General features: G+C 46.6%; 3 protein-coding genes and 1 pseudogene across 6 annotated transcripts; 1 reads left to right on the top strand and 3 right to left on the bottom strand.

The window, feature by feature from the left end:
• Nucleotides 1-3,849: 3,849 nt before the first annotated feature.
• LOC126545566 (uncharacterized) lies at nt 3,850-25,572 on the bottom strand. The gene is made up of 7 exons (XM_050193490.3): nt 24,420-25,572; nt 22,022-22,091; nt 19,735-19,781; nt 15,951-16,068; nt 11,231-11,292; nt 8,149-8,224; nt 3,850-4,174 (listed from the first exon to the last, which is right to left on the bottom strand). Exons 1-7 carry the CDS (start codon nt 24,534-24,536, stop codon nt 3,945-3,947), a joined length of 720 nt encoding a protein of 239 aa, XP_050049447.1. The 5' UTR covers nt 24,537-25,572; the 3' UTR covers nt 3,850-3,944.
• On the bottom strand, nt 10,570-10,718 carry LOC126520967 (U2 spliceosomal RNA; annotated as a pseudogene).
• Nucleotides 25,573-32,876: 7,304 nt separating the features above from the next.
• Nucleotides 32,877-140,301, top strand: LOC126545489 (E3 ubiquitin-protein ligase MIB2-like). Of its 4 annotated transcripts, XM_055062105.1 has the most exons (16): nt 51,987-52,334; nt 85,495-85,545; nt 90,407-90,513; nt 90,598-90,708; nt 92,165-92,269; nt 95,170-95,302; nt 96,352-96,464; nt 100,592-100,743; nt 105,953-106,115; nt 107,968-108,122; nt 111,528-111,654; nt 125,325-125,546; nt 128,965-129,122; nt 130,087-130,292; nt 138,499-138,548; nt 138,617-138,701. In XM_055062105.1, exons 2-15 carry the CDS (start codon nt 85,506-85,508, stop codon nt 138,546-138,548), a joined length of 1,842 nt encoding a protein of 613 aa, XP_054918080.1. In that variant the 5' UTR covers nt 51,987-52,334; nt 85,495-85,505; the 3' UTR covers nt 138,617-138,701. The 4 variants fall into 4 exon arrangements, with proteins under 4 accessions (XP_054918077.1, XP_054918080.1, XP_050049340.1 ...); XM_055062102.2 differs by lacking the exons at nt 51,987-52,334; nt 138,499-138,548 and adding an exon at nt 32,877-32,994 and having other exon boundaries at nt 138,617-140,301; XM_050193383.3 differs by lacking the exon at nt 138,499-138,548 and having other exon boundaries at nt 51,989-52,334; nt 138,617-140,301.
• Nucleotides 43,653-45,031, bottom strand: LOC126545519 (uncharacterized). The gene has a single exon (XM_050193432.3). The coding sequence runs from the start codon at nt 45,027-45,029 to the stop codon at nt 43,653-43,655; it is 1,377 nt and encodes a 458-aa protein (XP_050049389.1). The 5' UTR covers nt 45,030-45,031.
• Nucleotides 140,302-144,179: the final 3,878 nt, after the last annotated feature.

The following is a 144,179-nucleotide window of genomic DNA, read 5'->3' as shown; positions in this document are numbered from 1 at the left end:
CATGTTGGGCTACAATCGAATGCCTACTTTGGGCACCTAGTGTGGCTACCGAAGGAATATCGAAGAAAACGTGTGACGCCTGGTCCACAGGAAACCATACGCATACTGTTCGGCATCCTACACCGGCGAGACAAAATTTTCCGGAGAGGTTGCGCTCAAGCGAACGCGTTGCAATCCATCGAGTCCCCGCAGTGCTGGCGGCGAGCGACTATGCATTGTTTCTTTTTCTCGTCTGCTAGCCAGAAAGCGTCCAAAACTCTGCCAGGCGAAAATGCAGTCGGCCAGAGAAAAAGAAACGCGCATCCAAGTGCGCCGTGTGGTTATCGATGCAGCACGAGAAAAACGCATGCGCTCTGGCTGGATCGGCAGCCCGCGGGTTGCGAGAACAAAAAAAAAAAAAAAAAAAAAAAAAAAGAAAGAAAGGAATTGACAAAGAGGCTCAATATATCTTCGCGAATAAAAGTCTAGGTAGAAAAATAAATAAGAACTTAGTTACAATGGTGGCTTTAGTGTCTTGACATGGATGCTTTGGCGCAGGTGAAAAAAAAAATGTTTATATTCTTTTCTGTGACCTGACGGCACAAATGAACCACCACAACGCTTTGTCTCATCGGACCTCGCTGCGTGCTTTGTCAACTTGTCTGATAGTATGTTGATTCGGTTTGTCTTGTTGTATGGCCCGATGTACGACTTTAGAAAAGTCGATGCACCTTTGGCGTCAAATGTTTACAACAGCATTAAACCCAAAAAGTTCCGGAATTGAAAATCTAAAGCACGACTTTGAAAATGTCAGTGGACCTTTCGCATCAAAATGTTATGAGAACTTTATAACCACAACGTTTCAAAATTGAAATCCAAGCGCTCCGTAGATTCCGCGGCCTCCGCGAGATGCCGAGACGAGCCCGCTCGCCTTCAACACGCCCTTGAAATTTTGTGCTCGGTGAGGCTCCTTGCGTTACGATATGTGACTCCCGATGCATGGGCGTTGCCGCGAAATCCAGCCCGATTTAGCAATGTTCACGCTAAAATGTCTTTTCTAGCGTGAATTAAGGACATTCTAGACAAAATCGAGCATGATATCTGGCGCCGGGAGTTGTTTTGGTCGGCGGCGCATGACAGCACGAAAAAATTTCGGGGGGGGGCTGAAGCCCCATAAGCCCCCCCCCCCCCCCCTGGCTACGCCCCTGGTCATATATATATACATGTAAACACGGATAACTTTTTAACGTATGCGATACAATTACAAGAAATCGCAACTGTTCGAAAGGAACGGCTTCGCTGGAAACGGGGTTGCAAGTCTCCAAGGTCGCTCCCATCTGCTGTCTTCTTTTTTTGGGAATATTGCAAGTAGCCTACATTCATCGTGCGTTGTCGCCTATAACGTCGACGATACTATTATGTAAACTGTCTATACATCCATGTTGTAGACGTAAGCACCAAGTACCATTCTTTGTTCAATTAATAAAATTGTTTGTAGCAAATGTGTTCTTTATGCGCGCTGTACTGCTTCTACTGGGCGGCATCCGGAATCTCTGCGAGGAAGTCATTACCCCTTGTCCCTGCATCAGCTTGCGTCTTTATATATTTGCAAAAAATATACGCAAATTCAAATAAATTTTCGGGCTCCTATGTGTGAATGATAAATACGTATATGTTTGTTAAATATGACTGACCACATAAAGTACGTCACCGCCTTCCACAACTGGAGGCCGAGCGAACGTAACAAGATAGACGCCACCATACGCAAGGCGTATAAGGCGGCACTCGGTTTCCTCGGGAGCACGAGCACCGAAAAATTCATGGCGCTGGGAGTCCACAACACACTGGACGAAATAGCCGAAGCACAGAGAACGGCGCAACTCGAGCGTCTCTCTGAAACGAGAACCGGAAGAAAGATACTGCGGGACCTTGGCCTCGAGCCGAGGGAAGGCAAGCAGCAGAAAGACGTACCTATACCGGATAGCATCAACAGAAAGCTCAGGGTCTGCCCGATCCCGAGGAACGTGAACCCCGAGCCCAACAAGGAGCGGAGGTTGGCGAGGGCCAAGGCTCTCGTGGACCTCCACGCCAGAGAAGAAGGCGCCGTCTACGTGGACGCGGCGGAGTATCGAGGGAGCAGCGACGCATACGCGGCGGTGGCTGTCGGGGCATCGACGGGTGCAACGAAGACCGCGGCGAGCGTCCGGACTCGAGAGGCGCACCGGGCGGAGGAGGTGGCCATCGCCTTGGCTGTCTCCGACCCCGGATGCACTACAGTGTTGTGTGACTCCAGAACGGCAGTGAAGAACTACGCCAAGGGTAGGGTATGTAGTGAGGCCGCGTGCATACTGCGCAAGGCCGAAGACATCAGACGCAAAAGTGCTGTGGTGATCAAGTGGTTTCCGGCCCACATGTGCAGTGACGTCTCGGAACGCGGGAACGTGAACCACAACGAGACGGCCAACTCGGCCGCGCGTGGACTAACCAACCGCGCAGCTGCAAGCACGGCCGACTCGGAGTGTTGGTCGCGGTGCAGTGCCAAGGACAAGATGACCACCTTCAACGAAATAGTGAAGTGGTACAGACTGAACAGACAGACTATGCCGCCACCTCACCCGCGGCTTACCCGGAAGGAGGCAGGTTTATACAGACTATTACAGACGGGGTCCCTGCTCACCCCGGTGCTATAGCTAAGCACGTGTGTCCGAGCGTGTACGCGAGTGACGTGTGTAGACTGTGCACGAAGGAAAGAGCCACCGCGGCTCACATCCTTTGGGACTGTAGCATAAATCCGCGAGAAGCCAGCGAGAAGGCGACGATCCCGCCGCAGCTAGAGGCTGCAACGAGGAGCTATGACCAAGATACACAACTCAAGGCCGTCCAGCAGGTCTCGGCAGCTCTACAGAGGCAGCGACCGCGCGAAACCGAGGAGAAGGGGGGCAGCACCCCCAGGAAGGGGGCGGCGGCCCTCTCGGACCCGCGGAAGTAGCAAGGAACCAAGACCTCGAGGAGCACAACGCACGAGACTGACGTAGTGGCCGCGTCGCGGTAAAAGCTTGTCCTCCCTGCGTGGAGGGAGCCTAACCGACTCAGCAGGCATTTTCAATAAAGTTGTTCTCTCTCTCTCACACACAAAAGCACTGCCAGGCTCTTTTATTTATTGTAATAGTAACTTGCAGTATATATATATATATATATATATATATATATATAGCATTTAGCCGGGTGTGTTGCTGGTGCGCATGTTTATCGCTATCATGAAACGCCGTGAGGGAAGCACATCGGTGGCGTAAATCGCGCAGCCAACGCCTGCATCGCTGCCCTGTCGCCTTTTAAGTGACAGCACACCCTGCTAGATGCTGTGTTCATTTGTACGAAAAACGTTTGAGAGCCCTACAAACAAGACGCACACGCAGTGCATATCACGTAGTATATCCTGTATTTACCGGTCTTCTGCAATAAACGTGCAAACACTAATACCTTATAGACAAAGTAAGAAGCTGTTTAAGCGGACGTTTTGCTAAGCGCCCTGCAACTTTCTAATTGGAATTTTTTGCCTAACTTCGTTGCTTCAGAAGATGGTTAATTAAGTTTGACTAATTATGCAAATAATCAGAATAAAAAAAACAGTGCGGCTTACTCCATCCAATAGACAGCAACACATTTGGTGGCGTCGCCTTGGAGTGCATCGGCATACCTTTAAATACTGGCTAAAGTGTTCTGGGCTACCCTGTATTAAACTAGGTGTTACGCTCGACTTTCGCAACGTGAACTGTTCCCGGCACGCTCCGCGTGAATTAGTCGAACGTACACTATCACAAAAAAGTAGTAATCATAGCAAATTAAAGAAAAGAAATATAAACAAGCATGTATGAGGAAAGGAATTTTAATTATGCCGCTCCAGCATGAAGGCGAGCCTAATGAAGAAGGATGAAAAGCTGGGCGAGTTGGTACAACTCAAGAGCCTAATGAAGCCTGATCTTTTTGTCAATTGGCCGTCGGCAGATGTGACAGATGTCAATTTGGGCCGCACATCTGCTGCAAGATCCGTGGCCGCACATGAACGCCATGTTACGGCGCCGGTTCATGCAGATGGCGCAGGTCAAAGCCTCTTCCATCTCGCGAAGCTTCGACAGCAGTTCGTCGCTGGTGCCGGGAGCACCTGGTCCACCACTCGCGCCGGCCTCTCCACCATCTGAAGGTACAGAAAGGAGGCATCGATTTGTAAACAGTTGTTTGGGAAGAGTAGACGACTTACAAAGGCAGCGTCGGGCACTTGCTCATTTAGCACACAACACAAAAATATTAGTATATTAGCGCGTTAGTATTTATATAAGAGCGTTGAACTTTCAAGCAAGTTTTACTTTGGAACTCGTGGTTGTAATCTGTAACCGAGCGCCAAGCCGCAGCAAGGGCTTCGAAATATTTAAAAATTAAGTATTGATGCCATCATGTTGGCGCCACGAACCGCTTTGAAGACGCTTAGAAATATTTGTCCTGGGGCTATGAAAAAGGTTGTTTGTCCAGGAAAGCATCACAGTCCTCCACTTCAATCGATTTAATGCACATGTAACACAAGCACTTCCAAATCGCTATGAGCCAAAGATTCTTCACTTCAAAGGAAAGCGCGCGCTGTCACATGTGCGCGTCAAAGTAAATCTAGTTTAAAGGAGAACAGAGGCAAGGGAGCCTGCGTTTGCCTGCTGAAACCTCAAGGGAATATTGTTTCCAAAGGTTACACAATATAATTTTATTGAGACAACAATTACATGGACACTCCCCGCGCGTTCCTGCTGTCACCGTCGGCGTTGCCATAATGGGCCGCATAAAGTCCAAGGGCGATATATCGCCCTTGGACTTATGTTGTATGCTGTATGCGTGAGTGAAAGCTTGCGAGGGTGAGCTGGCGAAGCTGGCTCCATATTACGCGCACCAGGGAGGAAAGCGGGGAGGGAGCGCGCCGTCTACCATGGCGCGCAAGGCACCGAGGGGAGGGGAGGGAAGAGGGGGGACGTTCTACTCCGGCGGCTGCTGCGTATAGCGCGGCCGCGCTCAACCACCGGGGTCCTATCTTCAAAGGGATCTGCGACGAGTACGGAGCCTAGGTGCACCGAGGGCTAATCGCTTCGTGTGCGCTCTGCTCTCGCCGCTTAGTTCACGCTGAAGCGAGAGGCAGCAGGAAGGTCAATTCGCTCGCTGCTGCTGCCGTGCTCTCTCAAAGGGATCTGCGATGAGTACAGAGCCTAGGTGCACCGAGGGCTAATCGCTTCGTGTGCGCTCTGCTCTCGCCGCTTACTTCACGCTGAAGCGAGAGGCAGCAGGAAGGTCAATTCGCTCGCTGCTGCTGCCGTGCTCCCTCAAAGGGATCTGCAATGAGTACAGAGCCTAGTTGCACCGAGGGCTAATCGCTTCGTGTGCGCTCTGCTCTCGCCGCTTAGTTCACGCTGAAGCGAGAGGCAGCAGGAAGGTCAATTCGCTCGCTGCTGCTGCCGTGCTCCCTCAAAGGGATCTGCGATGAGTACAGAGCCTAGTTGCACCGAGGGCTAATCGCTTCGTGTGCGCTCTGCTCTCGCCGCTTAGTTCACGCTGAAGCGAGAGGCAGCAGGAAGGTCAATTCGCTCGCTGCTGCTGCCCTGCTCTCTCAGTCAATCAGTCAATCAGTTTATAGTCACTTATATATATATGTATATATAACGAGAAGAAAGGGTGGTTACCCGAAGGGCCTGATTTTTATTAGTCATATCATAAGTAGTCAATAAACACTGACACCAAGGACAACATAGGGGAAATTGTGTTTAATAAATGAATAAAGACTCGGCAAATTAATGGAAATGAAATTGGATGAAAAACAACTTGCCGCTGGGTGGGGAACGATCCCACCTACGAGGATCTCGAATCCGGCAACATTGATGCCTTCAGGTAGCCCATGTGGGTTTACTCACCGGTTGCCCTCACCCAAAAAAGATCACGTTCTCGTGACGCCTGCGGAAGAAAGGATGTTCCACATCCGCCGCAGAGGTCTGTGAGGCGTGCAGACAGGACACAAGAGTAGAGAAGTGGACAACACCACACACTTCACCTCTTTCTTGCATAATGAATCCTTACCAACTAGCTTAGCTTTCCGTTGTTCTGAGATCTGTGAATGGTGGCTTTGCCTGACACTCCCAGAGTTCTACTAGGAAACATAAATACCCAAGAAAGTGGATGGGGAAACGGCACCGCGATTGCTCAATTGGTAGAGCATGGCACGCGAAATGCGAAGGCTGTGGCATCGTTCCCCCCCCTGCGGCAAGTTGTATTTTTATTAACTTGAATTTCCATTAATTTATCCTTTCTTTATTTCATATGTTAAGCACAAGCAATTTCTCCTATAGTGTCCTTGGTGTCAGTGTTTCATGGCTCCCTATGATATGAGTTTGTATATATATATATATATATATATATATATATATATATATATATATATATATATATATATATATATATATATATATATATATATATATATATATATATATATATATCGTTGCAGCATGGAATCACAGGTTCCGGCACAGGACTAGTTAGAAGAATAGAAGCACGTAGGAAAAATAACAGGACTTCACTGATGTTTCGGCCGGGCTCCGGCCTACATACATACATACATACATACATACATACATACATACATACATACATACATACATACATACATACATACATACATACATACATACATACATACATGACTTGTCGCCGGTGGGAGCCGAATTCACAATATACGTACTGCGCGTGCGTTGAACTACCAATTGTGCTACTGCAACGGCTATCAATTCGTCCACTAACTTGGGTATTTATGTTTACTAAGTCTAGTTTTGGTAGTGTTAGCCAGCGCCACTAGGAGCCATGATGGGCGGATGTGGAAAATGCTTGTCTTGCCCGATGGCGTTACGTAACACGTGAACTTAGGAGTGCAGGCACGTGGCTAAAAAAGAAAACAAAATCCTCGTATACTGCGTAATGACATCAAGAGTGCCAGATTTGAGGCGGCAGTGGGTCTGCTCCTGAATAACACTTTGCCACGTTGTGAACGTGGTCTAAATCGCAGATCCGGGAGATGCGGTGTAATGCTAACGCGTTTCTCTCGCATTTGCCGCTAAATCACCACCGATTTTGCTTATTTTCTTGCACTTTGCCTCCGCCTAAATGCGAAAGACGCGGCCACGAAGACAAGCGGCCTGCAAACTCGTGGTCAGAACCAGAACGCCAGAGCCATTGAGCCAACAGACAGTTAGGTGCAGAAGAGGATGCATGCAGGTAGAGTAGAGTGGATTATATTTAAGAGAAAGCTTTAGATCGGGAGTTCCTATCTGAATATATATGAAAACAGAGAATGTAATTTCCTAGGCAACCAGAAAACTACATTTGATGAAATTTGTTTTACTTAAAATAAAAAAGTTAAAATGTAGTGATATAGGAAGGAAACTTCTTATTCAGGTCCTGAAATCATTTTTTCCCCCTACAATGGTTAGAAGATTGCAAAATCAAAAGAAAGAGCTCAAGTATCAAGTTTACAACACGCTAATTCCGCAATAAGAAATGGCATCACGATTCGTTAAATTACGCCAAATAATGCATACGAAGCAGACGAAATAGATGTATTATGCGGAACTCTTACATATAGACTACAAATTTGTGAGTACGACTTCTGCAATACCCTCGCGGATACTGCAGCTTCACGTAAGCGCATGCATGGAATTTGTTCGGCCAAGGTACTCTAACAGGAGCATTCTACAGAACTGCGATATCTGTTTTTCGTGGATAGATATGAATTTTTAATATTTCGTGCTTCATTTTAAATTTCCGAAAAATCGGAGCAGATCCTGAGCTAGAGCTGTCGCTTATGTGGAGCAGAGACATACACACACACTTATATATATACATGGGACTGCAGAATTTAATCGTTATAAATTCCAACTGCAAAAGTTTAGAAAGTAGACGAGCGAAACCAAGACAGACAACTCAAAAGAAAATCATGAGTTAAGCAGCTTTTTATGCAAGAATAATTTCTTCACGAGTTAGTTTGCAATTATTATGTGTAGTTGGAAGATAGTAGTAAGCCAACGTCTGAAAAGTCCATTCGTGAATCCCTGAAATGTCTCGGAAATGACGCGGATTGCAGTTTCTCACCTGCACGCTCGTCAGTGCCTACGGGGCGAGAGGACTTCCAGCGGTGAGACCTGAACAACCACCTACGCCGCGGGCGCTAGAAGGAGAGCAATAGACATACATAGACACTTGTGAATAAAGTGCAACGCGCACGATCTGCGCATGTGTGAGCACATACTTGTCACCCCATTTGACATGCTGTATTTACCCAGTTACCATTGGCTCGATATATATTATGCCGAACCGTGGATATAAGCACCGATGACGACTGCCGGCCGCCCTGCAGCTACGAAAAAATTCTAACGCGAGCGCCACATCGTTGACGATCATTGAAGATCCCAGCAACGACTCATACTGCGAAACCATGAACAGGGAAATCAGGCTTTACTGAAGTTAAAACGGGAAAGAATTGTGAGGTATAATGTCGCGAAGCTGTGGGGACGGTTATGAGAACCACCCTAGTAGAGGTGATTCGGATTCATTTTTACCACCCAGGGCTCTTTAACGTGCACCAAACGCATCACATAAAAGCGTGTTTGCATTCCGCTTCCGCCGGTATGCCGCTGCCGCGGTCGGGATTTGAACCCGCGAGCTTGCGCTCAGCAGCCCGACACCACGTGGCCGCTATAAGTAAAGGGCAACGTTGCTTAACAGAGCTTTGAGCTACGTCAGCATACATTTAGTCCTCCGCAGGATTCAAACGGGGGTCTACCCAAATTTATTAGGATTGAGCAAAATTTTCCCAACGATGTACGGGCGTGCCTGTCCGTTGTGTAGCGACTCGCCACCATCTTTGTACCACATCGTCATCATCATCATCAATCCAGGTTTATGAATACCTCCACATCTCATGCGGATGCCAAAATGGACCGCCGAATTTAAATGCCTACTTAGGTATAATCTAGCCAACACACTAGAGCAATGGGAGGCACAACTCGCCAGCTCAGACCCGAAGGTGCAGAAGGCTCTTCTTGGTCACGTTCGGCTAGCGGCAGAAGCCAGTGGAGCCCTGGACTTGGGGCGCCACTCATCAAGCTCCTAATTCCCTATACCCCTTTCCCCAATTCAATAAAGTTATTCTCTTTCTCTTGTTTTTCAAAGCACGTTGTGTAAGCGATATTTTTAACGAAGGCTCCCTTAACCTATGATAAAATTTGGTCTTTATAGAGTCGTTATAACCATTGAAGTTGCAGACGGCTTAATGAAAGATAATTGGCCGCGGGCTAATGAGCCCAGAGAACCTGAAAAAGTCTGTATAGCAGGATAAAGCCAATTCAATATGCAACATAATCGGCGCCATACAGTTGCTTTGATTACAAAACAAAATGGATAGCAACAGCAGATATACAGTGTGTTTCGGCGAACATTTAACTAATTTTTTAATAATCATGTGAAGTGAATAGCACAATTCTAATCCTTGAGCTGTGTTGCTCAAACAGGCGGACACTACTTGCGCGCGAAATCGAAATGCATAATCGAATAATTACCAACATTTATTGATTAAGTTTTTAACTGATTACTACATGGCACAGGCCGCAATCTACAAATGGTAGCCAAGGAGCTCGCAAGGCAGATTCCATTGAAACCAATTCTCAGGATGACACCAGTTTCGGGATAATAATTCTCGATATTTACGAAGAAATACTTTGGCAGTTCTGTTACTTTAGTGCTTCAATGCGTAAAATGGTATTGTGCTTAAAATGTTTCTTTTTTAATATATAAAAACGTAAGCGGGTACGACGCTGCATTTTTACTGCAAGTTTGATGGCGCATTTGTCGAAAATGATGCCACCCAAAGAATTATCTTCAAAGGAATATTCCTTACAGGCTCACCGATTACAATTTGTAAATTGCAATATGCACCGTCAGATAATTAGTTAACTTAATTAGTGAATTCTTGTTGATTAGTCAAATATGTATTTTGATTTCTCGGGCAACCCTTCGACAAGGCCAACTCAAGGACTAGAAATGTACCATCTACCACGTAAATTTTTGAAAAATTACTTAGTTGCCCTAGAAACACCTGACACACACCTGTGGAAAATATGAAATATGCATGCATATTTTCGAATAGATGTCAGGGAGAGGGCTCTTCAGTACAGTTGCGGCATGCGCAGTGAACTGTTATGTGTACTGATCCTAAAGAAAACAGGTATGACGAAGGCTTTTCTTTGACCATGACAGAAGCTGAGTTCTAATTAATCTTATAATTCTGTGGTGATCGGTCAGGACTTAAGAGGAACAGTGCTTTACATAAAAACCACTTCATTCTGATGGTGTTTTAGTATGCTCTTAAAGCGTCCGGTTTTATCGATGTAATTTGGCCTACAATCGTGTCCCCGAACTGTGTACACAACACCGGGGAAATTTTCTTTTACAGCGAAGAGGTATATGGCTAGGGTTCCGTGTATTGGTATGTACGTGCGTCAAAAATAAAGAAAGTGAGCGTGGACCAATCCCGGAGATAGTGCAATACCGGGCCGACCCACGGCGGAGATGAAGCACGCTTCAAGTACTCCGCCCCTAATATTACTACTAATAATAAATGAAATAAAATCATTCAAGTTGCATTGTTTCAAGTCGATGGGTATGCTGGAATCGTTTGTCAAGAACACATGGACTCAGAAGCAGAATGGATTGCCATATATGCAGAGAAGAAAATGTATGTAAAACCATACACCTTTGTCTCGGAAGAGGACAATGCCACCGACTGTGTGTATGTCTGCGCCGTAAAAAAGAAACATGTAATTGTGAAGTTCACTGTGTATACATCTCCAGGCACACCCAAGTGTGATATCTAAACGTTCACGACCAGTCAGTTTGCATTGGTTAGCCGTGATGACACTACCCATGTGTTCATCGTTGGAGACTTCAATGTAAACATTTCAAAACCAGACAAGAAATTGTTCGCTCAGTTTGTGCTAGAAAAGTTTGGTTAGAAGCACCGCTCTGCATGGGATTAGGAAGTCCAAGGCGACTGTCCATCCACACATGTTTCGTTGTGACAGGAAAATATAATATCTCGAACAGCAAACGCGAGAGAGGAGACGTGAATCATGAAAGTACGCAAAGGTACGCGAATAACTTGTTGTTAAAGACGGACCTTGTGCGGAGGAGATCTTGTGGCCAGCTCATCCGAAGACACGCTGCTGGAGCTGCTGCTGCCTGTGGGATAAATATGAAAGGGCACATGTGCTATAGGTCACTCGTTCACCAGGGTTGTGTGAATCGAATGGATCATGGTAGCACCGTGATAATTTTAAATGTGAGGAAGCAGACCTACTGCACTATGTGTTTATCATTCCGTGAGGTGTTAGGTACACATACGAAACGGTAGACCGGAGGTGATGGTGCGCGTTTAGCGACCTTGACAGTAACATAAATGGACAGATATGTGTTTATTTTCTGCTGAACTTCACTCCATGAAAGAGACGGCGGAGAACGCGAAAAGGGAGACACGTAAATAACCTTGGTGCCTGTCACAAGTGACCTATGGCGCAAAACTAGGAGATCCCATACTGTGTTCAGCTATACACACATTCACGCTCACATTCACCTTCAACCAATAAGAAAATCAGTTTTGCGGAAATCCGCAAAGCTAGGCAATATTTATGGAAGGAAAGAAAGATTGCTATGCATCCTAAAGTAGCATAAAGGTAGAAAGGCACACCATACGGATTTCACATCGACTCGTGCGTAAGAAATTATGTGTAGATAATTACTTGCAATCGATTATATTTATCGGTATTTTTGTATTTGATCGATTACTTTTGTTTTTCTCGGTAACGCTCACTGAAATTCACTCTTTTTTTCGCTAACTAATTACATACAACCAGTTACTTTAATGACGAGGAAAGCTATAGCAGGCGACGAACCTTTGGCTATAGTTGAAATTGGCTGGGACCACAGTAGGACGTCAGCGCTCGCGCCAAGCAGCAGCTTCGCGAATACATGTGTTTCGACAGGCAAATCAGGGCGCGCAGTAATTTGGTTCCTCATTTATACGGTATAGGTCGCGCGGCCTTTATTAACGGCATCGCTTTCTCATCTGGCATCCCGCGACGATATCGCGTTTATACGCGGCCTAGGCACCACCCCGTCAGAACATCCCACATAGCGAGGTTAGGGATTGTTTTCTCCATTGTCATTGGATGGTTTTCGGCCTCGTTTCGCTAATTTGCACGTCGGGTGTTCGCATGCTGCAGCGCTACCCCTCCCTCTAGCGCGCGCTTTGAGCGAGCCTCCAGTGTCGGTGTTGATGACCCCGCGAAAAAATTAGGGAATATCAGCGACGAAAATTTCGAAAACCAATTTTTAGTGATGATAAACCACGTGCGAAGGGGTGCAGCAGAGGAGGCACTGAAAAATCCAGGCGAGCCCATCCTATTTGTACGCTAATGAAATATTGAATCCAGAAAAGTAACGTATATGTAATTCATTACTTAATTACTTGCGTGGGGCAGTAATACGGGAGTACAACGAATTACATTTTTGAAATGAAGTAATTGTAAACGATTACATTTTTTCCGTAGTGCGCACAAGTCTGGTTTCACAGGAATAAAAGCATCGCAGTTAGAGAAAAAAAAAAAAACGCCTTTAATCCTACTCTTCCTCGGCTCACATAAGTTTATTTGTTCCGATCGGGTTGATACACGAGCCTTACAATCCAAATTACCCTGAGGCACTCGCTACTGTCGACATTCATTCGCATTCACATTCACGGAGACTCGCATTTAGTCAGCCCTCGCACGTATTTATGTTCATATTCAGATATTTAGTCGCGTTCGTCGTTCCTGAAGTTAGTACGAGTTAATACCTGTACAGAGACATGATAGTGTCCTGTTGTAGTGACGGTGAAGAATTGGATAGTGCTAAAATGGTGAGTTTAGACTAAAACTCATTACTGGGTGAACTTGTGCCCAGAAAGCCGAGGCAATACTTATAGCAGAACGAATGTCACGGGCCAAGTCGGTCCTCTATATATAAATGCATCATCCCACATTCTAGAGTAATCGCTGCAGCACAATTCACGTCATGTCCGTAACTTGGGGCACTATAACGTAAAATTATTCCAATATGATTTTATTCCAATCTCCTGACGTCAAATTTGCGTAACCGCCGACTCAAGCACCGGGCGGTAACCCGCACGGTTGTCAGAACAGACCAATCAAACGCTCTCTTCGTTCATAGGAGGTCACTTTTGTTTGCTTGAAGAACGAATAACATTGCCTACACTGAGCGGCTTGTCTTGTCTAATTGGCTGACAAGAGGCGAGGAGAACGCTCAAGTGGAGAGGGATTCTAGAGGACCGAGCCACTGCACTGAAAGTCGATAACCGGATGAAGAAGGTGGTGCCGGCGTCTGGGATTGCTCCGCTTACCCTTACTTAGCTTACGGTGGCTGGTCGAAAATCGCGGCAGCATGCAACGGAAGCTTAAGAATGATGCTAAAGCGCATCCTAAGCAAAGAAGAGTTGGCAGAGTGAGGTCGTAAACGTGCCGAAAGTGCTCGAAAACGTTACACGGCCACGCAAGAAGTTTCATTACGCGCAAATAAACCCATGCTCTCTGGCAGGTGCGAGTAGCCGGCGCCTGAGCGATCGGCGGCAGCCATCTTTTATTCCTTTCGGAACGGGGCAGCCTGCGGCTATTCAGAAGAAAATTCAGTTTTGTTCGGCATATTAATGCCACTTTAATGCGTACATGTCACTCTGACGCGTTAGATTTTGCTGTTTTGTGACGTCGCGTGACAGGCAGGTGAAGTGGGTGCAGCCCGAAAACTTTTGACCAATAGCCGGGGGCTAATGGCGAAAAGGCGTCGAATAAAAAACAACTATTTTTCTTTTTTCGGTCAAATCATGCATAGTCAGTGTGTATACGTCATATCAGATGGGGAGCTGTCGCGGTTTTCGTGACGTCGCGTGACAGACAGGTGAAGTGGGGGCGGTCCAGAAAAGTTTTTGGCCAATCGCGGATGGCTGATTACAGAATTGGAATAGAAAAGTTTGTAATAGTTTTACGTTATAGTGCCCTTGATTACACAATACTGCTTCACTTGTAGAATCGGGGACTACATTCACAAAATTTGACGCAGAAGGCGCCTCTTACGACTGGCTATAACTGAATAACAGCAGTCCCGTTTGCGTCAGTCCATGGGACGGCAGTGCACCGCAATTTCTTAGTACGGTAATGCTATGTGACAGCGCTTACATGTCGCTTAGCAAAACAGCACGCTGTTTCTTGTCCTCACCTTCTTGCACTGTAAAAATTGGCTTTAACTTTTCATGTGACTCAATTCCCTTTCGTCAAAAAAAAAAAAAAATAGAAAAAGAAAGAAATCTGCAATAAGCTTTCGGTGATTAGCGTTCTTCCGATGGGTGGAGGAGAGCAAACAGCGGCGGCAGTCTGCCCCCTAAATGCAATATACGCCACCGTTTACATGCAATACCCGAGACGGTCTTGCTCTATCTCGAACTACCCTCTCCTGTTGCATTAATGCGATTCGCCTTTCTAGCTGAACATACCACCGTTAACTTCGACGCGAATGCGCAAAGCGATACGCCTCTTCTCGCGTTCATGTAAGCAACGCTGCCAATGACAATCCGGTGAAAAGCGGTCGATGGAAAGAAGCAAAGCAATGTACGCGTGTCAACAGACAAAATAATAGTAGGTTTTAAAAGACAGACGCGTACTGACACACATTTTGACAAAGGGTGCTTGGAATACACCCAAAAGAAATGATTGGGATTCAAGTGCCACAACCACGATCTGATAATGAGGCACGCTGTAGTAGGGCGACTCATGAAACTTAGACCACCTGGGGTTCATTAACGTGCACATAAATCTAAGTACACGTGAGTTTTCGCATTTCGCCACCATCGAAATGCGACCTAATATAAAAAAAAAATATAATAACATCCCCGGGTCAAGCACCGCACCGGTCCGAGTTTTTCCTATTCTTCTTTCTAAGTACTTTTATCGAAATATGATCTACTGCGGCTGAATAAAGGACGCCTAGGCCTAAAGATAACGCTTCCGCAAGGGCGCTTCTTTTCATCGGCTGGAAGAAAACAAGTCCCTTTGTGGAAACGATGACTCCAGAGACATCCGTTGTCGGAACTTTTCTTTCTTTATTTGATCCTCGTTTCATTTTCTACACATCTTGCGAATCCAAACGTATGTACCGCATTAAAACCGAGTTCGTAATTAGAATAAACGGCACGAAGTCTAGAGAAACTTAAGTCACACTAGCATTCAAAACTAAGAAAAAAGAAAAGAAATAAGGGGTCATACTTGAACGAATGGTACCGGTATGCGTCGTCTAGATCGACACAATAATAATTCTTATACTTTTGTGTTGCTAATAATGGCTTAATTATTACAATTAAGCCGTCGCAGATTTCAACCAATTTACCATCGAACGAGCGGAGTGACACGTTTCTTCTTTTAGGAGCAGCGACCACATCGCACTACTTGCGCTCGCGACCAAAACAATAGTGCGTCGCATACTCGAAGCTCACTGTTTGATCTTTCGTTACGTTCACAAGTTGTAGTTGTAATACATGAAGTAGTACTTCTGTAGAAAGCGTCGCCAAATAAAAACAAAGAAAGAAAGAAAGAAAGAAAGAAAGAAAGAAAGAAAGAAAGAAAGAAGCCTGCACAGCGACGCACGCGGCGTGAGACTTCTACGACCGAACTACTTCTGCAGCTTCTGCAACGTTACCTGCTAATTACAATACGGTCGGAGCATAGGGAGCTTTAGTTGAGGGTATCGCGTACCACTTTTTGTTTTATCGCGCACTTTGAGACTTGCAAGTAACTTACTGGCACTGGAGATGATGTTTAGCCCAAACGATGAGTCAGACGAGGAAGAAACGAAGGACGAGCTTCCCATGGTGCTGAGGCTAGTGTTGCTGCTTCCGCTCTCACTGGCGATATCAGACTGAAAGGGCCAAGACGCATGGAGAGAGACAACGGCGTCAATCACAAATGATTGGACGAACAGCTGTATTTACTCAAAAATTCTTTACGATGACGACTACACATAGTGTCTCGCGTTTGTATCGTACTGCCTGTATTTATCGTTAACCACTGTTGCTCACTCCAATACTGAATGTGAAACACGGCAACCACAGCTCGCCACTACAAAAAAAAAAGTGGGCATGTTTTTATCCCGGGGAAAGCCATTTCGAGCTCTTTAAATCTCTTCCCCATCATTGTCTACACGGAAATAAAGTCATTCTTCTTCTTCCCTTCCTTCTCCTCCTTCTCCTTATTCTTATTATTATTCTTTATAAGAGGTCATTGATTTCATCAAACTATACAGTGTAAGTAGAAAGCGTGAGCTGTAGGAATTTTCTAAGGCAGTAACTGCTTATCATGTGCTTGACTGCATTTGAAGCAAGCCGCAATATTTTTTCTCAGCACTCAAGTCGCGAGAAAATTGAATTTCCACTCTATTTTGTCACTTATTCAGGAATTGGGGCGAGCAATAGGTTGGTCATAGGCCAAAAATAAACTAAGCACGTTGCGACCCGATGGCTCATTTGCGACAACATTTCGGTACCGTCAAAGTGGTTCATTGCTATGACATTGTGCACATATGAGAGCGAGGTCGCGGCCGGCTCCTCCGTGTTAAAACTTTGGCGAACGGAGTAAATAGCGATACCGTTGTGTAGTTCTCTACTTTTTCACTGTCGCCACACGTACGCACCTGGACAACAACAATTTCCTGCAGTTCGCTCTGAGCGTAAGTTAACAAGGTGCACAAGAGGGTCCAACACGCACACCCTCGTACGATGAAACCTGGGATGTCGTCAAGTGCAATAAACGTTTTCGGCTTGAGCGACCGCATAGAAGCCACCAAACTCAACGTCACCGTCATTGCCACAGAGAGTTGTCCGTGGCTATAGTTAAGGCATATTAGCACTCGACGACGAAGGCGCTAGTTTCGGCACAAAAACGGGTGAAAGAACAAAGGAAAGCTATTCGCCTTATAGAACGATCGAAAGAGCCGACGAAATTAATTCCGTTTATTATATCAATGACGTTTTTGAATGTCTATATTTGTTGCAGCTAGGATGTTTGGGTAGCATTTCTTATTTCGATGCGCGATTCCGTATAGAAAAGAGCTGGCAACCGCCACATCTGCAAGGGAAGTACAACTTACTATACATATACGTCGACACGTGATGTGTGTGCTGTCCTGGGTGGAGCTATGCTGGGCGATTACGGTTTCCGGGAAACGGAAGTCTGTGGGAGACCGCAAGCGAAAACCACTTCCGGGTTGAAATCAAGCCACATCTCAGTTGTAGGGTGCCTCGATGTCCTTCCTCCTCGCCCGCCACTCCACACAGAGCCGGGGAGGAGGTGAACATTGAGGTGGACGCTGTACTGACAACTTCTGACAACATTTTTAAATTGTCTATCGTGTATTGGTTATCGCGACACATTGGTAAAGCTTTTTAAACCAACAATACCTGTAGCGCATTCCCTGCTAAAGCAACATGGTCCCCCGTTCTTGCACCCGATGGGTGGCTGGTTTTAACAGCCAACGGTTCCCGGTGGTTTTAGCAAACGTAGCCCTCCAGTACGACATCTCTCATGTAACAAACTGTGCAGTTATGGTGACGTTGAACACAACGATTTATTTAGGAATTAAAATCATTCGTTTCTTCTGCTGTGACTTGAAAACTCTTGGGGCAGGGGAGGGAATCAGAACGAACTTTGTTTGGCCGAACAAACTCCACCGGACAATGCGAGAACTGTCGAAAGTGCAGCTGAATATTGGACATGCGCTTACTGTAGCATGGGTACCAGAAATGTTCTCGGAGCCTACGTGTACGTGTACAGTGTACAGTGTACAGTGTACAGAATATTTAAAGCCGTCTTGCACATCGCAGTGCCCAAGCATCGTCCAATTACTGCACTGGAGAACTTTGTTGCCTTAAAGTTGCGGAGTCTGACTATAGTACAGTTTGACTCGCTATTCTGGAATTCTGAGCACCCGCCGCGGACCAATAATTGGCCCACTGGTCTCGATGATAGATGTTATTCGCAGTGGCTCCAAAACGCTTGAAGCGGGTACGCCGAAATTAATAAGAACATGTTTACGCGAATTGGAAGTGGCCTCATTAGTGCAATAGATGGTATAATTAAACAGTGGTTTATGCGCACAGTCATGTAAAAACATATTAAACAAATTTGATAGGAAAAGATTGTTCACCTGAGAGTGGCACGAATCTGCAAAGGAAACCCATTCTGGTTTGCCTGAAAGGAGCCTTCGAGGTCGAAAAATTTGTCCCGATTCAGGAGATCGAAACCGCAACCGGCACCTTTTCGGGGCGGCGGCTCTGCCATCTGAACTAAGCGGGAGCCTAAAAGGTAGCAGCACTCGGCCGAAATTGATTGCCAACTCGAAGCACGAAGACCTTGAATATGGCATATGGAATATACGGAATATATGGAATATACGGAATATGGAATATATGGAATATATGGAATATACGGAATATATGGAATATGGAATATACGTTCTGCGGTTACAAAGCCAGTAAGTACTTTGTAGCTTTGTGTCACAGTCGGGCGGACGATAATTTACATTTTCACTTTAGAGGTAGCCCTGCCATGTCCAAAGACATGTAAGGCGCATGCAGCGTGTAAATGTCGCCAAGAATGAAAAGGTTATGGAGCATGCTTATGTGGATACACTTGCATAAATGTAATAATATGTAGGTAAGGTGTACGCATGTAAACTAAATTCTGGAGTTTTACATGCCAGAACCCCGACCCGTTTATGATGAACATCGTAGTGCAAGATTTCGAATTATTTGGCGATTCGTTAACGAGCACCAAGTCCAAGTACGCAAGCGTTTTTTTCGTATTTCACCTGAATGCAAATGTGGCTGCTGCGGCCGGAAATCTAACACGTGACCTCGTTCTTAGCAGCGACAAGTCATAGCCACTGAGCCACCGCGCGGCATATAGTGGGTCTTCAAAGTAGAAGTATTAGTGATTAAAAAACTTGATGCAAGTTACGCAAAATACGCTTGCAAAGGTGACTAGCTTTGCGAATAATTGGGGTAATCAAACGCCTATATAACAAAACTCTTTTTTGATGTATGTTTCTTTCATAGCGAACGTGGCAATGTTTATATTTGAAATGACAAAAAAAAAAATCGTATTTTAACACAACTTCACTTTGTTTGATTCTCCCGGAGTATTTCTGTTCTGAAATATTGATATTCAAATTTCACACCCTCAATCACCTAATTTCGCTTTCAGGGCCGTGGATCTAGGCACAGCGTGAAGCGGGGAGGGAACGTCAACGTGAGAAAAAGAAAAAAAAAAGTCAGCTGTTGCTTCTTTCGTCACCAGATAGCAAGACCGAAGGTAATATCAGGTTCGCCCAGCCTGTAAATGATATGCCACACGCAGTAAACTACATTATAATGCGTTCGTCTCCCACAACTACTGGGCCCTCGGTGCAGCAACAGCTGATACGAGTGCTTCGCATAACGCGTTTTGGGTAGAAACGGATAACATTTTACGCTGAAGTGCGAAAACATATTTTGACGGCACTCTGCAAAATAGAGGAAACGAATCTCACCGGTAAGGACTCAGATGATTGGGAGCTTTCGCTTGACACGGTAGTGTCTACACAAAGAAAGAAGCAATATGGTTAAGCGCACGAACAACACCGAGAAACACTGAATACCTGCATAGCAGCCATGATCTTGCGTTGTCAAAGATTTAATTACCGGCAATAAAAAAATAACGAGCTTTAAAGAGAAAGCTTAAGATTTCTGATCCCTCTTTGTTTGACTAGGCTTAGCCAAGTTTACTGGTACGGGTAGGTCGGGGAGTATGGGTGAGCCAAAATATGGGTGAGCCAACTTGAATGACGTTTGAATTTTGAATCAATATCAGGTGGTGGCTTTAGAGTGCAAGCCGGCATTGAGTTAGGTGGACCTGTCATCGTCGAGTCTGCGTGTTATCCTTCTTCCATTCAGGCAGAAATTGATTATGCGTGCTGAAAATTTACTTATGTCACTTTCTACATCTTTCGCCTAAAAAGAAAAAAAGCAACCAGCACGAAAACTCGAACTTATTATTGTCTCTTATTGACTTCGCAAATATGAAATGCACGCACGAAATGCGGAAATTGTTTCAGTTACCGAAAAGACTTCGTGCATGGTTATCGCGAATAGGTATGATATGTCCTTAAGATGTGGAAGAAAGTAGTAAACATCACTATTCTGGCTAGTTCTTGTGACTATAAAGTGCTAATCTATAGGGCTTACAATTACAGACACAGTACAGAGAAATGTTATAGTAATGCGGCACAACGCACAGATTGAATACTTTTGGCCCTTGGACGGAGCCAGAAACTGCTGAGCGAATTTCCTCACCACCTTTTTTGGGACGCATCCCTTTGCGTCTCCCCATTCAGGGCGTTGCCATGCGCGGCCATCAACGCTCTTGCAGCGGTGTTAAGGAATAGAGTTTCCTACGAAAATTACTATAAGGAACTCGGGTGCTTCTATGAAAATGACAGTACATGAATATATGTCTAATCTTCATGCTTGAGGCTTCAAATGTTCTCGTTAAGTTAGTGATTGCGGTCTATTATTGCGATAGCAATTATATGCGCACTCCAGGAGAATTTATGCCGTCACCATTAGCGTCGTCGTCGTCATCGCCGTGAGGTTCTGTATAAAATACAAGGGCGATAAAGTCATCGCCGCATGCTCTATGCATGAGTAAAATAGTGCGAAGGTGAGCTAGTGAACGCGGCTCAATATCGCGTGCGCCTCGTCTGTCGAGAGCGAGGTACGGGGGGGGGGGGAGGTGAGGTGAGAGAGGCTTCTACGGCGGCCGCTGCTTACGCCGTGGCCATGCGGGCGCCGTATCTTGAACGGTTATCTGTGACGCGGCCAAAGTGCGCGCCTGCGCTGGCCTCATCTTCAAAGTCATCTGCGATGCTTGCAGAGTGCGCGTGGAGCCGGTAGCTTCACATGCGCTTTCCTTTCGACGTTTCGTTCGCACTGAAGCGAGAGATCCACAAAAGTCAATTCACTCGCTGTAGCTGCCGCAATTCCTCACTCCAGAGTTTTGACAGCGAGTTTCCGCGGTCGACGAGCGAGATGTGTTATGTTTATCTGTGCGTGCGTGACACTGTGCTTGTTAGTTAGTAAGCGAATGTTTACAAGTTTGTACGGTCGATAACCGTGATAATCTTTGCTTTGTATAGCTGTTTACGAATTTGCTATCGCAATTGGTGCTTCGCCTTTCGGGCGAAACTGCGACTTTTCTCTCTGAATCTCAAGCAGTCATAATTTCATAAACACTGCAATTAGCCCCTTCACTCATGCGTTATTATTGCTAACTGTTCAATTTTTAGGGCAGTGTTGAAAATCACCCGCTTGCAATCCACAAAGCCGTGTGAGACCATAAGGACAAGTTTTAGACATTAACTAGCAGTCATCCTCACGTTGGCTGAGTCGCCATGCTTGGAGCTCTCATGCACACTAACGCCAGAGTTCCTTCCAGTAATTATAGCAAGAACCATTTCAGAAATTATTCAGTTGTATACAGGCTGACGTAGAACAAATTTCGAGCTTTTTTCAGGGATCGATTCACTCCACACCTTGACTAATTAACTTGTTTTACCATTTCTTCGTATAACTCCCTTAATTTCTACGTCAAGTTCACGAAAAGGCCTATAGCATGGCACAGGTAATTATATGCACGTATAAGAACTAAACCAGAGCTAGAGTCCGTGTAATGTACACTCGGCGTGCAATAACAAGCGAAAAGAAAACTTTGTTCGTCGAAGTTTCTTTTGAAGATTTCTCACAGAATGTAGGCAGGAAAAATTAAAGTTGGAAACTTACCGGACGAGGACGAGCTTCTCGAGCGAAGGACGACGCGTATTCTTGTGCGCGTCTTGCTACCATGTGTCTCCTAAAGAAAAATAGGGCATTTAGCACAGCTTAAGCGTGCGCCAGCGTGGTCCAAGTGAGAAGGAATAAATTGTGGATGCAAACTAAGAATGTGTAGTTTTAAGTGAGTTTTTATATTTTGAAGACGGTAAGAGAGATGCTTCGCTTTGCATGCTGCTTTGCATGCGATCGCCTGGTCTACCGTGTTTCCAAGCTCACCAATGCTCAATTTGTTGAAGCCGGCTCTGCTAAACGATTAAGACAGCTTAAAGGGTGTTCTGCGTCGTCTTTTCGAGTCTCGCAGTAACAGCTGCTGTGGTGCTGAACTGAGAGCTCCGCAAGTGTCATTCTGTTGTCATGGGCTCGACTATAAAGCAGCGCTGCTGCTTCCCCACTATCCTTCCGATGCATTTTAAAGCGAAGCCTTCTATGTCACGCTGGTTCGACCGTGAGCTCCAAAAACTCACTGCAGGAAAGCCAACTTGCACATCTGCGTAGAACACTACAGTTTACATTCGCAGTACCGCGCCAGCGTTGACTGGCCGGCCGGTCAGTGCCTGATAACTGCGCGAAGCGACGGGCTCGGCAAGAGTTGCGCGTGCGCACAAAGTTCACTGGAAGCGCAAGTTACGTCTGCTAGGCATGACACCGTCGCGATTAACTGACATGCTGACATTTCCTGCTTATCGGATACAGCAAGTGCGCTTGAACACGGGCTCGTCTTAGGATCTGGAAAAAAAAAAAGTCAAAGCCTCTTTTTTAAAGAAAGGTGGTTAGACGTTACCCAGAGAAGTTATCCAGAGGAACCGTATTTATCTGCATTGCATTACGCGCGTCAGCTCTGAGGTGCAGGAGATGAGACCGCTGGCAGACCGCCGGAGTTTGTGAGCTCTCAAGGATACAGCTAGATAGATTTAGCTTGACATTTACTACCCGTTGCTCTCAGACCAGCGTATGCAATGCAGTGTGGTATGTACGTACGCACACAGCTGTTCAGCCGGAACGCGAATGTGCGTGACGCACAAGGCTCATGTCAGCAGTGGACGCTAGAGCACGCTGCCCTGGCTCCGGCAGAGCGGATTGAGCGGAACATGACGGTGCGTCCTCTTAGTGGTTTCTGCAGCCAAACGCACTGCTCGTCGCTGAAGGTGTTGCGATCGTCCACGCGGGAGCCGCACATGTGCCGCCACTACCACGGCCACTCGACGGCGCCGAAAGAACGAATGCGTATCGAGCGTCCTTACTATTGAAAATAAGCTCGTTAGCATCACTGGGTCATTGTTCCCGTAGCAAGCGGTGGTAACTTCTTTAAATTTAAATGCCAAGCTTGTGGTTCATAAGATGCAAAGGAACGTAGAGAGGCCTGGCTTAGCTTTAGGTTAAGCAATGAACATAAGGCCGCGAAGACATACGGCGTAATTTGATTGTAGTTTCGGCGCCGCCTCTATTCCATTAGATGCCATGCTGAAAATTTGATCATGGCTGCCGTTTGAGACATACTTTTATGTTGGAAGCACTTGCGGCGCCATCCCCGCCCTTCATGACGCGTGAAGCAGCGCACAGCTTGAAAGAGGCGGGGATGCGTCACGCCTAACATAGGTCGGAAATACGTTCCGTGGCTGTCATTTCAAGGTTTCACCACGTCGCGCTCCGCACGCATAGCGTCCGAGTTGATCAGCGCACAATGTGCCCGTGCACGCCCCCCTACTGCGGCGGACCACACTGCGTTACATTACAACAGTCAATTACACTGACGACTCCCTGTCAGATAGGGCGATCTTTTAGAAAATGAACTAGCAAAATCTTGGAAACCTACATGCAAGTCATTGTCGTCTCCCCAACGCAATCGTGCTTTTCTCGTAAGCTACGCATTTCGAAATGAGCTTGCATGACAATACAGGGAGGGGACAGAGCAAGGGTGCTCCAAGGCCTGCTGCGTTGCCATGTTACGCTTTTTGCAGTTCTATCCTGGACACTTTCTCAACGGGCTCAGCTACGGCCACGCTGAAAAGCCAGAACAGTGCTAGCATTCCAGTGCATCCACGGTGCAGCTGACCAAGCGTTCATCTTATGTACACACACAGGGACACACGGACGGAAATGAAGACAAGTGCGCTAGTTGTGCCTACTTGCGCTTTACATAAGCTGAAGCGTAACTTGCCCAAATGTCTGTTCTCTTAACAAGCCCTTTTTGCACACGTGCCCGTGCGTCTACATGGATTGATGCTTAACACGGGCGCCGGTTCTTCAGAACGCGCTTCGTGAGCAAAGAGGTTTGGTAGGCCCAAAGAGAAGCATTCCATTTGTTCCGTTCGTTTGCGATGATATAATGCTGAAAGCGAACACTTACACGATTAATCTGCATGACCCTCGACCGGGTGGCAGGTTGCACCGAGGAGTCCGGACGATCGTCCTCTGCCGATATCAAGCCCAGCTGCGCCAATGGCGTCGAAATAAAGCCGCCCATAGGGCCAGTCACCACCGTTCGCCTATGCTGCCGCGCGCCTACATAGTCGTCGTCGTCTTTCCCACTGTGACTCCGTCGGGCGCCTCGTATAGTGCACTCGTAGTGCGACTATAAAAAAACGAAGAGGAATAAACCAAAAAGAATAAACTAATCTGGTCTGTAACGTCATTACATATATGCTAAACGTGAATCAAGGCCGAAAATAACGATATCACGAATGGCCGCGCTAAACTTGCAGAACCTCGCCGAACCGAATGCGATTACTCCCTGGGTGTGCTTTGTGTGTGTGCGCACATGTGGGCGTGTTCATGTAATTTCCTGCATGAGGCTCTGGGGACTAATGATCCAAAAAACCCTTTTGTTTCTTTAAGTGCTGTTTGCCATTGGTCAATCGAATCCGCTAATGACATGTTCGACACGATAATCAGCTGGATTCTGCTCTTACGAACAGCGCTAGCTTTAAAATACGGCAGATACACTTCATACTGCTCAAGTGCAGGAATGCGAAAACATTATTCGGTCACTTTGGTGAGATGTCTTCTTTTCGCGCGTTCTTTGTCCGCGCAAGCTCTCGCTTGCATTCTAGATGCACTTAGATAAGGCAAAAATAAAATAAAAAATAAAAATAAATAATCAGGACCCATTCCATCTTGTGAAGGTGGTTGGTCAGCGAAGCTGTGGGGGGACCGTCACCTACGATACAGTGACGAGAGAAACAGTAAACTTTGGAAAACATTTATTTTGTAACAATCGTCACCACTGCTTTGTGGTCATACGGCTAAATTTTCAGTTTTAACCGCAGAAACGTTCTTAGTCAACGTGAGGTCAAAGCACATTCCATGTGGGGTTGTTGGCTGAGTGGCGACGTTCATCGGCGACGAACTGGACAAACCACCAGTTTTTTTTACTTGGCAATGTCAGCGTTAAAATCTCCGACAATGATGACCGGTGTGGTGCGGTCACTTGCCAGTGCCGAGAAATGCATTCGCATGAAACGCTCGATGTCCAATCTGGGCGCTGTTAGGTACATACAATGTGTCCTTACAATGAGCCATTGCATTTTTTGCTTGCTTACGGGGGTATGAGCAATTGCTTCCGTGGGTATGTGCAATTGATGATCACAGTTTTCTACATGTCGTTCTCCATGGTGAATTTTTTTGTTTGTTAGGGGGGTATGAGCCATTGCTGATGAAAGTTTTTACTCGTACTTTTATATGCGTAAGCATTTCTATGGTAACCCAACGAGAAAAGTGTCCGTCCGTTCCTCCTTCGCATAAAACGATCGCTTTCAAGATAGAGCCAGCCAGCTGCGGAAGAAGACGACGACGTTCGCGCGAGCAGTGGCACGAGCGCGTCTTTGTGACCACGTGAAGTGTATGTACAACCAGGCATGCGCGCACCAGAACTGTGGAGCAGCCGCGGCTTCGGATCGGAACGTCGTCAGCGCACCTGGCGCCGCCACCTGCAGTAGTTTGCTTGCCTCCTCAGTTAGCATTTTGCCGCCTTCCTCAGCAGTTCGTGTTGCCGAATCACTGTCGCATTTACCGTTATGGTGCCAAGACAACCACAGCCGCTTAGAGAAGACGAACGGAAACGCAGGAATGCAGAGTATCAGCGTGAATACAGATTACGCTAGAAACAAATAAACGACGTTGCGCAGAATGGGGAACTACAGCAACACGCTGCCAAACGCAACAATGGCGGAACGGCGGGACGTGTTACTTCGCCGGCTGCTGAGTATGACGCGGGCGCACTCTTGAAAGCGATCTGCGATGAGTACAGAGTCTAGATTCGCCGGAGGCTCATAGTTTTGTGCGCGCTGTGTTGTCGCGCTTTGTTTGCGTTGAAGCGAGACGCAGCCCGAAGGTCCATTCGCTCTCTGCTGCTGCCACACTTCTCAACCAAGCGTTTCGACAGCATGTGTTCGCGCTCATTGAGTGAGATGTGTTTATGTTTGCCTGTGCGCACGTGAAAGCATGCTTTTTAACTTAATAAACGAATGTTTGCGAGTTTATACGCCCTATAAAGCTACCATCCTTACTTCGTATAGCTGTCTACTAGTTTGCTATCGCAATCGATGCTTCGTCTTTCGGGCGAAACTGTGGCTTCCTTTTTAATAAAATAAATGACTGCGAGCCATCCTTACATGCCTTGATCGAATATGTGCAACGTGAAATTTCATAAATTAGAGGCAATACGCCTTGTGAAATGAGGAAATATTTGTTTTGCTCAATATAAAGCCTCGTTCAGGGGATCTTGGTGCGCTCATCCAATGTTGCGGCACCAGGTAAGCAGCAGTAGCTCCCGTACGAAGCTTCATCGGACGGCATCAGCTGTAAAAAGTAAATTGCAAGCATGTGTCAGTTTAGCATTTAGGCATTAAAGAAAAAAATGGGTGTAGAGGCGAAACGTGCGAAAGTGGCGATTGAGCGACATTATAAAGAAAAGCAATTCACTTTTACAAACATGGTGTAGAAAATACCAGGCTCATCCCAAACAATACTATACATAAAATATGACGAAAACATCCGATTTCCAAGCATTCCCCCCATTTCTAGGCCTTACTTCCTGCTTTTTAGAGCACAAATATACGAACGACTGCACGTTTCCGGCACAACTCGGCTTCAGTCGACGCGATGGTGCACCACGCACAATGGTGGCCACCGGCTCCCAGCGAGACCACGACAGACGCTCGCAGATTGCCTCCTACTCGCACTAAAGATAAATGTGTGGCTGCAAAGCCTGTCCTGAGTCATTCAGAAGGCGGAATTTTCGATTTAAAAGTTCCTGCTTTCCGAGCTTCTCGGCGCCATCTTTTGCGCATCTACCAGCGCAAGAAACAGACTGCCGTTATCACTCTTGGAAATCGCTCGTCGACAATCGCGAGTACCGATTAAACGTAGATGTTATTGGGGGGGGGGGGGGGGGGGGGCATAAAAAGAGCCACAAACTTGCCCCAGTAAGATGCAGCATACACGCGAAACTAACTGGGTCACCATGGCAGAGCTGCTTTTCGCTTACATCGTCACAACGCCAGGTGCAGCCACCGTACCTTTAATGTGTAGTAGACTGCGGCAACCGAGAAGCCGTGCTCTAGAAACAACAGTGGCCAGTGCAAAACAAGAAATCAGCGTTTATTCTTTTGGCGCGCATTCATTAGGCAGCGGTTGCTTATCCGCTGCTGATATTAGTTCATGTGATGACGAAGTAGCACGTCATGCACTAGGCGCTATCACATTCCTTCCCCCAAGATCATCGTCTGCATTAATCATCTTCAGTGACGGAAATCGTGAGACCCATATCGGTCTCCATGGTGTTTTCCGGGCACGCTGACGTCTTCGCAGCACTGTTGGAGGATCGAAAGGCGCTTCGGCTTGCGTCTGAGGATGGTCATTGTGGACAGCAGGCAGTGGTACTTCCTTCCCGTCTAGTGGTGGCGGGTGCGGTGTTATTGCATCCTCGGGGAGAGGTGCTGCCGTGTACGCTTCATGATGCGCCTGCCAGGGCGCGGTTGGGGCCTCTCGATGACGCACAACTACCTCGGTCCCGTATCTTCCTGCGGCTCCCGCACCAACGTTTGATTCTGCATGCTGTGAACTTCGCGAGCGCAAATGGTCAACATGAACGTACCGGACTGCGTTCTGCGTCTCTACTAGATAGGTCACATGGCTAAGTGGCCGCACCAAGCGCGCTTCCGTCCATGACACCTTCTCTTACCTGACAGTCTTCAGGTATACCCAGTCCCCTTCCCTGAATGAACGAAAAGTTAATATCTCTTAGTCATGCTGCTGTTTTACCGCTTCCTGCTTGCTCTGCATATCATATCGAAACTATGGCCTTAGCTAGGACAGTCTCGTGCGTGGCGTTCGTTTCAGAAACAATTTGGCTGGACACTTGCCTGTTACGGTACTAGATGTTGTCCGATAAACCAGCAAGAAGCCTTTCAGTCTCACCCCCCAGCGATTTGCTGTTCCCTCCCTTGTTGTCGTGCATCAGCTGCTTGCGAAGGCTGCTCTTAACGGTTTACACCGACATTTCGGCAGCGCCATTGGATTCCGGACGGCAAGGTGGGCTGAACGTGCGCCGGATACCACAGGCATCGAGGAAATCCTGGAATTCCTGCGATGTAAAGTGTGATGGTTATCAAAAATTAATTGTTGGGGTATCTGTAAGAAACAAATAGACTCCGCAACCACGCGATAGTCTTCACGGCTCTAATTGAGCGCATGGGAAACACTTCAATTCATTTTGAAAACAAGTCAACGCACAAAAGGAATCTCGTTTTTTCAAAGTAAAAAAAAAAATAAAATCCAAATGCACTCGCTGCCACCATCGCGCGGGCTATGGCCATGGTTCGAGCGGGGAACGAGGAGCACTGTTTTGCATCGCTTGGGAGATGCTGCACCTCTTTACCGCTCGCTCTATGTCTGTATCTAGCCCTGGCCACCATAATAGGCTACGTACGAACATGTGTGACACCACAGGTTGTTCGGCGTGCAATAGTCCCAGCACCGCGTGTTGCAACGTTGTTAGCACAATAACACGACTTCGCCACGTGACGCATCCTGCTTCTAACCATAGCTCCGCGCGTCTGTTATAGCACGAGTAAAGTTTCGTTCGTTCTCTGTCCTCGCTTCACCGTTGGAACTTGAAGCTTCTCGGACGATGATCGGCAGTTGTTGGTCAAACGCAAGCAGGAAGCGATGAGATCAGATCTACAAGAAATATTTATAGGTAAACTTTTCTATATACATGGCAGGTAAAACAAATACATTACAAACTTGAACAATTGAGAAACAAAGTCTCACTCTTCGACTGTCTCAATGACTGTTAGAGCCCAGACTCGTTTTAACGTACATAGTACGGAGGCTCACTGATCTATCAGCAATCCTGATTTCAGCCAAGTCTAACGTACAGTCTTGGTCAAAAAACTTGAACCCGCTGTGAACGGCCGGGGAGGAGCTGCGCTCCGCTATCGCGGCGCTGCCACCGTCGGCGCGCGCCGCTGCTCGCTTGCGTCGAGGATAAAGAGGGCGAGGGAAGCATGTCTCTTACTCTCAAGCGTTGTTTGATAACAGCGCTCGTGAAAAACTAGTGCGGCGAACGCGGCGCGCACGCGACGGTGGCGAAGCGGAAGCCACATGACCGGCTAGCATGCCGTTTGCAGCGTACGTTGGTTGAGCCGGCGGTGGTCTATAGCGACCACTGTCAAACGCGATAGGCTCAAATTTCACAATTCCGAGTATTGTAGTCATTAGTTATTGCTTTCAGGGACCAAATTAAAGGAACAGCGCTATGAAGAGTCCTGCGCATGCTCGAACATGGGCACGTTGCGAGGATCGTAGCTGAGATCTGACTTAAGCAGCTTAATGATGTATTAAATAGCGTGCCACAATCGCATCTAGTATTTGTAATCATGAATGTCACAAGTAGCAAATTAATCAAGAAAGCATAAGCTTAACGTGGCACCTGCGTCTCTCGACAAAATCACAGGGGAGAGCATGCCTTCAAGGCATTGTGTGTGGCTTGGCCTGTGGTTGCCCCGAACAATAGCACCTTGCCCATGTGCTTGACTGTAAACTGGCCAAGGTCTCTGGTTTAAAGGACGCTACGTATATCTCCTTTTTTGTTAACTGCCTGTGAAGCCCTCTCTCGTAGAGACGAACAATACCTCAGTAAACTATATATAAAATACTTCTTCCAGTGAACCCGTGATAGCGACAGCATCGCCGGTGTGACGCCGTCACTATGAGTTAATCCTATATTCTCGTGGCCCTGATCTACTTTACGCGATTCAAACGCGTGATGCCTAATGCAAATGGGATGAACTTACACTGGTCTCATGTGTGCATGAAAGTGGGCCCTAACGACAATGAGGCGGTATGCACGAAGATATGAAAAAAGGGGAGGTAGTGGGCACTTTTCAAAATGCCGAGGGAATGGGTTTAACTCAATCGGCTACCTAGGCAAGGCAAACGTCTTCTAGTCCCGAAAAGTTTTCATAATCTCACTGTGGATTTAATTAAAGAAATTGAACGGCAAACGCACTCGTTAGGTCGTCCCTTAATGGAGAAGTGTGGTCAACGTATTTGAAATATCACAACGGTGGTTACAGGCCCTTTCTGAAGAGAGCCTTTGTACTCGAAATTACTGCTTCTGGTTTTTTCGAAACAAACGATGATTGAATTGCCCGCATATTGCAATAAAACCTGGAAGAACGCTAGACAGCAATGAGAGATGTTAGTGTATTTTATTAACTTTTGTTTCCATAGCACTCAGAAACACATTCACAATGTTTATCTAAAAGCATAATGTGACGGCTCTCGCCTTTAAAGTGTAGGATAAAATTGTAATAGGTAATTTCGATGATTAGGAAAAATTTTATAGCATAAAGGCTGCATGGAAGCCGGGCAGTTTCGCCCAGGCCACCGCATTTACTCGCACGAAGCGCCGTGCGGCCGAAAGACGACCTCGCACGCACCTGGCAGAACGAACGTTGCACTAGTTTTTCGCGAGCCCTGTTATCAAAAGATGCTTGAGAGTGAGAGATATGATCCCCTTGCCCTCTTTATCCTCAACGCCAGCGAGCACAGGCGCGCGCCGGCGGCGGCAGCGCCGCGATAGCGGAGCGCAGCCGCTCCCCGGCCGTTCACAGCGGGTTCAAGTTTTTTGACCAAGACTGTACATGGTACGGAGCCTCACTGATCTATCAGTAATCCTGATTTCAGCCAAGTCTGAAGGACAGCATGTCGTCCCGATTTTTATAGCCCAAATATACAAAGAAAAAAAGGCGGTAGGGCCGTTGGCCCGTCCCACAGGTTCAGTTGCCAATCAGAGTCAACCGTTTGTTAAGCCACAACCCAGAGGGATGGGCTTACTCTTAAAAATAAACATATAGGAAAACAAAGCTCTTTTCCTTTTTCCCCAAAACTCCGTTGCCCTCTCGTTTCTACGTAGTTAGTGACGGGCTCAGCAAAACACGCCAGGCCCGAACAAGTTATCGCTAGACCGCCTCAAATCCCAACGGCGTCTAGGCCGCAAATGTCTCGGAAGCAGGGGCATCGACACCACGTAGTGCCGCTGTACTCAAAGTTTGGTCGTGTGGGAGACGGATGGCCCTCCTTGTCCTTCAAACTTATTGTCTACAAGACAAAGTTCTCCGAGTGCGTGTTTACAAGACGCCGCCGTCCGAATGCACTCTTCACGTGTGCACCGCATCCCTACAGCGTACACTGTAAGCTGGCCTTCGACACCACACAGGCAGTCGCACCCAACAACAAGGCTGGCGATTGCGTTCCGGACGCGTAGAAGAATAGATTCCTGCTCCGTATATGCGGCACGGGGTCAAGGTTGCTAAGCCCTTCTTAACCTCGGCGGCGCCTCCAATTAGTCAGGCACTCGGGCGCCAGACCCACGATACCGTGTACAGCGGTCCCTTTCAAGGCAGGTCTGTGCGGACTCGTGTGACCGTCGGCGGACTGCCAACACCCTGCGCACAATACCGACCTCCCGGAATCGGCACTCGCCTTCCTGGCGCCTGTCGCGACGCGTCACCCAACACCGCGCGGTCCGTGACCCCACATAACACAGAAACGGTTGCCCCGCTGACATGGGGGGGGGGGGGGGGGGGGAAGTGAACCCCCTCTCTATACACACAGCCCGTGGCCGATTCGTGACACTTAAGAACACGAACAATCAGAGCGACCTTACAGCACGGTACCAGTTCAGCGTGTTTGGCTTGTGCTGGCCATCCTTGCAGTCCATGTCGGTAAACCTTGCTAAGCGTGCAGACATACTTGGCCGCTTTAGCAACATCCTTAGCCGTCAGTGGCGTAGTTTCAAACAGCGACGGTATCGGCATAGAGAAAGAAATTCAACAAGAGGGGACACTCACAAAAAACTCGCAATAGAAAACACGTCACGCCTATTGTTAATCCCATCGGTTAGTTGACGTGAGAATCGGAAAAGAAGAATGCGAAGTGAACTTACAGACAACGTTCTATTCTTTTTATACTTTCTTTTTTAGTTGACGCGAGAATCGGAAAAGAAGAATGCGAAGTGAACTTACAGACAACGTTCTATTCTTTTTATACTTTCTTTTTTAGTTGACGCGAGAATCGGAAAAGAAGAATGCGAAGTGAACTTACATACAACGTTCTATTCTTTTTATACTTTCTCTCAAAAACTACAACGTTTTGCCTATAAATGAACATATACGTTGCGACTTATTTTTCTTGCGTCACCTAGCGACAAGCTAACGTCACGCCAAGCGCGACAGATGCATGCGTCCTGCGCCAGACAGGCCACCGAAGCCAGCGAGGGCGGTTGCGCATGTAAACTTCGCTTGTTCGGCGACCCGTATCTTTTGGATGTAGCATGTTTGTTGGGCTCCCGGCGTTTTCTGGCGTCCCTTCTGCGTTTCGGCACGGCACCGTTGAAACTACTGCACTAGGGAAAGGTGAGAAATTTTGTTTGACAGTCTGCAACGCATTTCAAGCAATTTTAGCTTTCAAGGTACGGAACCGAGACTTGTGACGCAGTTAGTCAAGAACAGCTTGGCCGCCCTGGGGCAGTTAATTTGAGGTAATTACTCGTACTGCGAGATGTCTGCGACGCTTTCTATGAGCCCCAACATTATAATAACTTATTTCGGTAGTTTTTGGGCACGCTTGCCGCGCCCAGCTTTATGACGCAGTCACCGAAGAGTACCTCGGCCGTGTGATGCAGTTTTGCTTGTGTTGAACCTTACCGGGACATGTTATGGCACTTTCTCTGACCAGTTAGTGAAACGCAGTTAGCGAAAAGCAGCTCGGCAGTGTGCCGCAGTTTCGCATGTACTGAATCTTACTGGGACAAATTCGTGACGCATTGTCTGACCCCGAAAATTACTGTAATTAATTTCGTTGCTTACTGGGATACTTCTGAGGCACGCTCGCCGCGCCTGGATTTGTGACGCAGTTGGCAAAAAAGCAAGCCGACTGTGGTGACAGTTACTTTGGCGTATACTGAATCTTAGTGAGACAAGTTTGTAACGCTTTCTATGGCCCCGCAACATATACTTTCTTTCGGTACTCACGATTGTCTAAGAAGCGACGAGCGATTTGCCAAGAGTGATAACACTGGCGTGTGTTGCTTGCGCCGGCAGAACTCGCCACAGATAATGCCGAGGAGCTCGAAAACCAAGAACTTAAACATTGTCTTCTGAACGACTGAAAACAGGCTTTGCACCCACGCATTTCTTTTGAGTGCGAGTAGAAGGCATTCTGCGAGCGTCTAGCCTGGTATGACTGGCAGCCTGTGTTGTGGCTACCTCTGTATGTAGCGTACTATCGCGTCGGCTTAGGCCAAGTTGTTTTGGAAACGAGCAGTCACCCGTGCATTTGTGCTCTTAAAGTGCAGGAAGTAATTCCCGGGAATGGGGGAACGCTTAGAAATCAGATGCTTCAATGGCTTGCAATGAGTCGGGTAATTTCGACGCCATGTACGTAAAAGCGGATTGCTTTTGTTAGTAATGTCGCCCATTCACACTTTCACGTGTTCCCCCCTCTACACGCAGTATTGCTATAATGTCTAAATACCAAAATGACGCATGCTTGTAATTTATTTTTTTCAGCTGATGCCGTCCGGTGCAGCTTCGTATGAGAACTGCTACTGCGTACCTGGTGCCACAGCGTTAGATAAAGGCACAAAAAGCCCGGAACGAGCATTTAGAGCGAAGTAAACAGCTCATTTGATGATGATGATGGCCTCATGTTATGACTCATACCCACACTGGGGGATTGGCCAAGAATTGCGTGCTGAAAGGATTACCTATTCTTTTGGAGCGTTACAAGTTCGATGAGAAAAAAAGGAAACATACAAATTCAAACACATTACAAGAGAACAATGAAAATGTTATTCGTTTTGTTGATTGTATGTAACTGCAAACGGCATCAATCCCCTGGTACAAGGCGTTCTTCGTCTATTTTATGAAATTGGCACAGATTCTATGGAGGCTTGTAAAGATGGCTCGCAATAATTTTAATTAAACTACCACGCACTAATACCTAGCGCGATTGACCTGCAAAAGGAAAAAAGAGGGCGCAGCCAGCGCAGCGCGTGCCAGCCGGTATTCAAAACGCACGCGATCAAAACCGAAACCGGGAAAGTTAATCCATTCCGTTTGATACGCTACAGTATATTCGTCCGCTGGGCTTTGTGAGTGTCCGATCTTGTCGAATGTCTTTCTCTAGGGTATCGGTCTCATCCACACCGGTTCCACTTAAAATAGGCAGTCTGGACAGTGCATCTGGAACCTAGATTTGAGATCCCTTCCTATATCTCAAGTCGTAGCGATAAGAAGCCAAGATTAAAGCTCATCCTTGCATGCGAGCGGTCGCCAAAAATGGAACCTACTTCCGTGGTCCTAAGACGCCTATCAACGGTTGATGGTCCATGAACAACGTGAATGCCCGCCCATATACATAGCGATGAAATTTCCTGAGGGCAGAGATTTTTGCCAGTGCTCCTCGCTCGATCTGGGCATATTGATCTGTGGTCTGGAGTCCTGGATGCAAAAGGAACGAGTTTTTCTGCACCATCTGGGAGTACGCGAAAAAGAACCGCGCCAAGCCCATACTGCGACGCATCACAGCTTAGAGCTAGGGGCTGCTTCGGATCACAGTAAGCAAGTGCCGGACTGGTGGGAGCAAGTTCTTCGTTCCTCGAAACGCGAGAGCGCATTTGCTGGTCCAATTCGAACGCTTGCCCTTCTTCAGCAGCGCGTAGAGCGGTGCAATCACGGTTGCCATGTGCGACAGGAACTAAGAGTAGAATATTACCATTTCAAGGAAAGACCACTTCTGTACCACTCATATAGGTTTGGGTGCATCCTTTATCACCCATACTTTCGATTCCAATGGCTTGATTCTTTCCGCTGAAATTACGGGGCCTAGGTAGCGAACTTCGCTACAACAGAGCTTGCATTTTTCCATGCGCAGCGTCACATTGTTATCCTGTAAACGTGGCAACACCTCTTCCAGCTTTTGCCGACAGTCGTCAGCACTCGCACCCCCAATTATGACATCAATGTAACACCCTACTTGAAGGATGCCTTTGAGAATCCCGTCCATGAGCAACTGGAATATAGCCGGAGCAATTGCAATGCTATAAAGGAGCTGCTGGTATTGGCAAAGACCTTGGTGTGCGTTCACGGTTAAAATCACTTTCGCATCTTCGTTAAGTTCTACTTGCTGGTAAGCGGTAGCAAGTTGAAGAACACAGAATAGGTTTGAGCCTGCTAAAGTTGCGGACAAATCTTCTTGCAACGAAAGAGGGTAATGCTCAGTCAGAAGCGCAGGGTTTACCGTGACCTTGTAGTCGCCACACAGCCGTACTTTTGCGCCCACATCCTTTGGTACCCCCACCACCACCACCAATGGGGTTGCCTAGTCACTTCTGGTGACTTCTTTCAATACCCCAGTTCGTTATAAGGCGTCGAGCTCTTCAGACACAGCTTGCTTCGATGCAAAATGCACAGGACGGGCCTTTCAAAATACTGGCTTGCTGTTTGGCTTCAAATGAATTTGTGCTTTGTAGCCCACTATGAACCCTACCTGCGGTGAAAACACTACCTCAAATTTCTTCTTTAGTTCATCCACGGCATCGTCTTGCTCTACAGCTCGAACTTCTTGCCAGTTCAATTTAAGCTTTCTCAACCAGTTGAGACCAAGCCGACATGGCAACCTTTTTCCACCGTCATCTACTGTCAGCACAGGTAAAATATCAGTTTGATCACCGTGCTTGACTCGCACGTTCACTTATCCCACGACTGGCACCAGTTCCCCCGTGCATGTCCTTAATGGAATAGTTCCTTTCTTGATAGTCAGTTGTGGAAATTTGTGCTGAAAAGCAGACTTCACCATGACGGAAACCCCCGCGTCTGCCTTTGCCATTCCATCCGAACAGTGACATAGTACGCCGAATTATTAATCGCCATACTGTAAATTTCTTGTTCTTCGTCCGAACCGTCTGTCGGGCTATTATTGCATTCAGTGCCTTCGTTCTGCCTGTGCGCTGTCTGCACATTGCTCTCATTTGACCTTGCTCACCGCAAATATGGCACTTATACTTGTGATACCGGCAACTTTCCGCCGTATGACGTTTACTGCAACGGAAACACTCTAGTCTCGATAGCGATTCTTGACTCGATAGCGGTTCCTAGCTTGAGTGCCTTGCCTCAGAACATAAAACTTCTACTCCGGAGCGCCTTTGTGAACTACCTTGGTTGTCTTCTAACGTCATTTGCCGGGGCTGTGTGGAGGCTAGTTCAGGTTTAACGCGATTTAGCACGCCTTGTCGAACGTCAGCTCTTCAGCTGAAGACAGCTCCCGCTGCGTATCGGCTCAGCATAGCTGGGCGACTAGCCTGTCTCTAACCTCTTCGTCTATAAATTTGCCAAACTCGCAACTTCTGGCCAGCTGCTTCGGCTGAACCACAAGTTCGGTTACTCTCTCTTGCTCAAGTTGCATTCTCCAGTTAAATCGGCACCTTTCCGCTATCACGGTTTTTCAGGGACTGTAGCGACTTTCCACCAGAACCGTTACCTCGTTATACGTTCCGCTTGATGGGAAATGTGGTATTAGCAGGTTCTTCAATACCTCATACACTCGGGGACAATCAACAATACAGCTAGCTTCTTACGTTAAGCAATCTCATTTGCCGAGACTTAAAGCTCAAATCTTTGCAAGTAAGACAGAAAGCTATGGCTTCTTTCATCAAAAATTAAAGTTTTTCCACCTTCGCCATTGCAGCGCCCGCCACGCAGTAGTCCTCAGCAGCAACCGAAGAAGCAAGTGGCAAGCCGCCCCGATCCAATCTTCGTCGCCACTGTAGTGGACTGCGGCAACCGAGAAGCCGTCCTCCAAAAACAAGTGGCCGATGCAGAACAAGGAATCAGAGTTTATTCTTATGACGCGCTTTTTATAGGCAGCAGTTGCTTATCCGCTGCTGATATCAGTGCATGTGATGACGAAGCAGCGCGTCATGCACTTGACGTTATTACAGAAACTACTTAAAACAGTAACGAAATTAGTCACAATAACCTTTGGGTCAGAGAAATCGCCACAAACTTGTCTCAGTATTAATTACACGTGAGACACTGTGGCACCACGGTGAGCTACTTTTTGCTAACGGCGTATTTTTGAGCCCCTCGGATTGCAAAAATAACCTAAATAATGAGGGAAACCCGCACCACCAAGGTATAGCAAGTTTAAGCCAATCAAAATTAAATGAAGAGGGGTAGAACCCAGAATGTAATTTGAGGAAAAGCCAATTGTTAAAAGAAAAAGAAAACCGAGGTAAGCCGACAGAAAATGTATATTATTACAGATAGGGGACAGGAAGGAATGTCGGAATATCTGTCTGCATTGGCTTATGGCGTGTGACGTCTCGTGTTTCGTCCAATTATTTATTAGCCCACTGAGCATGAGGAAAAACAGCAAAAAAAAAGGAAAATGAGGAAGAGAGAATTAGGGCGGCAGAAGAGGGCAGGGCCAGAGGAGGCTTACGGGTCCAGCAGGATTCCGGACATCAGGAGCAGAGCTTTGGGTAGACTGGACTGCACAAGCCTGAAGGCATACTGGCGTGTAATAGGCTCCTCTAGACAGAACGCAGTGGTATCCTCTTGAAGGCCCGTGGGATGGCGTACTTTCCGTACATGTGACCGGGGGTCTCCAGTAGGTGTGACTTTACGTCCGGTATCATAAGCATAGTGCAGTCCACTTGACTGCAGCTCGACTGAAGATCTGCAATAGACCTGAAAAAGTCGCAAGCAGGTTCAGTAGGGGCATCTTGCACACAGGCAGGGAATGAAGGAAAAACTAAAGGGCCGAGTCAAGAAAACAGCCATTCCGTCTATAGTGTCCCCGGAGACAAGCTCCACCTTGGTTGGAATAACTAAGGACACTATAGAGCGAAAGGCGAAGGGCAAGGTGTGAGGGATATGGAATGGACACAGGGAAAAAGGAGAGAGAAAGGAAGCCGTTGAAGAAATAAGGGATGGTTGTAGAAAAAAATTAGGAGGAGTCCGGGAAAGTGAACGATGAAATGATGCGATAAAAACGAATGAGAAGTGCCCGCTTTCTTTGATCGGTAAGAAAGGAGGGGTAAAGATCAGGTGTTACGGTAGTGGGGTGATCCTCTTTGAGGAGATTAGCAATGTGAGAAGTAAGAGGACAATCGTTGAAGTAATGGAGCAAGTCTGTGCAAGGATTGCCACAGGCACAGTTACTGTGGGATAAAAGGTGAAATCGGAAATAGAAAGGGAAGCGGCCATGAGCGGTGATGAGGTAAACAGTGGGTCTTTTCGGTGGGAAGAAAGGGGGAATGCGAGTGACGTTCTTTATCCACTTAAAAAGTCCAGTGTCGCTGTTCTCTCGCGTCCAGTGAGCATTCGACTGGGCGAAGGAACAGGCACGCATCTTGGATTTTATGGATGAGGGAGTTGCAAAGAGAAATCGAGAAACACCATGGGAGGCGGCGGAGTTAGCGAGGAAGTCCGCCATCTCGTTGCCGTCGATGCCCTGATGTGCCGGTACATGGAAGACACACCCGTCGCCGGGTAGAGATGAAGTGAAGGAGCTTCTTGATGTCCCTGACAGAGGTATTGGATGATTTGAAAGTGTTCAATGCAGTGAGCATGGACAAGCAGTCAGTGTAAATGTGTAGAGGGATGAAATGGGGCAAAGTCCGTATATAGGCTAGTGCCTCCAGTAAAGCAACTGTTTCGGTGGCATAAGAGGAAGTGGCACCAAAAAGTTTTTTTCCAACTTTAGTGATGTGGCCTGTTGGACTATAAAGTATGAAAGCGGCTCCAGGAGACTGGGAAGTGTAGGAGCCGTCGGTATACAGGTGGTACGCCGGCATAGTGGTAACATAGGGTGCCTCTTGAAGTCGAAGGTGGTAATGGGAAAAACGATATTTAAGGCTTGGATGACAGTCCCAAGGATTCATAGGGTAGTGAACAAGCGACGGATTGTAGGAGTCAGGGCCATAAAAGGTAAGGCCCTTGAGTACAAATAAAGAGAAGTGTGCGTTTAGGCGGTCTAGTTCAATGTGGAGCGGTGGTGTGTTAGCCAAAACCTGAAGCGACGAGGTACGCGTCGTACGAAAAGCACCGGTGATTGGAAGAAGTGTACGTTGGATAGAGGAAATGCTGTTTTATGCGAAGCATATTACTAGAGCTCAACCCAGCTCCTCAGGCGCGGCGGTGTCGCCTTCAATACCACGTGACACCGTGACGTCACGACAGAGGAGAAACGGGGCTCCAACTCGCGCCGTCGCTCGCGGCGTCGCCTTCAAGGCTGACCACGTGACACCGTGACGTCACGACAGAGGAGAAACGGGGCTCCAACTCGCGCCGTCGCTCGCGGCGGTATATAAGCAGCTGCGCTTGTTTCTAGGTGGCTTTGGCTCAACTCTTGCAAGATGGGCTGGGTGGGAATCAAACCAGGGTCTCCGGAGTGTGAGACGGAGACGCTACCACTGAGCCACGAGTACTTTTTTTTTCACTGAGCCACGAGTTTTTTTTTTATTTCCTTTTTTTTACATAGCAGGTACCATGCACGGAAGCGTTCTTTCTTCACAGCTTTTCTAACACACACACACATACACAGAATTGCACATCTATATAAGTATTCATCTTTGCTGCAGGCGCTTCTGCCACACCTGCCATCGCTTGCTAAACTCATCTTCGCCGCCCAGCAGCGAACTTGTATACGAAAAAGCATCACAAGAGTGCGTCCACACAGGTTTTGCGTTTTCTAGTGCTAGGACGTAATCAGTTCGGGATCTCCAAATTGCATACAAACCTAGCAATAACGGGGTTTCCACACTGTTGTTATTTTTGTCATCTTCCAGTGTCACATATTTTACGTTATCCCAATTTGGGTATATCTGCACGTCAAACACAATTCGTATGTTGTGCCAAAATAGTACTGCATTTGTACAAAACAAAAATACGTGCTGCAACGATTCTGGATAGGGACAGAGCGGGCAGTCCGTTGACCACGGCACGAAGAAACCCTTGTTACGTAGCCATGTTTTTACAGGTAGAACTTCGACATGTAACCTAACAAAGAAATCCTTAATCGCTGTTTTTACAGGATATTTTGGTAGACGCTTGAAAACGTCAGACTCCAGCTGGCTTCCAACTCGAGACCGATATAGGGGTGGTGGGAATAGCATATCTATGGTGTTCCAGTACAGACTCTTCCGTTTTACATTTTTTAGGTACTCTTGAGGAAAACGCTGCTCGAAGAAGCGAGCTGCCTGCTCCACCTCCCTGTAGAATTTTAGGGTGCGGGCTCGTGGGACTCCTTGGGCACCTTCGATCCACTCGCTTAAGTACCCCCCTCCTAATTGTTTGAAAGAATGACGTATAATATGATGGGTTTGGTTTTTGAAAAAAAGGTACCTGTGAACTTTGAGTTTTACCTCTACGTTTACCAGCCCTAGGCCTCCTTTTGCCTTACTTAATAAATTACTGCGCCTCATGCGCTCAAACCGTGACTCCCAAATATATGTTGCACAAAATCTATGCACTCGATTCACCTGAGCCGGCAAACAGGGCATCACCTGCGCTGAGTACCATATAGCTGGAAAGAACACAGTGTTACATACAAAGGTTCTGTTCATAAGCGGGACCTTTCTCCCATGCCACTGTTGCACTTTTGCGTCGAGGGTACCACTTCGAATTGTATTTTGTCCATTCTGTAGGTTGGCAGAATTAAAACACACACCGAGGTAGCTGATGATTTCAGACGTCCACTTCACCTCTAGGAAGGTGGTGGGTTTTAAGTCCCAGGCACCTAGCCATGCACCCGCGCACTTTTCTCGATTCACTTTAGCAGCAGAAACTTTACAAAAGTCCATGACATGCTGCACTCCTTGGCGGATTTCCTCTCTGGAGACACCCACAAGCGTAAGGTCGTCGGCGTAGGCGAGGACTTTCAGAGAAGTATCTGCGAAACTGAAGCCTGTTGCTGTCGTTCAGAATTGTTCGGCACAAGGGTTCTAAGTACAGAGCAAAAAGAACTGGTGACATGGGGCATCCTTGCCTAACGGATCTGTTGAGCTGTATGGTGGGAGTTGTTTGTCCGTTGATTACCAGTCGCGTCGTCACTTGTCTGTAGCAGACACCAATATATTTTAGAAGTCGGTCCCCAATGTTGCAGGCCTTAAGCAAGTTGAAGAGAAAGTCATGCATTACTCTATCGAAAGCCTTGCTCAGATCCACTTGCAAAACCGCTGCCCTGGATCCACCAATGGAGGTAGCTTCGCACAGTATCCTCATAGCATGCAGGTTATCACTGATGCGACGTCCTTTGATGCCATAAGATTGATGGTTGCCTATAACTGATCCGAGGGCAAAGTCCAGCCGTCTAGCTATAATTTTAGCAAGTATTTTGTAATCAGTCGTTAAAAGACTAATGGGGCGGAAATCGCTCACTGTCGGCACTTGCCTTGAATGCTTCTTTGGCAGTAAGACAGTAAGACCTCGTCGCATAGATGGCGGCAGTAATCCTCGTTTCAAAATGTCATCGTACACGTCGCGTAATATTGGGACTAATTCCGGTGAAAATTTCTTGTAAAAGGCAGTGCTGAGTCCATCTACTCCTGGCGATTTTCTTGGTTTTAGCTTCTGTATGGCCCATTCTATTTCGCTTTCTGATATACACTCATCCGTTTGCGGTTTTGTCTCGTCATCTATGCAGTTTAATGTTGAGGCATACTTTTGCAAGAGTTCACGGTCGCATGTGTTACTTCCGTACTCGAAGAGGTCTTTGTATGCTTGAGTGAAGGCAGTCTCGATGTCATTCTGTGATTTGAGAATACTGTCCCCGATCTGTATTGCTTCTATTCTGTTTTTCATGCCGCGCTGTCTTTCTTTTGTCTTGAAAATCTTGAGCGGTTCCTCATCTCTCTGCTGTGATTCCGTCCTAGCCCGGATCATAGCGCCTTTATATTCCTTCTCCAAGATTGACAGCAGCTGGCCTTTGCACTCTTTGATATCTTCTGTGAGGGTACCCGGGTGACAGTTCTCGGCTTCGATTAGATTTTTGAGAGTTCGTATCAAGCTCAACTTTTCGCTCTTCTTCAGTGCTGATTTTTCCTGTCCTTTTGCAAGTAGAAACATCTTACATTCTTCCTTTATCTCTTCCCACAATATCGCGTCTACCTTTCCTCCTTTCGTTTTTTCCTTGATTAGATTCTTAATGCTGCCGAATATTTCTTTGTCATCCAGCAGACTCTCATTCAGCTTCCACAACTGCCACTCTTTGTGCCTCTTTCTTGTTATTTCCTTTTCTTCAAATATGGCTGTGACAAATGCATGATCTGAGACTGCAACAGGTTGCACTTTATAACGCACGTTGTACGATGAGAGGTCACTAGACACGTAAAACCGATCAAGCCTTGAATGACAGTCCCCTTGCCAATGTGTAAAACCGTCATTATCTCCTGGCGCAAGCTCGGTAACATCTTGCAAGTCATAGTCTCTCAAAAGCTTCCTGAGCTCTGCTAGGCTGGTATCTGGAGATCGCTTTTTCGAACAGTCTGAAGCACGTAAAACACAATTAAAGTCTCCGGCAAATATGGTACGGCATGGTGAGTCAAGATACTGCCTCAGGCCTGAAAAGAATTCTTTTCGTAGCGGTGCGTCATTCGGAGCATGAATGGAAACAAGCTTGTATGGTTCATTCCGGTATATCAAATCCACACTACATACACGGCCGTTTCGGCCCTTGTCCCACTCGGGGTACACTAGTACCGCTGAGTGTTTCTTTACCAAAACTGCCGTCCCTCCACTGTAACCACAGGCAGGCGAAAAATGAAACGAGTAATGGTTGCGAACAAAGTGGTCCATTTCTTGCAACTGCACACTCGATGAAAGTTTTGTCTCCTGAATAAACGCAATGTCAACATTTTCTTGCAGTAGCAGATTTAGAAACCACTGCTTCCTCCTGCGTGCGACCAAGCTCGCGCAGTTAAAGGTTGCTAGCTTTAAGTAAGCCATAGTGATAAAACTGCCGATACTCCGGCCAATGATGCATACCTTTGAGGCGTGATCCTTACAGGTCACAAGGAGCGCTTGTGACGTTTTTCTACGGGCGGTATCCGAGGAGCCGTGGTAACACGGTTCCTCTTCATGGCTGCTTTCGATTTTACTTTTTGCACCATGCTTCTCATCTCTGTAATGCTTCCTGATGTGCCTTCATCCTCGTCCGAACCAAGCTCAGGCATCCTTGTAGCCCTATTGCTTGCGTCCTCCGGCTCAGACTCCAGGGAATGGTACGCCTCTGGCGTCTCCGCTTCCGTTGGAAGGTACGGGGCTTCAGACGCCGCTGGCGTCTTGGGACGTTCCGCTCCTAAGTCCTCAATCTCTGCTTCTGTCGCAGATATTGCGTCGTCAGACGCCACGGGCGTCTCCGGGCGTTCTGGTTCTGCTGGGTAGCTCACTTTAGACGCCATCGGCGACTCCACAGGCACTGAAGGGCACGGAACTTGAAACACTACACTGCACTTTTCTCCGGGCTCCCCTGAGATTTTATCCGTTGTTACAGAGACAACAGGTGATACAGCCTTCACTGGAGAGTCGGCCTCAGCTTCTTTTTGCGTGGTTGGTGTTGCAGGCTCAGGCACCCACGAGGAAAGATTAATGTTACGAGGCTGTAAAGTTTCTACAGCTTCATCCTCGTCCATGGGCGCATCTGTGTCGTCGTTCTCGCAGTCTTCCCGTGTCATGGTAGCGTAAGTTTTACTGCAGTCGTCAGCTTCATGACCAAATTTGCGGCATGCAGAACACCGCGGGATACGACAATCCTTTCTTATATGGCCCGATTTCTTACATCTCAGACACAGGGGTGGTCGTCCAGGCACAATTACAAGAGTGTTGCTGCCCTGAATACGAATCTGATGCGGAAGCGATTCGACAGTAAATCCGTGTTTCAGTCTCAAAATCACCGACCTAGATGAGGTTTGCGCTCCCTTGAATTTTCCAGTCAGCCACGTTTCTATACTCATTTCTTCAATTTTCCCATATGGTTCCAACGCTTTTCGCACGGCGTCGTCACTGATATGGTAAGGAAGCCAGTGAAGTTTGACTCTCACCTGACTGTCGTTGGGATCGATGACAAGGCATCTTTTACCTTTGATGCGCAGTTCCTTTGCATCTACGAGCACTTGTTTTGCGGCCATGGAATATGTCGTTAGCGCCCAGACATGATTCATCTGGTAGGCACCGATCGACGCTACATCCTTGACTACTTGTAGGCGCTCAATTTCTTCTTCGAAATCGTTGATTCGGTAGGGCCTCGCAGACACATCACAATGAAGAAATACAGTGTTCAGGGAAGCGTTTCCAGTTGGCAGTTGGGGCAGAATAACCTTGTAATCCTCAGCAGATACAGTAGAACCACGGCCTGAAGCCGCTGACACCGCTCGGAGAGAGCACATGATCCCAGCGTCCGACGCGCACGAGAGCCGACGAAGGAATGCTGAGCCACGAGTACGATGCTTCAAAGCGGTACAAAAGCGCCTCTAGTGAATGCGGTGTTGCCTTAGAAACGAGCTGTTTCTAAGGCTCAGGCGTGCGTCGCTTGCTCAGGCGCACATTTCGTTGCCGCGCCGAACGCTGCGTTGCTCGACGCTCACCGCGTCCAATGCGGGGCGCGTAGTCGCTGCGCCGTAGCCCATTGTCTTACACCCCTTGGCGGGTCGACGGGAACGCTGTCGTGTTCCACTCTTGAAGGCGAAGCAGAGTAACGCATGAGTTGTTTCTTCGTCTAGCCGAACCAAATATAGCCAAGCAACAGCAGTTCACCAGGCTAAACAGTGGTTCAACAACTAAAATAAAGGCTAGTATGCTTCGCATCCTGGGCTTAACCTTAGCTAAGCCACAGCCATTTTTTTTAGACTGTGAAGTAGGAAAGGTTGGCCACCAGACAGGAGAAGCATATGTGATGGACGGAAGTAGAACCTGATTATAGAGGAGACGGAGAGCGGATGGGGGCATCGAATAATGCATTCGAAGGAACAGGAGAAGGCGGGAAGAGAGAAGGTCTGCTTTAGTACGGAGATATGTTAAGTGAGCGTTAAAGGTGAGATGGGTGTCAAAGATGACGCCAAGAATTTTAAAACTCGACTGTAATTGGAGGGGAAAGCTGTTAAAGCGAACGATTGGAAGACGGGTGCGTGAAGAGGAAGCAGAGTGACTATTGGGGAAGTAAAGAAAGGAGGATTTGTCGGTACTGATTGCGAGTTTGGTGCGCTGTGCCCAGGTCGAAATAAGATTAAGAGTGAGAGCTACCTTCGATTCTAAAGCGCGACGATTGCCTGCAGAGAGCACTATGACAGTGTCATCTGCATAAGCCTGCGCAACCACGTCCGGGGGAAAGGGGAGGTCAAGCAATCCGTAGATGACAATGTTCCACAGCAGCGGACTGAGTGGTGACCCTTGAGGGCTGCCCAAAGTAGGCGTAGCAGACACCTGACCTGCCTGCGATCTTGACGTGCCGCACCCGTCAAAACGCCGGGTGCGGCCACCGTGCCTCAAAAGTACCATAATATCAAACGAAATTACAATAATGCTGGGGGTAAGAGAGAGCGCCAGAAACTTGCCCCAGTAAGATTCGCTCTGCACGCGAAACTAACTAAATCACCACAGCCGAGCTGCTTTTCACTGTGTCACAAGGCCGGGTGCGACGAACGTGCCGAAAAAGTAAGGAAATAAGTTACAATAATGTCGGAGCACTTAGAAAGCTTCGCAAACATGTCCCAGTGCGATTCAGTACACACCAAGTTAACTGACCACAACAGCCGAGCTGTTTTTCACTAACTGCGGCACAAAGCTCGGGGGACGGGCAGTGCGCCCAAATTGCTTGAAATACTACGCAGGCTGACAAACACAATTTGTCACCTTGCTGTAGTCCAATACCGCAATGGTGCCGTTTCGAAGGGAAGAAGGAAAGCAAGCATATGCTGGGAGAAAAAAAAAACCCGTTTTATAAAAAAAATTTGAGAATTGTATATACTAAAGCGTCATCATTGTTTGGCTCGTCTGTGACTTCGTTTTAACAGGGGAGTTGTTTAAGCTTTTAGTTCCGCCGTGGAGCATTACAAGAAAACTCAGCCCAGCTGTGCGCCACCTCGTGTGGCCTAGCATTCATCTGCGAGAGCACCGAGTCACGTAACCTCCTCGCACCTCACGTGCGTAGGGCGGAGTCGTGACGTCACATGAGAGTAAAAGGTCGGGCCAGCGCTGCGGTACACCTCTCGCCTCCTCTACTCCGTGCGTACGTGCTGCTGCCATGGTAAGACCGAAGAAGCGGCTTACCAGGAAGAGCGTCACACTGCCAAGCGAGAAGCGATGCGTTCCGGAACACCGCGCCGAAGCTGCGGCTGAGAAGAGGCGACTCCGAGTCTAGGATCCCAAGTTTCAGTCTAGGGAATGCGAGAGTCGGCGCCTGAACGTTCGACGTCGCCAAGAAAGCGATCCTGGCCTGCGACTGCTCGAAAACTTCCAGCGTCAAGCCCGCCGAGACAACAATTTAGCCAAGCCTACCATAACATAAAAAAACCTAGAAACGACTTAGCCAAGCCTACTAACAACTTAGCAAAACCTAGCATAACCTCGCAAAACCTACACACAACTTAGGCAAGCCACATGAAAACGCGCCAAGAATCTCCATGCCCAGGCTTGCTCGCTAGGTGTTCATAACTCGAAGGATGCTCAGCAGCGTTCAATTCAACATTGAGCCACCCCAAATTTTCAAGTAGGGCCACACTCAAATGAAAAGTTGGCCTACCCCCAAATTGATGTAGACACACCCCCAAAGTTTAGAAGGCTCACTCGCAAATTGTAGTTGGCCCACCCCCAGATTTCAAATTGGTCCACCCCCAGTGTTCATGTTGGCCTACCCGCTAGTGTAACTTGGCCTAGCCCCAGATTTCAAGTTGGTCCAAACTCAAATTTTCGTGCCATTGCTCGCGCGTTCATCGTCGTCTTCTTCAATAGCTGGCTGGCTCTATGTGGAAAGCGATCGTCTTACGCGAAGGAAGGAAGAAAGGACGGACAGTTTTCGCGTTGGGTGACCACAGAAATGCTTGCGCATTTAAAATAAGGCGGATCGCCTAACAGGCGCACGCTTACATACGCAGCCGGCCTCGCTAATTTCGGTGGCGTATCTGGCGCATGGGTCATGCACGCGAGTGCATCGGTCGCGTCATTGGCTTCTAATTGGTAACGCAAGAAAAATAAGTCGCAATGTATAAATTCATTGATACGCAAAACGTTTAAAATTTTCGCCGGAAACAATTACAAAATTTAGTGCCCTTCCACTCTGTGAAGGAGGATAACCAGCGAAGCTGTATTGGCAGGACTATATTGACAACTACATTGATATATATGATTATTGCAATATTGATTGAATAAAGACACATACACGTAACTTCATGTTTGTTATCGTCTTTATTTTGTCTCATTCGTTACCACAGTCCCATTGCTTTGTGGTCGCTGTGGTACACCGCGATCGGTTGTACTGCTATGCTAGACACGCTCTTGCCAAAGGTTAAATCTATACACGGCCGGTGACACGTGGTCGGCACGTTGACGTCCGTGTAGCACTCATTTTCCAGCACGAAGCATACAATCCACAGGCCGTCGTCGCAGAAGAGCTGAAAAAGGGGCGCTTGCCCAAGTGCACGCGCACTTTCCCAGCCCTTCCCGCGACGAACAAGCGAGCGAGATTCGACAGTTCGTCCCCTCCCCTACTTCTTGTACCTCCCTCTCCACTTGCCTGCCCGAAGAAAGACTAGATTCAGAGCGACTACCGCGACTGATTTTTGTCAACATCTGAGACACACTTTTTCCGGGTCCTAGCCATAGACAGCTTCGATGTAAAAAAATCATTTACGCAGAAACTCTTCTGGGAGTTGTCTAACTATGCGTAAGGATTCTACGACTTGCTCATCTCCTCACAGCCCGGTGTCATTATCAATGTTATGAAACTTCATACGACTGGCATAGATGACAGCGCTACAGCCACACGAACTTGAAATTGATGAGGTAAGCAAGCAAATTACTGCAGGTGGCAGCGTCACGTGCTCTGATGACGTTCCGATCATTATAAGCTGGTATCGCTCTTTGCCGCCTTATCCATCCGCGTCGAACCATTGCGCGCCGCGCAGACCATATCCTGAACCTGATCTGCGATGCAGACATAGTGTGCAGACTCCTGATAGCTTCGAGCACTATGTTGTCGCCGCTTCGCGCTGCAGAGAGACGTGCGGGCCCACCTTAAGGCGAAAGCCTTAGGTGTCTATGTGGGCGGGTGACCTTGGCGAAACTGCGCCGTGATGAAAAATGGCCGACGCCGAAAAGAGCGAAAGCACACCAAAAATGCTCGGATTGACGTCACATTTCTCAGGAAAGTTCCTGTAAACAAAGTAAACTAGTGGCTTTGATAAGAAAATTTGCCACTTTTCGATCTGTGTACATATGTATATATATTCTGAGTATCTCCAAGCGACGGCCAACGACATTACCTTGGTTCCGTCCAGCTACGCTACAATTTCATATATTTAAACCCTGCTGCTTGATAGTTGGGACACCCTGTATATACATTTTGAAAAGCTAAAGTGTCACTGAAAGGTGTTTTATGCTGTTCCTATGTTTGTGTAGCATTGCTGACTGATCATTTATGTTGTCTGAATGTTCCATACTGGGCCAGTGCAACGCAGATTTTATATCAACAAACGTTCTTGACGCAATAGAGAGGAGGCATCAATTTCTTAAAGTACACATATATTACGTATAAAAGAAGATCCGCAGCAAAGTTCGATGAAGGGAACTCTGGATTTAGTATACAAATATCCAAGGTATCAGGATGCTAAATGTATAAATTGCAGTGCCTTTATTGAGAAAACCAGCTTAGCAGTTTTGTACCAAAATGTACGTGCTCTTCATAAAATATTGGGAATAATATAAGGTCTCCAATGTCGTGAGGCCCATTTTCGAACTACCTGGAGCAGAGAAAAAAATGTGCAGTGCAGTTTCTTCCCATGGAGAGACCCATGTGATAGAACTCCCCCCCCCCCCCCCCCCCCCCGGCACGAGAGATACAACAAACCAGTAAATCTAAACGGTGGTAACGTCGCGTAGTGAGAAGTTACCGGTGGATGGTAGTAGGCCTTTGCAAAAGGTGGTGGTGGTGAAAACTTCATTTTTGCCCAGCAAGTTAACAGGGTGGCGGAAAAATCTTTTTTTCCAGCCAGTGGATAATCAGTGGTGAGTATTACGCAGTCACATCACGAGGTGAGGACATTCGTAATTTACCACAGCGAAGCCTCCCGCCGGATGATTTTCTCGAAGCCTGCAGCAAGAAATGGATGCAGAAATATTTTTTTTTGGCACAAACAACACACATTTGTGGACTGATAGCCATCCTAAAGAGATTTTTTCCCTGAAATTTTCATCGTGCAACCAGAAATGCAACGGAATGCATCGTGTATTCCGTGGCTGCCTATGCTGGGGACGCGCTTCTTTTGCCTCTACCAATATGGCCGCTGCGGCTTCACTTGCTCTCGTAGGCAGCGGCAGATACTGCCACTCCAGAAGGTTCATATAACCTCTTTGGTTTGGAGCCCCCCATCTATGGAGTCGCCTCAGCGGGATTGTAATCTCGAAGGACATGCAGGGAAGAGTTAAGGTAGAGGAAGTTCACTATAGATGGCAGGACGTACTTGTCGGCGGGATGCTTTACCATCTCGTTTCCTAGGAAAAAAAATTAGACGGGAACTTATAGAGTATATTAGAATACGGTAACGGGAACTCAGTCACTGCGCTCGTTTCGCTACGGTGGCTAGATGCGATAGTTTCGCTACCACGCCAGTAGTGGTTAATTACATAAATAGACCTGTTTGAATTTCGCGCTTGTGACTTGAAAGATCCTTGTGACATTATATATTGTAGTTTATCTTACCAAACCTTTAAGCATTCATAGTTTTCTAAACATATTTTTTGTAGTCCCACCTAATTGCGAAGTGTTGCATTTTTAATGCAATGCAGTACTTGGTTGAAAATGACCAATTCCACAAATTAATACCACAAATTAATAAGTGATTTGAAGCCATAAGGACGAGATTTAATCCAATCCATGTACAGCCTACCATTTCCATGCTGATTGAACATCCATACTTGAAGTTGCTATCGCGGCGTACCACAGCAACCACGAAGCTATGATCACTGTGGTAACGAGTGAGGGAAAATAAAGACGATAACAACCACGAAGTTACGTGTATGTGTCTGTATTCAATCGGTATAGCAATAACCATATATATCACTATAGTTGTCAATAAAGCACTAATATTTTTTGCCATAGTGGTTAGTTGGGGACTTAGTTAAGAGCGCTTCATTAAACGGAAGAGAAATCACCAGACATATAACAGGCGTCTCACTTGCGCCCTGTGTATTCGTTGTGCTAGTTAATCTAGCCTTTGTCGCGTTTTGCTCCGAAGGCCTGGCGACAGGGATGTCAAACGATTTCACAGATTACAATTATAGTGCCCGCATGCCTGGTAATCGATGAGCATTCCGTGCGGCTAATTTACTGCAGAGGAAGAAGCCGGCTAGGGGAGCTCATGTTTCTTGATAGGGATTCTGCCCAAATGCCGAATTCTGCCCAATAATTGTTTTGTAGTGTGGGCACATGTACAAGGCTTTTGCTTAGATATATCGATTCAACCATAGTTTGTTATTTCTAATAAATGAAAAAGAAAGAAGCACGTGCATTCTCCTTTGAGGGCATATCTTTGTTCTTAGGTTATAATCGTAGCGTTTCAACTATGAACATGTGGGGAAGACGTAATCAGTGATGGGTTATGTAAACATAGTGCGGACTCCATGACACACACACGCACGCACGCACGCACGCACGCACACGCACACGCACACAAGTGTCACTATCCTATGGAAGTCTTGTCAATAAAGTTGTTATTCAATCGTTCTAACAGACTTTCCTCACGGGACCACTTCAGACCAACACTACAAATAAAAATAAAAGGAAATGACAACCGCACATGGCGACAATAAAGTTTCGACTATAAATAAGAATTTATGAAATTTCTGGCTTTTAAAGCCTGATGCAAAGAGAGTCCACTGTACATTAGATCTCAGTGGTCAGCAGTGCTGAACTCTGCTTCACTTAGGTAATCTCCATTCAGGTACTGGTTTCTGGTGCTTGTACTGCTCCTATGATTGATTGCAGCTATATACTGTCACTCAATCGCGTCCCTAGAGCTCGAGACACGGCTGTGGTTGACACTTCGCCCTCGCTAGCCTCGATATCTCTTCCGAGGCGCTACACAGCATTTCCCGGCTTATCTCACCCGCCGGGCTGGAAGCAGACGGAACTGATTGCAGACGGCTGGCGCGAACGCGTCCTGCGTACCCGCCATCCACTCAGCGCATACAACATACACAGCCCTAACAAGCCCGTTTGGTATGGTTTCTAGGCGTCGTCTTTGCCCGCGAAAAACACGGTGCACTTACGCTGAAGAAAGCACGGTGCGCTGTACTTGTGCCGAGCTCCATACGGAATTATGACTCCTACGCGATTGATCGTGTTTGTGCGTGCAGTGCTACGTTAACCCTTGAGGAAGTGGGAGGTGCCATGTAAACAGTCTGCCGGATGACGTCTGCTTGTTCGGCGGTGGCTTTCAGCATAACCGCTTTACGGATTCGTCTTGGCGTGTTTGAAAGCGGTGAGAAATCATTCTTTTTTCTTTTCCGCTTCCTATCTGTGTTTTTTGTGACTACTTCTCTGGTTATATGTGTGCTCTATATATAGCAGCATGCGTCAACCACCAACTGTGCCTGCTACGACGCATACAGATGTCAGTTGCCTCGGCCGAGTTCAAAGTTATTCGAGAAATGCGCCGAACATTTGCTTCAGTCGACGTGGGTGTCAACGGCGCACAAATGCTGTCTACAGTAAGAAACCCGTCCAATCTTTTTGCTGTTAGGTGCTCAAACGACTCTTCACGGAAGTTTCTGAAGTACTGGCAGGAGCAGCATGCAGTCTATTACCAACTCCTCCAAGAATAAATTGAAATGCGGTTGCTTGATTTCGTCATTATGTACTATATTGCGAAAGTTAAAACAAATCACCTGAAAGACCATATATAACAATAAGCACGAACATTGAATGATGAAGACCACAAAGTATGACGATTCTTCGGGCGGTTCGTGGAAGGCGCGTGGTCCACAACCGGTAACACAAATTGCATTTATGCTGGTACCGTACGGTGCAGTGCGATTCACATGCGCCCTCTGGTTGGCGAAACGAGTAGCCAGGGGCTGATGACATGCAACAGCGCGTTGGCAGCCTCGTGTGCTATCGACCAGCAAAATTTTATTCTTATTCTTATTAGTTAGCTCGAGTGGTTCGCATGTGCTGGCATCCGCACTTCGATTTGCAGATATGACGTCTGTTGAGAGTTGGCAACCGTTCGGCAGAGCAAAGCTGTTCGAAGTCGGCAACTATCGCCAACAGCAGACGACACTGGTATATTTTTGACGATGTGGGTTCAAGTTTCCGCGTCGTGGCGAAAACTAAGCTCTTGCGCTGTCACACTCTGCACTGCATCTGTTGTTTGACGCGGTGACCCACGTTTGGAGCACTGTGCAGTCATCTTACCTGCGCTGCTTTTTCTTTTATTTATATATTTTTACCGCATAACGTTGCAACGACATGCATCGCTATATACTCGATTGTGTCCGGCACGATGGCGCACTTTTTGTAGGTGTGCAAGCGAAAGCTTGCAAGAACGCGCGTGAACACAAACACGCACGCGTACTTAAGCCAATCAACCAGGGGTCTGTTGCAGCAACAGCAAAGCACGCTGAAGCACCGTGGCGTTATTTATTAAGGCACCGCTACACAGATGGTTCTATTATCACGGAATACAGCTGTGTAGATCCACAACTCCCTTCTCTTTATCACCAAGCACGCGTGTGAAAAACTACAGCTTGTTGATTTACTTGCACTTTATAATTGTTGCTCACATTTTTTTAGTTGCTGTCAAGTTAATAGTGAGCCTACAGTTGATTGCATGATGTAATATGGCAGCGCACTTCGAAACAATGACGTAGCACGGAATGAACAAACACGAGCGCTGTGTGACACATACAAAGAGCTAGTACTTGTTCATTCGGTGTTACGTCATTGTATCGAAGTGCGCTGCATATTACATCATGAATAACCTACTAGCCCACCAGCACGTCTTAAGCCATTGATTACAATTGATCATGACATACATAAAAATGATATGTATGCATGATAGTTACTTTAGGCAGAGGTGCTTATCAGATATGTTTTCAAGAGCAGAATGTTTGCATGAAAAGAAATAGTAACTTATATTGCTGAAGACACCACACGTAGGCGTGAAATCGCCTAAAGGTTACATTTCTTGTTCGTGCTAAAATGTTCCTGCAAATAGAAGTATTGTTATCTCATTCATTCCTTAAGCGATGACAGATGTTAATGGGGGCATACAAGGCAGTAATGTCCATGTGAAAAGGCCCGAGTGGCCAATCTGCTGCCCCTTCACTATTTATCCATACCTCTATCGACATTTAAACAATGTATAGCCTGTGGTCCAACTGCATACAGGCATGCTTCCTCTCTCAGCATTGGTGACAATCACGGGTGATCGCCTTGATACCGTTTGCTGCTGTCAACATCATTCATGCACGTGTTCTCTTTTTATTCTTTTCCCTAGATAAAACAAAGCTTGTACAAGATGCATGAAGTCAGTAAGCTATAGCAAAGTAGTCATGATATTTGATTGAGTCGGGCATGCCCCAAATGTCATTCATGTAGTGACATGAATTAAAGCCATATTAAAAAAATGAGAAGTGCATAGGCTAACATGCCCAGGTGCTCAGCAACTGTGTTTCATCTCAAAGCAAACCAAGATTATCAAGTGACTAGAGAGATTTACATTAGGGGTACGAAAGCAGTGAGGGCCCCTAGCACTTGGGGCCCCAACGATTGCGTCCACCGAACCTAAAACTCTCAATAGGCTTTGCAATGAGTGGAGTGATCTTTCATGCAAAATAGTTGATGTAGCAAGTGGTTTACAGTTGCCCTTCTTAGTCAGTAACTGGTTAAACAGGCACGTGACAATGAAATGAAATGCTGGTTCATGTGGTGCACAAGACACAAATAGGACAACATTTGCCATGTCTGCTGTCCCGACAATTCCAACATGCAGTAGCCTGTAGGCAATGAATGCACGTTCATTATGTCAGTACAACTTGCCCCAACTTATAATGAAAGAACATAATATCTGCATTATAGACATTAGTTCATTAGAACCATGTGCAGGGCAGCACAAGAAAGTAAGGGGATGTTTGTTGCCGTTTTTTTATTTTCATAACCAACGGATAGTTTGTTGGGTGGAGCTTTGTGGTGAATTCAGAATATGTTCTTTGTAAATCTGCAATGTGGACGTGTTCTGTTATCACCTAGTCACTCCATAAGCAGTCAAACGAATGCAGATAGCCCTATGAGCACTGTCAAACGGGACACAGAAATTTGCAGTTAAGAAGCCACAGTGACTCAGACTCTGTGCTTAACATAAAATTGTTCAAATATAAATAATTCGTAGTGGCAAATCGGGTGCACATTCACCTGTACTATACAAATTAATTTATTACAACTAATCTTTCACTCGTTCTCGTGTTGCTTACAGTTGAAAAAACCTTGTTGGAGCAATCTCTGTGGAGTAAAATGACCTTACAAGTCGCAGGTACTTGTTCACTCTATTAACATGTAATAGCACCCGTCTCTCCTGTATTCCTGTACGCATGGTATAATAGCATGGCTGGCCACAATCACCTCTTTCCATTCGACTGAAATGAGCGTGGTGTATATTTGTTACTAAAATGTGCTTTAACTCATAACTATTTGTCATTCTTTAAGCCTCTGAAAAGTAAGAATAGATGTTCAGCCTTGCCCTTGCAGGTGTAGCATTCTATAAGTACTAATCCACCATGATATTTCAAAACAAGCCGCGATGAAATTATATAATGAAGCCATACCATTAGTACGACGGAGGTGTTGCTTTCCTAAGGAGTCTCACTGCCACCTTTCCAATTTCATAAATATCTAGAAATATTCAACGCAACTTCATAGCCTATGTTGTAACACATAAAAAAAAACAGATTAGCACAACAGACCTTATATCATTCTCTTAATCACTATAAATACTAAGTACCACATGATATGTAGTCATATGCTGCTTGAATGTTTGGTGAATTGCATAAATTATTTTATTCACGCTTACAACCTAGGTGCTGATGTTTTCTTGTTATAATAATTAAGCAATAACGTTAATACATTGCTGTGATAACTATAACTAGCTTCAAAGTAGCACTGCACACGTACCCTCAGACCACATCGTAGACATATAGGCTTTCCACAATCAGCATAATTTTGTAAGGCAGCTGAACAGTGTGCGAATTCATGTGTATCAAAAAAAATGTCTGTTCCATTGAGAGGCTGTGTATCTGTCTGCGATATATACATATTCAAAATACAATAGAAAAAACAAAAAATAATATACAAAACAACACAATCATGTTCCCCCAGAAAAGCAGATTTTTTTCAGTACTATATGCAGCAAAATAAGACTTCAGAGAGCACAACTATGGCTTGAGTGCATCTTTGTGCATCGTAGAAGAAGTAGATGTGGGCATACGTCTTTTTTTTCAAACACTAATTGAATAAAATAGTAAGTATCAAATATTGAGTAGCCGTACGACGACGTACGTACTTGTAGTAGCAATGTCTATATCTATATATTTAGGTACCGCATCTTAACTAATGCCAAGGAAAGCTAACAATTGGGGACAAAATAAATGTTTTAAATGCACGAGTACTAATTGTTAAATTAAAGAAAAACCTACATGAGTAGTCTATCAACAAGCTAGAGCCTCGTTGCAAAGAAGCTTTCCAAGAAAGAATGGCTGCTGTATGAAGAGATTTCAAAAAGTGCGCACTAAATTGTTGCCAAAAAAGATCAGAGTTATAGAAAAAAAAGAAAAGAACTTAATGAAAGACCCACTTTTCGTGAATACATGTAGAAGGACTCGTTGCAAGGAAAACAACACAGAGTTGTAGCATAAAAGATAGATTTGTTAGTTCAACAGATGTGTGGTTGGCTTTTGCGCAAAAAAAGCCTATGGGAAAGTTTTGTTGCCAATATGGCTGAAAGATACTTTCGTCAACGCGCTTGCCTTCGGGAGGCTACATACGCTTATTCACATGCAATTACCTGTCGCGCATTCGTTGTTAAAGAACTTCAATTCATAGAGTGAGACGAAAGCCTCCTCTGATCACGGGAAAAGAATAGTTCGGTTGTTATATATATATTATTACGATATGATCGGTAAATACCCGAGAGACGAGCCGCCGTGAGAACGACGACGAAGTGGGTCTGTGCCCTTGGCGCGAGTGAATGTCGGCCTGGCGCTCTGGCTCCATTCTAGTGTAAATAGTCTGTAAATAGCCTCTTTTGTCTGTGTCTTTCTACACGTAACATTCTGGTGGAGGTCAGTGATCCCCGTCCTCGCCACGGAACTTCGGAGTGGTCGGTACGTCGAGCTTGTCACCATGCCTCCCGGTGACGAGCCCGCCTCTGCAACGGCTTCGGCTGGTCCGACTGCTCCCGTGGTCACGGTTGCCCAACATCGCGACCGTGGTGTGTTCTCTGGCCTGGAGGGACAGGACGTTGACGAATGGCTCAAGCTATATCAACATGCCAGCGCTAATAACAGGTGGGACCCAACCATTATGCTCGCCAATGTCATCTTTTATCTTGGCGGCACGCCACGCGTGTGGTACCAGACGCATGACGAAGAGATCAGCAGTTGGGACTCTTTCAAAGAAAAGCTACGGGAACTGTTCGGCGACCCTATTGGCCGCAAGGTTGCCGCGAGAAAGGCTCTTGCGTCTCGCGTTCAGACATCTACAGAGCCGTACGTTTCCTACATCTTCGACGTCTTGGCTCTATGCCGCAAAGCTGACGATGCTATGTCTGAATCAGATAAAGTGTCACATGTCCTAAAGGGCATCGCCGACGACGCTTTCAATTTGCTTGTTTTCGGCAATGTCTCGACAATCGACGACATCATTAAAGAATGCCGTCGCCTTGAACAAGCCAAGAGCCGTCGTATCACACACCACATCACGCGGCTACCCAACACCGCTGCTACGTCGACATGTGAGGGTCGATCGCGTCAGGCCACCACCTGTGACGACGTCACCCGTATTGTTCGCCGCGAGCTTGAGGCCGCCTGTTCGCCAGCTTTCTCCACGACGCCTCCCGATCCGCCAGCAACCACGATTGCCATGATTCAGGCCGTAGTCCGACAAGAACTTGAGAACATGGGTCTGAACTCTCAACCCAACATCTCAACCCAGCGTTCCCCAGTTCTCCACCGGCCCTCCTCGTCCCCGACAGTCCTTTTCCGCCACATCTCGCCGCAACCCGTCCAATTGGCGTACCCCTGATGACAGACCAATCTGCTTTCACTGCTGTCGCATCGGCCACGTCGCTCGTCACTGCCGCAACCGATGGCCTCCGCCTCCTCGGACATACGCCGCCACTTACTCCCGCACGTTTGGACCTTCTGTTTCCTATGCCACCCGCAGTGAACCCACTGCCGCTGATGCTCCTCTTCCGAACCTTCGCTACAGCCGCTCGCCCTCACCTCGACGCCGTCAGTCCCGTTCGCCCCAACCCCGCCGCTTCTCTTCGCCGCCTATCACCTCCCGGGCCCAGCCGGAAAACTAGGCACTGTAGCTTCTGGAGGTGAAGCTGCGTTTTCGACACTGCCCTCAAATCCTCTGCTCACGTTAAACATGAACCAAAACCTTCTTGACGTTGACGTTGATGGATATCCTGTCAGGGCACTCATCGACACAGGGGCACATCTTTCTATTATGAGTGCTGCCTTCCGACGACGACTGAACAAGCTCCTCACCCCAGCGTCGGCACGCGTCGTCCGCGTTGCGGATGGTGGTACTGTGCCTATCATCGGCATGTGTACGGCACGTGTTAGCATCGCCGGCCGCCACACTCCTGTCCTCTTCACCGTGATTGCTCATTGCCCCCACGACCTCATTCTCGGCCTCGATTTTCTCTCCGTGCATTCTGCTCTTATTGACTGCTCTGCCAGTACCCTTCGCCTTGAGTTACCGATTCTCGCAGAACCTTCTGACGCACCCCAGTGCCACCTACGCCCCACTGGCTTTATTTGCCTGCCGCCAAAATCAATAGCCTATATTGAACTCTTGTCTTCCCCACCAGTCCCTGATGGCGAGTACCTCGTCACTCCTCTGCGCGACATTCCACTACAGTATGACGTTACCGTGCCTCACAGTATACTTACTGTTACTGCAAACCGCACTTTCATGCCTATCTTTAACTTTGGATTGGCGAAGCAAATTCTACCACAAGGTATCTGCCTTGCCAACGTTGATTGTCTCGGCGACCATCACGTGGCAAATTTATCAACCGATCCTTCTTGCGAGCTTAGCAGGCCTCTCGTGCCAGCCTCGGCCGCCGATCCCAAGATACAGAAAATGGTTGCGACGGACCTGTCTTCTGCGCAGGCTGAAGACCTTTATCGAGTATTATCGGCCTACAGAGATATTTTCGACTTCGACGATCGCCCTTTAGGCCAGACGCTCGCGGTCAAGCATCGGATTCTTACTGGCGATGCTACTCCTATTCACCGACGACCGTACCGAGTTTCTGCGTCGGAACGCCAAGTTATTCAAAGCGAAGTGAACAAAATGCTAGACAAAAACATCATTGAACCTTCTTCGAGTCCCTGGGCGTCACCTGTAGTGTTGGTTAAGAAGAAGGATGGCACGTGGCGCTTCTGTGTAGACTACCGTCATCTGAACAACATTACTAAGAAAGACGTCTACCCGCTCCCACGTATAGACGACGCCCTTGACTGCCTCCACGGTTCCAGCTATTTCTCTTCTATTGATCTTCGTTCTGGATACTGGCAGATTGCTGTTGACAATATGGACAGAGAAAAAACCGCGTTCATCACACCTGATGGCCTATACCAATTTAAAGTAATGCCGTTTGGATTATGCAACGCCCCTGCCACCTTTGAGCGTATGATGGACTCCTTGCTCCGAGGTTTCAAATGGTCCACATGTCTCTGCTACTTCGACGACGTCATCGTCTTCTCACCCACGTTCGACACTCACCTTGAGCGTCTCACAGCTATACTTGATGTATTTCGAAAGGCGAAGCTGCAACTTAACTCGTCCAAATGTCGTTTCGGCCGACGCCAAATTACTGTTCTGGGCCACCTCGTTGACGCTTCCGGAGTACAGCCTGATCCTGACAAAACTCGCGCTGTCCGAGACTATCCGGTTCCGAAGACAGCCGCCGACGTTCGAAGTTTTGTAGGGCTATGCTCGTACTTTCGTCGTTTTATTCAAGATTTTGCGGCAATTGCTAGACCCCTCACTAATCTTTTGAAGAAAGGCGTACAGTTCTCGTGGGGTACTGCAGAAGCCGCCGCCTTCTCTCGTCTCGTTACTCTTCTCTCCTCACCACCCATCCTCGCCCACTTCGACCCTGATGCCCCTACAGAATTGCGTACAGATGCCAGCGGTCATGGCGTAGGTGCCGTCTTAGCCCAGCGTCAGCGTGACCAGGATCGCGTTATTGCTTATGCGAGCCGCCTCCTCACACCACCGGAGCGCAACTATTCCATTATAGAACGAGAATGCCTTGCTGTAGTCTGGGCGGTAGCGAAGTTCCGTCCTTACCTTTACGGTCGCCCTTTTTCCGTAGTCACTGACCATCATGCTCTCTGCTGGCTCTCATCGCTAAGAGATCCTACAGGCCGGCTAGGTCGATGGGCTTTGAGGCTACAAGAATTTTCATATTCCGTGGTGTACAAGTCTGGCCGCCTGCACCAAGACGCTGACAGCTTGTCGCGTTACCCTGTTGACGACCCTGACTCCTCCAATATTACCAGTGCTGCTTGCATATTCTCTGTGTCGCAGCTGCTTCATTTCGCCGACGAGCAACGTCGTGACGCCTACATCAGAGCGCTCATCGACCGTTTTGAACACACTCCGGCCGACGCCACACTACGCCTCTTCGTCCTCCGCGATGGTACTCTGTACCGTCGTAACCTTCATCCGGACGGCTCTGAGTTCCTACTTGTCGTGCCTAAACACCTCCGCTCAACCGTTTTAGAAGAGCTTCACGACGCACCAACGGCAGGACACCTCGGCGTATCTCGATCCTATGACCGTGTACGTCGCCGTTTTTTCTGGCCGGGCCTTGCCCGTTCCGTGCGACGTTACGTCGCCGCCTGTGAACTTTGCCAACGACGCAAGAAGCCTTCCCAGCTCCCCGCTGGTTACCTGCAGCCGATCGACATCCCTGCCGAGCCCTTCCATCGTGTCGGCTTAGACCTTCTCGGCCCATTTCCGGAATCTACATCAGGAAAGAAGTGGGTTGCAGTCGCGGCGGACTACGCGACCCGCTATGCCGTAACCCGCACTCTTCCGACCAGTTGCGCAACTGATGTTGCGGACTTCCTCCTGCATGATATCATTTTGATTCATGGTGCTCCGCGTCAATTGCTAACAGACCGTGGCCGTACGTTCTTAGCCAAAGTCATTGACGACATCATGCGTGCCTGCGCAATACAGCATAAGTTTACCACCTCCTACCAACCTCAAACGAACGGCCTCACTGAGCGTTTGAACCGCACCCTTACAGACATGCTATCCAAATACGTTTCAGACGACCACCGTGACTGGGACCAGGCTCTACCTTACATCACCTTTGCGTATAACTCTTCCCGTCTCGACACTGCTGGCTTTTCTCCTTTTTACCTATTGTATGGCCGTGAACCGACGCTACCACTGGACACTGTGCTTCCGTCCACCACAGCATCAACTAGCGCTTATGCCCGTGATGCCATCGCCCATGCTGACCATGCTCGCCAACTTGCGCGCGCTCGTCTACAAGTCTCTCAAGACAAACAAAAGCCGCGCTACGACCTCCGTCACCGTGATGTCACTTTTGTCCCCGGCGCCCTCGTGTTGCTTTGGTCACCATCGCGTAAAGTTGGCCTTTGTGAAAAACTGCTTTCCTGCTACACGGGCCCATATCGCGTGCTTCGCCACGTGACAGATGTCACCTACGAAATCGTTCTCGCCACGCCCACTACGTCCTCTGCTGTTACAACCAGTGACATTGTCCACGTCGCCCGACTCAAGCCCTACAACTCTCCACGTGCCTTGGATATTTAACTGCACCGTGACGGCGCTTTTGCCGCCGGGGGGTAGTATTACGATATGATCGGTAAATACCCGAGAGACGAGCCGCCGTGAGAACGACGACGAAGTGGGTCTGTGCCCTTGGCGCGAGTGAATGTCGGCCTGGCGCTCTGGCTCCATTCTAGTCTGTAAATAGCCTCTTTTGTCTGTGTCTTTCTACACGTAACAATATATATATATATATATTATTGTCACGTGGTAGTGACGGTTAAGAAGGCAGAAAAACTGTGATTAACGAAACGAGCGTTTTATTGGGCGAGCTTGTGCCCTCAAAAACAGGCTACACTCAAAAGAACAACGGTGAGGGCGAACACGATCGGCAGTCGTCGAAATCTGATCAGCGGGTCAAGCGCGTCAGCTTTCATAGATCACTCGTCGAACGTTCCAGAGTAATCACTGGTACCCACATGCCTTCCACAAAGTTCTACGCCATTCGCGTCGCGCATACATGCAATCAGATTGCGCAAGGTTCGGCGACAACAGCCAGCGGATGGAACCATCGATAACATTCCAGAAACTTCCGACACATGCAAGCGCATCCTGCTCTGTGTGATAACATTTGTTAGGCGGTGAAACGTGTCGCCCGATAAAGACAAGTACACGTGTCAATACCCCCCTCTTAAAAAGCATCGACCCGATGCTGCAAACAAACGAAAGTAATAAAGAAATGCACTCCTAGCAAAGAAAACAACAAAATAACGAAGTTTGTCATCGTCCGTAAAAGGGTTTAAGACGCACCACGTGGACCACTTCAGATCGTGCGCGGCGCCGCTGGGAATGCGAAATGCCGTCTGGCACCACATCATAGTCCGGCGCGCCAATACGTCGGATGACCTTGTAGGGTCCAAAATAGCCTCGCAATAGTTTCTCACTCAGTCCTCGTCGGCGTATCGGGGTTCACACCAAAGCACGGTCACCGGGCTGGTACTCGACGAAGCGTCGTCGGAGGTTGTAGTGTCAGCTGTCGGTACGCTGCTAGTTCTTTATCCGTAGGTGGGCGAGCTGTTGGGCTTCGGCGCGCTGAAGATAGGTTGCGAGGTCAAGATTCTCCTCGTCAGTGACGTGCGGCAGCATTGCGTCGAGCGTCGTCGTCGGGTTCCTGCCGTAAATCAGCTTAAACGGCGTGATCTGTGTTGTTTCTTGCACCGCCGTATTGTAAGCGAAGGTTACGTACGGCAGGACGGCATCCCAGGTCTTGTGTTCGACGTCAACGTACATTGCTATAGCATCTCGGCGAGGGTCTTATTCAGGCGCTCCGTAAGACCATTCGTCTGTGGGTGGTAGGCAGTTGTACTACTGTGCCTTGTCTGACTGTACTGCAGAATGGCTTGCGTGAGCTCCGCTGTAAAGGCCGTTCCTCTGTCGGTGATGAGGACTTCTGGGGCACCATGTCGCAGCAGGATGTTTTCGACAAAGGATTTCGCCACTTCAGCTGGGCGACCTTTCGGCAGTGCTTTAGTTTCAGTGAAGCGGGTGAGGTGGATCGGAATAAGTGGATCGTGGTGGTGGTGGACCGGAATAAGTGGATCGTCGCCACGACGATCCACTTATTTTCGGTTGTTGACGTCGGAAAGGGTCGCAACAAATCCATCCCGATCTGCTGGAATGGCTGGCAAGGAGGCTCGATTGGCTATAGTATTCCCGCTGGCCTTGTCTGTGGTGTCTTGCGTCGCTAACAGTCTCGGTATGTTATGACATAACAGGCGACGTCGGCGGTCAGCCGCGGCCAATGATACCTTTCCTGTATCCTCGATAGTGTCCAGGAAAATCCAAAGTGTCCAGTGGTCGGATCTTCATGTAGGGCTTGCAATACTTCTGGACGCAATCCTGACGGGACAACAAGAAGGTAGTTGGCGCGCACTGGTGAGAAGTTCTTCTTTACGAGTAGGTTGTTTTGAAGCGAGAACAAAGACAATCCTCGCTTAAATGCCCTAGGGACAACGTCGGTGTGCCCTTCTAAATACTCGACGAGGTTTTTCAACTCCGAGTCTGCTCGCTGCTGTTCAGCGAAGTCTTCCGCGCTTAAAATGCCAAGGAAGGCGTCGTCATCTTCGTCATCTTGCGGCGGCGAGTCAAGGGGGGCGCGTGATAGGCAATCTGCATCAGAGTGTTTTCGTCCGGACTTATAGGTTACAGTGATGTCATATTGCTACGAAACAGCCACCACAGTGTGGCTGCACTGACGAAGAGGAAGACGACGTGGACCGGCTTGATATAGCGTCGCATTGAACATATTAAAACAAAGGCAGAACGAGCCGTAGCTATGCTCCGCCGGCTTAGCCACCGTCGCTCTGGACTACGCAGGGATACCCTACTGATGATCTATAAAATGTATGTTCGGCCCATATTAGAATTCGGCTGCGTGATACTTTCCGGTGGCCCCGCCTACAAAATTAAACCTCTCATACTTTTAGAAAGAGAAGCTCTACGGTCATGCCTCGGGCTTCCTAGATTTGTTGCCAACGCTGTTTTATATCAGGAAGCCCATATACCCACCCTAGATTGCAGATTCCGCATGCTTACGGTTCAGACATATTTAAAAATTTATGAGTTTTCAAAAATGCGTACGCAATATGCTTTTATCACTGAACCATCTGAGTTTTTTCAGGTATCGTGGTCAAGATTCCACAGCCCTCAGATATTATTTGTGCAAGCACAGTTACAACAATTGGACGTGTCCATACGCCAAGTTTGTCATTCAAATAATGACTTAACAGACCTCAAAATTGAGTTCGAGGACATATGTCTGAATCATGCTAAACTGTTACCAAGGCGAGATTTAATTAACATCTTACACGACCACCTACACCAACTAACCACTGAAAATGTAATAGCCACTGACGCTTCTGTGTGCAATGAGAAGGCGGGAGTGGGGATCTTCTCTGAATCTCTACAATGGTCTTACTCGCTTCGCCTTCCCGATTTCACACCTATATTTCAAGCAGAATTATTAGCAATTATATTAGCGTTACGTAAACTTCCCCAAAACGACCCATTAGTTGTTATTGTGACCGACTCGCTATCTGTATGTGCAGCACTGACTGCATCTTTAGATACAAGAATTCAAAGAACATTTCGTTCGATGGTACCTCCGTACTTACGGAAAGTATGTTTGCTTTGGGTACCGGGACATCATGGGTTACACTTGAATGAAATGGCCGATTCACTCGCACGAGCATCCTTCAACGGCCCTATCATATCTGTTTTGCCGACATCAGCTTAGGTCACCGCGGCTAGGTATAGAAATTTCGCTATATCCCAAAACTCTACAACATCCATACTAACACCGTCTTCTGATTTCCACCATCTTGGCTTCCCATGGAATAATAATTGGTGTCCTTCAAGACAATTGGAAGTTTCTTTTACAAAATTGAGATGCCGTATACCTCCTCTAAATTTTTACTTACACAGGTCTGGTCTCGCTATGTCCCCTCTATGTTCTTTTTGCAGTGCACCTGAAACGATCGAACATTATTTTCTCTCCTGCCGCCGCTTTATAAGGCAAAGAAAATTATTAGTACACTCATTCACCAAACTTGGGCTATCGCTAACCTCACCAACCATTCTTTCTTTTGGTGCGACCTCACTGGGATCAAGCCACAGGGATGCTTTTCTTGCAATTTACAATTTTATTAGAGATACAAAAAGAGTACCTTGCTGACTTTCTAAAATTATCAATATTTTCTATTATTTCATTTATTTACGTTAACTAATTTTATCGAAATTCACAATATTTTCATCATACGTCTAAATTACAGTTCTAGTCTCATGCTCCACAATTTAAATCTAGTTTGGCTTTACTACTAAGCATACGAAAAACCGCCTGCTTCTTGGCCAATCCCCCATAGTGGGTATGCGCCATTGTCTGGGACACAAGACAAGACAAGCGTCGCCATAGTGGCCTTCCGTTAGCTTCCTCTGAATAAATGTATATAGCATTAGGCTACAGCTACACGTAACATTAATTTGGTGGAGGCGGACGTTCCCCGTACCCGTCATGGAGCTTCGCAGCGGTCGCAACGGCGACACTGCAACTTCGGCTCCGGCTGGCGGCACTTCATCTACGCCACCGTCTCCGCCTGCAGCCCCGACCTACGTCGCCGTCTCCCCCCCTCGGGATCCTGGTGTTTTCAACGGAGTCGGCAGTCCTGATGTTGACGACTGGCTCCCCTTATACGAATGTGTCAGCACCAGTCACAGGTGGGATCCAACTATTATGCTCGCGAACGTTCTTTTCTACCTCGACGGAGCTCCACTTGCATGGTTCCAGACTCACGAAGAGGAGATCTCGAGCTGGGATCTCTTCAAAGAGAAGCTCCGCGACCTCTTTGGCAATCCGTTCGGTCGCCAAGTCACTGCCAAAAAAGCCCTTGCCACACGTGTCCAGACGTCGACCGAGTCCTACGTGTCGTACATTCTCGACGTCTTGGCCCTTTGTGCCAAGGCTGACCCGACCATGTCTGAGGACGATAAGGTTAATCACGTCCTCAAAGGCATTGCTGACGACGCCTTCAATTCACTGGTGTTTACAAACGTCACCAGTATCGATGCGATCCTCAAGGAGTGCCGCCGTCTCGAGCATGCTAAAAGCCGCCGGGTGTCCCAGCACATCACGCGACTTCCCAACACAGCTGCTACATCATCCTGTGACGACCTCTTCCACCAACCGTCACGATGTGATAACTTGACCCGCATCATTCGTCGTGAGGTCGAAGCGGCACAACCGGCGGCCCCTTCATTCACGTCACCTGATCATTCTCCGGTGACAATCTCCTTGATCCAGGCCGTCGTCCGTCAAGGGTTGTCCAACGTCGGCCTGCAATCCATTCGTTTCATACGCTCGGAACCTCTTTCTCCACGCACGTCCCCACCGCGTTCTTCTTACTCCTCTTACGGCCAGCGCAACCCCTCCGAATGGCGAACCGTGGACGACAAGCCGATCTGTTTTAATTGCCGACGCATTGGACATGTCGCTCGCCACTGCCGCAGCCGCTGGACTTCTCCGATACGCTATTCTCCTGATTACCACCCTCGCCCCTCTAGCACGTCCTTTTCCTTCGCCCCTTCTATGCCCGCTCCATCATCTGACCCTGCGACACCTTTGACACGACCTCGCTACTCCCGCTCGCCTTCTCCCTCCCGTCGTCAATCTCGTTCGCCCCCGTCACGCCGTGCTCCTTCTCCGACCTACTCGCCGCACCCCCGACCGGAAAACTAGACAGTGCAGCTTCTGGAGGTGAAGCTGCAAAGACGACATTGGTTGAAAATCCTCGCTTCACCTTACCGACGAACAAGAATCTTTTGGACGTTCTCGTCGACAATGTTCCTGTGTGCGCGTTGATTGACACCGGGGCGGATGTGTCCATTATGAGTGCTGCTCTTCGCCGTCGGCCCAAGAAAGTTCTGACGCCTGCCCCGAACCGATTTGTACAAGTCGCCGACGGAGGGACTGTCGCTATTGTTGGCATGTGCTCTGCCCGACTCACCATTGCTGAAAGACACACCGTCGTTCTCTTCACCGTCATCGAGCATTGCCCTCACGAACTCATTCTCGGTCTGGATTTCCTTGCCAATCATTCTGCCCTCATTGACTGTTCGGCCGGCTCACTTCGCCTTGACTTGCCTCTCCTTGCCGACCCTGTGGACCCGCCTCCAAGCCGTTTGAGCTGCATGGATTTTATTCGCCTACCGCCTCACTTTGTGACGCACGTCGACTTGTTGTCCTCACCAGCTGTACCTGACGGTAACTACGTGGTCGCACCAATTCCGGCAGTTATACTTACACATGGTGTTACTGTGCCGCACACTGTGCTGACAATTACTGGCAACCGCACCTGCCTTCCCCTTGTCAATTTCGCGCTAACGGCGCAAGTTCTGCTTCAGGGGATTTCATTGGCTATAATTATCGCTTTGCAGGATGATGAAATCGAGCCATTCACAGTGGAAGATCGTCACAGCTCAGCCCATACCGTGACGTCACCGCATGGTACTGACGTCGAGATTGAGAAGATGGTTTCCTCTGACCTTACACCTGCTCAAGCTGAAGCTCTTTGCCGCGTTCTTGAAGGCTATCGCGACATTTTTGACTTTGACAATCGACCCTTAGGTCAAACGTCCGTCGTGACCCATCGCATAAACACTGGCGATGCCAACCCTATTCACCGCCGTCCATATCGTGTTTCTGCGTCCGAACGAGCTGTTGTCCAACAGGAAGTCAAAAAGATGCTTGTAAAGGACATTATCGAGCCTTCCTGTAGTCCCTGGGCTTCTCCCGTCGTACTTGTCAAAAAGAAGGATGGAACGTGGCGTTTTTGTGTAGATTATCGCCACCTCAATAAAATCACAAAAAAGGACGTGTACCCTTTGCCACGTATTGATGACGCTCTAGACTACCTGTACGGTGCCACCTATCTTTCTTCTATCGACTTACGGTCCGGCTACTGGCAGATATCCGTCGACGACATGGACCGAGAGAAGACTGCATTTGTTACCCCTGACGGCCTTTATCAGTTCAAGGTGATGCCTTTCGGTCTCTGTAACGCGCCCGCCACCTTCGAACGAATGATGGACTCTTTGCTTCAGGGGTTCAAGTGGTCCACCTGTTTGTGCTATCTGGACGACGTCATCGTTTATTCGCCCACTTTTGACACGCATCTAGACCGTCTTTCAGCGATTCTTGACGTGTTCCGCCGCGCCGGTCTCCAGCTGAACTCGTCAAAATGTCATTTCGCTCGCCGCCAAATCACCGTCCTTGGACACCTCGTGGACGACCGAGGCGTGAGACCTGATCCGGACAAAATTCGCGCCGTTACGAACTTTCCTGTTCCAAAGTCTACCAAGGACGTTCGCAGTTTCGTAGGGCTGTGCTCTTATTTCCGACGCCTTGTGAAGGATTTTGCGACCATCGCACGCCCCCTTACCGACCTCTTGAAGAAAGAGACCCCATTTTTTTGGGGACCTGACCATGCCGCATCTTTTTTGCAGCTCACTACTCTCCTTACCACGCCTCCAATTTTGGCCCACTTTGACCCATCTGCCTCAACGGAAGTTCGAACTGATGCCAGTGGTCATAGCACTTAGCACAACGCCAGCGTGGACATGATCGTGTTATAGCCTATGCCAGCCGACTTCTATCCCCCGCCTAGCGCAATTATTCAATCACAGAGCGCGAGTGCCTCGCTCTTGTGTGGGCTGTTGCGAAGTTTCGTCCATACTTGTACGGACGCCCCTTCTGTGTCATCACTGATCATCACGCGCTCTGCTGGCTATCCTCGCTTAAGGACCCCACGGAACGACTCGCTCGCTGGGCATTGCGCCTGCAAGAATATACCTTCTCCGTGGTATATAAGACGGGACGCTTGCACCAGGATGCCGATTGTTTGTCCCGCTACCCCGTCGATGAACCGGCTGATGCGGACTCCATCGCTTGCGTTTTCTCTGTGTCCCAGTTGCTTGAAATCGGCAACGAGCAACGCCGCGACCCCTCATTACGAGCCCTCACCGACCATCTGGAGTCAACGCTTGGCGACGCCTCTCTCCGGATGTTTCTCCTTAAGGAGGGGACATTATACCGCCGCAATCTCGACCCGCACGGCATTGACCTTCTGCTCGTAATTCCATTGCACCTGCGTTCGACTGTCCTCCAACAACTTCACGACGCTCCCTTGGCTGGACACTTGGGCGTCTCGCGCACATACGACCGTGTACGACGTCGATTCTTTGGCCGGGTATCGCCCGCTCCGTGCGGCGCTACGTTGCCGCTTGTGAGCCTTGTCAGCACCGGAAGAAGCCCTCCACACCTCCACCTGGATGTCTCCAGCCCATCGACATCCCACCGTACCCTTTTTCCGTGTTGGTCTAGACCTGCTTGGACCGTTTCCTCTCTCGGGCTCGGGAAATAAATGGGTCGCCGTCGCTACTGATTATGCTACGCGGTACGCAATCACCAGAGCCCTTCCGACAAGTTGTGCTACTGACGTTGCTGACTTTCTGCTCTATGACATCATTTTAGTGCACGGTGCTCCGCGCCAATTACTCACTGACCGTGGCCGCAGCTTTCTGTCGGCAGTCGTCGAGGACATCCTCCGCTCCTGCTCGACAAAGCACAAGTTCAGCACGTCCTACCAGCCACAGACCAACGGCCTCACGGAGCGCCTTAACTGGACCATCACCGACATGCTTTCGAAGTACGTTGTGACCGACCACCACGACTGGGATCTTCACTTACCATATGTGACGTTCGCGTATAATTCATAGCGTCACGACACCGCCGGCTATTCACCATTCTGCCTCCTATATGGCCGAGAACCCGCGTTGCCCTTAGACACTTTGTTGCCCTCGGCCACACGTTCAGCCACTGAATACGCCCGCGACGCGATCGCACACGCCGACCACGCGCGCCAGCTCGCCCGCACCCGTCTCGAGGCCTCACAGGAGCATCAGAGACGCCTCTATGATTGCCACCATCGAGACGTGCACTTTACTCCGGGTTCTCTGGTGCTTCTCTGGTCACCCATTCGACGGGTGGGCCTTTCTGAAAAGCTGCTGTCGCGCTACACTGGCCCATACCGTGTGGTGCGACAAGTGACCGATGTCACGTATGAAGTCGTCCCCGCCGACCCCTCAGCGTCATCGTCGGCTACAAGTGACATTGTTCACGTGGCAAGACTAAAGCCATACCATACACCTTTCACCGCGGATGTGTAGATTAAGCACCGGGACGGTGCTTCTATAGCCGGGGATGATGCTACGAAACAGCCACCACAGTGTGGCTGCACTGACGAAGAGGAAGACGACGTGGACCCGCTTGATATAGCGTCGCCATAGTGGCCTTCCGTTAGCTTCCTCTGAATAAATGTATATAGCATTAGGCTACAGCTACACGTAACAATATTCTTGCAGTCTTAGGCCCCAACCCACCAGCCGTCCTGAAGGATCCTTTAAATTCGCTAGCCCACAGAAGGCATGATGGTCGTTGATGACTTTGAATGGCCTGCCATATAGGTATAAGGGCGAAATTTCGCTGTTGCCCAAACGATAGCGAGGCATTCCTTTTCGGTTGTAGAATAATTGCCTTCCGCTTTTGACAACGACCGGCTAGCGTAAAATATCACCCGTTCAAGTCCGTATTTCCTCTTTACTAGGACGCAACGCATACAACCAGCTTCTAGACACAGAAGCTAAAAAGATAGCAGTGCTGAACACGCATAAGGGCCTCGCCTTTGGAATTGCTTCAGCATTAGCTGTGTTCCGAAGGCGCGTGGAATCTGTTCGGCAGGGCCATCCAGAAGTGAAAGTCTGCCTAGATGATATTATCGTCGTGGAAAAGCATGATATGACTGTACTGCGACAAGTGTTATAGCGACTGCGTGACAACGGCCTGAAGCTGAACAATAACAAATGCAAGTTCCGGGAAAAGCAAGTGACATTTCTGGGGCACCGAAGACTAAAGAGGTCTGAATCATTTGCAAAACAACTTCGGTGCCATACTAGGTGCACCGGCACCAACGTCGGTGAGCCAGCTGAAATATTTTCTTTGTTTGATAACGCATTACTCTAAATTTTTGCCCAACCTCTCAACTATGCTAGCAGCACTATAGTGTATGCCCTGCTCACGAAGGGAGTTGCCTGGAAATGGGAACGGGCGCAAGAAAGTGCATTTCAAGAAGCGAAGAATGCTGTGAAAAAAGCGAACTTTCTCATTTATTATGACCCGCGTAAGCCACTTAGGCTTGAATGTGACGCGTCGTTGTACGGTTTTCGAGCAGTGCTCTTTCATCGCAGCCAAGGTAAAGATTACCCGACAGGTTTCCGGTCGAGAACATTAACGGCACCAGAGAGAAACTACTCGCAGTTGGAAAAAGGAGGCCTTGCCTTAGTTTTTGGTGTGACCAAGTTTTGTGATTATCTTTTGGGCAACCGTTTCACACTGGTAACCGATCACAAGTCTTTGACCGGACTTTTTCACCAGCATAAACCTATTTCGGAAATGACCGCAGCCAGGATTCAATTCATACTGATACTCTTGTCCGCGTATCAGTATGAATTGGAGTATTCGAAGGGACAGCTAAACACTAATACCGATGTCTTGAGCCGCTTACCTTCGCCTAGTCTAGAAAACGCAGGAGAAAATAAGTCCGTGGAATATGTGCTGCACGCACAAGCAATGAACAAGTTCTCGCTGAGTCCCCGGAAGCTTGCAGCCAACACTGCCGAAGACGGACTTCTTCGTTAGGTGAACACGTGGATCCTGCATGGCTGGCGAAGAGAATTGAGTGCATAACAGTGTTTTCAACATTTTTTCACTCGTAGATACGAAATGACAGTGCGTGACGGATTAGTTTATTGGGGGCACCGCGTTATTTTGCCAGAGAGGGCGCGTTCCTTCAAGCTGCAAGAGTTGCACGAAACCGATCTGGGCATGACAGCAATGAAGAGCACTTCTTGCTCTGAAAAAGTTCTTAGAGGACATCAACATTTTGGGAAAATACTAAGTTTCAGATGACCCGAATACGCTAAGTGAGTAACATAAATGTTGCTCGTGGTTCATAACTGGCTTATGTCGTGATCGCTACTGTTACTGAATATTTATAATTATGTTCTGTACTTGCAGTGTACACGTGTTGTGTGTTTTGGCTGTTCGAAATATCCGACTTTATATATGCGTACGCGTACTGGACTCATACACAAAACTTTGCGATTCATGTACTGATGGACTGTATATTTTTTTATTTATCCAGTACTACTGAGTGTCATATTTTATGTCGTTATTCTCCTTTTTTACGCAAGTTTGTTTCCTTTGCCAAGTGACAAGGAGTAGCCGGTGCCACCATAAAGGCGCCAACCTCTCTTAATATTCATTTCAATGAAAAACAAAAAAGCCTCGCTCGCACGGTCTTTTGGTATCCTATCCGGGGCTGGACCTAGATATAGAAAGCCTGGTAAAAAGTTGTCCGCAATGTGTGCACTGTTTGCCACTACCTGCGGCTCAGGTTCCTTCAAGTTGGCCGGTAACCAAGAAGTGCTGGTCAAGGCTGCACGTCGACTTTGCTAGTCTAGTGGAAGTGCTTATGATCCTTGTCTTGGTGGACGCAGGGACGAAATGAATTGAGACGGTGCCCCTGAAAACTGCCACGGCTGATACCACAGTAGAAGTGCTTCGAAGCATTTTCGCCCGTCTCGGCTTGCCTCACACAGTCGTGTGCGATAATGGAGCCCAATTTACCAGCGCACTGACAAAGACATTCTTCCGAGATAACCATGCGCGTCACGTAACAACTGCTCCTTATAACCCGCAGCCTAACGGGGTGGCAGAGTGCGCGGTGCGCACCGTCAAAGAAGCACTAAAGAAAAATAAAGCAGTGTCGCTGCAATGTCGATTCACTAAATTCTTGCTTCGCTACAGGATAAGGCCGACAAATCGCCTGCAGAGACGTTGCTGAGAACCCAACCAAGGGCCAGATTAAGTGTTCACTTCCCAGATCAAGAGGTCTCAAGTGTTCCACTCAGGAGTCAGGTCTCGGCCCTACCCACCCCGTTGTTTGCTCCCGGAACACGGGTCTGGTCGCGACTGAATAACTGCACTGGACCGAGATGACTGCCTGACACAGTGACTACCGCCATTGATGGACGCTTGATCACGGTCGACACGGAAGGCGGAGAACAGCGGCGACATGTAGGTAAAGTGCGACTTCGGGAAGTCCAGCAGAAAACCGTTTTTGCACCGCAAAGGGACACCGCAAAGTGAAATGGCGAACAGCGGTGGAGTTTCTCAATCTGATCAAATATCGACAGATGAAGTCTGCGAGAAAACCGACATAGAGTTGAGTAAAGGTCAAGCCGCAAGTACTGAGGAAGACCCGAGCCTACGTAGACGATCAACTCGGAAAAGAAAGCCCCTGGACAGATTTTATGAGAAGGAAGTGCCATATTGCGCACACTGCAGAACTGTGCATACGCGCATCGGCACGGCACGGCACGTGCATCCATGAGCTCCCTGACTGAAGGAGACGACGACCAGATGTGTCTGGAATAAGCCCTGTTTCTATTCGTAGTCCTGGCGTTAGTCGGGGTCTGGACGAGACTTCAGAAGCTACCCTCGAATGAACAAGAATCCAACTGTTATAGGGTTCTTGGTTGGTGTAGGGCAAAGGTGCGGTCCTTAATTAATGTGTTATTTGAAAGTGAAATTTGAAAAATAAAATGTATGATTCGATAAAAAAATAATAAGTATAAAATTTGTAATATCAGAGAAAGAAGAGTGCCTGGCAAAAAAGGTTAGGGGTTTTTAATCTTCGAGATGTACGCGACGAAAGCAGTTTGTCGGATTTGTAATGCACGGACGGACTTGAGCACTCGAAATTATATGTCTATAGGTAGGATAGATTTATTTAAAACAAATGTATGAACATTGTTCACTACACACTAAGAAGAAAAGGAGGAAATGGGGTATTAAGGTTACTCCTTTAGGGGAGATACTGATCTGCCACAACCATTCCTTCCCTTAGGGTTTGCGAAGGGATGAACTGTTACTCCCCATGTCGTTACTGCTTCGAGGACTAACAGTTGCTCCTTTCCGATACTCCTCAAGGGAGTAACGGTCATTATTTTGATGCTCCGCAAAGGTGGAATTAATAAAATTAGGCCTTTATATCCCAATAAAAAATTTACTGAGCTAAAAAAAGAAAGAAAAGGTGCCCGAAAGTTGAATTCGCACTCACGTCCTCGCGCTGACAAGTCAGGTACTCTAACCACTGCGCCACGGCAGATTTTTTTTTTCTTTTTTTCATGGTATTAATTACAGTAGCATTCAACCCGACATTCACCACTTCTGCTTAGTCAGAGAATGGAGGGCACAATGAAAGTCACACACAGAAAAGTCATCGTTCATACTGTGAGTAGAAACGTTGGTTTCGCTTTAGAAGGGTGGTTAGGATAAGCACGCCACCAAAATAGGGTATCAATCCGGTTGTATATCGAGACCATCATAAAACATGTCTTAGGTGTAGTGTCATTTGGATAAAATGTACCCATGTAGCTACCACCGTTTCGACGTTTCGGTCCATCATTCGTGTTTTCCACAAACTGCATTCCCATGGAAAAAAAAAATATATCGAAAGGCGCACTATTATCAGAGGTCGGCAGCAGGTATCTCACAGTGTGAGGGTTAACCTCAGTCTTTCTTTAAAGTCCGTTGGTGGACATCCAAAAATAGGATGGCGTCGGTGCAGCTAATAAAACAATGTTCAATTGTCTCTGGCACATCACAAAGGCGACAGTTAACAGAAGAGACAAAGATACCCTTTTTCTGTAGCCATGTTTTTACCAGTATGGTTTCACTATGAAGATTGTAATAGAATGTTTTGTAGCAAAGGGATAAATACATTTTGCGAACTCGCTTTAGTACATCATGGCCTGGCCATTTCAAGTATAGTGACCGGTAAAATGGAGGCGGAAATAGCATGGACAGTAAATCTTTGTATAACGTTTTCCGCGATACAGTGTACAAGTATTCAGTGGAAAACCGAACTGTCGGGAAACGAACCGCTAAGTAAACTTCTTGCATGAACCCCCACAAGCATAAACGCGAAGAAAAATTGGAAGAAACAACTAAATCAGGTAACGCATCAAGTGCGACTTGCATACTGGCAGGTCGGTTGACGGGACAGGATATTGAGACAGGTTAAGCATCGGAACGCAGGTGCGCCAGTATAAAAGCGACTCGGCATTTTGTGTATACTGTGCGGGTAGAGTCTAACGTTGAGTGTACTTGCAACCATAAGTGAGCGCGAAAAGAAATCTGCCAGAGTATTCTTAGGGGGATTTAAACTGAGGCACTACGCGATGTATACGTGTAGCGAGCTCAAACAGGGCACCCAAGACGACAGAGAAGGACAATTTCTCTGCCGCTTAGTGTGTCCCGTTTGAGCTACACATCGCTTCAGTTATGTTCATAATCTCCTTGGAACGGAGGTAACTTAGGTACTATTGACCAGCAAAATCTCGCAGTCTATCAATGACTTGCGCGTTTAATTGGTATCGCTCACTTATGGTGTGCGCACGAAGGGCATGTTTCTTCACATTCCAGCTTTTAAATTTCACGCAATTTTCTTACGAAGAGGCAAAGCGCTGCTTTGCATTTAGTTTAATAGACAATGCACGACATTCGAACTATTCACGATTTATAGACATACCGTTTTTGTCGCATCACTCCACGACACGGACGAAAACAGTGAAGTGCATGGGGAGTAACTGTTGTCGTTCGTCCTCCCGTTGCTCTCTTTCCGACCAGGGACTAAACACTTACTCTCCGAAATTTTTACACGGCGCGCACATTCATGCATTTAGTCCCTTGAAGGGCGAAAGTGCCCTTTTTAGGACTAACTTCTCAGTTACTCCCGTTTTCCCCGGGATTTTTCTTAGAGTGTATACCGCTACGGGCGTCGCCATAACGCCCTCTGAGCTGTGGTAATTGCGTATGAACCACCGCGCAAGAGTATTCCAGAAACTCCGGCCATGCCTCGGGGATCCCGCGATGTAGTCCAGAGAGGAAGTCCTCGGCCTTTACGAAATCTCACGTTTGCAGCTGTCTGGCAAAGGTTTATGCTATCGTTTTGTTAGCAGAAGTCCATAAGGTGGCATTGTCGAACGCATTTGATTTAGAGAACCTTACTGCGATATGTTTATTTTCATTAATTTTGTGCGTTATCATGGTGAGGATGCCATGTACACAGTGTAATAAATCTCGAGAAGTTGCGTAAAACAATCATTATTTGTTTCCATTCATACAGCAGGACAACGTCAAAACACCCACTCGCCCGAAGTTGTCAGCTTCGTGGCATTTCATTTGACCTTTAGATATAAAAGTTCCATCGTCGCCATTCCAGTGTTGCCACCCATGGCTGTCATCTCGTCGTCGGAATGCCATTGCCCTCATTAATGGCATCATAGTCATGCAGTCGTCTTCATGCCGTCGGGCTCGTTGCATCTTCTTCACTTTGTGGCAGTTATACCAGTGTCGTGCTATTGTCGTCATTCCTTCGTCGTCATGCATGGCACGTGCATGATCGAGCGCAACAAGTTCAGGTCGAGCGAGGCCATTCCCAGTGAAAATATCCCCAACTTGTTTGTGAGCTCTCTACTTGTCGTTAACCAGGAACAGCGTTCTTCACAAACACAATGACAGCACCCCTTAAACCAATTACCACAGGGCATGGGATGCGTCAATTTTTTCGACCTGTACATTTGCAGTGCTGCCAAATCAGACACTGTAGAGCAGCGATTCATGTGAGCTACTATTGCATAAAAAACTATGTGGTGTTATCGTTGCGATGTCGTTGTTGGCAGTGACGCCGTAGACGCTTCCAGCGTTGTTTCACACCAACCGCCATTTCCTGGGTGCAGCCCCTTTCCTGCCATGTGTGACTGATCATCCTCGTTAATAAGTACGCCTCACAGACACTCTTCTCATGAGCATGACAATGAAGAATTGTATGCCAGAACAGTGCCATATTGTCAAAAAAAGTTTTGTGCGATCAACATACTGTCGTCCGCGTCTGCTGCAGTTCTGCGTGTTCTGACCTTCGAAATACACGATCAGAAGAGACCCCACTGCTCTCAGTGCCTGTGCAGAGCGCAAAACCATGCAGTAATTGTTCTGAGCTAATGCTGCTGGATACAGCACATTAGTTAGCGTGCCTGACTCCCAGATGCACAATGCTGCGGTTTGTGTTCGTGTTCTTATAATTCTTGACGATATTTTATTGCGTTTGCAAATACTCCACTTAGCTTTTAATTTGAGTACTATGGTGCTGCGTTTAAAATATAAGACGAAACAACGGTCTCGATTACTTAATAAAAATGATACTTCCGTTGAATATTGCTGCCCTGTCACCGATGAAGATTTGGCGACACGCACACTTCCTGCGGTGATAATTTACAACGAACAATTCCGATCGTTTTTATGTGCTCTATGTGCCTCCATCAAATTCCTTCACGTCTTTTTACCTTGCCCATTCTCAGACTCCCAACGGAGGGTAGCAAGCCGCATGTTTTATTTGGTTAACAGTTCTGTTTTTCTTTGCTCTTGTTATGCGCCGAGAACATTGTCTCCAGTGGAAATTATTTGATAAAGAGCGATTACTTGTGCACTTAAAATACTTCGCAGCACCCCAATAACGTGTCAACGCTGCAATGCCGCCGAACTGGAAGAGCAAGAGCCAAAACAAATTGTGCAGGAACCACCGACAATGATTGCGATCGTAAGCGAATAGCCGGACACTTCAGAAAAACTATTCGCTTTATTAAGAGAACATATATTCGTTGCAATGAGAACATTTAGGTAGCGCTTGTTTTATACTTAATGCAACAGAGTCATTAACTTGCATATCTCTAGCACTAGTATAGGTGGACAGCACGTGCATCTCAATGAGCTAAGACAGATGGCGTTCGGCAAAGATCGTGCCACGCAAAATGGCTGCTCGCGCCCTTAGCGTTGGCGCTTTAGTTTCAAGCTGCGACTGCCAACCACCAACCACAAGAACAGGCGAAAGAGCCAAGGAAAGCTCTTCACTTTAAAAACGTCACAGTCAAACCGTCAAAAACGTCAAACCGGAGCCGATACGTAACTCGATAAAGATATGTGGTGTTTCTTCGGAAGTTAGGATGGGTGCTTGATAAGACCAGCGGAGGAAGCGTTTATGTGCCCAAGTAAGGAGGTAGCTACTGCAGTACCACGCTGTGTAACATTCCGTAAAACGAGTTGATGTCGGGGACGAGCTGTTCATTTGGGTGAGGGGTCACGTTTTGAATTCAAAGGTAGCAGAGAGGCGCACGTATCCGTCAAGGTTACCCAATAGCTAGCTAGCTGTTTTAAGAGGTATGCGAAAGCCGCATGAAGTGCGGTCCTTCACTGTGGTTGGACAACGTCTACTCCCTCTGACATTTCCTAGACGGGCCTTCACGTTTTCCCACTGGTTGACGCTGCCGCAACTGGCACACGTTGTAGTATTTGTGGGTATTATTAGACGCGCAGTCGGGCACTCCATATAGTATTTCTTGCGAAATGCTTACAGGTTATTGCGACCGCGGGTCCGAAAAGGTGAGATGTTCATTCACCGCGGAGAAGTGAGGAACGTGGGGCTGGGCCTGACATCCAGGACGTTTTAAACATGCAGATTTATGCTACATTTTGTACAGGAACGATGCAGAAAAGACTGAGTATAATGTGGTCGCGTTCAAGTTCAAGCTGCTGATCCTGTTTTCACCAAGCCGCCGCGTCCTCTTTTACCCCTCCATCGCCTTGGTCCCGTCGCCTTTCCCTAATCCGGCGTCAGGTGATGGAGGACATCATCCCCCACCAATCCGGAGTGTGGTAGCCTTTTTCGTCCGAAGAAAACTTGGCCCAAAACATACGCATATCACTGTGCACGAACAGGGAAAGAGGGAAGCACAATGACCCCGTCTCCGACACGGACGTGATAATTTGGGCTGTTGTCAGGTGGAGGAACATCCCCTAGCAAATTGCACATACCAGTCCTGGCGGTGTCCAACTGTTTGCCACGAATAATAGCAGTTGGAGATGGCTGTCATCAGTTCATTGGCTCGCACACTATTCTTGCATTCTTCGTGAGCGACTGGCTGCGCGGGGCAAATGGCCGATAGCAACAAGGTCCACTGTGTCTGTTTACACACCGAGATAATTGTATAGCATATGGAGCTGCTATGCTTTGAATGACCTCGGTAACGACCACATGGGTCCCACAGTACCTTCTTATGAAGGCGAACAATTCAATACTGTCATGTAGTAGTGATGGTGAAGAAAACAGTCGCAAAACTGTGAATGACAAAGCTAACCTTTTATTGGGTGAACATGTGCCCACAAAAGCAAGTTACACCCAAAGCACAACGATAGCGGCGAACACAGTCGGCGATCGTTGAAATCGGACCAGCTGGTCAAGAGCGTCAATTGACTGTAGCGCACGAAGCGGATGGGATTAACCCCTTCCGGTTTCGGTTTTGGGCGCGCATGTTTTGAATGCCAGCTTGCACGCGCTACGCCGGCTGCGCTAATCGGTGTGTTTCTTCTGCTGCTGTTGCTACTCAATCGCGCGCGGTCCTATTGCGGAACCGTTCATTTAATTAAAATGATTGCGAACGATCTTTACAAGCCTTCATCGAATCTGTGCGATGTGCAATTTCGTAAATCAGACGCAAAACGCCTTGTAAATTAGGAAATGTTTATTTCGCTGTACAAACATGCTCATTCCGGACTTCTTGTGCGTTCATCCAACGCTGTGGCACCAGGTAAGCAGCAGTGGTTCCCGTACGAAGCTTTCCCGGACGACGTCAGCTGAAAATAGTATTATTTCCTGCACTAAGAGCACAAATGCACGGGCGACTGCGCGTTTCCAAAACAACTTGGCCTAAGCCGACGCGATAATACGCTACATACACAGAGGTGGCCACAACAGAGGCTCTCAGCCAGATCATGCTAGACGCTCGCAGAATGCCTTCTGCTCAAGCTCAAGAGAAATGCCTGGGCGCAAAGCCTGTTTTCAGATGTTCAGAAGACAGAATTCTCGAGTTCTTGGTTTTTGAGCTTCTCGGCTTTATCTATTGCACATTGTGCCGGCGCAAGCAACACTCTAGTATTATCACCCTTGGCAATCGGTCGTCGCGTCTTCGACAAGCGTGAGTACCGAAAGAAGGTATATGTTGTGGCGCATTAGAAGGCGTCACAAACTTGTCTAAGACTTTGTACACGCCAAAGTAACTGTCATCACGGCCGGCATACTTTTTTGTAGCTGCTTCACAACCCCAGGCGTGGTGAGTATGCCTCAAAAGCATCCCAGAAAGTTACGAATTTAATTACAATAATCTTGGGGGTCAGAGAATGCGTCACGAACTTTTTCCAGTAAGATTCAGTACACGCGAAATTGCGGCACGCAGCCGAGCTGTTTTTCGCTAACGGCGTCACAACTCAGCGTGAGGCGAGGTGCCCGAAAACTACCGAAATAAGTTACAATAATGTTGGGGCTCATAGAAAGCGTCGCAAACATCTCCCAGTACTAGCCAACTCAAATTGACTGCGCCAGGACGGCTGAGCTCTTTGTCGCTAACTGCGCCACAGGTCTCGGCTCCGTGCCGTGAAAACCAATATTGTTTGAAATGCGTCGCAGACTGTCAAACAAGATTTCTCCCCTTGCCGTAGTGCAATAGTGCAATGGTGCTTTGTCGAAGTGCAGAAAGAACGCAAAAATACAACGGGAGCCAAACGAACACGCTACATCCAAAACGGGTCGCCGAACAGGCGAACTTCACATGCGCCACCGGCCTCGCTGGATTCGGTGGCCTGTCTGGCGCATGACGCACGCACAATTCGAGCCGCGCATACAGTCACATTATAATCACAAGGTTCGGTGCAACCAGACAACGGATAGGACCATCGAGAACATTAGAGAAACTTTCGATACATGCAGGCGCGTCCTGCGCTGCGCGATAACGCTTAACGTTTGTTAACCGTTGAGAATCAGTCACCCTAGAAGGATAAACAAGTACACGTGCCATTGCCTCCCTCTTCAATGACATTGTTCCGATGCTACCAACATAACAGCACAGCGAAAAAGAAGAGCACACTTAGTAAAGACAAAAGTAACAAAGCAAAAGAAAGTCCCAAAGTTCGTTAGCGCTGGTAGAATGGCTTAAAGGGCAACATGAACGAAAATGTGAAAAAAAAAAAATGAGGGAAGCATCGAAGTTCGACTCGGAAGACGCGACTGTTCAGATATGCAGTGTTTATTTGACACATTTTGCACGGATGGCTGTATTTTTGGAGGAGTGTGAGCGCCCGGCGGCTGCACGCCGGTACGCGCGCCGACAGCCGTGACGTCATGTGTGACTGGCGACTTGTGTGCTACTGCTGCTGCTGCTGCCGCCACCGCCGCCGCCGCCGGTGATGATTGTATCTGTCGTTTCAGCTCCTAAAATGCGTCGTCCTGCCGTGTTTCCCATTTAAATTCGACATAGAATTTTGTGAGAATAGTCAATGGCTCCGCAGTGCTTGAAAAGTCCCTTACAAAGTGCCTCTAATAGGTACGCAGGCCAAGGAATCTCCGAACTGCGTTCTTATCGATGTGACTTAGCAATGACAGCTGTCTTCTGCGGGTCGGGACGAACTTCAGACTTGCTGACGCCGTGGCCTAGGAATAGAAGTTCCTTTTAAGCGAAATCGAATTTTTCCGGTTTCAGGGTGAGTCCAGATGATTTTTCATCGCATCTAATACCGTCTGAAGCCGCCTCAGGTGATTGTAGAAATTAGTGGAAAAGACCACAACGTCACCCAAGTACGCGAGACAAGTCTGTCATTTCAGTCCCGCTAAGACTTTGTCGGTCACGAGCTAAAACGTCGCAGACAGAGATCAAACCCCGATTGGCACGACTCTAACTCGAAGAGACCGTCTGGTGTGACAAACGCGGTCTTCTTTAGATCCCTTTCATAGACTTCAATTTGCCAGTAACAAGCCTTGAGATCAACTGAAGAAAAATTCTTAGCATTACAGAGCCGGTCTGATGCGTCTTCTATACGTGGGAGGGTGTATACGTCCTTCTTCGTAATTTTGTTCAAGCGGCGATAATCGACGCAGAAACCAAGAGCTCTATCCTTCCTTACGAAAACCGCAAGAGATGACCTCGGACTCGTTGATGGCTGGATCATTTCACCGCGCAGCATTTAATCGAGTTGATGCTTTATGGCTTCTCGTTACCGGGTCGAAACTCGGCCGGCGCTCTGACGGAGTGGCCGAGTGCATTATTCGGGGATTATACAATGCCTTGAAACTGGTGTTTGTTGAATCCTTGATGACAAAAAACAGTCATTCTATTGCTCGAGGACGCCCTTGCAAGACTCGCATTGATGTAGAAGGTTGGTTCAGGAATATGCACCGTCGCTGTAGCTTCGGTAGAATAGGAGAGGACAAATGCATCGCCGACAGCTGCAGCTTCCTCAACGTATGCGATCTTCGTGTCCTTGTTCAGGTGTTTCCACTCCTGGCTGAAGTTCATCAACATTACCTGCGCCTTACCTCCGTGTAATCGAACGATATCCTTTGCGACGTCGATTTCCCGGTCGAGTAACAGCGGTTGGTCGCTCTTGACGACGGATACCATGTCCTCGGCGGCTTCTGCCCCGGCGGCTTCTGCCCCAGAGCAAATAATGATGCTGGGGCGGGGCGGAAGGCTGATTTGGTGTACAAATACTCCCAAGGCACGCTGATTGGAAGACCCCTCACGCGGAATCGCTTGGCCAGTGGACAGCGTTATCGACTTCGACTGTAGGTCATTGACTGCGCCGTGTTGATTAAAAAAGTCTACGCCGAGAATTACGTCGCGTGAGCACTGTTGTAGGATAACGAAGCTAACTGTTGCTCTGCAGATTGTAGCCGGTGTTATAAGGTGTTCTCCAGCTGTCTGGATATGAGGACCATCCCACGATAGGCTTGACTTTCTTCAGCTTGGCGGGGAAGGGTCCACTGATGACGGAGTAGTCAGCTCTATTGTCTACTAAAGCGGTGGCGGTGTTACCGTCGAGAAGCACGTCGACGTCGGTGGCTCTTTGTCTCGCATTGTAATTGTGTCGTGGCGTCGAATCACGGCTGCTTCACGTTGTTCCATAGCGGGTACGTCGCGTCGTCATGCCTTCGGGTCCTCAGATGAAGCTCCATCGAAAGTAGGGGGATTCCTGGGTTGTTGAAGCACGATTGGGGACGATGGGGCTGCCATTGTGCTTGTTACTTGGTCGCGCTCTTCCTGGTCGTCGCAGGTAGAAGTCCGTGTTCTGGGGGCAGGTTTTGTAGCCTGCAGCTAGCTCGATGGTCCGGGTCGACGCTGGTGTTATCTTCGGATTTCGTGCTTGGATCGCGGCTTTGCGAGGGCGTTCGGTACATGAACGCACTAGTATCTTCACTAGAACCTGGGCGAACCTGTGCCCACAGAAGCATGCTACCAAGGTCAATATACCTAGTAGCGAAGCTTCCATAGAAGTCTATACGTTCAAAACATGGCAATTCATGGGCGGTTCATGGGCGGTTCATGGGGCTTAGTGTCACCTGTATGAGAAGGAAATACTTCCGACGGGAGAAAAAATAATGTGGCGCCATATTCGTTAAAAACAGCAGTGACGTCATTTCGTTCTCAAAGGCGCGAAATTTGTTTTGGTGGCCCGCCATTACAGCTGTATATTCGAATTTCCCGGCATTCCACTTGATGGGCGTCCCTAGTTTTCATGCCGGAAAGTGTTGCGGTAACAGCTAAGCCGTGCAGGTGACGAAATCGTACCCCTGCACAGAAGATACGTTCTTTGGAGGCCGACGAAAGCATTGGGTATAGAGCGGTGGTTCCGCCCGAAAACAGTTAAACGATTGTCTGGCGGTCGTAACTCCCTGATTTTGACTGAACAGGTTAAGAAACGATGAAACTACCCGCGCCTTCAAATTCAGAAAAACGTCGACAAGCAAAACACAACGTGTGACGGGTGCGTAGTGTAACAGGTGAACTTTATGAGCGCGCCCTTCTGCACACTTCAAGAAATGCATTGCAAGTGTAGCGGCATCAACGCCCCCACTTATGGTGGGTGTTGAACAAAGGCATTTATTGATAATGATAAAGTAAAAATAGAGCTCTTTCCTTGTCACGCGCATTTAAAATTCAAAAGGAATTCAATTTTTCTGGCATTAATTTGTGTCTCGTTTCAATTAAAAGACGTCTTTTTCTTTCGCAACGTAATTTTCCGTCCTCACATATAGTCGCGCTTTAATCACTGCTGACGCTTGCTCATGTCGGCAACAATTTGTTCTGAACCGCTTTTCGCCCGAAGCTTCGCGACCTATTTGGATCGAGCTTGCAGTTTACAAAGCACGACAATAGCGGCGAACACAGTCGGCGATCGTCGAACTCGGGTCAACGGGTCAAGGGTGTCGGCTTTTATATACGAGTCGTCGAGGGCTTCAGAAACCCGCCGCGGTTGCTCAGTGGCTATGGTGTTAGGCTGCTGAGCACGAGGTCGCGGGATCGAATCCCGGCCACGGTGGCCGCATTTCGATGGGGGCGAAATGCGAAAACACCCGTGTACTTAAATTTAGGTGCACGTTAAAGAACCCCAGGTGGTCGAAATTTCCGGAGTCCTCCACTACGGCGTGCCTCATAATCAGAAAGTGGTTTTGGCACGTAAAACCCCATAATTTAAAAAAGGCTTCAGAGCAATCGCTTGTGCTGACGTGTCTTCCAGAGAGTACTACACAATTCCCGTCGCGCATGCAATCACATTGCACAAGGTTCGGTGACAATAGAGAACGGATAGAACCATCGATAACAGTCTAGACACTTCTGATACATGCAGGCGCGTCCTGCGCTGAGCGATAACGTTTAACATTTCTTTGCTGGTGAATAGCAATTACCCGAGAAAGATAAACAAGTACATGTATCAATGCCTAGGTGATGATTTTACATTATTGTTTTGTTCTTTCGTGCAGGGTTCTGAAGAATGGGAGGCGGTCAGTCCACGAGCGCAGCGCCTATGCAAGGTATATGTGCATGTAATGAGTTCATGTAATATCAGCATATTGTACCACGCAAACAAGCAGAAAACTACTAGAGTTTAGAGTTGCATATTCAGGCTTTACCCAGTTAGCAATAGTAGCTAAATTTATTTGGCAGAGTATATGATGAGTGGCAAAGTATATGATGTCCAATATATTGGATAAATGCCTCATAGCCGGAACTCAGGAGGATATAGAAGATATCTGTAGAAGATATATAAAATATCTGTAATCCAGCACCTACCACTGTTTAGGACGCTCGCGCAGTTCGTAAACAGTGGCTTTGCTGGACAAGCTTAATTCAGACTCTAAGGTGTGCTGTTATTACTAACCAAAACTATCTTATGCATGGGTGGAAACCTCATCCACCGAACCAAGTAGTCATGCAATGTAATCTGCAGCTAACTGTTTGAACGCTACGATAGTCGCGTATGTTACGATAGACGCTGTTACGATAGTCGCGTATGTTTCATTGCTCCTAAACCGCAGCTGCAATAGGGTCATGTTTGTGAATGGAACATTCAGAAATCCACGATTGATCTCCGAGGCTGATTGTAGGCTCAAATATGCGCGCACACGTCGCGCTGCGTGCTCGGTCCGCCTCAACGCCAGCAGAAAGTCCGGCCATACCGACTTAAACCACTTCAGCGCGTCTCGCAGAACCTTCTACCGCTTACAAGACGGACGTCACACTAAATAGACCACACGAGCGCTAAAACAAGTGCCAGCAACTACCGCCGAGCGTATACCTTCCATGCAAGATGGAGCGCTTGCCCAAGCCAGCATGCTACTGCCCATAGATGGCGCCATTGCGTAGCAATATGGTGGACTGTGGTATACTCATATGTGGACTGTATGCTCATATGGTATACTACATCATACTATATACATACTACTATACATACTATATACATACTACATCATACGGTATACTCATATATGGACTGTAGCAATATGTGGACTGTGGTACTGTGGACTGTGGTATGTGGCAATATGGTATATCTGTGGACAGGAAGGCAACAATTTAGGTTTGAAATTTTGTGTTAGAAAATCAGGTGCTATGGTATTGAATGAAAACAGTGAACAGACAGTGGAGATACAGGGCCATGAAATACCTCGGGTAACAGAATATAAATACCTTGGTATATGGATAAACGAAGGCAATAGATATATGGAAACACAGGAAAAAACCATAACAGTAAAGGCGAAGAGAAATGCAGCCATAATGAAGAACAGAGCGCTATGGGGATACAATAGGTACGAGGTCATCCGAGGCATGTGGAAAGGTGTAATGGTTCCAGGACTTACTTTTGGAAATGCGGTTGTTTGCTTTAAATCAGAGGTACAATCAGGACTCGATGTGAACCAAAGGTCAGTGGGTCGGCTCGCATTGGGCGCTCACGGGAAGACTACAAATGAAGCTGTGCAGGGTGATATGGGCTGGACTAGTTTTGAAGTGAGGGAAGCTCGCAGTAAAATTGAGTATGAAGAACGGCTGAGGAATATGGAAGAAAGTCAATGGGCTGGGAGGGTGTTCAGGTATCTGTACAGGAAAAACATTGATTCACAGTGGAGGAAAAGAACTAGGAAGCTTACCAGCAAGTATGCGGCCTGTATGGTGGGCAACACAGCAACAAAGAAGGTCAAGCGGAAAGTCAGAGAGGCTGAAATAATCTTATGGGTGGCGGAAATGTAAAAGAAACCTGCCATGAGTAACTACATAAGAGGAAAAAACGACATCAGGAAAGAAACCATTTATGATAACTCAAAGGGAAGCTCATTACTTTTCGAAGCGAGATCGGGATGCCTTAGAACACACGCCTATAAAGCGACATATAAGAAGGAAGAAGAAGCATGTGCTTGCTGCGGTAAAGCTAGGGAAACGACGGAGCATGTTTTATTAGAATGTGAAGACGTCTACCCAGCGGTCGATTTAGGCGCCACTGGCCTCCTTGAAGCCCTTGGGTTCAGCGGGAGCAGTGGTAAAGCAAACATGTCTGTAATAGGCATTAGTAAGAGGCGATTGGTGGATTGGTGGAAGAAAAGTAGGGAAACAACAAAAGACGGAGACGTACAAAAGCACAGTTTGCAATAGGGGATCAGAAAATTTGGGCGTGGTAGTTCATAGTGTTTTTTTTTTTTCATTGTTTAACCTAGGTAGGCCATTAGGCAGTATAATAGCAAGAGCTTGGTGGCGCAACCCACCACCCCGTTCCAAAAGGGACGCTCATAACATCCATACATCCATGGTGGCGCCCATGAAAAAAGGGTCTATAGGCAATCGGCATGCTGGCTTCGGCGAGCATGCCGACTGTGCGTTGTGTAGGTTGTGTGCGCGCGTGTTTGAGCATAGAATCAGCCTCGGAGATGGATTGTGCATTTCTGAAAATTAATTCCCTAATGTGCACTTGTAGCAGTATTCTCCTTTACTTAGAAGCTGCGGTTTGGGAGCAATGAAACATACGCGACGACCGTAACAGCGTGGACACCATTCTGCTACGGTTATAGTATGGTTATACTGTTATACTTTGAGAAGCGTTAAAACTGTTAGCTGTAGATTGCATTGCGTGACTACTTGGTTCGATGGACGTGGTTTTCACCCATGAATAGAGTAGTTTTCGTTAGTAATAACAGCATACCTTACAGTGTGAATTACACGTGTCCAGCAAAGCGACCGTTTACGAACTGCGCGAGCATCCGAAACAGGGGTAGATCATGGATTATAGATATCTTTGTTCTATGTACCGCATGGTGCAAGCATGTGACATCACCATTTATACATTTATACACGTTATGTGGCATGACCATGCAGGGTATAATTGCGGCGTGAGCGCATTTGCTCTTTTTTTTTTTTTTTGAGAAAGAGGTCGATAGCCGAATTTTCTTGTCGATTTTGTTCGTCTCGTTTTCTACAACGTAATCACCCGTATTACGGAAATTTTGTCCTCAAAAATAGCAGTTGCATTTTTTTTATGGGATTCCTCTCGGATATTACGGCTTTACAGGGCAAAAAAGGCAATACCGAAGCACATATAACTTATATATGTATCATGCTGCTTCATTAACCGTAGTGATCGCTGTGTTGAGCAGCGCCATCGGCCTCATACATGAGACTAGCGTAGACATGTCATAGTGATTTCAACTCTACTAGACTTGAAATGCGGGAGAACGATCGTGTACCACAAATATTTGAAAGCGCCTGGCGCTTAGATGTTTTGGGGTTGCCTTAGGTTGGCCTTACACGAGCATGCGCTCCTATATTTTAGTCCCTACGCCAAGCGGTCAGATAGTGAGCAGATTTACCATTTCATGCTAGCAATGCAGAGACGCCGGTTCTCTTCATTGAAATTGTATGAACGGCATTGTATGAACGGACATTGCGTAAATTTCACGAAGTACGAGCAAAAGCATCTCGAAATCCTTCCGCAGCACGCGACAGCAATACTTTCAAGCAGTGCCGCACCAGTTCGAACAAGCCAGAAAGGAGGAGAGGCTCGCCCTGCCCTTTCCTCCTCGCCTGATGAAATTGCTACTGCAGTCACTGCTACTGTGTTGTAGGTTTCTGGATAGCTCAATTTGACCTAGCGTCTATTCCAGCCCCATTACACGCGCATATACGCCAAGCAAACAAAGAAAAAACAAAGCCACATTGCATCGGGATTTCATACCGGGCTCATTGCGCAGGGTTGATGGAGCTCATTGTTTTTTCTTCCTGTTGCGGTGCTCAATGGATTGGTACAAGCTTGGTGGCATGGTAATTTGTAGTGATATACGACGGTTATCTCCCACGGTTATCTAATCTGCGCATTACATTACCTGCCCTGCGCCATTTTTTTCTCTTGATGTCCACTAGAGGACGGCAGAAGACTAGTTGGTGCGACGAAATGAGGAAATTCGCAGGTGTTAGTTGGAATCGGTTGGCGCAGGACAGGTGTAACTGGAGATCGCAGGGAGAGGCCTTCATCCTGAAGTGACATAAATAGGTTGATGATGATGATGGTGATGATTATGACTGCCCCCCCCCCCCCCCTCCGCCCTGTTTAAAAGGTGACGGGTCAGTCATCCAACATCTATGCTTTCGGCCAGTCACCTTGTCTATAGGCTGCAAAACAAACGTATATTAGCCTTTACCGACTGGTCTTATTAACAAAACTTTTTGTCGAATATTGAAATTTCTATTATTCGCGGCTAATAAATTTCGCGTCCTTTCTTTCTGGGGATTTCGTGCTCAGCCATTGAGACGTGCTATGCAAACATGCTTTAATTTCTAAGACGGTGAAAGGAAATGAGTGCAGCAGTGCGCACGTACGGCTAGAGCATAAAGGAGGATACGCAAGATGGCCACATGGTTTCGACTGCACCATCGAGCAAGCTACTGCACTCTTTCTGGTCTAAAATATTGCATTAGGTGAATTCGTGTGTTGCCTTTCCAAAGGCGTAGTGCGACGGTAGCCTGCGCTGTAATGTACAAACAGAAAAATTCGCATACTCCTAGACTTTAACAATCGCAATGAACTCATGCAACTTTCAAGAGGAAGCTGCTTTTGACGACAGTATAGTTTTTCAAGTGTACTCTCCAAAGCTTTCCCCATGGCCTTTGGTTTCGCGGAATTTTCGAAGTGCAGAATTCGCTTAATTAAACGAATGTAAAAAAAAAAAAATTGCTTCAACGAGTTTTCCTGAGCGGTCTGAGCCATGAACCTTAGCTACAACTTCCTGGCATGTGTAGAACTTGCTGCTTATAATTCAAAGTAAGACATGAGTGGCTGAGAAAGTGTTGCTACTTTTGTTATTTTATCGATACAATTAACACGTTTCCTTTCACCACGTCATTGTGCGCATACAGAGATTACAAGATTCAAGGTTGGTGACCGCGTGGCAGTCACCATGGACGTGGAAAACTTCAGACTTCTTCAGAACGACTATGGTGGATGGGAAGCCCAAATGTCTCTCGTAAGGTCCTCACATGTAATTTCGCGAGCATTTCAGCACAACCTTACGGCTACATTAATAACGCCTGAACCTTTGCATATCCAGATCTTCGGGAATGTCGGCATCGTCCAGAAGCTGTTGCCAAGTGGCGGCCTCGTGGTTCACTACAAGGTTGCCAACGCCACGTGGCAGCTGAACCCTACCGCGGTGGAGAAAGTGAGCCACAACAAAGGAATGTCAAAATTGACGCCCATAGCCGCCATAGTGAATGGCGTCAACGTTATACAAATTTCACGTTTAGCGCGAGCTTTAAATACAGCACTATATATTAGAGAGCCACGCAAGGCAAAGAGATTATAGCGAGAAGGATACATTTTGCTGTGTATATTACAAATGAAACGCACTGTTGAAATACAAATCGCGCGTAGCTTTAGGAGGTACCAGGTAGCAAAGTGAGGTAGCAGGGGACATGAGCGTAGCCTCGTCGCCTGCAGCTCTTAGCTGTCGACGTCAAGAAGGCGAAGGCGATGGATGATGTTTGTCGACGGAAGAATGTTGATAGAAGGTGCATGCACAGAGAGGCACGATAAATACACTTAAGACTTCATATATGCCACTTTTGTCACTGTGGCACATTGCTTCTGAGGTGTTTGCCGGGAATGGGCTTACACACAGGTGCACATGCCCAGTGCTGAAGTTATCTGTTCCAGCACGTAGCTAGTAGCACGCAGCCAGATACCCAAGTTGTCTACTATGTCAGGCAGCAGCCAGTAGCAAGCTGTCCATCGTAGTATATGTCCACAAATATTGTATTTCATTGTATATCCACAAATATATCCGCCGAAGAAAAGACGACGAACGCCAAATGCAGTTGAAGAGGCTTGGAAAACTTTGGAAGGACAACTTTGGTTTATAAGGTGATCAACAATGGACGAACAAGAAAATCCTCAGCCTCGAGCCGACAATTTCACAAGAGGACTTGCCGCGGTGTAGGTCAGTCCTGTTGTCGAAACGTTGACTTCAGGCTGGGGCTTGTCTTGGTCACCCGTTGTTGATCAAAAACCAAAGAAAGATGATGAAATGTTGGAGGGTAGGGAGGGCATAAGCAGGGTCAGCCTGCCTACGCCAAAATAGGTGAATGAAAGGAGATAATCGGAAAGTTAGCGGAAAGATAGAAGTCGGCAGCAGCAAGTGCTTAAAAAGAAAATACACCTGTCTGAATGTATTTGCATTGAGGTAATGTAAAATGATGGAGACATAGTAGCAGCTGCTATACTATGTGAGCCTGGGAGCTGAGAGAGTTTTTCCCGATATCTTCTCTGGTGATTATTATTAGTAGACGAATCACACTAATGGAACAGAGAGCGATAAATCTCTACACTGAATTCAGTATAGTAGTTTTCTCGACAACTGCTCAGATTGCGAGAGGCACTAAATATCGGAATTTCCCTACAAGGTAAAGGTAACAAAGTCTATTTATGATTTCGCCTCTTTAGCCAAGCAGGTCACATACTGCTCGCAAAAGAATTTATTTTCATTTCAATAAAAAAAAAGTGCTAATACGAGAACGCGAGAAAATTCTTAGCGCGTTCTTTCTGATCTTATATAGCACTTGCCTCAATTTTTTTCCTAGATTTCATTTAGAACATTATGCGTCTACTTTCTTCCTCAGCTCATCGCCTACAAAAGGGGTGATAAAGTGAGAGTCTGCGTGAACCTCGAAACGTTGAAAGAATTGCAAAAAGGGCACGGAGGATACAATGAGCGTATGCAGACGGTGAGTACATGCCTAGTCAATACGATGACCGTGCTTTCTGCGCTTAACTACGGGACAGCAAACGTTCCCGAAAGCCCGTATCACATTGCGCTCCATTTTCCAAATATTAGTGCAGAAGCATAGTTGTGTTCGTAGCTTACGTATAGAAAGGTATAAACTGAAAGTGCACAGAACATTCCTCAAACGTTCGTTTGTAAAGAGAAAGCAGAAATTCATAGTCCGCAGAACATCAACACAAAGAAGTGCCAAATGCCCAAAGCTACCGTTAGAGAAAGTTCTCAGATGCTCCCGAAGCGATTTGATCAGTGGCTCTACAGTTCAATTAGCGCAGCAGTCCATGACACTAATAGAAGCAAGAAAACGTTTCACAGTTTGGTTCGTGATGCTGCCTACAATCTTCACTCGGAAAGTGCGAAGTGTACACGCTTCATGCTGAACGTATTAGCAACGCTGACACACGGGGTTAGTTTCGCGTCGCCACACCGCTCTTTTACCGCTTAATCTGACATGACCAAAGAAGTTCAGTGGCACGAATTTTTTGTGCCGAAAACGCGTAATTGTACGGTGATCGGTACCAAGTACTATAGTTTCTTTCATGAGGTGGGGAGCACATAACACGGCACACACATCGTTGGTTACAGTCTGCCACTCTTGCGCGGTACGTGACATCACTTTCACAGCCGCTTGTCCAAGCCCGTCTCCTTCATAAACCGAAGTAGTCCCTTCGTCGCCTTCAGCTGTGATGTCTTCTGTCGGCAATATGTGAAAATGGTTGCAACTGACAATGGTCTATTGTCAAGGTGCGCTAGAACGGACGCCTTGGACTGTCTCTGAACATTATATTCAGGACAGTCGCACAGAATGTGTTCCAGCGTCTCCTCGCAAAGACAGGCATTGCAGAGAGCGTTGTCGGCGATTCCAATGCGAAACGAGTAAGATTTCGTGAAGGCCACCCCTAGCCATAAGCGATAAAGCAGGGTGGCTTCACTTCGATGGAGTCCAGTTGGCATACAGAAATGCATCAAAGAGGGCAGGTCGTGTTGACGATTGCTCCGCTTGGTCTGGCTGCTTGGGGTGCACCATAGAGAGAGCGCGATCTCCCGTGCAAGCACTTCAAGCCTGCTGGCTGCGTCGGACCGTGAAAGTGGTATGACCTCTTCCTGTGTGTCTTCAAGAGCTGTCCGAGCGGCTTTATCGGCGTCTTCATTTCCTATCACGCCGCAGTGACTTGGCAGCCACTGAAACGTCACGTGATGTCCTTTCTCATGTGATGTATGGAGTAGGCATCTAATATCGAGCACTAGCTGTTCGAATGGCCCGCGACACAGTGCTGATAGCACAGATCATTCCCCCATCCCGCTCCCATGTGTAGGGTAGCAAACCGGTTAGGCTAAACTGGTTAACCTCCCTAGCTTCCTTCTCCACTTTTTCCTTCCTTCCTTCCTTTTCATGAGGTAGCTGATTTTGTAGATTTGAATTTCTTATTTTCGTTTGGAATGTCATTACTCTAGCTTTTTTCCTTCAGTGAGAGAAAGCAAGAGAGAGAGAGAGAGAGAGAGAACAGCGATTACGCGTAGGTGGTGCTTGTATAGGTTGAAGGGCCAGAGGAAATCATGGCGCTTGGATTTGCACATATTTGGCAGTCTTTCGTATGATACAGCTACCTCACGCTAAAACTACGATCATTGAAGTTTTGAATTAGTAATACAGAAGATGTGCGATCATTCAAAATACTAGCTCCTCTTCATAGCGAGACAACGCTACTGTCATCCTTAACTTTGTTACGCTTAGAAGGAGACTGCAACGAATTTTTGCAGTGCTTAAAACGCCTAGTTTGAGCGAGTGCAAATATAAAGGGACCTCCGTGGAAAGCTTCAAGTTTGAAATACGAGCGGAAGCATAACGAAAAGCTAATAAAAGTAGCCGCTCTTGATACCGAAAGTGTAAAAAAGAAACGCCGCCATTACCGCTCGCTGGATGTGACGCATGATCTAGAACGCATGGCTCTTTGGCATGACCTCCGAGATGAGGCGGTCGCAGGTGGCTTGCTGGGACATATGAGCAACAATCTCCAGGTGGACGCGTCGTCTGCTTAGGCGCTGTTTGAAGGCTGCTAGCCCAAGAACTATGGAGTTACCAGACCAGTGGCTTTGCCAAGGTTGCTTTAGTGGTCAATAACTTACTTATAATAAATCTAGACAAAGTGAAATTGTGTTGCAATTGTTCTTCAATAAACGTCTCACGCAAGTTATAATTCTAGTGTTTATTGTGTTCATCACATGGCTTAACAGACGATGGTACATTCATTGAGAAGCATCGTCGTTGTGTACATAATAACATTGTGCATTCATGCCAGAATCATCTTAATGATATTGTATATACAACGAATTGCTTACCCCTGCAGTAATTTTATGCTATTAAAGATACAACCAGCAGACATCAAACGCTATCCGAGCTAGAAGCAATGCGAAGAGGGAGAAAGTAAGAACAGCAAAGGTAGGCAGCCGAACTAGAGGAACGTCATTTTCGTTATCCTACGCAAGGGGTTAGGGAAAGGGAAATTAGAAATAACGTAGATATTTCCGGTAAAGTATGGACAAAGAATTTACGTCTAAAGGAAATGTCGTCAAAACAAGCAGGCACACTGTCATTCACATTAGGAAGTAAGTTACAGAACACAACAAAAACCACGACGATGACGACGACGATGACAGCAACAACAGCAACAACCTTGTTTTCAGAAAAAAGAAACTGAACAAGAATAAACAACGCCTCACAAGCTAAATATAAATTTCCCGATAGCTGAACCCTAGGTATAGATGTCAGCAAGGCAAAATTGTTGTACGGGAACCTTTCGCGAGACACTGCAGCGTTTAAACTCCGGATTTCTTTCTTTACAGTCCATTGGAAAAGTAGGCGTGGTCGTCAGATGCGAGCCAAATTTCGACGTGTCTGTACGCATCTGTGGAGTAGTATGGACCTACAACCCTCTGTGCCTGGAAGCCGCTCCCACGTCATCTATAGACAGCTCAGGTAACGTTTTCTTGCGGGCAGACATTTCTTTTTCCACGAGAAAGAAAACGTAAACCCAAGCAGTTGCTTTTGCAGGGATAACTGTTTGTCGACGAGTATTGCAATATAGGTTTGTTGGCACGCAATGTAAGCGCACCGTACCCACAAAAAGGCGCGCACAGTCTAAGCGCTGCGTCTGTCTTTTTGTTTCGCCTTGTGTGCGTTTCCCTATTATCGTTACTATTACAGCTTATATAACGGCTTGTCTTTCATGTAACTCCATATTCTATAGTTCGCGTACGCTACTATAAATCCTAGAAGGATTTACACATGGGAAAAGTGTTCATGGTGACAGAACTCCGCGATGAAACAGATACACGAAGGGATGAAACAGTACACAAGCGCTGTTCCACTGTGATGTCCATTCGTGAATATATATGTTCTTTCGCGTTGTTCTGCCACCATGTATTCTTACAGACTTGCTCAACTTGATGTTTATCTGCAAAGGTGCAAGCAGCTACGCCCACATAAAGGACTTCCCAGCCATCCTTTGTCGGCGTGCGGTTCAAGTGGCACCTACATCTGTATTTTTTTCGTACAACTACCCTTGCTGATTGCAAACAAGAAATAGTGTGGCGTAGAACAACGGACGAAGTTAATATCGGCACTCTACAGTTACGGCGCTGAACATTTCCTTTTCATTTATAATTAGTAAAATAGCCCGTCGAATTCGATGTTGTTGACCCGGAGAAGTTCTTCGCGGCTTTTCTGTTTAAATTGACAAACTTTCCTAATATTGTCCAAAGATTATGTTCAATTTGTAATGAGCGGGATCAGTTCGCCACGTTGGCTGAATGCTATATGTGTTTTACCCTTTCCTTACTCATACCAGCGAATATTTCCATAATTAAATCTCAGCAGGTGTATGCTCGTAAACCAACGGTCTGTGTATACGCGACACTGCATCCTGTACGTCCCGTTGTTTGCCGTGGTTTCGAATAGCATACCACTGTGCCAAGATAGTACAGCTTCACCAAGGCTGTTTCTTTCCTTTTGCCTTTGTTCTCCAGGCAGTTCCAGTTCTACGGACAGTATTGAGTCTTCAGGTGATGGCACTGATATTCTGACTGACAGGATTGGAGGTTTGCTGAGGCTTGCTGAGCGTGTCGACGAGCTTGCGCAGGTTAGTCCCTCATATCCTCAGAAAACACGGACCGACCAGTAACACTAAAAGTTAGGAATGATAGTGCTTCAGTTATCCAAAGAACTTAAATCTCCAATGACAGGGTTCATATAACGGTTGGTTCATCTGTCAAAAGGAACCAAATTGCCCAAATACCTCTTATCAGGAAATGAACTGGAAGAACAAAGAAAACACGCATTCCTAGGGCCTTTAAGATGCAGGTACATTTCTTTATAAAATAAACACCGAATAAATATTTTTGTGCATGCGTCTTCAAGGCTAACTGCAACGAAATATTGGGCGACTTAAAAGCAAAGTTTCAGATGGCCCCTGTATGAAGCAGCCTTTGTGAGAAGTTGGTACGTTTGAAGTACGGGTGGATGTGTCACGAAAGTCACGCAAAATAGACGATTCTGTTAACAGAGACTGAAAAACGCTCTGCTATTACCGCTTGCCGGAAGTAAGGCATGACTCAGAACGCGTGGCTTCTCGGCATGAGCTGTTAGACACCACCCGGAGGTACACGCGGCGAGCTGCAAAATCTCGAAGGCGACGTACTGGGTGTTATATCATATCCACTAACCGCTAGGTGGGCTCACCGTTTGCTTAGGTGCCATATAAAGGTGCTAAAATACAAGGGCACCTAAGCACTTCTGATGAGCTGTGAATGCGAAGGCATTAATGTCAAATTTAGCTTCGCTGAGTGGTCCTTCGAGTTATGAACTCATCGCGGCAAGCGAGCACGTTGAGACGTTTGGCGAGCTTTAACGCGAAAGCGTTAAGGAGCCCCGCATCGGCGTCCAGCGTCCGGAGTCGGACGTCACATAGGCAAAAACATTTTCGAACCACACATACACAGGACGTCCATGTGGCGCTAGGAATTCACTGAAATAATTAAATTTCTCAAGCTAGAACACGTGGAAAAATTGTTAACTCTGACTTACACGCAGCCTACGGACATGATAGCTCCCAGACTGTAATTTGAATATACGAGAAAACATAATTCTGTTACGCGAACACTCAAACCAACCCCTTTCCCAGCGTTTCTACAATGCATAGACCGGAGACGGCGTCCGCGATTTGCGCATGCCGTTGCTTAAAGATCTCGAAGTCTGCGGAACAGCGCGCCCGCTTCCTTGAAAGACTTCCACATGGCACTCGTCTCCGCCGCATCGCGGCCCCTGCAAGAGGCCGCGTTAGAAAGCAAAAAAAGAAAGCGTTAGAAAGCGTTCGCCGCGAGCGTTTCGAGGCAAACATTACGGTTACATACGCTGCAGTTGCCTGGAATTGTGAGAAGCAGTCAGAGATCTTTGAATGCTATCATGTCCCACTCTTAACGGCGAAGCTCAAGCGTCCTCCAAATTTTAAGGCGAAAGCCTTTCAAGGCTCATGGAGATTTTTGTGTAAGCAAACCTGACCGCCGGGGTTACCGCTGTTAGGAATGGCCTGCCGAGGTGGCAACGTGCAAGTTATTTCAGCCCGCTGCACATGTTTCGATCCACCCGCGGTGGGGGCGCCCTTCACATAACCAGCGAGGACAGCGCTAACCAACCGTGAACTTCCTTTGAAGAACTGCAGACTACGGCAGCTCTGGAATTTAGAGGTGCCGGCTGGAGTCGGCCGTGGCCACCTGGCTACGGGGACGCAGGACAATGGACACCACGACGACTGCGCTGCAAAGGTCGACTGCCCGCGGAGGGGGCACTGAAACCTGTGTGTGCGTGTGTGTGTTTGTAAACCATCCCGCGGAGAGGCGGCTTGTTTACGATGTAGTCGAACGTTTTGCCTCACCTAACACGAAGTGGATATAACCAGCTGTTGTCGGCGGCTAGAGTGTGCTAGTCGTCGTGCTCTGTGCTCGTCAATGTACTCGTGAGCTGTGTACTCGTTTGCTGTATGCTTCGTCTTGCGGGCTCCATTTGGGAGTCACGCTGGACTGTGTAAATGTATTCCATGTTCAACTGTAAATACTGTAAATAAATCCTGCTCGCCTAGTCCTGTCGCCCCAAGTTCCTCCGATCGTCCTACAGGCCCGACTCCAAATCTTACACCACCGAAGCGTCATCACGCCGTATGAAGACAGATTAAAGAACGAAAAATGACTGATCGTGACAGTTAGGGAATGAGAATGTTATAATAGAGATTGGTATAGGATAATAATGACTAGTAATGACTAATAATCACTACTACTGGCTTGTAATGACTACTATAATGACTCCGAAATGACCAATATGTCTAACGACGGCTTGTAATGACCACAATTGATAACAAATGACTAAAATGCTTACTAGTAAGCAGTAATGACTAATAATGACTGAAATGACTTGTGATAATAGTAATGACTACGACCAATACGTCTAACGACACCTTGCAACGACTACAATGCATTAGAAATTACCAAATATGCTTAGTAATGACCAGTAATGACTGAAAATGACTCAAATGACTTGTAATGACTACCGATGACCGTGATAGGACCAACCTGTCTAACGACGGCTTGTAATGACCACAATAAGTACAAATGACTCAAAATGCTTAGTAGTGAGCAGTAATGACTAAAAGGAAGAAGGGAAAGAGAAGAGGCAGACAGAGAACGAGGGGAATGATAAGAGGAGGAAGAGTAGGCTTTCGCCTTCGCCTCTTCAGAGAGGTTTTAAGAGACCCCGCAGCTTTTTTTATTTGACCTCACCAAGGCGCAGTTAGAATACAGGCGGGAGCTTGCGCGGACAAGGAATGCGCGCATAACACAGGTTTCTGAGAGCGAGAGCGAAGGTGACATAGCCCAGGTAGTCTCTCTCCCTCTCTCCCCTCACGCTCTCTTCCCTCTCTCTCCTCATGCTCTCTCCCCTCACGCAACACCTGGCAAGCTGATGCTGCGTCTCGCCCGTTCTGCTCCGTCGAGGCGCGATCGTGCCGTGGCGTCGCCGCCAATAGGAATTTAGGCTGCAACAGGCGCCGAACGGTTGCTTTCGTGCGCAATGAGTCATTTGACGCTTTCGCATCAATAATTAAGTTAGACAATGCAGTTTCTCCAGCTTTCGCTGACACATGAATTCTAGAGGAATTCGAGATCAGAGACAAATAAATATGTTCGGTGCCGATAGTATAAAGAAAGATTATGATATATGCATCACCAACGCGTCTAGTATTGCAGAAAAACAAAGAACGCCGTCATCTAAAAACAAATTGATGACTCGCTCGCACGCGGGCAAATGCTGCATTTACGTTTGACGGTGGTGGTCGCTAATGATAATGTCCTTGTGTGCTTCTTGCGTCGTCGACTATAGTAAAGGCTTGTAGAAATTTGGGGATTGTCTAGTGTGTATCTTGCGTATTGCTTTCTAAGTGTTGCATGGGTAAATAATCTCCTAGTGTACCTATTCAATCAGCCCACATATCTTGCTTGTCTGCTCTTGGCAGCTCTGCTGATGTGTCTGTAAAAACATTTGAACCCTAATTGTCCGCATAGACATTTGACTAATATTGTGTAAATGTAATGTCCGCGCTGCTTGCCGTTCTAACATCCTTGTCTCGGTCGCGAAGGTTTCACTCATACATGTACTCACATACTGAGAGCTCACGAGGGTTGCAATGTGGGCTTGTTGGTAATGCATCTTCAAGGGGTGTGGGGTAGCGCGATTAAAAGACGGGACAGAGGAAGACACCCGTCTTTTAATCGCGCTACCGTACACCTCTTGAAGGTTACTGAGAGTGGAGGAAAAATACGCCATAATTGTGAGTCTAACAAGCTCAAGCGTTAGACGGGGCCAATAAAGCAGGACAAACAAACGTTTGTCTGTGTCTGCTTCTAAATAACTTGTTATTGGCCTAGTTGATCGGTAGTTGCTGCAGACATGACTGGGCAAACAAAACAGACAAAACAAACGCAGGACTGGACACCACGGGGGCCTGTGCTGTCCGGTCTTGTGTTCGTTGTCTGTTGTATTGGCTCTACAATGGCTTCGCCATCTGTCAATTCTTTTTTGCCGTCTATAATACGCGTCAGCATGCGCATTTTCCTTATGTGAACAGTCTCATGTAGTTCCTTCGATTATCTCAACTTTTCACATTCACTTGAGAAACAACTGGCAAGAAGTGTTGCCTTTTAACAAACTTGCACTTTACAGATGGTGCAGAGACGTAGCCTCGAAGAATCGCCCTTACACGCAGCGTGTTATCATGGAAACAAAGAATTGGCAAGGACATTGATACATGCTGGTAATAACGTTAATGTGAGAGACAAAGACGGTGACACACCTCTTCACTACTGTGCATACGGGTAAGTCGCGTGCAATAGTTGAAATTAAAATTAAATTATGCGGTTTTACGTGCCAAAACCGTGATATCATTATGAGGCACGCCGTAGTGGGGGACTCTGGAATAATATGGACCACCTGGGGTTCTTTAACGTGTACCTAAATATAACTACACGGGCGTTTTAGCATTCCGCCCCCATCGAAATGCGGCCGCCGTGGCTGGGATTTGGTCCAGCGACCTCGTGCTTAGCAGCCCAACACCATAGCCTGTAAGAAAACACGGCGCGTCAGCGTGCAATAGTTTGCGGCCAGGCCGTGCGTTTAATGGAACATCACAGAATAACATTAAGTTAAGCGGTGCTATTATATTGCCCTAATGTAATAACAAAAGTGTCAACCTTGCAGTGAGCGGTGGCTTGGTAAACAAGAACAGGTACTTTAAAAAAAACGCCATTCTGGCCCTGAAAAAGTGGATGCCAGCAAAGCTGTTGAAAACCACCGCTACAACTGCTGAGGGGGGTAGCCAATGTGTTATGGCTTTATAGTTAAGGTAGTAGGGCTATTTTGGAATAATGTTAGGAATGAGAGTAATAGTAATTTTGACAGCACCCCCCCCCCCCCCCCCTCCAAGAGCAGTGCAGCAACAACATTGAAATTAGTTGCTAGGCTGGTCATTTTATACACGAAAGGATACGGACGTCACACCCCACGTCGCAAGCAGGCGACGTCGCGGCAACTTGCGCAAAGTAATCTTTACGGGGAGACGTATGCGGGAAGCGCTACGGGCTTCGCATTAGTATCACGAGTGCCTTGGCATCAATTATATGGTTTGGATGCTTCTTTTGAGCTTTGTCTTTATTGAAACGTACGCTGCTCTGTATGTTGTATGTGAGATTCCAAAGAGTGTAGGCACTGTTCGCTTCACTTTGCTGAGTGCTTGCCGCTTCTGGCTTAGGAGGGTATGAGCCATTGCATATTTTTTCCTGCTTACGGGGGCATGGCCATTGGTGTTTCTAGCTTTCTGTCGACGGAAGCGAAATCTTGGGATCCAAGCCATATACAGCTTCACTATAAAAGACAGCAGACCTCAGCAAAGATCAGAATTGTTGCCTCAAGACATGGCTCGTACCCATGAAGGGGATTGGACAACGTGTCTAATTGGTTTGCTTGTTTGCCCTCTGTCCCCAGCTGGCTCTCGTTCTGGTAGCCGGCTTCTTCCTCAAATAATTTTGTTCATGCTCTACAGGGAACTGGGCAAGAGCCCAGCAGTTATAGGGTGGTTTCTTATAGGGAAGGTTTCAAAGAAAGAATTAAATAAAATTATATTATTTGAAAGGTAAGTACAATTGTGTGGTAGTACCGTAGGAGTAGTGGGGATTAGATAAGGCCTTACATTTTCTTCTTCGTGAAATGCGCAACTCCTCTCTCTATGGCGTAGTAATGAATATTGAGGAATCCGGACTACTTACATGGGCCGAGTCCGAGATGCAGTTTAGCATCTCAGACTCGCCCTATCTAACAGGGCTACATTCATTTAGTTAAAACAAATAGCTTTCTAGAACCTTCTATTCACATATTTTTAGTCATAGGCTGATGTTACATACTGTTTTTGTTCGCCGCGGTTCAACATTTTACCATTGGAATATATTGGATTCAAATAATATTGCTGCATTGTGCTTATTATTTATTGTTTCGTTTAAAACACACATTTTTTTTGTTTCCATTTTCAGGAAGACAAAATCTAAGCACCTACCTGCTAGACGTGACTGCAGTATCACATTTTGAGATAACTTTTAAATTCAGAGTGCCTTTAACCATTTCAAAAATTGTGTTTTTTTGTAAACAAATAGTTAAGCCGCAATGGAGGCAGCCGTTACTGTATCAAAGGCTTTATGCATTTAGGGATCGATGGCTGTTTTAAAAGGACCCACATTTGACCTTCAAGTGGGCTATGAGGTCGAAACTTCTACTACAACTGATGTCCCGAGCGAAATGACGCAGTGCCACCTACGAATATTGAGCAATTTTATTTTCTCTGTACATTTGCGATACAGAGGAAATGAAATTGCTCAAATTCGTCGCTTTGAATTCTGTGAGCTACTGTGTAAACTACGTGGCATTGTCGCTGCAACGTCACTGTTGGTTTTGACCTTGTCGATGCTTTCGACGTTGTTTTCCACGAACTACTTTCGGTGCATCTTGTATTCTGGCCATGTGCCATGTTCTAGTCTTACCATCATGTTCGTTATGTACGCTTCCTTTGTGCTACCAACGCTGTTTTCGCGAACATGACACGAAGTATTTGCGCGCAACCACACCGCCATCTCATAAAGAACAATTTCTATGCGATGGCCATATAGTGTCCGATAGTCCAATCAATACTGTGCACTACAATATTGATAGTTCTGGACTCCGAAATGCGCGCACAGATTTCACTCCTTTCAGTCTGCGTGCAGCTCAAAACCTTGCACTTATTGCCCATCACTGCCATTGCGCCGTAGCTCACTCGACAAGTGCCTTCGACTCCTAAACGCGCATTGGTTCATTTTAATGGGCTCAAATCCCGGTGGAAGCGGGTGTCAGGAAGTTTCTTTTTTTCACGTTCTGGCAATGCCGAAGCTGGGGTTGACGAATGTAGCGAGACTAAAATAAAAACGTCGATGACGGAAACGGTTGTAGTCAGCGTAACAGGATAGACGCACGGGCGGACGGACAGACGGACGGGACGGACGGACATGGCAAACCCAGGTTGCAGCGCTTAACAGCTGTCGAAGTAAAACAAAAGACGGGTGGCGACGCTCCCATATAGTGTTCCCTTACCAGCTTGAGGCAACGTAACGAATTTTGACAACGTCTGATGCCAGCAGCTGTTTATGTGCAAAAAAGGAACATATTGCATTCTAAAGAGAGCAAAGACTATATGTCGTAAGCTGCGAGAACAGTACCTGCACAAAACTTCCCAAATGCGAGAAATTAATTTAAAATTTGCGACATCGCACTCATGTGATATCAGTGCTTCATCTTGTGTGAGTGCGATATCGAAGAATACGGTAGCCTTTCTTTCTTTTAGCTAATTGCAAACAAGCTTCTCCCGTAATATGAGGAAACAGACATCTCTGAAGCAATACTTCATAAGTTAGAATTGTTTTATTGTTGTACATTAGTGTACCTTTAATAATTCTTTACTATTGTCTGTGTTTTGAATGCGCCCTTTGCGATGAGAAGAGCTGCAGCAAAATATGCATGTAGCACTAACATCTAAGCCCTACGGTTACGTAAAAAGCTACAAAACGACATGCTGTGTATTTTTTTCTTGCAACATCAGCCCTTAAATAAAGCAAGGAGCGTCCTAGTTGCTCTGCCCATCAGTTTCTCAGCCTGAACCAATCTCGAGCGCACAGCAGCCACGTAAGTGAATTATGGTTTCGCAGTCAAGTGACTGCTAATGCCGAAGAGGCTTTAAAAACTCGGACTTGTTGGTAGACTTCCCAGCGTGTTGTGCAATCAAAAACTCCTGTAGAAGGCACGAATATGGGGAATATGCGAAGTTTAACCTTTGAATTCGATCACTGTCGTAGTCTTAATTCCTTCGCGGTCGTATTCAGTATTTATCCTTTCTTGAGTGTTCTGTCTACTAAGTCAAGGTAGATGGCTGGTTTTATTGCGCCTTAGGCTAGAAGGGTGCCGCAAAAAAAGTACATGTAGTGATCGCCTGCCTGTATCAGAGCGAATGCTTAGCATAGGCTACCAGGAACACATCGCCTTCATTCGGCCGCGCAAGCGTTCAGGAGCGAACCACTCCCGCCCCCTAGAGATTTCAACGCTACTCTATATTGCGTGATGCAATAAAGAAGCCAGTAGTTGACATCGCTCGGAGGGAAGCGCACGACACTTCCGTTTCGCCTCCGAAGTTGAAGCTGCGTACATTGGTGTATAGATTAGTGCGATAAGATCACGGCGGGTAACATTTTGCATAGGAGAGAAAAGGGTATTACAGTGAACGTGCACCTCAATATGACCATACGCGCGCAATCGCCTCCTTAGAGAAAATAACTCGAACAATAGGCCCAATATATACGCTTAGTTATAGCAGGTACACCCGCGTGCATTATAAGCTGCAACACGGTGCACGTGTTCAAAAGGGCCCCATAACTGCAAGGCGGCGCCGCCATACGAAGAATTCATGTAATAAATAGAAGTATTACCTGCGTTTATTGCTCCAATTTTTCGTATGTCAGTACCGCCGTGCAGTCTTGCGGCCCTTTTGAACATGGGTGCCGCGTTGCAGCTCATATTACAGGCGGCTGTATACATTGGCCACAAATTGCTGCTAGACTGGTGCGCTCCCGTCAAACTACTGCTAACCAAATTTGCGGTGCGTACGTCAACACTTTTCTCTTTATTAGTCTTTAAAATTCAGGGAAGCGGTCAAATGCATCAGTAGGTTTTTGAACGCGACCGTATGTTCTTGAAAAATTCTGCTTTACTGTTGTACCTAATGCGTAACTCGTTCTTTGAACCTCTATTCAGGATAATTAACGAAAAACAGAATTAGATTACATGAGCCTCAATATATGTTACCGGAAATCAAATGATGCTGCACCTGTATTATTTACAGAAAACCGTCCTTTTTTCCTGCCACAAACGATTTCGGGAAATAGTCCGGGAACGAACATCAGTGATCTGGGAATAGTACCGCGATATCTTATTGATAGAATTTCTACAGGACTCAACGGCTTGAATATCATAATTAGTGCACGTGGGCTGGTGTTATCATTGTGAAGTTATTTTAGTGAGCTTTTGTTACATAAGAACCTTGCTGGTAATAGCCGGCTGACAGGTGCTGTCGCAAATAATGTGTGGCCCAAAATAAAATGCTTACTTCTGCTGCATTCTATCTTAAGGATGATAAAGATCTTCGCTGATGCACCAATATCATATATTGCCTATATGGTAAACGGCCTATTCACAGTATTTGCGCTGTAATACGCTATTATGTCCTGATATGAAGGTTTATTTAGATATCATAGGTACCAATAACAACATCCAGTCGCTTGTCACTCTGCCACAGGCGCCTTCACAGAAAATGAGCTCCGGTAATGTCGGAGGCGAGGACTTTCGCTATACCTTCAGTATCTGCTTTGAATGCAGGGCTGCCCAGCTTTCATGTCATCAAGGGAAATCGTCACGCGTTGCAAGTTTAGAAGAACTAATGATTTCTGCATCTTGCAGGAACGAGCCCGGTGCCATACGCCTTGTTGTCACTGCAGGAGCGGACCTAAACGCAGTGAATGAGAAGAACCGGACGCCACTGCACATCGCTGCTTCAAAGGAGCACGCGGACTGCGTTCGAACTCTACTATCCTACGGGAGTCGCATTAAAGTGAATTTGCAGGTACAAATTGAAAGGCAGAGTGTTGCCACTCTCGAAATGTGGCTGTATCTCAAGCTAAGCTCGGATTTTCCTGTTTAGTAGCCCGAAAACACATCTTTTGGGAAAAGAGGGCCAGAACAGGCGTTTACTAATTATCTTGCAAAGCTCATCGTTAACCCACAAGCTAATAACACTTTAACGGGCATAAAATGCGAGCCGATAACCGTGTGTTCAAAGCTATAAGTGTGTGATCTTCATCAGCTATCGTCTGAAAGCCTAGAGACAATTTGTATAGAAGAAAATAGTCTCTCTTTATGCTCCATTACCCACCTAGGCCATTTCTTATGAAACATGGCATAGTTGCACTCGTTTCCGACTTTTCCCTCCTCGTGGAGTTAAAAAACGTAGGTAAGAAATCGTCACGGGCAGCTTGTGCACATCAGCAGAATCCCGACTAGCACGAATATCGCGATTTCTGCCCCTAAAATCGGCTGAAGGAAGCATCGGCACCTTCCCAAAGTGTTATTTTTTTGCAGGAAAGTTTTCTCTTCCCTAATGCAAAATCTAGCAGACTAGAGCTCATCAGCTCTGGTAGACCTCTTTCATTTGTGTAAATAAAATCTTTCTTTCTTGATGTATGCTCATTTACGCTTAAATAAAAGCCCACAACAGTTTGCTTTCTAGTTGAAGTTGGTCGCAATTAATTATTTATTCTTTTTATTCGGTACATTTTCTTTTGGCTTCTGCGCATTTATCTTCGTATGCATCTTCCGCCCTTATACCCAACCTCCAGGTAGAGTTGACTGTGGATAGAGGCACGCCGTCAGTAAATCTTTACATTTCTGTAAAGGGAATTTTCCAAATCTGGGGAAGACATTCTTGGAGAAAGATAGAGTGAGTGAGTAGAGGCTTTATTAAAAAACAAGGTACTAAGGTGGCTGGCCTTGTGATTAGGCGGCCACGAGCCCCCTCGGCCCGGGTGGCTTCCTCAGCTCTCTTGATGACCTTAGACAGCAGGTCAGAGTTCGAACTGAGCAACACGGCTTCCCAACGGCGAGAAATATTTGTCGTGATTCGCGTGATCTTTTGCAGGGCAGAAAGGTAGAATTTTCTTTTAAGTGGAACAAGTTGAGAAAGTTCATCGGTGTTCACCTTCTCAAAAAGTGTGGAATATTCAAGAGCAGTTGAGCACAACTGTTCACAGTTCTTCCGGAAGAGCCAGAAGCTGGGCTAATGAGGTTTTGGTTGAGAGTAAATATTTTTTAAATAACTGATGTTTAGGACGCATTGCTTTAGTGGAAGGAGACGAGTTATTGAAGAAAGGACGAGACGCAGTGCTAAGCTGTGAAGTTGTTGGTTTACTCCGCATGCCGGGGGAGGGGCGGGGCAACAATATATCAGGTAATAGAGAGCAAACCTGTATGCAGATTTCGCGGGGTAGAGTGAGACACTTTTGTCACCGTGTCTTACGCGTCACCCAGAGTGGTGGTGGGTGAGTGGCGATGGGATGGTGAAAAATAAAACCCAACGCTGTAAACCAAGCGAATGTCCTGCTTTTTGGCCGTCTATGTCATCTTCTCCTAGAAAGTTATTCCGCCTGCACGTCAAGGCGTTGAGTGAAGCTTCGCCTACCTTGTGAAGAAGGTTCTGGTCACAAAGGAGCTCTCATAATAGAACGAGTTCTCGAGTCTCATAATAGCGAATGCCAGCTAATGCTAGTGCTGAACATGTAATTAGCGAAGGTGGCCACCCAATCGAAAAGAGAACTTACAACAGAAGAACTTTGAGTTCTCTTCCTGAATCAAACTTCCTTGTCGGCTCCTTTGCGAAATACAAAGCAACATTAATATCTGGTCTTGAATTACTCTCTAAGGACGTTGCAGGAGACACGGCCCTTCACGACGCCATCACCGTTGGCAGCGCAGAAATCGCCAGCCTGCTGATTAACTTTCGCACGATGGACTTGTCAATCACGAATCAACGGGGCTTCAACACCCTACACCACGCCTGCTTGAAAGGAAATAACCTGCAAGTATTTATTTTATTGTTCAATTGCTTTTATCGCCCTTTTTATATTCACTGACTTTGCTTTTCGTTTGGAAGACTGGGTAGTTCTTGAGGAAGCCCATAACCTTTCCCAGAGTAGCACAGGGCGCACACTTCGCTAAGGATAGCGATTTGGCCGAGTTGGTCTAATTTTTGTTCGTTGATTTTTGAAGCTCGGTGCACCGAAGTATGGAAACTTTCGCTAAGCCTTCGTAATATTTTTTTTGTTTCCGCGCACTTCGTAGTGTAATTGGGTTGGTGTGAGCAAGAAGGCAGTTTGTGCGTGGTAGAGTCTCTCCCTCTCTCTCTTTGTTAATTTGCTTGTTGGTGCAATATGCGGAAGGAATTTGTTTTTAGTGTTGAGAATTTATTTGTAGGCAGCCTGTTGAGAACGCATGAGTGTTCGTCAATTTTTTTGGCGGACCCTCGAGAGAAGACAGGCTGCGCCTGATGCTTCGCCGTTGGGTTTGTCGAGAGGCTTTCTGATATAGTACAGCAATCACACGTGCTTGAAGATCACGGCTGCCTTTTATTGCAAAAGGGGCTTTACTGGAGGTACCTCGCAGTTTTCCGTTCCACAGAAACTATGCCATCGCCAGACATCGAGACGCCAGGCTTGGCTGCTTAGGATTATGCGGGTAGCTATTTCTGACTACTTTATCCTTGTAACAGGTGGAGTATGGTGTTGTAAATTTTCGCTACCGTTCATCTCACCTCTGCAGCAATATTCGTGCGTTATCGACATCACTCATGGTTGTCGATATCGGGCTTCATGGTCTAGCTTATGGTAACACAGCAGGCAGATCACCATGTCACTGACTTGGATTGGCGGGATTTCCGCAAGCATGCTGTCTTCTTCGTCCGTAATAGTTTCAGCTCTGAAACGATTGAAGCACTCAATAACATTGAGAAACGCCCGAACTCGTCAAAAGACCTAATTTTATTAGACGCAGTGGGGTAAAATAATTTCCCCCTATGCGAATGTTATAGATCTGTTCTAATAGCCGAAGCCTGAGCACCATTGCAAAACGCTGAAAGACGCAGTGTAGGATAGTATGGACGATTCTGACACTCTCGGTTCTCGTTTGCTAGTGTGAGCTTCGATTTCAGGGTTCTTGACAGCTAGTTCACGTCCACCAACAAACAAACGCGTGAGAATCCTTGTATTCCACTTTCTCAACTCATGCACGCTCATTACGTGAGAGCAGGCCACGTGAGAGCTAGAGAAACCTAATACATTCAGTTCTTATGTCTGATTTGTAAGCCGCAGAGAGTGGTGTGGTTGAGCAGCAGTGTTTCACAACACAGCGTAGACATGTCCTGAGAAAGAGGTTGCACCAACAGCACATAATTCAATGGACCGAGGTAGGTAACGCCACTTGAGGAAGCATAAGGAAAGGGGTCTTGGAAGCTGAGAAGAAACGCTGCGACAGAACCAATCGTGTAGACAGTGACTACTTGCAAGGCACCTGTTGTTCTAGGAGCGCTCACCAGGCTAAGTTACTGCGGTCACCTAGTTTTTTCAGAAATGAAGTAGACCTCAACTTTTCTTTTTGTGGTCGTCAAAGTCAAGTATCTTAGGCAGGCTAAGTGCACAAAATGTTTATTTGCACCTTCGTTTTCAATTTGTTCAACGATTTGTTTAGAAGTCATTATCTGCGAGCAATGTATCTAATCCATGTTTTGTTTGCATATTAGTTGCTTTATATAAACGATAAACTTTCAGGCAGGCCACCAAACCTTGGCAGGACCACAACGGCGGTTGCGTAATACTGAGGAGGGTAACATTCGGTTGTCTTGGATGTCTATGGTGAGAGCAAAACCATAGAGAATGGCAAAACTTTGACATGCACGCTAACAAGCTCGACGAAGAACAAGCTCGATTCGTTGACTAGTTTTTTGTATCGAATATAGTAAGCAGTGTAAATAGGTGATAGCTCTCTTAGTTCTTCCGCGTTATTTCTTGATTGTTTGTCTCTTAAACACATGACCAAGCCCATAGAGTTTCTCACAATATTATTTATAGGGAAATCCGGCGTTTCTTAGGAGTGTCTTAACTGGCACGCTGCTGTCATGGGAATGACGGTATATTGGTGTGCAAGGCTTGTATTGGCTGGTTTCGTACGAGGTTTTACCTACAAAGTTGTTATGACTGCGCAGATAATGCACTAATAAATGAAATCTTCGTAGAATGCTTTATTTCACCCATATTACATATTTCAGTGAAGTTTACGCACCTGCAGTGCATACTCAAGCGCAGAAAAGCAAGAACAGGCGTGAACAGCAAGTGAGCGCAAAGCTTGCCGCCTGTCCTCCAGCCTTAGTGGGCCCGCCAGTACTTCTTACTTTCCTCTAATTGCACGTCCAGTCACAAGCCCTCATGGTTCAATAAAACATGTTTTTGTGTAATAATAAGCGACTGGCATTCCCACATACGGTAGCGCAGTGGCGCAAGCAGTTCCTTTAGTGAGAAATTCTGTGAGCAAGCCTATTAGTGAATGACGTGGAGAACGCGTCGGTTTGTGAAGAGTTATTGCGAAGCGAAGACAAGTGAGAAAATGAAGTGTTTAAAACCTCGTTTAAAATGAAGCAATATTTTTATTTTTCCTCGCTTAGGTCTTTTTGTGTTGGTTAGTTCTATATTCTTTTCAAGGGAGCTTCCCTAAAACCTTTCACAGCTTACTTGAGGTGTCAGCAAAATTCACAACCCACAATTTGGAGAAGCGAGACCACTATACGCTGGTGCATCATCATCAAGCAGCATGCACCTATCTTATGCTTCTGCCAATCCCTCAATGTGCCGATAGATTTACAGAGGGCCACGAAACATAAAAAAAAAGATGTCTTGGCTTGGATCTCCATTATGTGTAATCTTTTTTTTATGTTTCTTTTTTGTAGCCACTGCCCCTGCATGAGGCACATTTTGTCTTGGATAGACACAACATTCAAGGAGAAATTTGCTATAGAGGTACTGCTGTTACGTAAAAAAACGTGCTCATAGAGAAAACTGATTATGCTAGGACAATGTCGCCAATGTAGGAGGTCGCCCTTTACCCAAACCTCGGTGTTTTCAGCACAATGTGGCAGGCCTCTCGCATGCACGCGCTTGCCCCAATAAAAAAAGGCACTCTTGGCTGAAAAGTCATGAACAGGGAAGAAATTACTACACACAACTATAAGGCGCGTTGGTATTGTTTTTGTTTAAAAGATTCTTCGCCCATCTTTCCTGACCTGCCGCTGTAGGCTGAGTGAGTCGTGTTGCGACTCCAAGTGGTACACCATGGCTTGCACGCAAAACTAAGGTGCGGCTTTTTCGTAGTATTTTTAACCAAATATTATGGATTAATTTGAAGCAGACTTCTGACAAGGCTTGTCTTTGCACTGCAGCATTGTGGAGAGAATCCTGTCAAAACGGCCGAACTTGCTGAACGTCGCGAAGAATGACGGCTTCACTGCTTTGCACTTGGCGGCGAATAATGGACACCTCCGGGTTGCAAAAACCTTGTTGGCGAAGGTAACCCTATTCCATACTATGGTCGTTAGATTGGTATCCATTGTATCATAGTATGTGCTGGTTTAAACTGTGGTGAAACACGTAACGCGCTGTCAGTTACATCACAGTGCTATTTTAAGTTTTACAGAAGAAAAGAAAACTTCCGAGCTACCTAAATTCTCGCGCTCCGCAAACGACGTTGCGAGCATGGTATAAGAAAGTTCTGCCACATGTTACAATCCTGTAGCACTTGAAGGCGAAAGCCTGCGGCACACTTCGTAATGCATTAAGTTATACGATCGGAGGAGTCAGACTTCTCGCGAGGCATAACGAGCCGCAGTGTGAAGTACACGTGTGGTGCTTTAAGTTGACCTCCTCAACGACACATGCGAGCACTTAATGCAACTACGTAAAGGAGCAGCATGCTTCTTGCCAATAAGTGTTACAAATGTGTAACACCAGCCCAATAGAATTACTTTCAGTCCTCTCAGCATGGGAAAGCAGCACTCGTTGTCGAACGCCTTGCTTTCGCCACTTCGCACGTCGTGCTCGTTTCGATCCGCTATGCCCCGGGCGAACGTTCTTCATCGCCATCTTTCTCGCTGCGCAGTCGACTATCGCTACAACCGCCACCGCGTGTCGTCAGCGACGAACGCCTGTTCTTCTGGCTGTTCTCGCTGTTCGTTCCCCTCTTACGTGGGGTCACGTGGGTTTTTTTGTGCCACCCGACTACCATCACGCAACGAGCCACATAAGTCCTACTGGGAGGATTTCTCCTTTCAAAACAGAACGCAGACCATGACCCAGACCTGGATCATTCCTTGTGGCTTGTGCCACAACAGCAGGTGAAAGGAGTCGCGGATATGCCTCCTCCAGCATGATGATCTCAGCAGGGCGAGGCAATGTGGTGGTGTCGTTGGGCAACGGCAGCCTACTAAAAGCATCAGCGTGACCGAGCTCTTTACCAGGCTTGTATAGAAGTTTGTACTTGTAAGCGGAGAGCTTTAGAGCCCATGAATCTGATCACTCGAGTCAAAGCTTGTATTAGAACAGGCTTATTGGTGCTACAGTCCAAGAAGTAGTTTGTGGTCAATTGTGCTTCAAACAATATGCACCACGAGTACGGGTGGAAAAGATCCACCCCAAACACCAAAGCCAGTGTCTTCTTGTTACTTTTGCTGTACTTTGGTCCGTTTTATACAAGCTCCTTGAGGCAAAAGCGATATGACGTTCTCGGCCAACAGCGCCTTTGCACACCATAACTGCACCTATACCATAAAACAGTGAGTCGCAGCTGAGGCACAGAGGCCTGTCAGACTTGGAAATGCACGAGAATTGGAGCTGAGGTCACCAGATGCTTGCAGGCAGTGAATGCATCTCGCGTTTTCTGTCTCCACTCCCACTTTCCATCACAAAGAAGCAAGTGCAACAATCAGAGCATTGCAGACAAATTGGGCAAAACACGCTGATAGAAACTGACAAGTGCCAAGAAACTTCCAAGTTCCTTGACATTTTGTGGCGCAGGGCATGCTGAACGGCAGCAACCTTGTAAATGTTCGGGGAAAGGCTCTACTTGCAGGTCATTTTATCGAGATATTCAAGCTGTGGCACGAAGAAGTGGCACTTTTCGAGTTACAGTTGAAGCCAGGTCCTTGAATTTTGCCAAGCACAGCACGGAGGTTTCGAAAGTGCTCGGCATCGTTTGCACCGGTGACGAGAATGTCCTCGATGTAGACTGCTAGAGGACGCATTCCGCTGAGGAAGTTCATCATGTCATGTTGAAATATCACAAGAGCAGATCAGACCCCAAAACGTAAGCGGGTGCATTGAAACAACTCCATATGAATTGAAATCGTGACGTACTTTCTAGAGGCCTCATGAAGAACAACTTGCTGGTACACAGTCTCGCAAGTCCAGCTTTTTGAATTTCTCACCTCCAGCCAGAACTTTCCACAAGTACTCAATCCTTGGAATCGAGTAATTGTTGCTGTTTTTGTCACTGTGGATACTGCGTTTATTGACGCCCGGATTTCCACAGATTATGATGCGTCGTTCCTTTTTCTCACAGGAACATTAGGTTCTGCCAACTTTGCTGTCTTCACTGGAACAGGCATGACATCCGGTTTTAGTGTTTCAATTTCTTGCGTGATTCCACCTGTGAAGGCATAATGCAGTAGTAGGTTTGGCTTGAAGAACGATGGGGGGGGGGGGGGGGGGGGCATCTGAAGGAACATGTAGTGAACCGTTAGCACGCTTGGAACTTATCCAAGCCTTCTTCTAACACACCAGTGTAGTCTTGTATTCGGCATTTGATGTCAGAAAAGGCATGAAAGTTCACTTCAACGTCGGAGACACCGATGCTCAACTCGCGTATTCAATTGCGTCCTAGCATAGTGGGTGATCCGTCCCTGCAGTCAGAAAAATAGGCAGGTCAGCCTGCTTGCCATGAAATTTTACACTGACATCAACTTCGCTTTGAACTTTTTTCAGTTTCCTGAATAGCTTCGCAAAAACATTTGCGGCGGCTGCACAGCAATCGAAGGCAAAAGCTGCAGCAGACGCGACTTGGCAATCGCAGAGACACTTATCCACGTGTACACTTCCATGCGCAGCGGCTTGCCGCAAGCTTTAACTGTGACGGTGAAAGACGGAGGTGGTTTGGCGTAGTCAACTTGCCACATGTCGAAAACTTCGGAAGACAAAGTTGTAACGGCGTCTTCATCTCGGAGGGTATTCACGCGATGACGGTTGCTCGACGACAGTGAACTTCTTACCGAGAACGTGTGTTGAGAGGTCTGTTGCTTCAGGCTTGGCTGTCTTTTCCCTTCGTATTGCATACTTTAACCAAGTGACCTTGTTTTTACAGTAACTACAGACGCTCTTCACGTCCTTGCATTAAGATACAAAGTGTCAATCCCTGCAGCGGTGTCAGGTGACGTCCCCCGAGCCTGACGAGATACGGAGGGTCAAAAAGGCGCTGCTAGCGTTTGTTTGTACCATAGAGTTTCTCACTATAACAGGCGTTATAGTAAGAAACTCTACGACTTGTGAGATTTCCCCTGCATCCTTATTTTGCTTCCATCGGTAGGGCGGTCTGCATGGCGTTCTTAAAGGTAACATCCGTCTTTTTCTGCAGTCTTGTTTAGACGTCTCCATAATTTATGCCACCCACTATATCATCGCGGAGCCTGTTTTCAAGTTCAGCACCGAAGTTGCAGTCCTCGGAAAGGCTTTCAGCGCTGCAATGAAATTACCGACAGAGTCCCCTTCCGCACGAACGCGCGAGTTGAAGCGGAAACGCTGCAAAGGGATAGATGTCTTCGGGCAGTAGTGGTTTCTAAGAACTAAAAAAAAGTATGTGAAATTTATTTGATATGTAATCTTGAGCCTTGTATGTTGTAGGTTAGACCCATTCGAGAGCTTAAACTGTGCGTCGACATCGCCTTGTATCATATCAGTACTAAAAAAAAATATCTCGTTCGGTGTTTTGTCAGTTGGCTTGTCAGGCCTTGATCGCATTGCGGCGCAATGCATCATTTTGGGACCACAGCAGCTGATGTTGACTTGTCTTCGGCGATACTATTCGCGACAAAATATGTTTCGAGCCGGTCCATGCAGCAGGGCCAGTCATCTCCTCCTCCCACGAATGGCTCGATATTGGTGCGATTTGGCTTGCAAACGAATTGTCGAACGATGGGGAAGTGAAGACTCACGTGAAAATTCCTTTCACCCTCTTCGCCAGTTGATACAAGTAGAGATGGCCGGCGGTAGTCGGTGACTACTGGGAAAAGGAGAACGCCGTCAGGTCCGCGAATGAACAAAGTAACATGCCAAGCCATCAACACAGAACGAAGTGACTTTATTCTCTCACGCGGCCTTATGCCACTGTTTCCAGCGTAGCGCAACTAAACGCAAACTATTAGTGCCGTGTGGAGGCGCTGCAATTGGCTATTATAACATTATAACATCACTTTGTGGATTTCGTTTCGTTCATTCTTTCGTCAGTGTGCTGAGGGTGTATATGCGGCTGGACTTTATTTGTTCCTTGTTATTTATTTCTTTACTTTGTACTCACTGAAATGTGTTCGAGCTTTAATTTGATTCGTTTTAATGAACTCGTGCGGCATCACGTCATCTACCATTTGATTCTTTGGTGCGCTATGTACAATTTTTATCTCTCGTAGCATCTTAGCAGCTATACAGGTTGTCCCACATAACTTGAGCCAATTTTTTAAAAATGAAAGGCACTCCAAACTCGAGTTGAACCGAATGCATAATGTTCGCACTGGGCCTAGAGTTACTCAGGCTATTTTTTATTTTTCCCTTAAGTAACGGATTAGTTATGTTTAATTAATCAAATTTTCAAGTATTGGCTGCAGACCCTAAGTGGGATACACAAAGTTGTAGAGCACTTTGAGTAACCTCTGAATAATTTGTTTCCAACGCGATTTATCTCACGTGGTCCTTTCTTCCGCATTCCAAAGAAAGCGCGCGAAATATAAAAAAAATGCCACATAGTAGGGTGATTGCGCACTGTTATTGTGCGGCTCTCAAGCGTGCGATAGATGGACAAGGTCGGCTACAGCGTAACTGGCCCACGACAGTGTGTTATGTCTGGTGTAGGTATCTGGGCATGCGGCTTTTGTCGCATGACGGTGCAAATGCGTGCTGCTAGCCGACCGGTGCCGAAACGATGAAGCGTCTAAGGAGACAAAGGAGAACAAGAACATAGCTTTATTTTTTTGATGCTTGAAATAGGAAAGAACTGGCAGCCTGCAGACGGAGTGTAATGAGCTTGGCTGGGGAGGCGACGTTAGGGCGGGAATGATTTGTGTGTTCGAAGAGGGCACCATCTTCTGCAATGCTCATTTGGCATCTCACAGGCACATTTTCCGAGGCGTTCTTGATGATGGTATCAGGGATGGAGTTGCAGGCTTGTCTTACTTTTTCTTTTAGGTTGTCTGATGTTGTGGTTGGTGTCCGGTATACTTAATCTTTGACGTAGCCCCAGAGAAAGAAAGCGAGGTGAGTTAAATCTGGCCACTGTGCTGGTCAAGCAATGGTTCCATGCCTCCAATCCACTGCTGCGGGAATACTTCATGCATACATTTGCAAGTTTTGCTGCTGCCTTGCGCGGAAGCACCATCATGCTGATACCAAATATCCTTGATCCTAGTCAATGATACACCCGCCGTGGTTGCTCAGTGGCTATGGTGTTGGGCTGCTGAGCACGAGGTCGCGGGCTCGAATCCCGGCCACGGCGGCCGCATTTCGATGGGGGCGAAATGCGAAAACACCCGTGTACTTAGATTTAGGTGCACGTTAAAGAACCCCAGGTGGTCGAAATTTCCGGAGTTCTCCCCTACGGCGTGCCTCATGATCAGAAAGTGGTTTTGGCACGTAAAACTCCATAATTTTTTTTTAGTCAGTGGTACTTCGCAAAGTAAATCCTCAAGCGCCTCATCAAGGATGTCGTTGACGTATCTTTCACCTGTAAGCGTGTTATCAAAAAATACGGGGCCAATGATAGGGCTACCGTAAATTCCTCACCACAAATTAACCGACCACTCATATTGGTGATGTGTCTTCAAAACCTAGTGAGGGTTTTCGTCGCTCCAATAGTGAGTGTTGTGGATGCTCACTTGGGCGTTATGTGAGAAGGTAGCTTCATCGGGCCACAGTATATTGTTGACAAAGCCTGCGTCCTCTTCCGTCTTGATTATAATCCAGTTTGCAAAGTTCTTTCAATTTTGTAAATCGCGGGGCTCCAACATCTGGTGCAGCTGCACGTGGTACGGATGAAGTTGCCTCTCCTTAAGTATACTCTTCACACTGAAAACTTTGACACTCCAGCTTCAGCACCCACGCTTAAAACATTTGCGTGTGGGTCTGAAGAAAACTTTCAGAGAACATCTGTCTCCACATCCTCGCCCAAGATTGAAGATTTGTGTCGTTTCTTCGCAGAAGTCCCAGTCTGTCTCAGCGTTTGATATGCATGCACAATCGTCATTGAGCGCGGACACGTACCTGGAAGCAAGCTTTGAAATAGCTCAACTGCGCACCTTCTATTCCGAGTTGACGCACCTAGAGCCAAAAGCATATCCGCTCTTTCCTCATTGGAGTGAGCAATATCTGCTGGGCAACGTTGGTCACAGCCAAATAGCGTTGCTGTGGAGAACACGCAGAGATACGGGCGCCTGAGGAGCGATGGATATATTGCAGTTGGCAGGGATTTGTTCAAACGAGGTACATAAGCTATGATCTACATCCGGTAAACTGGAACAGCCTGAGGGCGCACTCTCTCATGGACTGACGCATCGGTAACGGTGCACAAGTGTGAAGCCAGACATGGCCACCCGATGCTGTGACCACGAAGCGATGAGCATGTGCGGGGTGCGACATCAAAAAAGAAAGTCTGGTAAGCAGTAAGTGTGAGAAGGAGAGCAGACGGGGCCAGTGGCAAAAGAGTCATCGTCTGATGAAGACATGCGTAATCTTCCTTGAATATAGCCAAGGTTTCTTTTACCATTAGTTAGTTTAGCCCCTTGGGATTTATCTTTTGTTGTTCAAGAGCTAAGGCTTAAAGTTGTAGCATCACCGTTCAATTGTCAGTCTCCAAGTATCTGCTCATATGTCAGCACCGGTAAAATGCACGGATTGGTATACTTTACAATTCAAAACTACTACAATTGGTGCATGTTTAAAAAAAGCTGCATGAATTAATCGAATCGCACGTCCCTCATAACATCATCACGACTAATCGTAGGTCCCACGGTTCACTCGTTCCTTAAAACGCCTCGGGAACAGAAAAAGGTGGTTATATGTCAGGGCAAGCTCGTCGAGAACATCAGAGCATTGGTCAGCTCTAAGAGCCGCGGTAAGCACTTCTAAAAAATCGTTAAAAGATGCTAAACAACATTTATTTAATGTCACACTGCCATCATTTCTTTTAAGTGATACTAAAAAATTCTGGACCATTGTTAATGGGTCAGATCAACCATAAATCTCTCTCCTGGATTCCCAATCAAATCACATTCCTAACAGTGACAGTGCTAATGTATTTAATGAGACTTTTGCTAATGGATTTTCTGTCCCTTTTAGCGCATCACTACCAGACTAGACTCCCGATATCATATTTCCAATGGATCCCATTCGTTTTGACTTTGAAGGAATTATAAGTATCATAGATCGTTTAAAGTTATCCTCTTCATGTGGTCCCGATGATATCAGAACTAGAATCCTGAAAAACACTAAATTACATTCTTACACCGTACTATTGAAAATATTTGAGCAATCCCTTCAAACTTGTGACCTCCCAGACGACTGGAAATTGGCTAAGGTGGTTCCTTTCGATAAATATGGCGACAAGCACCTATCACTCGACTATCGACCAGTATCACTTACCAGCATTCCTTGCAAGATAATGGAACATGTCCTCTTGTCGTCCCTAGCGCATTTTCTTGAGTCATCATCCTTTTTCACTCGTGCAGAGCATGGTTTTAGAAAGCACTTTTCTTGTGAAACACAGCTAATAAGCTTTACAAATGATATTAACTTCATACTTGATGGTGGCAGTGAGATTGACTGTATCTATTTAGATTTTTCCAAAGCATTTGACAAAGTCTCTCACAGCTTGCTTCTTCACAAACTAAGTAAACTTAACATCGACCAAAATGTACTACGATGGATTGAATGCTTTTTATCTAACAGGTTCCAGCACGTGCACGCTAACGGCATTAACTCATCATCGGTTTCTGTGACCTCAGGCGTCCCACAAGGTTCTGTTATTGGTCCCTTGCTATTTCTGGTATATATTAATGACTTGCTTAACAACGTAACATCCACAGTGCGACTTTTTGCGGATGACTGTGTGGTTTATCGGGAAATAAAAAAAATACTAATGACACCGTACTACTCCAGGGAGACTTAGCTACTATATCGAACTGGTGTTCGCAATGGAAGATGACACTTAACGAGACTAAATGCAAAGTAATGCGTTTTTCGCGTCGCGTTAATCCGTGCCCCGCTCCCTACACTATTTGTTCTTCCCTGCTAACACCGGTAACATCTTACAAATACCTCGGAGTCATTATAACGTCAAACCTAGCTTGGAAGGCACATATCATTTCTATCATCGCGTCCGCTAACCGCATGCTTGGATATCTCAAACAGAATTTTTCCTTAGCCCCGACACTTGCTAAACTTCTTCTGTACAAAACGCTTGTCCGCTCCAAATTAGAATATGCTAACTCAGTATGGGACCCTTTCGCAAATCCTCTAAGCGACGCCCTCGAAGACGTACAGAACAGAGCAGCACGTTTCATCCTCCCTAACTATGATAGTTTGTCCAGCATCATCGAAATGAAAAACACATTGTCACTAAACCCTCTCACAATGCTGTCTGTTTTTTAAACTTTACCACATGAATTCCACCCTTAAAGATACATTACTCATGCCGCCAACATATGTTTCATCCCGCTTAGATCATCCATGCAAAGTTGGTTTTCCGCAGTGCCTTACAACATCCTGCAGTAATTCATTCATTCATTCATTCATTCATTCATTCATTCATTCATTCATTCATTCATTCATTCATTCATTCATTCATTCATTCATTCATTCATTCCAAAAACGTCGTTGGACTGGAACCAGCTACCACGGGATATTGCACTTTCGAAAGACTTTCATGAATTTAATAAGAAATTATCAACACATTATTGCTTGCCATAGCTTTGGTTCCATTTCATTTTTCCTCGTAATCATGCGTATTCTTATAGATTTTTTCCCCAGATCCCTTATAGATTTTTCCCCTTCTATCGTTCCCACGCGCTTCGCCCTTTCCGTAATTCAAGCGGATCAAATGCTGCTTTCGTCTTCTTTTTCGTGGCCTTACACGTGTTATCGCTTCGGCAACGCTCGGCCAGTAGCATGCATTTGCACCGTCATTCGATAAGGCCGCATGCCCAGATGCCTGTACAAGACCTAACTCCATGTCGCAGGCCAGTCTCGCTGCAGCCGACTTTGTTCATCCATCGCACGCTCAAGAGCAGCACAATAACAGCGCCCAAGCGCCCCGTCATGTGGTATTTTTTCATATTTCGCAGGCTTTCTTTGGAACGCGGAAAAAAGGACCATGTGAGATATATCGTGTTGGAAACAATTTATTGAGAGGTTTCTCAAGGTGTGCTACTACTTTGCATATCACACTTGATGTCTGCAACCAATACTTAAATAGTTAAATACTTAAAAATTAAACATAACTAATCGGTTAGTTAAGGGGAAAATAAAAGAAAATCTGCCTGAGTAACTCATAGGCCAGTGCCAACATTATGCATACGGTTCAACACGCATTCGGAATGCCTTTCATTTTTAAAAACTTGGATCAAGTAATGTGGGACAACCTGTATACATAAGGTGCCACATCATCATCATCATCATCATCATCATCATCATCATCATCATCATCATCAGCCTGGTTACGCCCACTGCAGGGCAAAGGCCTCTCCCATACTTCTCCAACAACCCCGGTCATGTACTAATTGTGGCCATGTCATCCCTGCAAACTTCTTAATCTCATCCGCCCACCTTAACTTTCTGCCGCCCCCTGCTACGCTTCCTTTCCCTTGGAATCCAGTCGGTGACCCTTAATGACCATCGGTTATCTTCCCTCCACATTACATGTCCTGCCCATGCCCATTTATTTTTCTTCGTTGCAACTAAGATGTCATTAACTCGCGTTTGTTCCCTCACCCAATCTGCTCTTTTGTTATCCCTTACACCAACGTTACACCCATCATTCTTCTTTCCATAGCTCGTTGCGTCGTCCTCAATTTAAGTAGAACCTTTTCATAAGCCTCCATGTTTCTGCCCCGTAGGTGAGTACTGGTAAGACACAGCTATTATACACTTTTCTCTTGAGGGATAATGAAAACCTGCTGTTCATGATCTGAGAATGCCTGCCAAACGCACCCCAGCCCATTCTTATTCTTCTGATTATTTCCGTCTCATGATCCAGATCCGCCGTCACTACCTGCCCTAAGTAGATGTATTCCCTTACCACTTCCAGTGCCTCGCTACCTATTGTAAATTGCTGTTCTCTTCCGAGACTGTTAAACATACTTTAGTTTTCTGCATATTAATTTTTAGACCCACTCTTCTGCTTTGCCTCTCCAGGTCAGTGAGCATGCATTGCAATTGGTCCCCTGAGTTACTAAGCAAGGCAATATCATCAGCGAATCGCAAGTTACTAAGGTATTCTCCATTAACTTTATCCCCAATTCTTCCCAATCCTGTAAACATGCTGTGAATAGCATTGAAGAGATCGTGTCTCCTTGCCTGACGGCTTTCTTTATTGGGATTTTGTTGCTTTCTTTATGGAGGACTACGGTGGCTGTGGAGCCGCTATAGATATCTTTCAGTATTTTTACATACGGCTCGTCTACACCCTGATTCCGTAATTCCCCCATGACTGCTGAGGTTTCGACTGAATCAAACGCTTTCTCGTAATCAATGAACGCTATATATAAGGGTTGGCTATATTCCGCACATTTCTCTATCACCTGGTTGATAGTGTGAATATGGTCTATTGTTGAGTAGCCTTTACGGAATCCTGCCTGGTCCTTTGCTTGACAGAAGTCTAAGGTGTTCCTGATTCTATTTGCGATTACCTTAGTAAATAGTTTGTAGGCAACTGACAGTAAGCTGATCGGTCTATAATTTTTCAAGTCTTTGCCGTCCCCTTTGTGGATTAGGATTATGTTAGCGTTCTTCCAAGATTCCGGTACGCTCGAGGTCATGAGGCATTGCGTATACAGGCTGGCCAGTTTCTCTAGAACAATCTGCCCACCATCCTTCAACAAATCTGCTGTTACCTGATCCTCCCCGGCTGCCTTCCCCCTTTGCATAGCTCCCAAGGCTTTCTTTACTTCTTCCGGCGTTACCTGTGGGATTTCGAATTCCTCTAGACTATTCTCTCTTTCATTATCGTCGTGGGTGCCACTGGTACTGTATAAATCTCTATAGAGCTCCTCAGCCACTTGAACTATCTCATCCATATTAGTAATGATATTGCCGGCTTTGTCTCTTAACGCACACATCTGATTCTTGCCAATTCCTAGTTTCTTCTTTACTGCTTTTAGGCTTCCTCCGTTCCTGAGAGCATGTTCAATTCTATCCATATTATACTTCTTTATGTCAGTTGTCTTACGCTTGTTGATTAACTTGGAAAGTTCTGCCAGTTCTATTCTAGCTGTAGGGTTAGAGGCTTTCATACATTGGCATTTCTTGATCAGATCTTTCCTCTCCTGCGATAGCTTACTGGTATCCTGTCTAACGGAATTACCACCGACTTCTATTGCACACTCCTTAATGATGCCCACAAGATTGTCGTTCATTGCTTCAACACTAAGGCCCTCTTCTTCAGTTAAAGCCGAATACCTCTTCTGTAGCTTGATCTGGAATTCCTCTATTTTCCCTCTTACCGCTAACTCATTGATCGGCTTCTTATGTACCAGTTTCTTCCGTTCCCTCCTCAGGTCTAGGCTAATTCGAGTTCTTACCATCCTATGGTAACTGCAGCGCACCTTGCTGAGCACGTCCACATATTGTATGATGCCGGGGTTAGCGCAGAGTATGAAGTCTATTTCATTTCTAGTCTCGCCGTTCGCGCTCCTGCACGTCCACGTTCGGCTATCCCGCTTGCGGAAGAAGGTATTCATTATCCGCATATTATTCTGTTCTGCAAAGTCTACTAATAACTCTCCCCTTCTATTCCTAGTGCCTAGGCCATATTCCCCCACTGCTCTGTCTTCAGCCTGCTTCTTGCTAAATTGGCCTTGAAGTGGCCCATCAGTACAGTGTATTTTGTTTTGACCTTACCCATCGCCGATGCCACGTCGTCATAGAAGCTTTCGACTTCCTGGTCATCATGACTGGATGTAGGGGCGTAGACCTGTACAACCTTCATTTTGTACCTCTTATTAAGTTTTACAATAAGACCTGCCACCCTCTCGTTAATGCTATAGAGTTCCTGTATTTTACTAGCTATATCCTTTCTAGTCTCTCCGCTAAGCCCCGGTGGCACAGTACGTGCCCGCTTTTTATGACTGTATATGCTTCTTTTGGCCTCATAACTTTACTGAGCCCTATTATATCCCATTTACTGCCCTCTAATTCCTCCAGTAGCACTGCGAGACTCGCCTCACTGGATAACGTTCTAGCATTACACGTTGCCAGGTTCATATTCCAATGGCGGCCTGTCCAGAGCCAGGGATTCTTAGCACCCTCTGCTGCGTCGCAGGTCCGAGCGCCGCCGTGGTCAGTTGCTTCGCAGCTGCTGAGGACTGAGGGCCGGGGTTTGATTGTTGTGTTCATATAGGAGGTTGTGGCCAAGTACTGTACCAGGGTGGCCAATCCTGCTCTGGTGAGGGAGTGCGTTACCGGTTCTGGTCACCGGGATCAGGCCACACTCCAGGTCTGTTTATGCAATTTTATCAACACGCGGATTTTTTTTAATCCGGTGGAAAACTGCGGGGCACCGGGATTCGAACCACAGGCCTCTTGCACGCGAGGTGGGTGTTCTACCTCTACGCCACCGCTGCACTCAAGGTGCCACAAGATAAACTTAAAACAAAGCAAGGGAAGACTACATAAACTGTAAAGCGACGTTAATACGCGAAACGTCGTTCGTCTGGCGTTAGCTGCGACACGAAGGACTGGAAGATGTCGATAGTGTAACGCGCTGATTTTAGTTTGCCGACCGGTTTTATAATATCGCCTTAAATTCTAAGTTACGCTTGTTCTTCACTTGCTTTAGGTTCGGTTTATGATAGGCCACCATCTACAAGTGAAAAGAAGTAGCAGGAGACACGTGCTTTCAACCTCCGATTATGACGCCGGTTGTGACTCAAGCAAATACCTGCAGCGTAAAGATAGTGACTTTCAGTGAAATTACTGCATCACCCTGCGAATCTGAATGATACTGAACATCTTAGTTTGTGAATGTTCAATTCCGCGATTCCACGAAACGCATCAGGTCTGAAGGCTTGATTTCGCGAGTCTGTTGGAAGTGATTCTCTCAACCTAACTGAGCACCAGGTAACTGGTGCGTGCGAGCCAGTGAACTTGTGAAGCTGCGTGAGTGTGCCTGCGCCTGATTTTGGTGAATGTGTGCCCGAGTGAGCTCGGCGAGTGTAATTTTTGCGGACCGCATTTACTCAGGCTATTTTTTTTCTCTTAAATAACGGATGAGTTATCTTTAATTAATCAAATTTTTAAGTATTGGCTGCAAACCCCAAGTGTGTTACGCAAAGTTGTAAAGCACCTTGAGAAACCTCTCAAAGTACTGTGCTGCCATGTGATTTACATTCTTCCACTGTCTACGCATAGCTATGTCACGTGCCGATCTGTGTGCGAGTCACAAATATTTTGTTAAGGTGCATCAGCTTTCTGACAAGATACTTCACATAGCAATGAGTTGATGATAATAATGCAAGAATATGGGGTTAAACGTAGATAACCCTGCTCGCATTACGTGGGGCAGTTCAATTAATGCTCGTACACAATGTAAGTAATATTTTCAGGACAGTGAGTGACAGTAGTGGCAGTAAAAATTATCGCACCCAATTTTCTGTGCGTTGGCAACTTTGAGGCCATAATCAATGCTCTCACAAAATCTTGAATCTATTTTTCAGAGGCAGTGCGACTTTAATGCCCATGCTTCTAAAGGAGAGACGCCACTAATGTTGGCAGCGTTGTTTGGCCATTGGGATATCGTGGAGCTTCTCGTGGAGGCCGGTGCTGACATCAATAGACAAGACCAGGACGGAGACACCGTGCTTCACTTTGCCATTGCGAGGCACCAACTGAGGCAACTCCAGACATCGGGGACAGCGAATGCTCCTAACGTGTCAGCGGTTCGTGCTTTCATGATTTTCGACAGAATAACTTTCCATCATGAACAACCATGCTGAACTTATCTCATTTAATAGCAGCCGGTTCAACGCAAAACTGGGCTAGTTGTCGCAAATTTATGGCAGCACTAACAGTGCACTGAAGACTAACAAAAGAGCTCGCGTTGTCACTGGACTTGTACTCGTCGTTGCCCCCTCTATTATAGTACTACCACGAGTTAACTAAACACACCACTTCGTGTCTTACATGAAAGTACCTGAGTGAATATCTGAAACTTAGTTAAACCTGTTTAAGTGATTTATGAGAGATAGTTGAAGACATATTGATGGTTAGGATATAGAACTTGTAGTGGCGCACAACCTTCTTGATTTAGGTTGTGACTAATGTGACTTTCCTAAATGTTCTTCACATCTGCCTAAGACGACCTCTAAGCAGGCATTTTGAATGTTTCGCGACCGTTCTGGTGTCCCTTACGTGTGCTTATTTAAAAAAAAGCTTCTTGTGAAAGGTAGCCTAATTTTTTTGCTCTTGACGAGGAGAATGAAAGTTTGTTACACTTGAGAGAGAGAGAGAGAGAGAGAGAGCTCTTTAATAGGATTTCTACACACAGCGGTACCTTAGAGACTTTGATGTTGCGCTGCTGAGCTCTAAGTCGTGGGTACGATCCCGGCCGTGGCGGCCGCACTTCGATGTGGGCGAGATGCGAAAATGCTAGTGTACTTTAGGTGAACGTTAGGTGCACAAGAAGGAGATTTAGGTGCACGTTAAATAACCTCAGGTGGTCAAAATTAAACCGGAGTACGCCACTGTTGCGTGCCTCAAAATCAGGAAGTTGTTCCGGAACGTGAAACCCTAGCAGTTAATAAATCATATTAAGTTTTTCCCGACGTGTGTATAGTCGCGTACATGATGCTCTGCATGTGGAAGGGGATAAGTAATTGAAAGGGAGGGAAGCAAGCACTACACTATTACGAATTACAATAACTCAAAAAGGCCCTCAAACAGTTTTTGACATAGTCAAAAAAAAAAAAAGAAAGCGTTCCCGATCTCTTAACGAGGTTCTTGTGCAAATGTCAGCCAAATAATATTGCATCGCACGCAGCAGGGAATTTGTCAGAAGCAGTTAACAGTCACTTGCTCTCGCATCCGCAATGTAGTCATGGAAAGCACTCGACCCATCAACGCTAGTGGCTGATTTCGTGATCGCGAACACACTCTCACTAATACAAGATAGCTAATTTTGAAGTAAATACATGAAAAGTATATATGTCTGCAATCTCAAAAAGACAGCACAAGCATTTCAACTTTTCACTGCGCGTATTTGCATTTGCTGCGCGTGAACTCCGAGATGGCAGCGGCATGCTGCGTAGCGTAGTGCATTCCTGCCAGCATGGCATTACGCGACGAGCTATTTCACCACCACGACGCTCAACTTTTGGCCTGGGATCGCCATCTCTGCTTCTCTCTGCTGTGTAGCTTCCAGCGGGCTAGCAGAGACGAAAAGAGAGAGATAGCTGGGTATCGGTGCGATAACTTCACTCATAGTGGAAGGATTCGAAAAACAAATTGCACCATGACACTACCGGGATGACAAACTTTAGGAGTGAATATACTCTGTGATTAGTTTGAAAAATGCTTCAAGACCCTTTAACATTTATATTCGAAATATGTGTCCACAACCACTTATTAAGCACGGGAAGAATGCAACGGTGCGGATCCCACTAAAACCTTTACACAAAGAAAGCTTGCTCGAGCGGATCATTCAGTCGCTTCTAGAGAAATTGGAGGGGCCACGTGACCGTAATATTGCTGGTTCTCTGTAGGCTTCTGAAGTTAAAGGTAACAGCGCCTCTGAATCCGGCAGAATCTAAAGCAGGCTGCCAAAGTTATATAGACCGCTCTTGCAGTGCACTTTACATTCTGCCGGTGCGTAGTCGAAAATACTATAAGGTCCTTCGACTTTTTTCTGAAGTGTCTGCAATAAAGGTTCAATTCTAGAGTTTTACTGGGAAGTACCGGGCTCGCAGCGTTAAATAAAGGAAATGTGGACAAGACAGATGACGTTTATTGTTGTGTGGCAAGATACGACACAAAGTGTGTAAGTTTGTTTGAGAACGTGGCGCGAAAAATCCGTATAGTGCGGCACGTTACACACGGAGCGTAGTGTGGCGCGACTGCCTTGGTAATTGGGAAATCGCCAGAGCCAGCGTGTGGGGGACATGTGTGCGCGATTCACAGCAGCCGTAACAGACAGACCTCCGCTCATGCGGCGATGTTACCATACAGACGACGTGCGCTACGATAGCGCGATCTCGTAGCCATCGTCGCCGCAGAGGCCGTTTCGTGCGGCACTACGCCTTTCTTCTCAAGCTTTCGCCATGTATACCCTGCTCCTCCGCTTTCCGCTTCATCGCTCCTCTGCACCCTCATCCTCCGCTTTCCTCTTCGCGCTCTCTTCGCTATCACTGTATTTCATCTGCGTTCTGCGTTTGCTCGTTCATCCTTTTGCTGTGTTTGTTCGCTCGGTTACGAGGGACGACGCCGACGCTCACCGCAGGAATGGGCAACTAAGAGCTGCGCTTTAAAACCACGATGTGATTATCAAGCACGCCGTAGTGGAGGACTCCGGATCAATTTTCACCACCTGGAATCCCATAAAACGCACCCAATAGATGGTGCAAAGGCGTTCCGGCATTTCGCCCTCATCGAAATGTGGCCGCCGTTGCCGGGATTTGACCCTGCGACCTCAAACCACCACGGTGGGTGCGTCTGTGTTGACAAGTCGCCCCTGGATTGTGGTAGACATTTACAGATATTGATTGATTGATTCCCTTCAATATTTAATAAGACGGCACTGCGAGCTTAGTTTGACAAGGGGACCTGGAAAAGCAGAAGCTCACAAGCACGCGCATACACGCACTCGCACGCACACACGGACACACTTCACATCCGATTGTCTACTCCAGTCGAACGCGCAAATTCTGTTCTTCACTCGCGTCGGACGGATGTCAAGGCAACAAAAAGTTTCTTAGCCTGTGCTGGGTTTCATCGCTTAGGTTCTTGTACGAATCTGAACCCATCCATGGTCATTTGGAACGTGTGTCGAAGAAGCCCTGGGTTATTTAGTATCTCTAATATGTCTCGCTTATCCTATAGCTTTTTTATGCAGGACAGTACGAGCAATTCAATCAGTGTTTCTACATAGGTTTCCTAATGTCCAGTCCCAGAGTTTGGTCTAATCGAACACTATTTTTATAACAAATCCCGGACAAACAGGTGAAGCTATATGCGCGTTCGCATTGTCGTTTCACTGCATAAAATTGTAGCTTACTACGATGAAGGATTGCGCGATAAGCTTTGTGATTGCTTGTATTAATTAGAATGAGGGGGGTTACTCTCATTTTAACAATTTCTGTGCAGATTGAGCGAGAGTTGCCGAATGGTCGCTTGGCTCCTCTTTGCTACCTAGCCAACAGGGGAGCGGACGTGTACATGATGAACAACAAAGGAATCACACCATTGATGCTGGCTGCCGGCTTTGACATCGCAGAACATGTCGTTGCCTGGGCTTCGAGAAGGTTAGTACTATGGTATATGGTCTCTGGATAAGACTAAACACGGGTGGGCACTCATAACAATGTTAAGAAAGCAAGAGGGCACAGACCATAATCAACGCAAAATGACGTTCGTGATTTGTACGAATCCGTGCTTATCCCTACGTAAGGATCCGTGCCAATGTCTTTGACCTCTTGAAACATCTAGTTCCCTGGGCTCCAAGAAGGCTGGTAGGATTGTGTATGTTTGATGCATAAGAAAAAAACAAGGTAGACACTCATAGTGGTGTTAGTAAAGAAGCAGGGCCTTTATTCACAGAAGCTTCTTATGCTAGAAATGTTTGTAAGAGAAAAGTTCAGCCAATCTTGATGCTTGGGGGGACGTATCATAGGCGAAGGCCACCAATAGCAAAAATCACTTACAAAGCAAAATCTTTTTGAATTCGGCTTCAGATCAATGAGCACGGATCCATGCGGATCTAAAACGACATATTGTTTTGAATATGGTCAGTGGCATCCTTCTTTGATTTTAGCTTACCAGATGGTATTACGTTGAGCTATCGACTACATCACGAATGTTGAGTGCCAGCAATTAAGCGCGCAGCACTGTGCGAGCTCTTGTTTTGTCTTCATAGAATGCTTAACTTTTGGGTAATATATTTTTGAGGAAACTGGCCAGTGCGAAAGAATGGGCGTAGCAATGAAACGCAATGAAATGAAATGACACGCAATGAAAGAAAAACTTATGTCGCTTATCATGTTTAATGGCACCACGACAGAACAACCACTTCAAATGTTTAACACTGACAACGTTGAGCTCAATTTTCGTGGCCTGCGCGTGGTGCCTCACAAAGCTCATGACGAATTCCGTTATAGATGTTATTTCATATAGAATGTCTAGCTCGAACTGCAACACTTCGCCACGGTATTTCAAAGCCCAACGCGCTCCAACGGGCAGGTTGGTAAACCTCATGACATTTGATTGCAGCCGATTTCTGGCCCTGGAGTCTTCGAGGGCACTGCGGCAAAGTTCAGCCAGTCCTCCCGGTGCCGGAGTGTGCAAGATCTGCATGGAATCTGAAGCTAACGTTGTCTTCAAGCCATGCGGCCACCGGACAACATGTCGCGAGTGCTGCATGCGCTGCAAAGTCTGCCTGACATGCGCTGGGCCCGTTCAGGAGAAGGTTAATCTCGGTAAGGGTACTACTGGGAGTGCTGGCACTTACAAAGTAGCCAAGCACAATATAATGCTCAAGCACATAAAAAGCCTGCGTGTTTCTCATTAATTTTGACAGCCTAAGTGCCTGGTCTGTCGCCGATTTTCTTGCTCATTTTCATTTTTATTAACAGTGCAAATCTCACATGAGATCAAAGCAAGGATGGGGATACACCAAGCACACCCAAGACTCGCCGTGGTTGCTCAGTGGCTATGGTGTTGGGCTGCTGAGCATGAGGTCGCGGTATCGAATCCCGGCCGCGGCGGCCGCATTTCGATGGGGGCGAAATGCGAAAACACCCGTGTACTTAGATTTAGGTGCACGTTAAAGCACCCCAGGTGGTCGAAGTTTCCGGAGTCCTCTACTACGGCGTGCCTCATAATGAGAAAGTGGTTTTGGCACGTAAAACCCCGTAATTTATATAAACTGTTGCATGATTACCTCGCAGACGTACAAAGAAACAACATAATAGCTACAGACGCTTCAGTGAACAAGGAAAAGGCTGGCGTAGGCATTTCCTAGATATCGCTATGCTGGTCATTTTCTTTGAGACTGCCAGATTTCACTGCCGTCTCTGAGGCCGAACTCTTAGTGCTTAGAGCTTAGCGCCTCAGAAATAACGACGAAGTCAGGCGAGGCCACGAGCGGCGCTAGGGCTGAGCTGGTGCTGTGGTCCGAAGAAATACAAGTTAGTTGAGTTTGAGCTCGGGTGCTGGAACAAGGTCTCCTCGACTCTGTCTCATGTGCTCTACAAACCAAAAAGAAATAGATCTAATTTTACTAGATTTTTTGAAAGCTTTTAAAGTGCCTCGCACAGAAAAATTATTACTAAAATGGAATCATATTCAGGAGTGGTCCGATAATTACCTCGAATAAATTTAGCTAACTAACCTATACCTATACCTAAAGCATGTTGCGCTTTAGACGCTAGAATTTCTATGGGTGGACTCCAGTTGATTTTTCTGTAATAGATGATGCCCAAATATTTTAGAGACTCAAACTGGGGAATGGGCTCTTGTTTATAATATATAGAAATTGCAATCATATCAGTGAGCGGGAGCATTAAGATTACGCTTTCACTTGCATTTCACGACAAGCCGATTGTCTCAAGCCATACCTCAAGCATACTCATGTATCTTTGTAATTTTTGATATAGAACGTAAATGTCACTGTCAGCCGCGAAGAATGCAATGTAATCTGCCTACACATAAACTTGCACGTGCTGACAAGTGGGGATGGAGCTCATTAATATAACAAATAATATTGCAGACAGGACTGCTCCTTGGGGAGTACCGCGAGTCTGTCTGAATTTAGACGAGGAACAGCCGTCCTTGAAGGAATTAAGTTCTTTTGATCGCAAACATTCTGCCAACCACGCGATAATTTGGGAAATTATGACTCTGCAGAATATCCAGTATATGAATGTTCAACGCGGTGGTATGTTTTAGCTATATGTAATGTCAATATCGTCTCCTTTGCCGAGCAAGTTCGATACGGCTCTCTAAATCAGCATGGCCACACTATATTGAGATATCAACCTTGAAGCCAATTTGATTTGGACTTAAAATCAATTTATCCGTCATCCAGATAGTTTTTTCTGCAATGTAATACCCTCTCTACTAGCTTGACCATATTAGAAGTAAGAGGAATAACCTATTTCTTGTTCTTTAAGTATCGGGATTAATTTAGCTACTTTCCAATCGTAGGGTATCAAGGCTTTGTTTATTGAAAAGTTTATAACGATTATAAGGTCACCAGGAGATATATAGAATAAAATTTTTATTATGTGAACAGTAATACCATCTGGACCAGGAGCTGACAAGGATTAGTTCCAAATCACTTCAGCTAATTCAGGTAATGTAATTTCAGTAAACACCGATGTTGGGGCTGGTTTTAGAACATTATAAGACCTCGATGACGTGAATCAGCTCTCCAAGCCTTTAGCAGTGAGCTCTAGAGATTTCCTTATATCATCGGACGACAGATTTACATATTCAATGTTAATTGGTGATGTCAGAATTTTGCGATATCTCATATATAAACAACGCTTTTTTGTTTTATGGTTTAGAAAGGAAATCGCAGCATTTCGTATCCCAATCTTCTATCACTTCAGCGATCGTGCGTTTAAATACAGCAGCGTGAAATCTGCAATCAGACTATTTTTGGGGAGACTGGTTATAAAGAAACTGGTTCCAAGCTGCCTGTCGGCGTCGGCGGTCTCGCGTGCACTGTAATTTCAAACATTATTGGAAGGTGGTCACTGTTGGTACCAAGGCTGCCCAGGATGAGCTAGTGGGAGACGAACTTACGAAACTTAAATCCAAGACTGAGCGGGAGTGATTACAAGTAAATGTAGGAATTCTAGAGTTCAGACAAGACAGATTATTATCTATTGTCCAAGTCCACAAGCGTTGGCCACATTGGTCAGTTCGAAAGCCCCAGCACGTGCGACGGGAGTTGAAGTCTCCAGCAAGAATTTTGTGCTTACATCACGAAGTCACAGGGGAATCCAAACATCGAGTGTTCCGCACATAAGTTTACTAACCAGAAATCAGGAACCCTGGTACAGTTATATCTAAGGCAAATTTTTCTCTTTCGGAAGACATATGCTCATATGAAATCTTTGCTGGAAGACTAACTTTATTAGTGATAAAGAAAGCTAAACCTCTATCCTTCGATGGACGGTCCAGTCGAAAAGATCGGTAGTTATCTAATTGAAAAGATTGATGCCCTGAAACCATGTTTCTTGCAAAGCAATAGTATCCCGGGAGAATTTAGATGAGAAATTCAATAAATCTGTTACTGCAGAGTTAATTGATCGTAAATTGCAGTAAAGACTTTTGAGGAATCATAAGGTTGCGAAAGAATTGACTCAGTAACAGACTGACTTAAAATGCTTTCCTTTAAGAAATCTTCCTTTGTAAGGCTGTCTTTCAGATATCTTTTTTATTGCTTGAGTGAGTTAGTGTCGTAGCTTTTTTGACAAAAGGGATCTACATTGTTTTAACGATCGAGGATCCATGCCCATTTTATCTGAGCCCTGTGTGTTATTATTGATGCCTTCACATTGACTCTGGTTGACATCGACGGATGAACCTGTAATTTGGGCTTGTCGGGACGGGAAATTGGGAGTTACTTCATTCCGGGGGGGGGGGGGGGGGGGGGGGGGTGCGAGGGCATGGTCTGTCAGTTTGAAAAGTTATACCAATAGCTTTTGTTGTACCAAACACCTGTGCCAGCTGGTTAGTCAGGATTTGTGTCAAGGACTCGCAAATGTTAGGCGATCCATAGATTTTTCCATTGCCCTTTGGACAGCATCAGCAATAGAGAGCGAAAGAGACGCGCCCCTTGCTGCTGCCTGACGGACTGAGACACCGGCGTATCCGTGTGTCCTAGCCTGAATTTCAGCTATAGCTTCTCTACGGCAACAACGTTTTCGTTCAACGATTTCTAGGATTTGCATTTTTCTTGCCTTTGCTGAGCAATTCGAATAATCAGCAGAGTGCTTGCAATTGCAGAGGAAGCACCTTCCTTGCTTTTGCACTTGCTAGAATTGTGCTCCTAGCCACAAATTCGGCACCTGGTAGCAGTCCTACATCCTTTCAAGGTGTGTCCATAACGCCAGCACCTTACGCGCTGGAGGGCACGAGGGGACAGAGGTTTCACTCCGTAGATTAGGTGCCATGCCTTCATTTCCTATGGTTGAATTGTCCCAGCAAATGTGACTATGACTGACTCAGTAGGGATCCTGGTTTTGTAAACCACACGCCCACGCCGATACACTGTAATTGCACCTGCCTGTGAAAACATCTCTAATACTTCAGCCGGTGTCATGTTCAAATCGACGCCACGGACAAGCCCTTTCACACATGGCGAATGATGAGGAATAAATGCGCTCACTGGATTGGCAGCAAACAGCGAACACTTTAGAAAGTCTTGTACACAGGGCTGGTGCGCAGAAAAGCAGAGAATACCTCCGCTCCCAAACTGGCGCACCTCAGTGAATTGCTTTTGGATTCTTCATCTGTATGACGCCGTCATTGGTTGGAATAAGAACTACAGGGCCTGAAGTGACACCGCTGAGTAGAAACAGATTCGCAGGTAGCTCCTGCGGAGGAATAGAAACCGACTAGAGGAAAGCCGATGGCCGCGGTGAAGAAAATGGCATCTGCCTGGTCTGATTAGCACTAGCTAAATAATAATCACACTAGCAAAACAGTTGACAGCAGAAAAAAAAAAGCTACTCAATCCTTGGCTAAAACCCCGAGCGTCAAAAACAGCTCAGAAAGGGCCGACGGAGAAGAGCGCAGAAGACATAGGGGTTTGTCTGCTGGCCGGTCAGGGCAAACTAACTTTTATTTCTTCGGTCGCCAGCGCCAGCTCAGCTCCTGCGCCACTCGTGGCCTCACCTGACCTCGTCTTCTTTCCTAAGGCGATCACGTCGATGTCGCTGGCGCTACAAGTTATCGATACTTAACGACAAATTATGGATTAGTTCTAGCAGCTGAGTGACAGTTGACAGTTCTTTACAAAAACCATGTTGACGAGATGATAGGATGCTTTTTCAATCGCGGTATGTGGTTATATATTTGAGGACTATGTGTTCTAGAAACTTACAAACTGTGCTGGTTAGGGAAATTGACCTGTAATTGAAGACTTCGGCTTTGTTTCCCTTTCCTGATTTGTGTACTGAAATAGTCGCGATTTTCTAGTCTTGTGGTATCGTCCATGTTGTTAATGATTCATTAAATATTAAGCCCAGTTAGTTGGCTAACCATTCTGCGTACGTTTTTAGAAATCTATTCGGTATGTTATCAGGTCCGACTGCATTTTAATCTGAATATTTAGTTAAATGTTAATTAAACCACGCTGAACTACTACATGATCTATGGCGTCGATTTCTGCCGTCGGGCTGCTATAGACGAAGCCCACAATGGCCGCACATGAACCTAATAACAGCCAGCAAATTATTGATTCTGTGCCCTTAACCTCTGGTAACTCCTCAAAGCGTATTTTCTTGTTTTAAGGAACGCTACACCTCCCTCATGAGACTACCTATTTTTGCGAATTATTGCGTAATGAGGTGGGGCTACATCGTGATCTATGACATCAATCGAAAGCGACATTTAGGTTATTTCCATGAAGTCAGGCCTCAACCGCAAAGGAAATGACTCAAGCGCGTCTGTCTCCTTAATAATGGTACGAGCACTTACGTTAATGAAGCGTATTTCTGCTGACGGCTCCGTAGCTCCGATGCAGCGCTTTGCTGGTTTCCCTGAAGTCTGGGCTCTTGTTTTAGCGGGATTGCTTCGTTCCTGTTGCCGTCTCAGTGATAAAATTCCCCGTTTAGTCATAATTTATCAACTACTGAGGGTGCCCTTGCTCCAGCTTCATTATGCGGTTTAGCAAAAGCCCAAAGTTTTCTTCTAATTTCATTCACGCCTGCTGAAAATTCTTCACTTATTGTATGATTAGCTCCCTTTATCTTAAAACAGTTCTTTAGAATTATGGCTTTGTCACGAAAATCAAGCAGTTCCACAATGATTGGCTTTGGTTTTTTGTTATAATGTTTCGCTAACCTGTAGGTCCCTTATATTTCAACATGCTCGGCCTTGCGGATGTTCGTTAAGATTTCTTTATTAAGAAGTGTATTGAGAGAGACTACTTTCGTCTGCTTTTCCTTGCACTCCGTACGCTGTCGGGTTGCTCCTCCTAGAACGGTTGTCGAGATCGTCAACTCCAGTTCTAACGCCTGCACGATTGTTCGCAAATTTGACAGTTCATTCGAGCAACACACTAACGCGTTTTGAAACGCTGTTAGTTGTCCAATTTCCTATCGATTGCGTCTAACCGATCTTCTCTTGTCTGCTTTAAATAATCAGCAATGAGCGGGAGCTTTGCGGAGAAATGAGCCATATCGAGCCCTGGGTTGGTCTCAATAGCACCGGCGAACAACAGTGACTTATTAACGTGACTTACGAGATCGAAAAACATCGAACACAGCAGCCTCGGACACGGCTGCACAGCCAAGCACAACTCCTCAGAATGAAAACATTCTCCCAGACGTTTCCTTACCTGCGCGAGAAAGACCAGAGGATTATGCTTCCGCATGTCTTGAGTGCTGTTATGCCCTTTGGCCCACTGTGGAAATTCGGATGCTTTTATGCATTCGAGCACCGGTTTCGTCGCTTGCGTGAAGCCTGGACAATCGGTGGCGTTTGATGTTGCTGCGACTTGCGAGTGATTTTCCCATTGTGGTGGCATCGCTCGCACATGGGTAGTCGCATGAGCATCGCTGGTCGATGTCCAGGTGAGCTAAGATAGCTTGTGCTGCGTCAAGTTTGTCTATCATGTCCGCCTGGGGTCAGCAGCAGGTCTGCGATAGATAAGCTGCACGAGAGAGACCAGAGGAATATAGGTATGCATGCGTTTGGTGCTGCCCTGCTCTTTAGATCTCTGTGCTTTGAACTTTGCAGCAGTAGCAAGGGCTGGTAACCGACACGGAATCTTTCATATTAATTATCACAATGTCTCCATCATCTGCCTAATTATCCTGTCCTTCAAGTGACTGCATTTTGACTTGTAAATGCTTTATTTCGCGTAGCACGTTTCCAATTTGCTGTCGGGAGCTGTAGCAAACTTACGTCGCTGCTGCTACATGGTCACAAAAATAAGAATGCAAGAAATAAGCAAGCATTTTCTGAGGACTGTTTTAGGGGTGCGTTCGCATATGCCTTCTTTTCCCGTGTAGTAGTGAAGGAAGGGATTAGTACTTACTCGTTCCTTGTATTTTCTGCCTTTTTTTCTTCACTCCTATTCGGTGCGCAAAACCTTTTCGACCTTATTTTCTTTCTTACCGTACCACGCCAAGAATTGACAGAATAAAGCAGAAGCATTATTGTATTGGGTCGGGCTGCACATGTCTGGAGAGTTAATGTATATGTAATACCAGTTTCCAGTCGAAAACTGTCTTGGACAGCCCCACGCTGGCGCATAATTGGTGGCAGTTGTGTGCGTGTCCATGAAAGAGCGAGATATTATAGAGTAAACGGAAAAGCTTCATTTGCACCGTCTTTTCATATCCGCACACTTTTCCTGTGTTTAGGCGATTTCATTGTTTAATTAAATTTGTTGTTTGGCCCAGACTGACAATTCTGATAATTTCTGACAGACTCAGGATCCTCAAGGCGTTCCATCAAGTTCAGCAAGGTGAAATGCATTAAACGCCGAAAAACCGCCCCTTACCACCTGTCGGCTGGATTCATATCTTGCAGCATGTGGTCGTGGTCTGGGTATCTTTGTGAATCTTGCATGAATTGAGCAGGTTGGCAGAGAGGCAGACTCGTGCTCTGCGCATTATGAACGCAAGCTAAATACAGCAGCATATCGTCAGGAGTGCGGCCATTAACCACGCGATATCATGGTTTACGCAAGCGACAGTTTCTTCATAAGAGCGTGTGATATAGGAAACTTAGAAGCGCTTAGCCGTACCTGCCAACCTATGAATATTGAAATTCGTAAACATTCCGTGAAAACGACACCAAATGTGGAGAGGCGGAGGGAAGGAATGAATAGCACGTACTTTTTTTTTTTTAAGTTTGCCCACAGCGTATGCGTTTTATGGGATATATACGTACTTTATTAATGATGATTTACCTTTACAGACAGAACACTGGCCACACCAAAATTTGCAACAGCAGAATTTTTCGAAGCAACACATTGTTTTTAGATCAGTCACTTTTTCAACGACATTGCTGTTGCGGATTCTGCCTGCTTCAGGGTTCTCTGTACAACCTGGATCGAAGCAAGCACACGCTCTTGCGTTCTCTCACCATCAGAAGGCTGATAACAGAATGCTCGTGGACAAACGAGTGAGGACTTATAAAACAGACTTTAGTTTTCGCAACACTTGATTCGAATTTGGTAAAATTGTAAAAGTAGCCCGAATTCGTAACATTACGGAAAAATTGGGAGCGTTGGCAGGTATGGGTTAACGTTATTTTTGTGCTGAGAAAAGTAGTGGACTGGGCCTCTTCTTGAGTGGATTTAGTATACATAACCTATGGCGAGAATACGCCATATCCTCGCTAATCTTGATGGATGTTTCCAATTTCATGCTAGAAATGTAAGAAATGTAATAAATGTAATAAATGTAAGAAACGTAATAAATCGTGTGTGTTCAGTCCTCGAGGGAAGACTACCTTGTGAAGTGCCGAGCGAAGATGCGAGATAGGTACGGTTGTCTTGGTAGAAAATAACCGTCTCGCCGCCCCTATAGGTAAGTCATCTTTTTACCTACAGATGGGACTCCTGTCAGAGGCAGGGAAACAAACCAGAGGACGCAGGAAGAACTGGACACTCGGCTAAGAGACCTCGAGGACCGGCACACGTGCGGTATCTGCATGGAGAAGCCTCGAGACGTGGCCTTTCTTTGTGGACATGGTTCGTGCTCAGTGTGCGCTGGGAATTTGGACCTTTGCCACATGTGCCGTCAACCGATCGAGAAAAAGATTTCTTTGTATTTAGAATGAGTGTTCTCCTTTTAGACGGGATCGCTTGGGATGGGCATAGTGCCAAAGGTGATTCTCTATAAAACATGACAGAGTTGTTGTTTAAAAAAGCCAGTAAGGAGATGTCAGAGAGAGAGCTAGAGAAACAGAAACGCTTCATTTGCATTACCCTATTCGTCTCCTACCATTTCTTTTTTAAAGGACCATCACCGTAGCTCTAGTCTGAATTTGTGCCGGACCACTAAGTAACCACGACAACTCATCTACAGGCAACTGAAGAGCGATGAATAGTTTCTTTTTTCTGTGGAGGGCGCGACTGAGCAGTACAGTGGCCGGAGCCTAAATTCTCTCACAAACTACGAGGTTTTAATTGTAGGTAACAAAATCTGCTTAAAATATCGGCTGCTAAAGACATTTTCCTCGAACACAACATTCACATAAACCATCAATGCGTTGTGGAATGAAATATTCAAATGCATGGTACATCTTGCATCCTTTGCCAAAAATAAACTATTTAATATTGCGTGTCAGTTCGTTGTTGAGAAATGTGATACTTTTCAATATCTTTCTGAGCCAAGGCAAACGATTTCTGTACTCAAATTGAGCTATTACTGTTCCTTCCATGAAAGGCACCTTCAATTTTTCCTGCCGGCTCTATGTTACATTCCAAACCGTCTTTGACGATCAAAGCAGAGTCCGCTAGCGCACCTGTCAAGAAAGTTATTTCCGAATCTCTCCTTGTTACTTCATGCTGGCGTTTAGGATAAGATGATAATAATGAGCTACTGTTTCTTGACCGCAAAATTTGTTCTTCTCACGACAAAGAAGAGTATAAATATTAGTATAAAATGAAAACATGGGAGTGACGAAAGATTCTGCCTCTCTTTGCTTCCTGAAGCTGAAATATCTATTTCCCTACTTTAGGCGTTAGTACTTCTCCCTCTTTCGCAAAACGCTACTTGAGCTTACACATCTCCAGGCTTACATTTGTCGGTGTCATTCTCATTTGGTGCTGTTCATGGAGGTGTTGCAGGGCGTTTGCTGAGAACCTAGATAAGGACGTAAGACGATGTGCAGACATTCTCATCAAGCTACAGCCCTGAAGTGACACTGATGTTTTCCCATGTCTTAGATTATCCACTTTTATACCTGAAGACAACTTCCGCGAATGTTTTTCTTCGAAGCATACAATTGTTCTGTGCTCTCCCGTTAGACTGAACGCCAGCCTACTCTTCAAAGTTGAGGTTTATTGAAATTGTGGTGACATTTGATTTTCGCGCGCAAGTGCATATCTATGCCACCTCAGTTGCACTGGATGACAGTGTCACGCCCACTTCAAAGGGTTTGCGTTTTTCATAATGTAGCCATTTCGTTGGTTGTGGAGTACGTTTTACTTTTACCTGTAAATGCCAGGGCCTTTAATCCCGCTTAAAAGCGACTGTATTGTCCAGAAATAAAGCAGTTTTACTTATTGTTCTTGGTGGGTCTCTAGGTGTGGGAGGCCAGGTTCAAGGGCCCAAATAACAAACATCGGCTTTCTGCGTCAACTACAGGTTACTTGGTTTACCTTTATATGGTAAATTGAACAAATCGTTCGAAAAGTCATGTCACCCCCCCCCCCCCAAAAAAAAAAAAAAAAAAAAAAAAAGTCGCGCCGAATACGCGCTTCAGATGTGACTTTCAGCGCGTTAAACAATAGCTGTCAAAGTATAAGTATTAGAAGGAGGTCGCAAATAGTATCGCGACTTGGTCAAAGTCATTGGTTAGGGAGCGTATCTCCAAATTCGTCATGGCATCCCTGATGGCGTTCGTAATCACGGCCTAGTGCTTCTGCTGTACAACAGTAGAAATCCCAAGGAAGCTTCGTTGGCAGTATATTTTACAAGCTATATTTGATTTTGCCGAATATTTTGCCAATATTCTTCTACACAGATGGATGCCAGACTCCTATTTTGTCTTGTTCCTCTATTAACAGAACGTGAAATGCAATCCTCTCAGTCCATTGTCCTTTTACTTTTCCCATTGATGACGATGCGTATCCTTGCTATGTTTTGATCAGGTTTTCATAGTGCGGGCCTCGAATATTGTAGCCTTGATGCTATCAGGTATTATTATCAATATTGTTGCGAGGCGGAGACAAGCACGAATGTTCTTTATGCAAGGCGAATGCTGAAGGCAAAAGCTGACTCTAGAGCATGGCGGCCGAAGCGCCCCAGCAACAACACTTCTCCGTCATCTTCTCTTGTCTGCACGTCCTGTTCTGCATCGCGACACTACCGCGCCGGTGTTGCAGCGCCGACCCAGCGCAAGCGATCATGGCCCAGCAGAGGCATGCACGTAGGGCTTTAAACGGGAGACATGAACAACATCGGTTCTTGGCTGTACGGACGACGGGCCTGGCTCTTCGGGAGCAATTTCATACATCCACAAGCATTCGCAGCATTCGGTAGGGACCTAAATATGACGACAGAAGCTTTTTCGGATAGGCCCACACGACGAGATGGTGGCCGCAGGCGCACGAGGGAGCCAGGTAAATACTGCACGTTCCCATGATGCGTATCATGACGAGACTTCTGGGTAGCCTGAGAATCAGTCAGCCGAGCGGCGGGCAATCTGGCGGGCCTGTGCTGCCACAGAAATTATATCGCGGGCAAAAGCGGCGTGCGACTGTGTGACTTGAAGTACAGTGTCCAGGGGTGGGATCACGACCAAACCGTAGATAAAACGGTGAGTAAACTGAAGTGTCATGACGGGACGAATTGTAAGCGAAGGTGACATACGGCACAGCGACGTCCAGTCCTGGTGGTCTGGAGAAACGTGCATAGCTAGTATGTCGGTAAGCATTCTGTTCAGCCGCTCTGTGAGACCGTTAGTCTCTTGATGATAAGCAGCGGCTATTTGATGTCCAGTAGAGCATAGGCGAAGGATATCAGCATTGACCTTTGCAAAAAGTAACGTCCGCGATCTGTGAGGAGCTGACGGGGAGCACCGTGTTGCAAGATGACGTTGTGTAGGATGAAGTCCGCGACGTCAGTGGCAGAACTTGTAGGCAGAGCTCCCGTAATGGCAAAGCGCGTGGCGTAATCGGTTGCAACCGCAACCTATTTGTTGCCCTTAGTTGACAAAGGGAAAGGGCCAAGTAGGTCGAATCCCAGGCGAAAGAAAGGCTCAGTGGGAATATCGATAGGTTGTAGAAGCGGAGCTGGAGTCATGGGAGTGGGCTTCCGGCGCTGGCACAGGTCGCAAGCAGTCACATACCGGCGCACAGAGCGGTAGAGGTCGGACCAGAAGAAACGGCGCCGGACGCGGTCAAAGGTGGAGTAACACCGTGATGCCCAGTGGTGGACGCGTCGTGGAGTTGTTGAAGCACAGTGCGTTGAAGGTGCCCCGGTACGGCTAGCAGTAGGTCCGCACCATCGGGGCGCAAGTTGCCTTTGTACAGGACTCCGTCGGAAATACAGAAGAGACGAAGGGAAGGATAAGAAGTTGGCGAGCTTAACCGATCTATGGTGGTTCGCAGAAAGGGACCACGGCGCTGTTCATCGCCAATGTTGAGGAAACCCGAGAAGGACATGACGCTGTTGCTTGGTTCTAGGTCTGTGGCTTCCGGTGAGTCAACAGGATAGCGGCTGAAGCAGTCGGCGTCCTGATGTAAAACGGCCGGATTTGTACACTGCAGAGAAAGTGAACTCTTGCAAGCGCAATGCCCGACGCCCAAGACGCCCTGTAGGGTCCTTCAACGAGGATAGCCAGCAGATCGCGTGGTAGTCGGCAATTACGCGGAAATGGCGGCCAAATAAGTATGGACGAAACTTCGCTATCGTCCAAACCAGCGCTAGGCACTCTCGCTCCGTGATAGAATAGTTGCGCTCGGCCGTGGACAGCTGCCGCGGCGAATCCACCACTCGGCCTTGGCTACGTACCGGCGTCTTTCGGGCACTGTTTCACTCACCGACGGCACTACAGGGTGCTGATGGCGTATGCAACGTAACCACTCCCCGGTTGGATGGTGGGAGATTTGAATTTCAAAAAGGAATTAGGACACTTCCAACGCAATTTCCTCGTAAACTAAGTCTTTTCTTGACACGAAAGAACCGTCGTGAGGTTTCTGTAATTGTATTTAAACAGTCTACGTCGATTTAGTATTCGCCTTTAGTGTCCCTTTAACGCTTAAGAGGAAGCTTTAGCTCGGGTGCTACTCATCTCTATACATGTAAAAGGAGAATTAGTTTTTCTTGGCAACCGGTTCACCAAGTTGCGCGAGGTTTGTTGCATTTAAAGGAAAAGCTTCTTGGCAACCGGTTCACCAAGTTTCGCGAGGTTTGATGCATTTAAAAGAAAAGCTTAACATCTAGTGACGGCTGGTTTCTAGCTTTTGATTTAGGTCGTCAATGTTTTATTAAAAATTGGCGAAAATCGAGCATTTTCAGAAAACGAAACTATCAAGTTTCTAACTCTAAACTCAGCAACGAAAAACTGTACCACAAATCTGTGAATTGCATTTAGTAGCACATCTAATGCGGACAAAATTTACATGTTACACATGAATTTAAATAACTTTAGTAATACGGGAATACGGCTTTTGCAGAACCCTTGTACACAACGTAATAAGTTAACGTTAGATGTAAAATGACATGCCGAATTTGTTCGCTTTCAGTGACCTAATGGATGCACTTACAGAACGGCGATATCTGTTCTTGATGCTGAGCTATTAATCTGTAAACTTCGTGCTTCTATTTCTTTCAAACTTACGAATTTTTCAAAATTCTTGTAACAAAATGCAGGCCCTAAATCGAAATTCCGTTTCCAACAGCTACTAGAATTTAATATTCTCTCTCAATTGCAGCACATTTCATTAAAACCAGTCCAGGGGGTATCTCAGAAAAACGTTTTTGCGTTTTACATGTATTTGAATAGGCTGCGTCGGAGTTGCGCCCGAGCTAAAGATTTCTCTTAAGGAACGCTATAAACGTATGGGGGATGTGGCGTGTCGAGCGTTAAATTTTCGCAAAATCGGAATTCTCATAATGTCTGCAGTGCTCCAAGACGGCTCTATATTGGGTTCTAAAAGTGGCCTTTATTCCGCCATCGCCATATCTTTCAAGAAAACCTTCACAGAACCTGTTCTCATTTGGCATTTCTTTTGTAAAGCCGGTACAATACATTCGCATGGTTCAGATATATTGACCTTCTGCAAGCGGGTATGTGTTTCCCACTGGACAAGACACTCAGCTCTGATCATGTGGTCGTTCGTAGATTAGAGACTCACAACCATCAACGTTTTCCCTTTCGAATTTATTTTGTTTGATGCATCAATTTGTTTATGGCGATTCATCTTAGCCGACAGTCGGACG

Source organism: Dermacentor andersoni, chromosome 3 (genome assembly GCF_023375885.2).
Source record: "Dermacentor andersoni chromosome 3, qqDerAnde1_hic_scaffold, whole genome shotgun sequence".
Classification (NCBI taxonomy): Eukaryota; Metazoa; Arthropoda; class Arachnida; order Ixodida; family Ixodidae; genus Dermacentor; species Dermacentor andersoni.
Note: the sequence above shows the minus strand (reverse complement) of the source record. Positions and strands in the feature narration are given on the sequence as shown.

Bases quoted from the DNA above. Each gene is read 5' to 3' on its own strand.
- LOC126545566 (XM_050193490.3), bottom strand. From the start codon at position 24,536: ATGGGCGGCTTTATTTCGACGCCATTGGCGCAGCTGGGCTTGATATCG. The intron at 22,092-24,419 runs GTAAGTGTTCGC...ATTTTTCTTTAG, and splicing joins GGGTCATGCAGATTAATCGT to GAGACACATGGTAGCAAGAC. The intron at 16,069-19,734 runs GTGAGATTCGTT...TGGCCCTTTCAG, and splicing joins AATCATCTGAGTCCTTACCG to TCTGATATCGCCAGTGAGAG.
- LOC126545519 (XM_050193432.3), bottom strand. From the start codon at position 45,029: ATGTGCTCTCTCCGAGCGGTGTCAGCGGCTTCAGGCCGTGGTTCTACT.
- LOC126545489 (XM_055062102.2), top strand. From the start codon at position 85,506: ATGGGAGGCGGTCAGTCCACGAGCGCAGCGCCTATGCAAG. The intron at 96,465-100,591 runs GTTAGTCCCTCA...TGCACTTTACAG, and splicing joins GTGTCGACGAGCTTGCGCAG to ATGGTGCAGAGACGTAGCCT. The intron at 100,744-105,952 runs GTAAGTCGCGTG...TGCATCTTGCAG, and splicing joins CTTCACTACTGTGCATACGG to GAACGAGCCCGGTGCCATAC.